The sequence below is a fragment of the Hemiscyllium ocellatum genome, chromosome 4, assembly GCF_020745735.1.
Source record: "Hemiscyllium ocellatum isolate sHemOce1 chromosome 4, sHemOce1.pat.X.cur, whole genome shotgun sequence".
Lineage (NCBI taxonomy): Eukaryota > Metazoa > Chordata > Chondrichthyes > Orectolobiformes > Hemiscylliidae > Hemiscyllium > Hemiscyllium ocellatum.
This window is the reverse complement of record NC_083404.1, coordinates 41436257-41566901: the sequence shown is the minus strand read 5'-3', so window position 1 is coordinate 41566901 and position 130645 is coordinate 41436257. Positions and strand designations below refer to the sequence as shown.

Here is a 130645-nt window from a genome sequence, read left to right as displayed (position 1 = left end):
AATGTTGAACTCCACATCACAACAGCATTTGCGTAAAGTAAAATTCTCCTCATCTCCCTTCCTTTTTTTTTACTATCAATTTCTTAAAAGTGACTCTTTTGGTTATTGACCCAGCTGACACTGTAAACAGTGGCTTCCTATCTAGTTATGTCAGTTCTGACTCAGTTGGTTGTATTCTTGCATCTGAGTCACAAGGTTTCCAGTTCAAGTCCCAATCTAGGGCTTAAACATAGAAATCAAGCCTACCACTCTAGTGCAGTACTGGGGGAAATGTTGCCTGTTAGATGAGATGTGAAACAGAAGCCTTCACCTGTCGCATGAGGTAGATTTATAAGATCATAAAGTTTGTTTTGAAGAGGAACAGGGGAGTTCTCCTTGATCTCTTGGCCAATATTTATCCCTCAATCAACATGAGTGTATTATCTGGTCATTATCCCATAGCTGTTTGTGGGCACTTGCTATGCTCATACTGCTGCTCCGTTTCTTACATTATAACCGTGACTAATGTCAACAAGTGCTTAATTGGTTATAAAGAATTTTAAAATGTCCAGTGGTCATAAACTAAAATGCACTAAATAAAGGGAAAGCTTTCATTTTCACTCTATCAATGCCTCTCATAAATTTAAGCACTTCTATTAAATCTCTCATTAAAATTCACTGCTTTCAGGAGTTACTCTGTCCACGTCATTGAAGCCCTTCAACACTGAAACTATTCTAGTAAATTTCTTCTGCACCGTCTCCCATACCAACATCCTTCCTAAAGGGTGATGCACTGAATTGGACACAATGTTGCCTCAAGTGATAGAATAGTGACAGTTTGTGTCCGGTACATGTTATCACATTATATTCACTCGTTTGCTACTTTTTTGAATTGAATTGAATTTATTGTCACATGAACCGAGGCACAGTGAAAAGCTTTGCCTTGCGAGCAATACAGGCAGATCACAGCGTTAAGTAGCATAGATAAGTAAATAATAGGTAAACAGTGGCAAAAATAAAAACAGGTACAAGCAAATGTTACGAGTTTGTGAGTCCATTCACTATTCTAACAACAGTAGGGAAGAAACTGTTTCGAAACCATCTGGTATGTGTGTTCAGGCTTCTGTACCTTCTCCCCGATGGTAGAGATTGTAGAAAAACATTGCCAGGATGGAATGGTTCTCTGAGAATGCTGGTGGCCTTTCCTTGACAGCAGGCCTGGTGGATGGATTCTATATATGGGAGGTTGGCCTTGTGATTGTCCAGGCCGAGTTCATCACTCTCTGTAACCATCTCTGGTCTTGAATAGTACAGTTGCCATACCAGGTAGTGATACATCCAGACAGAATGCTCTCGATGGTGCACATATAAAAGTTGGCAAGGGCATTCGCCGTGATGCCAAATTTCCTCAGCTGCCTGAGGAAGAAGAGACATTGTTGGGCCTTTGTAACCAGTGCGTCCACATGAAGAGTCCAAGAAAGCTTGTTGTGGATGACTACTCCCATGAGCTTGACGCTCTCCACTCGTTTCACCTCTGTGCTGTTAATGTGTCGGAGGGCATGAGTAACATCCACCGAAAGTCAACAATGAGTCCTTTGGTTTTGCCGGCATTGAGAGCTAGGTTGTTCTCAGTGCACCATTTTTCCAGGTCTTCCACCTGCCATCTGTAGTCTATTTCGTCGCCATCTGAGATTCGACCGAGTATGGTGGTGTTATCAGCGAACTTGTAACTGGCATTAATCTGGTATTTGGTGACGCAGTCATGGGTACAGTGAGTACAGTCAGGAGGAGTACGGTCAGAAAGGATGGGTTCGTTCATCTTGCTCTATTCACCTTCGCCACCCCCTCCAGCCAAAATTTTGAAGAAACATTAATCGTGTAGCTAACACTCCAGATTCTAAGCCTTCCCTCCACCAGAGAGATCAGTCCTGCCTCATGCAGATAGCTGAATCTCTACACTTTCACGTTTGAACCTCTTGCACTGTGCTACACTGAGCCTTTGTTATCTGCAAACACCTGACTTCTGTATTATGAAGAAGAATGTAAGTACAAAGAATAGAATGTGTAGAAAAATAGCCCCATCTACTGATTTAAAATGCCAATGTTCAGAGGAAGGAATACAGTATAGCTCTTACAATCTCCAAGAGATAACTGGCTTCTTTTACTCTGTCCATTTACGCTAGCGTGATCTGCTGCCTGGTTTCAGAATGTGGTGTCCCTGCTACCTAAGTATGTGTACATTTATATACTCACACCACAACAACTTACATTATAGCACCTTTAATCGTTCCAAGGTACTTCACAGAAGCAAATCAGACAAAATCTGCCACCAAGCTGTAAAAGGAGATAATGGGGCAAAAGCTTAGTCAAAGACGTGGTGTTTAGAAGCATTTTAAAAGATAAGAGAGATAGAAAAGCTGAAAGATTTATTCCAGAGCTTAGGGTGCAGACTACTCGTGACCACCAATACTGAATACCGAACAACTGTAAATATTAAGTGTATTGCAAAATGAACTGAGTCACTTCAGAGTGGAACATGCTGCACAGGGAAACAGTCATTTGTATTACACCTCCTTTGAAATTCAACTTGAAATGTTTTATAATGTATTTTTAAAAATTATATGAATAGAGTGTAGCTTCACAGAAAAATAATTGGCACACTAACTAAAATTATGGTTTCCCCAACAGGTCAGAAATTGAGGAGTGCTGAGATCTCAGAGGGTTATAGAGCTGGAGGAAATGACAGACACATAGATGGCATGAGACCTTGCAGCATTTGAAAACAAGAATGATATGTTTAAAGTCACGATTCGGTGGTCAGGTACCCAATGGGGTTCAGCAAGCATGAGGGTTCTGGGTGAAAGGGACTTAGTGCGTATGCGAACAGACAAACATATATACAAGCATGGTCACTTTTGCACATGTACATGTGTGTACACAAAATCCCATGCAATACATCAATCTTAAAAGTGAAAATTAGCTTGGTCAAGGAGGTATAGATGTGAAGGAGCATCTTAAAGAAGGAGGAATAGGCTGGGAGGCTTGGTGAGAGGATTCCAGAGTTTAGAGTCTCAGTTTCTAAAGGCATTATTGCCATTGTGAAACAACTGTAATTGGGAATGCAGTTGAGACCAGAGAAACATAACAAATAGATACTGCTGGAGACCATTTGGCCCTTCAACTTCCTTTGCTATTTGAAGAGATTATAGCTGAACATTCCCTTCCTATCCCCAGAACTCTTGATTATCTTAGGAATCTAAAATTTATTGATTCTGCCTCAATACCACTCTATGACAGAGCATTCGTAATGTTTGGGTAAAGAATTCCCATGATTTTGGGTAAGAAATTTTCTTCATCTCAACTCTGAACGATGGTCCCTTTATCTGGAGACTCTACCCCTGTGTTCTAGACTTTTTATATTCCCAGCATGTACCCTGTAAAACTCTCTCACAACATTGTACATTTCAATGTGTCATCACTCAATTTTCTAAACTTCAAGGAATATAGGTCAGATTTGACAGAGTGGATCCACAAGCAGGCTAGAGTGTAAGTCCAGTAACCAACACAGAGAAACTCAGCCGATCTGCAGTATCTGTAGACAGAGAAACAGAGTTTTGTGTTCTGAGTCAGTATGACTTATTCAGAAATGCAGAAGCTTCCTTCAGTACCTTTCTCAAATGTTGGTGGTGAATGTGGATTGGCTATTGAATTATAAGAACCATCACATCTGGATCCAATCCAAATGGCATCCATATTCCAGAAACAGTGTCACTGCTTTTAAGTTGCGAGCACCCAGTCTGATAGCACTATCACCTCCTCTGCCCCAACCCTTGTCATTCCTTCATCACTACTCCAGAGGTGACAAGACCTGTTGCACTTGGTCATGAAGTGGAAGAAGAAATAATTAGATAGTTGAAGTAGAAGTGTACTTTCATCCTTGAAAACGTTTTTTACAATTTTTATTTTATTTTTAGCTTTTACCAATGATGAGAGTCTGAGTCTCAACTGGAGTAGCCCAGATTGGTGCGATGGCCTTTGTTCCAGAATCTCTCCTTACGACAGTGGAGACAGCGCCAAACAGATTCATGAGGGTGGTGCCAGTGACAAGGAATTTTAGTTGTGAGGCTAGTTTGGAAATGTTAGGATGATCTTCCTTGGAGAAAAAAAGAATTAGAGGAGGTCATGAGTGGTCTGGACTGAGTGGATAAGGAAAGACCATTCCCATTCATCAAAGATTCAGGAATGGGAGGGAACAGATTTAAAGTGATTGGTGAGAAAAACAAAAACAATATGAGAAAAAGCTTTTTCAGGCAGTAAGTGGTTATGGTCTAAAATATGCTGCTTGAGAGGATGGTAGAGGCAACCTCAACCAAGGCATTCATAGAAACTAAGGCAGAGGAACTCGGGAAAAGGAGATGGCCATTTCCCTTGGAATCTAATCCACCATTCCATAGATCATGGCTGACCTGGTTGTGATCTCAGCTTCACTTCCCTGTCTGCCCTCTATAATCTTGACTCCGCCATATCAAAGATTTATCTAACTCAGCCTGGAATAAATTTAAAAACCAAGCTTCCACCATCTTGCACTCCAAAAGCTAATTCTTCTAAACAAACCTGTTGGACTATAACCTGGTGTTGTGTGATTTTTAACTCTGTACACGCCAGTCCGACACCGGCACCTCCAAATCATGACTATCACCTTGTCAGGAAAAGAATTCCACACTTTACGGACCATTTGAGACCAAGTTAATCTCCTCATCTTTCTTTTAAAAGGGAGCCCTCCTATTCTTCAATTATTTCTTCCAATATTAGTCTCTCCCTTGAGAGGAACATCCTCCCAGGATCCACTCTATCAAAATCTTACATGTTTCAATGGGTCATATATCATTCTTCCAAACTCCAATGCATGTTGGCTTAATCTATTCAACATTCCATCATAAGACAAGCTCTTTACCCCTGGAATAAGTCACTTGAACCTTCCTTGAACAGCTTCTAAAGCATTCAAAAATATATTAGACTATTACTTTAAAGTAGCTTCTAAGTTACAGTGTGGGGAGAAATCAGGAGAATGGTACTGAGTGAAGTGCTCATTCAGAGAGTTGGTGGAGAATGATGGGCTGAGGGCCTTCTGTGCTATTACAACTCTGGGATTCTGTACTGGCTTCATAAAAAGGGACAACTCAGCCGATAGCAGTTTAAATGTCGTGAGCACAATTGCAATGGATCGAATTGACTCCTTCCATGCAGTCAGTTCATAGAACATAGAACATATAACAATGCCATGCAGAACAGGCCCTTCAGCCCTCGATGTTGCGCCGACCTGTGAACTATTCTCAGCTCGCCCCCCCCCCCCCACACTATTCCACCATCATCTATGTGCTTATCTAAGGATTGTTTCAATCTCCCTAATGTGGCTGAGTTGACTACATTAGCAGGAGGGCATTCCACGCACTTACCACTCTCTGCATAAAAAACCTGCCTCTGACATCTGTCTTAAATCTATCACCCCTCAAGTTATGCCCTCTCGTACAAACTGACGTCATCATCCTAGGAAAAGATCTTTCACTGTCTACCCTATCTAATCCTCTGATCATCTTGTATGTCTCTATCAAATCCCCCCTCAGCCTTCTTCTTTCCAATGAGAACAGATCCAAGTCTCTCAGCCTTACCTCATAAGGCCTTCCCTGCAGTCCAGGCAATATCCTGGTAAATCTTCTCTGCACCTTTTCCAATGCTTCCACATCCTTCCTGTAATGGGGCGATCAGAACTGTACACAATATTCCAAAAGTGGCCACACCAGCATTTTGTATAGTTGCAGCATGATATTGCGCTTCCAGAACTCATTCCCTCTACCAATGAAACCTAACACACCGTATGCCTTCTTAACAGCACTATCCACCTGGGTGGCAACTTTCAGGGATCTGTGCACATGGACCTCTGCACATCCACACTACCAAGAATCTTTCCATTGACCCAGTACTCTGTCTTCCTGTTATTCTTCCCAAAGTGCATCACCTCACATTTAGCTGCATTGAACTCCATTTGCCACCTCTCAGCCCAATTCTGCAGTTTATCCAAATCCCCCTGCAATCTGTAACATTCTTCCAAACTGTCCTCTACTCCACCGACTTTAGTGTCATCTCCAAATTTACTAATCCATCCACCTATGCCTGCGTCTAAGTCATTTATAAAAATGATAAACAGCAGTGGTCCCAAAACAGATCCTTGTGGCACACCACTAGTAACTGGACTCCAGACTGAATATTTTCCATCAAACACCTCTCGCTACCTTCTTTCAGAAAGCCAGTTTCTAATTCAAATTGGTAAATCATCCTCAATTCCATGCCTCTGCATTTTCTCCAGCAGCCTACCATGTGGAACCTTATCAAAGGCTTTACTGAAGCCCATGTATACCACATCAACTGCCCTACCCTCATCTACATGCTTGGTCACCTTCTCAAAAAACTCAATGAGGTTTGTGAGCCACGACCTGCCCTTAACGAAATCATGTTGACTAGCTGAAACCAAACTGTCGCTTGCCAGATGATTATAAATCTTATCTCTTATAATCCTTTCCTACAACAGAAGTAAGGCTCACTGGTCTATAATTACCTGGGTCATCTCTGCTGCCCTTCTTGAACAAGGGCACAGCATTTGCAATCCTCCAGTCCTCAAGTACTAAACTGTAGACAATGACAACTCAAATATCAAATATCAAATTCTTTTTGCTGGTTATCAACAGAAGAAAAGACATAAGCTGTCATACTCAAAGTGGCCACTGGGTGTAGGTATTGGGCTTTGCAAACATTACAACTGTCAGGTTAGATTTTAAAAATATGCTGTATTTTCCTTTGGGTAATTTCATCAGCTAATGTGCAATCCAAAAGCTTTCTCTTTCAGAAACCTTAAAACACAAGATGAGAGATTACTGTCAGTGATGCTATCTTTCCATTATGAGCACGTTTTTGTAATGTTCTTCAATCTGCTTATTAGAGCCATCAATTCTTCTTAATTAACTGAGTCAATATCCTGGATACTGGATGGTTATGTCACCCAGATTTTATGGGGTGAAGTGTGGGAGCATTATGTCCCTATGTCTGGTGTCCCAACTGATGGTAATACAGGCCAAGACTTGATTTAATAATTCATACATTTTATTTTCCTTTTTTGTTAACTTTGACTGGGCTCTGAACTGAACATAGAGGTTCGAGCATTGAAATATGAAGGGTTTTTTGTGGCTTGCAGCATCTGAAGTGATGTAAAGCTGTGTGTTGACTATGGTACCAGAGGTATGTAGACTGGAAAGACCCTGGCAGTGGGGGGCACTTGCAGCTCTCTAGCTGCCTGTGAGAAAGGCACCCCCACACAGCCCACTGGCATAATTAATAAGGTGAAGAATAAAAGCCTGCATGAGAAATGTAATTCTGAGCTAAAGGCAGGCCAGGCATCATAAATATTATTTGACAAAACACCTAGATTGAAAATGGCAAAATTCTACACAATGTCTCCTCTCTCATTTAACACATTTTCAAATTCAAATCTAGTGTAAGGCTATATATCATTCCTCCACTTTGAACGCAAACTCTCAAAAAATGATAATAAATACAAGCCTTCCTCCAGGAGATCTTCAAATGCTTGAGGAGCGGCCTAGTTGTCTATTGATGTTATTGCTAGACTATTAATCCAGAGACCAAGGTAATGTTCTGGGCACCTGGGTACAAATTCCACTGTGGCAGCTGGTTAAGTTTGAATTCAATATAAAATCTGGAATTAAGAGTCAAATGGTGACCATGAAACTATTGGCAATTGTCAGAAAAAGCTCATCTGGTTCACTAATGCTGGCCCATATGTGACTCCAGACTCACAACAATGTGATTGACTCCTAACTGCCCTCTGGGCAATTAGGGATGGGTAATAAGTGCTGGCCCAGCCAGGGACCCCTATAAACCATGAACAAAAAACATAATAAAATTTAAAAATGGTTAGGGCCTCTCCAGTTTCAGGCTCATTAGCTTCATTAACAGCTTTTTCTAGCCCAAATGGGAAGTTGTATTGCAAAAGTGCTACCACACACCAATTACAAAGCTTCCCTGAAGCAGAGACTAAGTTCACTGAGTGTGTACCAGGTTGTGCTACAAACTACTAACCACAAATAGAGGCCATTCATTTGAAGTGGTCTGTGTCAGTGTTTATACTTCACATAGGCCTCATTCTATTTCATTTCGTTTCACCCTATCAACATTACCTTCCATTATTTTCTCTCTCATGTGTTGATCTAGTTGACCCTTAAATGCAACTACAATTCACAACAATTTAAAGATAAGTTAAAGACAGAGAACAACTAGGCAATGTGCAAGAGCATTGATAATCTGAGTGTGACAAGAAGGGGAAGAGTATAAAAACTTAAAAAAAAGACTAGAGGTTGCGAAATTAATAAATCGACAGAATTAAAGGCTCCGTATCTAAATGGATGTGAATGAAAAGTTAGATAAGTTGACAGAATAAATGCAAGTAAGCAGATATGATTTAATTGCCATCACAGAGACTAGGGTACAGCGTGACCAAGGCTGGGAACTGAATGTTCAGATTCCACATTTATTGCTTTCAGTGAAAAGAAAATTGATTCCTGAAGATGCACTTGCACTGCCTGGACTTCAAGACAAGCTCTCCAGTACCCATTAGACAGTGTGTCCAAATCAGTGACTGTTTACTGCTCCCTACACAAGTGAGCTCAATGATAGAGTAAGAAATTAGAAGAGGGGGAGATGGACCAGCCATCTGTCTGTTCAAACCAAGAAGCAGGGGGAGTCTGATGGAGGTACTGAGAGAGGTAATGTTGGTAACAAAGATGCTGAAGAAGCCAAGACAAAGAGAGAACATGACAGCAATTACTTTCATAGGGTAATTATTTTGTATTAACATACGTAGACACCCAGAGCTATGAGCCTATTATGGCACACAGAAAGCCCAATCCTCAAGGGAATGCTTGCTTGATTGCTTTGATTATTTGGCATAAATTATAAGTTGATTTGTTTCCCTTGCACCAACAAGCTCTTGCTCAGTTTTCTAGTCAGAGTATCACTAGGATTATATACGGGCTGTGCTTACATGGCTCAAAGTCTTTGTTTGCAAGGAGCATTCCTAACATACATAAGAACATATGAACATTAGAACTAGGAGCTGGAGTAGGCCATCTGGCCCTTCAAGCCTGCTCCACCATTCAATAAGATCATGGCTGATCGTTTTGTGGCCTCAGCTCCACTTACCCACCCTCTCACCATAACCCTTACTTCTTTCATTATTCACAAAAAATCTATCTTAGCTTTAAAAACATTTACTGAAGTAGTGTCAACTACTTCCCTGGGCAGGGAATTCCACAGATTCACAACCCTCTGGGTGAAGAAGTTCCTTCTCAATTCAGTCCTAAATCTGCTCTCCATAATTTTGAGGTTATGCCCTCTTGTTGTAGCTTCACCTAACATTGAGATGTAAACAGACTGAACTATGCCAACTGATTCCCAAAACCCAAACATCTAACTTAAGTGCTCACTTTCTGTTGGAGGGCACTGGAAAATGACAGGCTCTGGTGTCTCCTCAGAGCTGTGCTTTGAGGTTCAGATCCAGATGGGCCTGGGCACTTAGGGATCTTCTTCTTTGAACCCAGCTTGAGAGTGTGTTCTAAAAGCTGCATAGAAAAAAGTACAGATTTGTTTGTGTTACCAGCTGTTGCCCTCACAAAGGTTTTATTAAGATGTTGCTCCTTGATATGCAATTAGTAGTAGTTGCTTGGAAGCTCTCTCACCAGCTTGCTGTAGATACCCTTTCAGCACAGACACCTTCCCCTTGCTGTCTTGCCAATCAACAGCGAGCTCCTCGACGAGAGTCAGGAGCCTTACGTTGGGCCCATGTCTGCACTTTTGCACTGGTTGTACGCCTTTGTCTTCTGCAGATGGAAACAAGTATTACTAGGCATTACTCATGGATACATGAGCACTTTGGCTGCTTTAATAGAAGCAAATTGATGTATTTATTGCAATCTTCAGTGCTGTAATTGTCTATATGCATTAGTTGTAAGATGAGTATGGTATGGGGGACATTAGGAGTTAAAAGCTCCTGATTTAAATGCAGTTCAGTGTTGTCAAAGAGCTAGAGTTGATGCAAATCAATAAAGCTTTATATGATGGGTGAAATGGCAGACATTGATTGTACATGAGGCACCTGATGGAGATGATTGGCACTCAATCTTGTTTGTGATAGTCCTGTCAACATTACAATGGTAACTCACTCTCATAGGCGTATGAACCATTGAGTAGACATTCAGGCAGACTGCGGCAGATCATTCATCCCCTTTTAATGAGCCAGGTTCTTGTGAGATGCCCACCTGCACTGGCCTCCATAGTCACCTCAATCCTGGCCCACCTTTGTCAGTTGGGATGATCTGCAGTTGTCATCTAGTTGGGAAACGCATTTCCCTCTGTCCTGGACTGTCTTCAGGAGAACATCAAAGGAGGTGTCACCAAGTTGTAGGACTGCTTTTTTGCCTGTTCTCTGACATCTCCTGGGGTCAGTGGCAGTGATAAGCAGAGACTGAGCAATGTTCTTAAGTTAAAGAGAGTGAAGTATTGTCCAAGTGCCTTTTAAATATGCCAGTGGGATGGTGGAACTCATTAAGTTCCCATCAGGGGCAGGACTTTCTGCCTCCCCATTAAATTTGTCATTTTACCCAAACGTGAATGTGCAAGAGCCGAGAAGGACATAATAACATGAGAAAACCTGCCTGGCCTCTGAAGTGAAGCATCTCCCAATTTTAGGTCTCAGTCAAAAGAAATATTTTTACATCAACTCTAGCTCTTTGACAACACTGAACCACCTTTAAATCATGAGCTTTTAACACCTAATGTTCCCCATGCCACACTCATCTTACAACTAATGCATACAGACAATTACAGCGCGGGACATTGCAATAAATACATCAATTTGTTTCTCTACCTTTTTGATGCCCTGATGGTCACCTTTTGAACTTCCATAGATTTGGAATTATACCTTGCAGATTGGAAGGTAGTAAATGGATCACCAACATTTACAAAAAGAGGGAAATAGAAAATAATAACTTTCAAACCTTTTAATATCTGGAGTGGTAATATCTGGATTACTCCCAGTGCTATGAGCTAGTGAGGGCAGGAATAGGAGGATAGAGCAGATGAATGCATGGCTGAGGAGCTGGTGTTTGGGAGAAGGATTCACATTTTTAGATCATTGGAATCTCTTTTGGGGTAGAAGTGACCTGTACAAGAAGGATGGATTGCACCTGAATTGGAAAGGGACTAATATACTGGCAGGGAAATTTGCTAGAACTGCTTGGGAGGATTTAGAGGAGGTGGGGGGGGGTCCCAGGGAGATAGTGAGGAAAGAGATCAATCTGAGACTGGTACAGTTGAGAACATAAGCGAGCCAAACAGTCAGGGCAGGCAGGGACAAGGTAGGACAAATAAATTAAACTGCATTTATTTCAAAGCGAGGGGCCTAACAGGGAAGGCAGATGAACTCAGGGCATGGTTTGGAACATGGGACTGGGATATCATAGCAATTACAGAAACATAGCTCAGGGATGGGCAGGACTGGCAGCTTAATGTTCCAGGATACAAATGCTACAGGAAGAATAGAAAGGGAGGCAAGAGAGTGGCGAGTGGCATTTTTGATAAGGGATAGCATTACAGCTGTGCTGAGGGAGGATGATCCCAGAAATACATCCAGGGAACTGAGAAAGAAGAAAGTGATGATAACCTTACTGAGATTGTATTATAGATCCCTTAGTAGTCAGAGGGAAATTGAGAAACAAACTTGTAAAGAGATCTCAGCTATCTGTTAGAATAATAAGGTGGTTATGGTAGGGGATTTTAACTTTCCAAACATAGACTGGGACTGCCATAGTGTTAACGGTTTAGATGGAGAGGAATTTCTTAAGTGTGTACAAGACAATTTTCTGATTCAGTATGTGGATGTACCTACTAGAGAAGGTGCAAAACTTGACCTACTCTTGGGAAATAAGGCAGGGCAGGTGACTGAGGTGTCAGTGGGGAAGCACTTTGGGGCCAGCGACCATAATTCTTTAGAATTAAAATAATGATGGAAAAGGATAGACCAGATCTAAAAGTTGAAGTTCTAAAGTGGAGAAAGGCCAATTTTAACAGTATTAGGCAAAAACTTTCAAAAGTTGATTGGGGGCAGATGTTCGCAGGTAAAGGGATGGCTGGAAAATGGGAAGCATTCAGAAATGAGATAACGAGAATCCAGTGGAAGTATATTCCTGTTAGGGTGCAAGGAAAGGCTGGTAGGTGTAGGGAATGCTGGGTGACTAAAGAAATTGAGGGTTTGGTTAAGAAAAAGAAGGAAGCATATGTCAAATATAGACAGGATAGATCGAGTGAATCCTCAGAAGAGTATAAAGGCAGTAGGAGTATACTTAAGAGGGACATCAGGAGGGCAAAAAGGTGACATGAGATAGCTTTGGCAAATAGAATTAAGGAGAATCCAAAGAGTTTTTACAAATACATTAAGGATAAAAGGGTAACTAGGGAGAGAATAGGGCCCCTCAAGGATCTGCAAGGCGGCCTTTGTGTGGAGCCACAGAAAATGGGGGACATACTAAATGAGTATTTTGCATCATTATTTACTGTGGAAAAGGATATGGAAGATATAGAGTGTAGGGAAAAATGTCCATATTACAGAGGAGGAAGTGCTGGATGTCTTGACATGTATAAAGGTGGATAAATCCCCAGGACCTGATCAGGTGTACCCTAGAACTCTGTGGGAAGCTAGAGAAGTAATTGCGGGGCCTCTTGCTGAGATATTTGTATCACCGATAATCACAGATGAGGTGCCAGAAGACTGGAGGTTGGCTAACGTGGTGCTACTGTTTATGAAGAATGCTAAAGACAAGCCAGGGAACTATAGACCAGTGAGCCTGACGTCGGTGGTGGGCAAGTTGTTGGAGGGAATCCTGAGGGACAGGATGTACATGTATTTGGAAAGGCAAGGACTGATTAGGGATAGTCAACAAGGCTTTTTGCATGGGAAATCATATCTCACAAACTTGATTGAGCTTTTTGAAGAAGTAACAAAGAGGATTGATGAGGGCAGAGTAGTAGATGTGATATATATGGACTTCAGTAAGGTGTTTGACAAGGTTCCCCATGGGAGACTGATTAGCAAGGTTAGATCTCATGGAATACAGGGAGAACTAACCATTTGGATATAGAACTGGCTCAAAGGTAGAAGACAGAGGGTGCTGATAGAGGGTTGTTTATCAGACTGGAGGCCTGTGACCAGTGGAGTGCCACAAGGATCACTGCTGGCTCCTCTACTTTTTGTCATTTTCATAAATGATTTGGATGTGAGCATAAGAGATACAGTTAGTAAGTTTGCAGATGACACCAAAATTGTAGGTGTAGTGGACAGCGAAGTGGGTTATCTCAGATTACAACAGGATTTTGACCAGATGGGCCAATGGGCTGAGAAGTGGCAGATGGAGTTTAATTCAGATAAATGTGAGGTGCTGCATTTTGGGAAAGCAAATGTTAGCAGAACTTATACACTTAATGGTAAGGTCCAAGGGAGTGTTGCTGAACAAAGAGACCTTGGAGTGCAGGTTCATAGCTCTTTGAAAGTGGAGTCACAGGTAGATAGGATAGTGAAGAAGGCGTTTGTTATGCTTTCCTTTCTTGGTCAGAGTATTGAGTACAGGAGCTGGGAGGTCATGTTGCGGCTGTACAGAACATTGGTTGGCCACTGTTGGAATATTGCATGCAATTCTGGTCTCCTTCTAGCAGAAAGATGTTGTGAAACTTGAAAGGGTTCAGAAAAGATTTACAGGGATGTTGCCAGGGTCGGAGGATCTGAGCTACAGGGAGAGGCAGAACAGGCTGGGGCGGTTTTCCCTGGAGTGTCGGAGGCTGAGGGGTGACCTTATAGAGGTTTACAAAGTTATGAGGGACATAGATAGGATAAATAGACAAAATATTTTCCCTGGGGTCAGGGAGTCCAGAAGTAGAGGGCATAGGTTTAGGTTGAGAAGGGAAAGATATAAAAGAGACCTATGGGGCAACTGTTTCACACAGAGGGTGATACTTGTATGGAATGAGCTGCCAGAAGAAATGGTGGAGGCTGGTACAACTGCACCATTTAAGAGGCATTTGGATGGGTAAAAGAATAGGAAGGGTTTGGAGGGATATGGGCCAGGTGCTGGCAGGTGGGACTAGATTGGGTTGGACCGAAGAGTCTGTTTCCATGCTGTACATCTCTATGACTCTATGACTGTATAACTAACAGTAGTAGAGAAAAGGCGAGAATCTATCATAAATAACGTAATAACTGGAGACTTAGAAACTAATGATAAGATTGGGCAAGAGACATAGCCTCGTGATATTATCACTGGCCTGTTAATCTGGAGACTCAGGTGCTGTTCTGGGAACTTGGGTTCACTTCTCACTGTTGCAAATGGTGAAATTTGAATTCAATAAAAATCTATTGGTGACCATGAATCCATTGTCAATTGTTGGGTACAATCCACCTGGTTCACTAATGTTCTTCAGGGAAGGGAACTGCCATCCTTACATGGTCTGGCCTACATGTGACTTTAAATGTACAGTAATGTGGTTGACTCTTAACCACCCTATGGGATGGGCAATGAATGCTGGCCTAGACAGCAAAACGCTCATCCCGTGAATGAATAAGAGTGGGATATGGATTTATGAACGGGAAATCATGTTTGACAAATCCGTTAAAATTTTGTGAGGATGGAATTTATAGAATAGAGAAGGGGTATCAGTGGATATGGTGTATTTGGATTTTAAGAAGGGTTTCAATAAGATCTCACAGAAGTAAACAAATTTAGAACACGTGGTAATATATTGACACAGATTGACTGTTGGACAGAGTACAGAATACAGGAATGAATGGGTCATTTTTGTGTTAACAAGTTGTGTTTTGTGGGATATCTCAAGGATTAGTGCTTAAGCCCAAGCTGCTCACAATCTATATCAATGATTCAGATCTGAGGACCACATGCTATATCTGCTAGCTTGTTAAGGACTCAAACTTAGTGGGAATATGATTTGCGAGGAGCAAAGAGGCTCCAAAGGACTAAGTGAGAGACCAAGAACATGGCTGGAGGAATATAATGTGAAAAAAACATGAAGTTATTCACTTTGATAGGAAAACAGAAATGCAGACAAATTTTTATATGGTGAGCAATTGGGAACTGTTGATGTCAAAAGAGAACTGGATATTTTTGCCCATAAGTCACTGAAAGCTAATGTGTAGTTGCAGCAAGCAATGAGGAACACAAGTGGTAGGTTGGTCTTTCCTGCAAAAGGATTTGAGTACAGGAACAAAAAAATATTTCTGCAAATATACAGAGCCTTGGTTAGGCTGCATCTGGAGTCTTGTACACCGTTTAGGTTCCCTGACCTAAGGAAGGATGTACTTGTCACAGAGGGAGTGTAACAAATGTTCACTATACTGGCACCTGGAATGGTGGGAATGTCCAAAGAGGGGAGGTTGGGGTGACTGGGACTATATTCTCCACAGTTTGTAAGAATATTAGATGACCTTATTGAAGAGTCCAACACTCTTACATGATTTGACAGGAACCATGGTACACAGAATAAGTCTCAGCATAAGAGTAAGTTAGGATGAGATGGGAAGGAATTACTTCACTCAAAGGATGGGAACTTGAGAATTCTTTACCTCAAAGGGATATGGAGGCTCAGTCATTGATTATATTTAAGATAGATTTCTAATTTCTAAATTTATCGAGGGACATGTGACCAATGCAAGGAAATGGTTTTGTGGTAGAAGATCAGTCATGAATGGGCTGGGTGACCTAACCCTGAACCTCTTCCCTATTTTTCCACCACTCTCTGTGATAGCGAACTCCACATTGTAACCTTTCCCTGGGCAAAGACATTGCTCCTTATTTCTCTCGTGACTATTATATATTTGTTGCCCCTTTTCTGGTCTCCCTGTATCTTCTTTAAAGTCCACCTGAATGAACACTTCCACAAACCTAAACACCTTCGACTGATTTCTCCTCAGTCTTCGAGAGACCATAAGACCATAAGACATAGGAGTGGAAGCAAGGCCATTCGGCCCATCAAGTCCACTCTGCCATTTAATCATGGCTGAGGAATGTTTCAATTCCACTTACCTGCACTCTCTCCATAGCCCTTAATTCCTTGCAAGGTTAAGAACTTATCAATCTCTGTCCTGAAGACACCCAACATCCCGGCCTCCATTGCGCTCCGTGACAATGAATTTCACAGGCCCACCACTCTCTGGCTGAAGAAATGTCTTCTCATTTCCATTCTAAATTGACCTCTCTAACTTTAAAGCTGTGCCCACAGGTCCTAGTCTCCCCGGCTAACGGAAACAATTTCCCAGCATCCACCCTTTCTAAGCCATGCATTATCTTGTAAGTTTCTATTAGATCTCCCCTCAACCTTCTGAACTGTAATGAATACAATCCCAGGATCCTCAGCCGATCATCATATGTTCGGCCTACCATTCCAGGGATCAGCGTGTGAACCTCCGCTGGACATGCTCCAGTGCCAGTATGTCCTTCTGAGGTGTGGGGCCCAAGACTGGACACAGTATTCTAAATGGGGCCTAACCAGAGCTTTATAAAGTCTCAGAAGCACATCGCTGCTTTTATATTCCAACCCTCTTGAAATAATTGACAACATTATATTTGCTTTCTTAATCACAGACTCAACCTGCAAATCAACCTTTAGAGAATCCTGGACTAGTTCTCCCAGATCCCTTTGTACTTTGGTTTTAAGAATTTTCTCACAGTTTAAAAAATAGTCCATGCTTGTATTCTTTTTTCCAAAGTGCAAGACCTCGCATTTGCTCACATTGAATTCCTCAGCTATTTCCTGAACCACCCTCCAAGCTGTCTAAATCTTTCTGTAGCCTCCCCACTTCTTCAATACTACCTGCCTATCCACCTAATTTCGTACCATCGACGAACTTCACCAGAATGCCCCCTGTCCCTTCATCCAGATCATTAATATATGAAGTGAACAGCTGTGGCCCCAAAACTGAATGCTGTGGGACACCACTTGTCAGCAGCTGCCAAAAAAGAACCTTTTATTCTAACTCTCTGCCTTCTGTCAGACAGCCAATCCCCAATCCATGCCAGTAGCTCACCTCGAAAACCATGGGCCCTCACCTTACTCAGCAGCCTCCCGTGAGGCACCTTATCAAAGGCCTTTTGAAAGTCTAGGTAGATAACATCCACTGGGTTACCCTGGTCTAACCTACTTGTCACCTCTTCAAACAATTCTAACATGTTTGTCAGGCACGACCTCCCCTTACTAAATCCATGCTGACTTGTTCAAATTGACCCTGCACTTCCGAGAATTTAAAAATTTCATCCTTGACGATTGATTCTAGAATTTTACCAATCTCACCTTTCATGATGTTTGTAACATTTCAATTTATCTGTAAAGAGTATTAATTTAAGAAGGGAGCATATTCACTGATTCAATCTGTGGGGAGAAAAAAGAGATGATCATGATGGTAGAATCCGTGTGGAATTTGGGATACTAAGGAAGTAATCCCTTGCACTACACAGCTCGAAGAGAATTATTCACTACATTACAGCAAAATTTTAACAGCTGTTCCAAATGAAAGCAGACATTACATTATAACTGGCAGTAAGATGTCACAGGGTTCACGTGGACAGACCAAAACCACTTCCCTGTGACTACACTTGGGACTCAAGCATCCATTAGTGTCTGCAGTACTATTAGGCTGCAGGAAACAGGAAAACATTCTGTATCGCCTGATGCTGTGAAAAAAGAACCAGTTCCATTAACATGATAGGTTTCCCATTAAGTTATTTATTTGGTCAGGAGCCAGCTAACTGTCTTGGCAGTCGATTCCACCCCAATCGAGAGAGAGAGACTGTAAAAAAACTGAGTGTTGTCTTTAGAGGAAAGAAGGTTATGAAGAGATTTAATAAAGGTGTTTAAAATTATGAAGCAATTTGATAGAGTAAATCACGAGAAGTTGTTTCCACAGTCGGGAAGGTCGATAACCAGAGGTCACAAGTTGAAGGTAATTGGCGAAAGAACCAAAGGGGAGGTGAGCAGAATTCCTTTTTATATGCAGTGAATTGTTATGATCCGGAATGTGCTTCCTGAAAGGAAGCAGATTCAATAGTAACTTTCAACGGGGGAATTGGATAAATAAGAGAAAATTTATAGGACTTTGGAGCAAAGAGCGGGGTGGGGGAGTTGAGATTTATCAGACAGTACTTTCACAGAAGCAGTGGAGAGAAGAAGGGTTGAATAATTTCTGTGTTGTATGAATTTATGTGTTATATCAATCTATGTCCCCGATAATTACTGTAAGTAGGTAGGAAGGAAACAAGAAGACTGGGTTTCTCTGAACCTTATGGAGCTTTAACTTGATGTTTATTTCCAGTTGGAAGCCAGCCTGAGATAGGTTTGGCTCTCTGTTAGACCAACAATGTTCCAGCAAAGACTGCAGTCCAGAAGCAGTAGACTTCCTGCTGCTGAAGGAGTGATCACAAGAGCCATCTGGTGAGTGTTAGACCTTAGTTTGGATGGTAGGGTGTTGCTTTCAATGTGTTAGGGAGAGAGAGAGATGGGTGGCCAAGATGGGGGTTCGGGAAAAGTTGGCGATTTTGGTGGGAGCTGATTGCAGGGAGAGCGGATATCAGTGACTGTGTGAGCTTTATCAATCATGTGTTAGGGGGCTGGGGAATGTTTTAATTTGGGACTCTGGAGAGTGCATTTCTGCTCCTCCTGGACCACAGGAAGCATTGGTTAAAACCTGAAATCCTCCACAAATCAGCGTCTCATGCCTGTTCTGCTATCCAATGTGACCCTGACTAATATGTGTCCTAATTCTAATTTCCTCCCTTACTCACTATTCTAACATAAGCTTGGCAAGCACAAAATTCTACTCAATCTCAGCCTTTGAACCCAAGAAAGAGTTCCACACTTACACAACCATTACATAATAGTTAGGCAAAAGTGAGGACTGCAGATGCTGGAAACAATAGTTTAGATCAGAGTGATGCTGGAAAAGCACAGCAGGTCAGGCAACATCCGAGGAGCAGGAAAATCGACGTTACATAATAGTTAACAATTGCAAGGTTTTAGAATGAAAACATTAACATAAAAAGCTAAGAGCAATAATCACACACTATAGGTTGAATTCCAAAAACATAAACATAAATAGGTAAGACTCTATATGGAGACAGGTAACATTCCAGAGGGGAACAGAATGTTGGAGAGTGGAAAAGATACTTGGTCCCCAAATTTAGAGCAATCTAAGCAGAATGAAGATATTGTGCCCCCAATTGTGCACCCCCATGTCTTCATTATCGCACTTTATCACCTTCCCAACGATACACATTCCCTTCCTCTCAGATGCCTATCCAACCATTTCTCCTCCCCCCATCCCCATTCCAAGTCCCAGCAATTCCGGGACATGCAGTGTCTAAGTTGCAATGATTCCTGTGAATATTCTCTATGTGAATTGCAACAAGATTCACAATAATCTGACAGTATGCTCATGAAAAGCTGATTACACAGCAGGCAGCCTGCACTTAGTTTGGGAGTGGTCAGAACAGGCTCTGGAAATGAAACATTCTTATTTCAGCAAGCCAGAACAGATTTATTTGAAACCACTTAACCAAGACCACTTCACTCATCTCCAGTCATTAATGCAAAACCAACAATACCTCTGCTTGCTCTCCACCGGAGCAGATAAAGGCTTCAAACCTGGTAAGTGGATGCTTAAAGGAGTGAATCATTTCAGGACTTAGCTTTCATTGTCAAAATATAGTTTCTGCCAACAGGGGATTTGCTTTGAGATTTCTACTAAGTCTTACTGTAATTATCTGGGTGTAAGCACAAGTGTAAGGCCATCATTCTAATCAATAAAAAGATTCATGAACTGGTGAAAAGCTGCAGTGCCTGTGGATCCAGGATGTTGTGATGCAAGATAAATTTTTAACATGAGTAAAAAGTGTAACATTTCCTGGACACGATGTGGATTTCCTGGGTGAGGTCACTTATCCCAGATGGAGTCAGGCTTAATAGGAAGGTCCAAAAGAGCCCTGTAACAGCGGCTTAGAGATCTGTCGGATGAGGGAAATCTTTTGACTGTCATGCCTAGTTATGTCTGTTTTATTTTTGGGACATTCCTTGTTTCAATCCTCCCCTCGGCCCCCTGATGTAACTTGCTTCCAGTACACTGATGATTGCGTTAGTGTCACAGTTGACCTCAAACTATGCCCGATCCATTTTCCACGCTTCTGCTCTCATCTTTTTGCCAACCATTTTCAACCTGGTCTATCGTATTCACTGCTCACAAAGTGGTCTCCTCTATGTCGAGGAGAGTAAATGCAGATTCGGTTGACCATTTTGTGGGAAACCTCTGTTCAGTCTGCAAGCATGACCCCAGCATTTTGATTCATCATGTGGAATATAGTTAATTCTGTAATCATAATTGCTTATGTAAGGTAAATGAACTCACACCAGTGTATAATTGTTTCAGCCAAGAGCTGAGTTAACAAGAATGAAGACTATGTGAAGGAAATATACAATTGCTTTTGCATTAGCTAAAATGTGCATACAGGAATAAAATGTGCCTGCAAACAATGGTAGATGTTACAGACAAATAGATAAGGTGCTGTGAGGGGAGGTGGTGAAGGTTAAGCTAGGTATGCCTGTACAAATAGTTATAAGCATCTGTTTCCTGCTTCAGCAAAAACAGAAAAAAACCACCATCAAGAGGTCATGAGGCTCTGCATAAATAAAGAATAAAAGGAAATATTGTTTTGGCAAGCATGGAAACAGATGGCAGTGAAGAAGGATATATAACAATAAGGCCACAGAAGGAGGTGGTCAAACGGCCTTGTGAGGCCAGAGTTAAACATTTTGTCAAGGACAAGGCCGGAGATAAACAGCCGGGTTTAGAGTAGTGACAGATGTCAACAGGGGAGAAGCAATGGGAGGAGGGAAGAGAAACGAATTACATAAATATTGTGTACTCGTTAATCTTGGTGTGTGTGTGACTACCTTGTAAATAGTAGACACCACACCCCTCTTGCAAGAGCGTAATAAACGATATTACTGCTTCAGATCTTGTCTCGGACTGAAATTATTGAAATGAGTGAGCTTCATTTCTCACAATCACCTTAATTGCTGTCATGCTCACACTGTTTTCCTTGACCTGCTGCAGTGTTCCAGTGAAGCTCACCACAAGCTCAAGAACTGCACCTTATCTTCTGATTAAGTACTTTACGGTCTTCTGGTCTCAACAATTACAGGCTATGGACTCTATTCCCCATTTGATTCTTGTTTATCAAGAGCTGGTCTTCACAATGTTCTTAATGCTTTTTTGCTTTTGGTCAGAATTGTTTGTTAGTCTTCCATTCACATTCAATCTGCACCAACACTGTATCTCTTTATAACCGTTGCCACTCCTTTTACCTTTTGTCCTATAAAATCTTTGTTATTTAGTCCCTGCTATCCTCTACCCGCTCCCGATCCTTCCATTTCATTCATCCTCCTATTGCCCCTTCTACAAAAAGCATAAAACCCACAGTGCTACCTTCCCTCAGTTCTGAAGAAGACTTGGATTTGAAACAAAACTGCACATTTCCAGTAGCCACGTTCCCAATGGTTGTTGTCCTCTGTTTTGGTATGAGCCTTTACATTTGTTTTCTACTTTCTCCCACACCTCTAAATCCTTTGTATAACTCGGACATTCTTGAACTGTTCTCTGAAAGGTCAAAGGGAAGAAGAAGGCTTACGTTAGGATGAGATGTGGTGGCTCAGTAAGGGCACTTAAGAGTTACAAGTCAGCCAGGAAATTCCTAAAGAGAGAGCTAAAAATAGCCAGGAGGGAACATGTGAAGTCATTGGCGGATCAGATCAAGAAAACCCTAAAGCTTTTTATGGCTATATCAGGAAGAAAAGAATGACTTGAGTAAGTTTGGACCAATCAAGCATAGTAGTGGGAAGTTGTGCATGGAGTCAGAACAGATAGGGGAAGCGCTAAATTATTACGTTTCATCAGTTTTCACACGAGAAAAAGATAATGTGGTTGAGGAGAATATCAAGATACAGGTCACTAGACTAGATGGGACTGTGGTGCATAAGGAAGAGGTGTTAGTAATTCTGGAAAGTGTAATACAGGAATGTAGAGTACTGGGCTAATGGTAAGATTCTTGGTAGTGTAAATGAGCAGAGAGATCTCTGGGTACATAGATCCTTGAAAGTTGCCACCCTGGTTGATAGGGTTGTTAAGAAGGAGTATGGTGTGTTAGCTTTTATTGGCAGAGGGTTTGAGTCTCGGAACCATGAGATCATGCTGCAGCTGTACAAAACTCTGGTGCGACCACATTTGGAGTATTGCGTATAGTTCTGGTCACCACATTATAGGAAGAATGTGGAAGCTTTGGAAAATGTTCAGAAGAGATTTACTAGGATGTTGTCTGGTATGGTGGAAAGATTTTATGAGGAGAGGCTGTGGGACTTGTGGCTGTTTTCATTAGAGAGAAGAAAGTTGAGAGGCAACTTGATTGAGACATATAAAATAATCAGAAGGTTAAAGATGTTGGACAATGAGAGCCTCTTTCCTCAGATGGCAATGGCTAGCATGAGGGGCCATAGCTTTAAATTGAGGGGTGATAGATCTAGGACAGATGTCAGAGGTAGTTTCTTTACTCAGAGAGTAGTAGGAGCATGGAACACACTGGCTGCAACAGTAGTGGACTCACCAACTTTAAAGATATTTAAATGGCCATTGGATAGACATATTCATGAGAATGGAATAGTATAGATTTGATGGGCTTCAGATTGGTTCCAAAGGTCAGTGCAACATCGAGGGCCGAAGGACCTGTACTGCGCTGTAATGTTCTATGTTCTTTGAAAAATAATATGTTCTAGTCAAATTTAACACAATTTCACTTGACTTAAATGAATGCCATGGTTGTGGGTATGTTCGCTGAACTGGGAAGTTGATTGGCCAATATTTCATCCCCTGTCTAGATGACATCCTCAGTACTTTGGAGCCTCCTGTGAAGCCCTGCTGTACTGTGTCTTCTGGAACTTATGTGGTTCCATTCCTGCTGCTTCCAGTTGCCAGTTCTGATTGTTCGTTGCACTGGCTGGTATATTGGGTCTAGGTAAATGTGTTTGTTAATGGAGTCCATGGATGGGTGCCATGCTTCTAGAAGTTCTCTGGCTGTCCTCTATGTAGCTTATCGTTGTGTTGTCCCAGTCGAATTTATGGTCCTTGTCATTGGTGTGTATGGCTACTAGGGACAGCTGGTTGTGGTGTTTCGTGGCTGGTTGGTGTTGGTGGATGCGGATTGCTAGTTGTCTGCTGTTTGTCCTACATAGTGTTATGAAGTTGAGGTGTGTACTGTAACTTAGAGACAGTGAATGCTATTCTGAACTGAGAGCTTATAAGCACCTATGTATATGACTAGATGACAGTCCCAGGGTGTACTGAAAAATTGAAAATATGTAACATTTCGCTAAGGAATGGATACCTGAGTTTTGGTTGCTGTTTTGACAATAAGTCAAATTTAACCAATCAGTTTAAATTATGTCCCAGGATCCTAAAACCCCAAGTTTGAATTTATTGTTTTGTTAACATCGAACCAATGAAATGATCTGGTGTTGGGGGTATGAAAATGTGGGCATTTTGAAAATTGGTCAGAGAGCAACTGCCATTGGGACAAGTCCAAGAAATTAGGAAGTATTCTCTATCAAAGGTACCTTTTCATAAAAAAACTACTTATTGTAAAAAGGAAGAAGACGACCCAGGGAATTCAGTAACCGGAAGAATGAAGTTACAGAAGATGACAGTGGTTGTGTGGTTTTAAAATTAAGTTGCTGTAATTTTAGTAAGTGTCTTATTGAAATAGCATATTGTTATAGAGTTGGAGACAGGTAATAAGCAGTTAAGGGAAAGGGGGCTTAGAGTTGTGAATGGTTGTTGTTTCGTATTCACTTTTAGAGTTAAAAAATAAATTGATGTTATTTTCTTTAAATAGTGGAATTTGGTAGTTCTTTGTCACTCATACTTTAACAGATTACAAAGTGAGGTGAGCTTTTCTGGGTGTTTGGTTTAATTAACTGAAGAGTTTGGGGGCTCATCCAGGATTTGGACAGGTTTAGACGGATCCAATCTGAGATTTAACCAGATTTAGAGTATGAAAGATCCCAGCAGATTAAACACTTGCCGGTTAGAGTCCAAGATCTTTAAGTAAAATGAGGTGAAAACATTTGTTCAATTTCAGTTATTTGTGATTGGTTAAATTAAAAGTGAGGGAAATGCTAAAGAGGTTCTGGAGTTTGAAGATGCTTCCCAAACTTGCCAAAAAAGTTTAGAAAGACAGAGGAAGGGCACACTTTTAGAATTAGCAAATAGTTTAGAATTGGGTTTAACCAGGGACAAAAGGAAAGCTAAAATTGTAATGGAGTTGGTCAAGTACTCAGGTGTATCAGGGAAACAGACCAGTGTAGTAGAATTAGGCAAATTTAAACTACAATTGAGGCAAAGGGAATTAGAAGATGAAGAAAGGGAAAGAAGTGCCATGAGAGAAGAAAGAGAGAGAGAGAAAGAGAGAAGAAAGAGAAAGGGAGAGAGAATTTGAACTTCGGAAGCTGCGAATTAGTCAGGGCAGTCAAGTTAACAGGATGGAGATGAAGAGAGAAGGTATTGATATATACAAATATGCTAAAACACTGTCACATTTTGAGGAGAAGGTTTTAAAGCCTTCGTTATTCATTTGAAAACTTGGTTCGGCAGATGGAGTGGTCAGAGCACTTATGGGTAATGTTAGTTCAGACTAAGCTGGTGGACAGAGCTGGTGAGGTATTTGCAGCACTATCAGATGAGGGATCAAGAGATTATGCAGATATCAAATAAGCTATTTTAAGTGCTTATAAATTGGTACCAGAAGCATCTCGACAGTGGTTCAGAAACATAAAGAAGGAACCAGGTCAGACTTACGTTGAGTTTGAAAAAATTAAACACAGTAATTTTGATAGAAGGGTGCGGGCCTTTAAAACAGATAAGACTTATGAGGCTCGAAGAGAAATTATTCTGCTGGAGGAGTTTGAAAACTCATTTCCAGGGGTTATAAGAATTCTTCTCTATGAACAGAAAGTTCAAGAAGTGAAAAGAGCAGCAGAGATGGCAGATGAAAATCATTGGTACATAAGACAAAGTTTAGCTTCCGGCAGGAATTTCATCCTGAGGGATAGAAATCGGGAGAAGGGGTGATCCTTCACTACAAATCAAATAGCGGATCACACTGGTAATAGTTTACCATAGATGAAAAAAATCCCAAGAGGATGGAAAGGAGGTGAAAGGCCTCAGGTGTTTTCACCGTAATGGAATGGGACACAGAAAATTACAGTGCCAGTGGTTTAAGAGAGGCACTGGATCAAGGTCTTTTCACTGCCAGAAGGTGGAACACATAAGATCCCTGGTCATTGAAGAAAGGCACTGTGGGAAAAGGTATGGTAAAAGAAGCCAAGCCAGTGACATTAGTTAAAGTAGTAAAGGAAACCCCAAGAAAAGTAGAGAAGCTGCAGGAGAGTGCACAGCCTAGGCTGAGGCTGGGTATTAAGTTAGTGCCTGATTTCTATAAAAACTTTGCCTCTGAGGGTAAAGTTTACTCAGGAAGTACAGGGAGAGAAGGGAAAAAAGTTACAATTTTCAGAGATACAGGAGCTAAACAGTCTCTAATAGTAAGAAATGAACATATTTGCACTCTTTCTGACATGTAACCCAAATCAGTGGTAATTCGTGGAATAGATGGACAGAAATTTAGCCTTCTTCTGCTGTTAATGGTCAGGTTGGAGAGCCAAATCAAGACTGGGGAAGTAACAGTGGGAGCAGTTGACAGAGTGTCAGTTCCAGGAATATAGTTTGTTCTTAAGAACGATTTAGCGCGATCCAAAGTAGGAGTGATGGCCCTTGTTATGGAGAAGCCAAAGGAAGACCAGGGAATGGAGGAGTTAAAAGAAAAATACCCTGGAATTTTTCCAGGCTGTGTAGTAACAGAATCCTGCTGTCATAAGTAACAACAAGAAGCAAAAACTAAAAAGACCAAGGAGTTGAGGTTCAGTTAGCTGACACCTCGTCTGATGTAATGGTGCAAGAAAAACCTGAACAGGAAGAGGGTCAAGCAGAAGGGTTTAGTCCTGAAAGGCTAACGGACTTACAACAGAAAGATGAAACAATAAAAGATATATATATATAGATGCATACTCAGAAAAGGAATCAGAATGTATTCCTGAGTGTTATTATCTTAAAGATTACCCAAGTGATTGGGATAAAAGTATCCTATTCATATTGTTTATCACTAGAGAGGCTCCAAATGAATTGACTATTTACTGTACTCCCTTTAAGTTAACATTCATACATGATGTGAGAGGGCATTTGAAATTAATTTAAGAAAAATTGTTGGATGGAAGTCGGAGATCTCAATTGGATTATGAATCTGAGGTGAGGGAGAGATTAAATCAGGTAGATGAGTTAGCAAAACAGCAACTGAAGAGGATACAGAATAGGATGAAACAGAGAGATTAAATCAGGTAGGTTTATTAGCAAAACAGCAACTGAAGAGGGCACAGCATAGAATGAAGCAGGTGGCAGATAAAAACTCTACAATTCAGATATTTTCCTGTGGGAATGACGTATTAGTATTGTTACCAGTGGTAGGATATGCCTTCAAACCTAGGTTTAGTGATGCCTATCAAATTGAGAAAATGTTGATTCGGATAAACTATCAGGTAAAGAGGCTGGATAGAAAAACAACTATGTCGGGTATGTCATGTGAATATGTTGAAACCTTACTATAATAGAGTCACAGTTATAGAGATGTACAGCACGGAAACAGACCCTTTGGTCCAACTCATCCATGCCGACCAGTATCCTAACCTAATCTAGTCCCATTTGCCAGCACTTGGCCCATTTGCCCCTAAACCTTTCCTATTCATATACCCATCCAGATGCCTTTTAAATGCTGCAACTGTACCAGCCTCTACTACTTCCTCTGACAGCTCATTCCATACACGCAGCACCCTCTGCTTGAAAAAGTTGCTCATTAGGTCACTTTAATATCTTTCCCCTCTCACCCTAAACCTATGTCTTCTAGCTCTGGACTCTCCCACCTCAGAGAAAAGACCTTGCCTATGTATCCTATTCATGCCCCTCATGATTTTATAAACCTCTATAAGGTCAACCCTCAGCCTCCAACGCTCCAGGGAAAACATTCCCAGCCTATTCAGCCTCTCCCTGTAGCTCAAATCCTCCAACCCTGGAACTACCTTTGTAAATCTTTTCTGAATCCTTTCAAGTTTCACAACATCCTTCCAATAGGAAGGAGACCAGAATTGCACACAATATTCCACAAGATAGAGACAGGGACTGAGAGAAACAGGTGTTAGTTACTGCCCTGCAGAATGAGGAATCAATCCAGATGTCATGGAGATTGATGTACCTCAAAAAATGTTAAATAATGAGGAAGTCTTTGAGGAGTAGGGTGGTTTAGTCAACTATCTGTCTCAGGAGCAACTAAACTGGTTGAAAGGTTTGTTGCAACAGTATGAGGACATATGCAGGAATACAATGGGGAGGACTAAAGCTATTGTGCATGAGGTGGAAGTAGGGAATGATGTTCTGATAAAACAACACCTGCACAGACTTTATTCTCTCAAAGCCACACAGGTCCAGAAGAAAGTGGATGTGATGCTCAACAAAGATATCATTGAACCAAGTCAGAGTGAGTGGAGTCCACCGATCGTGTTAGTTCATAAACTTTGACGGGACTCAATGACTTTGTGTGGACTATCAGAAGGCTATTTGTAACAAAATTGGACACCTATCCAATATCAAGATTGGAGGACTGTATAGAGAAAGTTGGTCAAGCCACTTACATCACAAAGTCGGACTTGCAGCATGGTTATTAGCACATAGCTTTACCAGAGAAAGCAAAATAAATTTCTGCGTTTGTAAACCCAAATGGGCTATACCAATTCAAAGTGATGCCCTTTGGAATGAAGAATGCAAGAGCCACATTCCAAAGACTCATGAACAGAGTTGTGGCTGGATTAACAAATTGTGCAGTTTATCTGGATGATGTGGTGATCTTTAGTGAATCTTGAAAAGGTCACATGGTACAGTTGGCAGAGCTCTTTGAAAGATTATGTGAAGCTAAACTGGCAATAAACTTAAAGAAAACAGAATTCACAAAGACAGAGGTGACGTTCTTGGAACATAACATCGGTCATAGAAGGTTGAACCAAAGGAACTCCAAGATTAAGGCCATCGAGGAATTTCCACAATGATCCTTGAAGAAAAAGGTGCTTTGATTTTTGGGACTAAGAAGACTCTACCAGAAGTTTGTTAAAAACTTCAGCAGCATGATGGTACCACTAACAGATTTACTAAAGAAGGACGTAAAATTTCAGTGTCTTATTGGAACAATATATTGTTATAGAGTTGGAAGCAGATAATAAGCAGTTAAGAGAAAGGGGGGCTTAGAGTTGTAAATGGTTGTTGTTTAATATTCACTTTTAGAGTTAAGAAAATAAATTGATATTACTTTCTTTAAATAGTGGAATTTGGGAGTTCACTGTCACTCATTTTTACAGATTATGAGGCAAGGTGAGCTTTTCTGTGTGTTTGGTTTAATTAACAAATGGGTTAATCTCTGGCTCATGGCAATAGTGTTTTGTGCAGTCTTTGCATGGAATCTTGTCAGTTACGTTGGTCTTGCATATGATGGATCTTTTGTTCTGATGAGTTGTTTGTGGGCTAGCATGAATCCGAGTGGTCGGAGAAATCTGGCTGTTAGCTCTAAGACTTTTTTATATAAGATAGCGTGGCTAGTGTGTTGGGTCATGGCATATACTCGTCACATTGTTTGTTAGCTGGGCATCTACGGATAAAGTTCCGGGGATATCCATTCTTGGCAAGACTTTATAGAAGTGTTCTTCTTCGCTTCATAAGTCAGGAGTGCTGCAGTGTATTGTAGCCCTTTTGAACAGTGTCCTAATGCAGCTTCTCTTGTGTGTTTGGGTGGTTGCTGTTGTTGGATTTGGTCCATGTGTGTGGCTTTTTCTGTACACTTTCATTGTGCTCTCACCATTCTGTGATCTTTCAACCATCACATCCAGGAATGGGAGTTGGTTGTTAGTTTCCTCCTCTCTCATAAATTTGATCCTTGTGAACATGATATTGATAATTTGGTGTGTTCTTCTTGATCTCTGTTCTCTTAATAATTACAAAGGTGTTGTCCACATATCTGATCTAGAGGTTGGGTCAGATTTGTGGGAGGGCTGTTTGTTTCAATCTTAATATCACTGCTTCTGCTGTGAGTCCAGAGATGGGTTAGCCCATAGGTGTCCCATTGATCTGTTTATATATTTGGCTATTGAATGTGAAATGTGTCATCAAGCACAGGTCTAGCAGTTTGAGTATGCAGTCCTTGTTGATAGGTTCCCATCGTGTTGTCTGTTCTGTTTGACCAGGTGATTGGCTATTGCCTCTCTGGCTAGGGTTTTGTCGATTGAGGTAAATAGTGCCGTTACATTGAATGAGACCATCGCTTTGTCCTTGTCTACATATATGTTCTTAATGTTGTCTAGGAATTCCTATGATAATTCTATGGAGTGCTTGGATCTGCTGATAAGATGTTTCAGTTTTTGTTGAAGTTCTTTTGCCAGGTTATGTGATAGTGTTCCTGGAAGTGTCACGGTAGATCTAAGTGGTAAGCCTGGTTTGTGTCCCTTAGGTAATCTGTAAAGTCTTGAGGTATTATTGCCTTCTGGCTTCATCTTTTGTAGGTCTGTCTTGGTTATCAGTCTGTTTATTGTAGGTTCCTTGGTGTGTTATTTATTCTACTGGTTAGCTGATGTGGGGTCAGACTCCCTCTGCAGGTAGTTGGCAGTATCTGCAAGTAGTTTCTCCGCTTTTTGAATGTTTTCAGTCTTGTCCACCATCATTCTGTCTTTATCTGCTGGTACTATAATTATATTCTTGTTCTTTTTATTCTTTCCTTTGTTAGTAAGAGTACAATGGTTTGCCTGACTGTGTCTTTTTAGTTAGTCTATCAGTTCTGAGCATATTAGTGCAGCTAGGAAGTCCCTATGCCTAGCATGCACAAGACCAAAGTAATTAACAAGATTCCATGCAAAGACTGCACAAAACACTATATCGGACAACAGGCAGACAACTAGCACTCCACATCCAAGAACACCAACTAGCCATTAAATGCCATGACCAACTGTCCCTACACACAGATGACAAGGATCACAAATTCAACTGGGACAACACAACAATAATAGGACAAGCTAAACAGACTACAGCCAGAGAATTTCTAGAAGCATGGCACTCATCCATGGACTCCATCAACAAACACCTAGACCCAATAAAACGACCACTGCGACGAATGACTGGAACCGGCAACTGGAAGCAGCAGGAACGGAACCAAATAAGTTCCAGAAGACACCGTACAGCAGGGCTTCAGAGGAGCTCCACAGCACGGAAGATGTCACCTAGACAGGGAATGAAACGTCTGCAAATCAACTTCCCAGCTCAGCAAACACAACCATGGCAACCAGCACCCGAGCTACAAATCATTATGCAAACCTTGGAATTAAATGAATCTCAGGGCTTTATTTTGCCTTATTAATGGCCCTACTAACTCACATCACTACTTTGAGTGATTTGTGCATCCAAATCTTTGGATAGACTCATAGAGTCTGACAGATGCACAGCATGGAAACAGACCCTTCAGCCCAAATTGTCCATGCCTACCAGATGTCCTAAATTAATCTAGTCCCATTTGCCAGCACTTGGCCCATATCCCTCTAAACCCTTCCTATTCATATACCCACTCAAGTGTCTTTTTAATGTTGTATTTGTCCCAACGTCCACCACTTCCTCTGGCAGCTCATTCCAGACACACTCCACCTTCTATGTGAAACAGTTGCCCATTAGGTTTCTTTAATATCTTTCTCCTCTCACCCTAAACCTGTGCCCTCTAGCTCTGGACTCCTCCACCCGAGAAAGACGTTGTCTATTTATCCTATTCATGGCCCTCATGATTTTATAAACCTCTATAAGGTCATTCCTCAGCCTCCAACACTCCAGGGAAAACAGCCAAAGCCTATTCAGCCTCTCCCTATAGCTCAAATCCTCCATCCATGTAAATCTTTTCTGAACCCTTTCAAGTTTCATAACATCCTTCCGATAGGAGGGAGACCAGAATTGCATGCAATATTCCAAAAGTGGCCTAACCAATGTCCTGTACAGCTGCAACATGACCTTCCAACTCCTATACTCAATGTTTAGATTAGATTAGACTTACAGTGTGGAAACAGGCCCTTCGGCCCAACAAGTCCACACCGACCCGCCGAAGCGAAACCCACCCATACCCCTACATTTACCCCTTACCTAACACTACGGGCAATTTAGCATGGCCAATTCACCTGACCCGCACATCTTTGGACTGTGGGAGGAAACCGGAGCACCCGGAGGAAACCCATGCAGACACGGGGAGAACGTGCAAACTCCACACAGTCAGTCACCTGAGTCGGGAATTGAACCCGGGTCTCAGGCGCTGTGAGGCAGCAGTGCTAACCACTGTGCCACCGTGCCGCCCACTTACCAATAAATGAAAACATACCGAATGCCTTCTATCCCACCTAACTCCACTCAACCTGCTCCTCTATTATTTTCCAAGTAGTGTACGGTCTCCTTTCCTATTTTTGGCTATCAAAATGTGCTACCTCATTTTATTTGTAATGAAACTAATGCGTAACCTGCTGAAGGATACCCTGCTCATCTTGTTTCTGTGTCTTTTTGCAGGGAGGTTGCTCGATGGGGCTGGAGAGACCACTCGTAGCGGCTATCATTGTGCTATTCAGCAGTGTGATCATCGTGGTGACAATCTCATTGCTTCAGCAGCTGAAAAAAGTTGCTCTTCCTGTCGGATATAAGGTCCTTCACTCATTGTAGTGGTCGGCAAAGCTCTCTGGGATTGATGGGGAGCCAGATTTCCCAGAATAGTTTGAAATGTTTCAGTAGGTGTCAGTGTAAGACCATTTTGACTGCTAACCCTGAAGCTCCCTGATAACAGTCATTTGATTTGTCCTAGCCATTGCCCACCTCCCACATCTAGTCAGGGAGCAAATACAGTGGAAACTCGATTATCCGAATGAGATGAGCGGGCACTATTTCGTTCGGATAATTGATTATTTGGAAAATCAATTAAATGCCTTTCCTCTGGGGCTCGGAGTTTTAAAGTCAGCTCCCTATTCAGGAGACTGCAGCAGCACACAGCGCGGGAGACCCTGCTCCCCCAACCCCATCCAACCCTACCCCCTCCAACCCAGTCCAACCCCGCCCCAGCACAAAGTACGTGAGCCCATGGCCACCCCCATCCCCTCTCTGGGGCATTCAACTGCACATCAACAAGACCACTGCTGCTGCTGCCTCTGTGGGGTAAGTCTCCAAATAGTGCACACACACACAACTTTTTCCTTCAAAGTTTTGACAGGTTCCATGTTCGCCCTGTACAGGACAATGTTGGAGAGATTATTCCTGGGAGGTGGGGTGGGGGGGGGTTCGGGTACACTCCTCTATAGAACTCCAGGGAAAGTGTGGGGACAGGGAGAGGGCGGGAGGTCAGTCATTTGGAGGCAGTGCCTGTTTAATCACTGTAAACAAAAGACGCGATCACTGCTGGAAATGTCTGATGTAATGTTTCCATCAGGACCTCGAGCTCTCTTTCGGATAAACCGATTTTCGGATAATTGGTATTCGGATAATCGAGTTTCCTCTGTAGATTTATTTGTATGTGATTGGATGATTCTTGACTTTCAAACCAACAGGTAAAAAATGAGGTCTGCAGATGCTGGAGATCACAGTTGAAAATGTGTTGCTGGTTAAAGCACAGCAGGTTAGGCAGCATCCAAGGAACAGGAAATTCGACGTTTCGGGCATAAGCCCTTCATCAGGAATGAGGAGAGTGTGCCAAGCAGGCTAAGATAAAAGGTAGGGAGGAGGGACTTGGGGGAGGGGCGATGGAGATGTGATAGGTGGAAGGAGGTCATCACATCTCCATCGCCCCTCCCCCAAGTCCCTCCTCCCTACCTTTTATCTTAGCCTGCTTGGCACACTCTCCTCATTCCTGATGAAGGGCTTATGCCCGAAACATCGAATTTCCTATTCCTTGGATGTTGCCTAACCTGCTGTGCTTTAACTTTCAAACCAACAGCCCTTTTTCTCTGAATTTCTAAGATGTTGAATCCCGTGTCACTCATCTGGCCTCTTAAGTGACTGTAAAAGATACAAAAATATGAAAAAGTATAGACCACTTGGCCCTTCCAGCCCGTATTGCTGTTCAATAAGATCTTGGCTGATCTAGATCCCAGCTCCCTCCTGGTATCTTGGCCAATATTATTCAACATCACAGAAACACATTGCTATTCAGGGAGCAAATTGGCTGCCACAATTCCTACAATACAACAGTGACTGCGTTTGAAAAATATTTCATTGGCGTCACGCACTCTGGGAGATCCTGAGACTGTGAAAAATGCAATACAAATGTCAGTTTGTTCTTTAATCCCCAATAGATTTCACAACACATGAACTGAATAGTGAAAATATATTTTTTAGAAACACAATATTTCAGGTTTGCTTGTGATTTTTTTTTTCTTTCTGAGGTTTTTGCTCCCTACAGCAATTAATCTTTACTTGCTGGAGACTCCAGGAAAATTCTGGAGCATTGCTAATCCTACTTGAAGAGCTCCACCCATTTCCCATACCACCTGCAGATTGGCTGGTAAATCCATGGAACAGTGCAACTAGATTTCTTTCTTCCAGTAATAAACCACAGCATAACTGTATCGTACTGTAGTCTAACTGTATTTAACTATGACTAATCTATATTTTTTCCAGTATGGGATTGTCTTTGATGCCGGAGCCTCCCGTACGACTCTTTATGTTTACAGATGGCCAGCAGAAAAGGAGAATAACACTGGCGTAGTCAGTGAGTTTCACCTCTGCCATGTCAAAGGTATAGAGCTGAAATTCATTTGAAGTGTATCGCACATTAATTAGCAAGATAATTTCACTAACATCAATTCTAGAATCACATAGTCATTACGGCACAGAGGGAAACTAATTTGGTCCCAATCAGTCCCTTACACCTTCCCTGCACCTCTCAACCTAAATTCTCTACTGGTTGGAGTCATATCTGACATATAGGAATATGGTTGTGGTTGTTGTAGGTCAGTCAAATCAGCTCCAGGACATCTCTGCAGGAGTCCCTCAGGGTAATGTCCTAGGTCCAATCACCTTCAGCTGCTTCATCAATGACCTTCCCTTCCTTGTAAGATTGGAAGTGGGGATGTTCGTCGATGATTGCCCAATGTTCAGCAGCATTCGTGATTCCTCAGATACTGAAGCAGTCCATGTTCAAATGCAACAAGGCCAGAAAAATATCCAGGCTTTGGCTGACAAGTAGCAAGTAACATTCGTGCCACACAAATGTCAGGCAATTACCATCTCCAATAAGAGACTTTTTAACCACCACTCCTTGATTTTCAATGGTGTTATCATCATTGAATCCCCCACTATTAACATCCTTGGGGTTACCATTGACTAGAAACTCAACTATATAATAATATAGTAATAGTACAAGAGCAATCAGATTTTCAGAATACTGCAGTGAGTAACACACTTCCTGACTCCCAAAGCCTTTCCATCATGTACGAGGCACAGGTCAGGGGTATGATCGAATACTCTCCATCTGCCGGGATGCATAACAGCTCCAACAACACCCAAGAAGCTTGACACCATCCAGGACAAAGCAGCCCACTTGTCTGGCACCACATTCACAAACATTCAATCAGTAAACAACCGATGTTCAGTAGCAGCAGTATCTACAAGATGCACTGCAGAAATTCACCAAACATCATCAGACAGCACCTTCCAAACCTATGACCCCTTACATCTAAAAAGACAAAGACAGCACATACATGGGAACGTGTTGCTAGTCAAAGCACAGCAGGCCAGGCAGCATCTCAGGAATAGAGATTATGCTCGAAACGTCGAATTCTCTATTCCTGAGATGCTGCCTGGCCTGCTGTGCTTTGACCAGCAACACATTTGCAGCTGTGATCTCCAGCATCTGCAGACCTCATTTTTTACTCACATACATGGGAACACCACCTCCAAGTTCCCCTCCAAGACACTTGCCACCCTGTCTTGGAAATATATCACTGTTCCTTTAATGTCACTGGGTCATAATCCTGGAATTCCCTCCCTAAGGACATTTTGAGTCTACTTACAGCAAATGGACTACAGCGGTTCAAGAAGGCAGCTCACCTCCACCTTCTCTAGAAGAACTTGCAATGGGCAATAAATCCTGGCCAAGCCATCAATGCCCACATCATATAAATGAATAAAAGAACTCAGTTCCTCTGTTTATAAAGACAGATCCCATTTGCATTGATAATGGCTCTCAATATGTCCTACCTCATCAAGAATCAATGAACATGAGCAAAAATAATCTGTCCCTGCAGACAATTTAGAACTTGAAGCATTTAGTCAACATGATGCCTCCCTGCCCCTTCTGCAAATGTGATAGAATAATGTAGTAAAAAGAAAAAAATGCATTGTTTAAAAGGATACTAGTGGCCGAGAGGTTAAGGCGATGGACTGCTAATCTATTGGTGGGACCTCTATAAACAGGATGGTCTACACCTGAACCTGAGGGGCACCAGTATCCTTGGGGGGAGGTTTGCTAGTGCTCTTTGGGGGGGTTTAAACTAACTCTGCAGGGGCATGGGAACCTGGAGTGTAGCTTTAGGGTGCAGGACCTTGAGTGTAGGGAGGTTAGGAACATGGCATCAATCTCGAAGGAGGGTGCCTGTAAACAGAAAGGTGGCTTGAAATGTGTATACATCAAGGCGAGAAGTATACGAAATAAGGTGGGTGAACTTGCAGCGTGGGTTGGTACCTGGGACTTCGATGTTGTGGCTATTACAAAGACATGGGTAGAACAGGGACAGGAATGGCTGTTGCAGGTTCCAAGGTTTAAATGTTTTAGTAGGGTCAGAGGTGGGGGTAAAAGAGGGAGAGGTGTGGCATTGCTTGTCAAGGATAGTATTACAGCGGTGGAAAGGATGATGGATGAAGACTCGCCATCTGAGGTAGTTTGGGCTGAGGTTAGAACTAGGAAAGGTGAGGTCACCCTGTTAGGAGTTTTCTACAGGCCTCCTAATAGTCCTAGAGATGTAGAAGAAAGGATTGTGAGGATGATTCAGGAGAAGAGTGAAAGTAATAGGGTGGTTGTTATGGGGGACTTTAACTTTCCAGATATTGACTGGGAAAGCTATAGCTTGAGTACGTTAGATGAGTCGGTGTTTGTCCAATGTGTGCAGGAGGGTTTCCTGACACAATATGTAGACAGGCCAACAAGAGGTGAGGCCATACTGGATTTGGTTCTGGGTAACGAACCAGGCCAGGTGTTAGAATTGGAGGTAGGTGAGCACTTTGGGGACAATGACCACAATTCAGTGACTTTTACTCTAGTGATGGAGAGGGATAAGTGTGCACTGCAGGGCAAGAGTTATAGTTGGGGGAAGGGAAATTATGATGCGGTGAGGCATGATTTAGGATGCGCGGCTTGGAAATGTAGGCTTCAAGGGAAGGGCACAATCAATATGTAGAGCTTGTTCAAGGAGCAGCTATTGAGTGTCCTTGATAAGTATGTACCTGTCAGGCAGGGAGGAAAGGGTCGTGTGAGGGAGCCATGGTTTAATAAGGAATTGGAATCCCTTGTTAAAGGGAAGAGGGCGGCCTATGTAAAGATGAGGTGTGAAGGTTCAATTGGGGCGATTGAGAGTTATAAGGTAGCCAGGAAGGATCTAAAGAGAGAGCTAAGAGCAGCAAGAAGAGGACATGAAAAGTCCTTGGTTGGTAGGATTAGGGAAAACACAAAGGTTTTCTATAGGTATGTCAGGAATAAAAGAATGACTAGGGTAGGAATAGGTTCAGTCAAGGATAGTAGTGGGAAGTTGTGCGTGGAGGCTGAAGAGATTGGAGAGACACTGAATGAATACTTTTCGTCAGTATTCACTCAGGAACTGGACTGTTGCCGATGTGAATATTGAGTCACAATTAATTAGAATGGATGGCTTTGAGGTATGTAGGGAAGAGGTGTTGGAAATCCTGGAAAGGGTGAAAATAGATAAGTCTCCTGGGCCTGATGGCATTTATCCTAGGATTCTCTGGGAAGCAAGGGAGGAGATTGCAGAGCCATTGGCCTTGATTTTTATGTCCTTGTTGTCTACAGAAATAGTGCCAGATGACTGGAGGATAGCAAATGTGGTTCCCTTGTTCAAGAAGGGGAGTAGGGATAACCCTAGTAACTGTAGGCTGGTGAGTCTCACTTCTATTGTGGGCAAAGTCTTAGAGAGAATTGTAAGGGATAGGATTTATGAACATCTGGAATAATGTGATCAAGGATAGTCAGCATAGTTTTGTGAAGGGCACGTTGTGCCTCACAAACCTTATTGAATTCTTTGAGAAGGTGACTAAGGAGGTGGACGAGGGTAAAGCAGTGGATGTGGTGTATATGGATTTTAGTAAGGCGTTTGATAAGGTTCCCCATGGTAGGCTACTGCAAAAAATACGGAGGTATGGCATTGAGGGTGCGTTAGAGGTTTGGATTAGGAATTGGCTGGCTGGAAGAAGACAGAGGGTAATAGTTGATGGTAAAGGTTCATCTTGGAGTGCAGTTACTAGCGGTGTTCCACAAGGATCTGTTTTGGGACCATTGCTGTTTCTCATTTTGATAAATGACCTGGAGGAGGGGCTAGAAGGTTGGGTGAGCAAGTTTGTGGATGATACGAAAGTCGGTGGAGTTGTTGACAGTGAGGAAGGATGTGGCAGGTTACAGCGGGATATGGATAAGCTGCAGAGCTGGACAGAAAGGTGGCAAATGGAGTTCAATGTAGGTAAGTGTGAAGTGAATCACTTTGGTAAGAGTAACAAAAAGATGGAGTACTGGGCTAATGGTCGGATACTTGGTAGTGTGGATGAGCAGAGGGATCTTGGTGTCCATATACACAGATCTCTGAAAGTTGCCACCCAGGTAAATAGTGCTGTGAAGAAGGCGTACTGGCTTTTATTGGTAGAGGAATTGAGTTCCGGAGTCCTGAGGTCATGTTGCAGTTGTATAAGACTCTGGTGCAGCCGCATCTGGAGTATTGTGTGCAGTTTTGGTCGCCATACTATAGGAAGGATGTGGAGGCACTGGAATGGGTGCGGAGGAGGTTACCAGGATGTTGCCTGGTATGGTAGGAAGATCGTATGAGGAAAGGCTGAGGCACTTGGGGCTGTTTTCATTGGAGAAAAGAAGGTTTAGGGGTGACTTGATAGAGGTGTACAAGATGATTAGGGGTTTAGATAGGGTTGACAATGAGAACCTTTTTCCACGTATGGAGTCAGCTATTACGTGGGGGCATAGCTTTAAATTAAGGGGTGGTAGGTATAGGACAGATGTTAGGGGTAGATTCTTTACTCAGCGAGTCGTGAGTTCATGGAATGCCCTGCCAGTAGCAGTGGTGGACTTTCCCTCTTTATGGGCATTTAAACGGGTATTGGATAGGCATATGGAGGATAGTGGGCTAGTGTAGGTTAGGTGGGCTTGGGTCGGCGCAACACCGAGGGCCGAAGGGCCTGTACTGCGCTGTATTTTTCTATGTTCTATGATACTGATCAACCTCTGGATTGTTCAATACTGAGATGTTTTTTAACTTATTCATGTGTTGAGGGTGTCACTGTCCAGGCCAACATTTATTGCCCACCTCTAATTGCCCACAGGATAGTTAAAAGTCAACATTGCTGTTGGTCTGGAGTCACACGTCAGCCAGACCAGAAAACGATGGCAGTTTCTTTCGTTAAAGGACATTAGAGAACCAGTTGGGGTTTTGCAATAATCAACAATGGATTCATGATCATCATAAGACTCATAAGTCTAGAATTTTATTGAATTCAAATTCCACTATCTGCCGTAGCAGAATTCAAACCCAGGTCCCCAGAACATTACCCATGCCTATACATTAACAATCCAGCAATATATTCCCAGGCCAACACCTCCCCATGTAAAGTGCACTTGTAAAGACTCATTGGTGGAAAAACAGCTGCTTCTTTTGGTTCATACTCTCACCTCTAAGCAAAATATTATGGGTTCAATTCTAACTTCAAAGACTTGGCCACAAAGTCCAGGCTGACAGGATGTTGTGCTGTCAGAAATGTCAACTTTCCAATGAAATGTTAAGTCAGATCCCCATCTACCCTCTCAGGTATTCGTAAATGATCCCTCTATTTTGATTCGATTTATTTGATTGTCACATGTATTTGGTTACAAAATACAGTGAGAAGTGTTGTATAGGGTCGCCACTCTCTGGCGGCATTTTTAAACACAGAATAATAAACCAAAACATAGAATATTAAAGGCAGAAAAATGAAGAAATAAAGAAAAAGTGTTCATCTTTGTAGGCCTTCTGGTTAAGTGCTCCACCATGGGTCAATGGCCTGGTGGCTAGGCACAAGTACTACTTTGAAGATTAACATGGGATTTCTCCTAGTGCCCTGGCCAATATTTATCCCAATGTTTATACTAATTTCCTTGCACTGTCAATCCTTTTGTCACCTTTCCCGCCTTCCACCCTATCAAATACCTTCCTTTCTTAACTTGCTTCCCATTTCACTTTGTGCTTATTTTAAACCTCTTGAATCTCTCAACTCATTCCAGTTCTGATTAAAGGTCACAAGCCTGAAACATTAACCCTGTTTCTCTCTCCACAGATGCTGCCTGATCTGCTGAGTATTTCCAGCATTTCCTACAGGAGGAAATGTGATTATGTTTTGAAAGTTGTTCATTGGCCGTGCAAAGGCAATTTCTGTCCTGATCATTTTTTTTAAAAAACTGACCCAATTTATGTGATTCTCCACAGGACCTGATATTTCTAGCTATGACAAGGAACCTGTACAAGCAGCTCTCTCAATGGAATGGTGCCTCAACAGGACAATAGAAAAAATCCCAGCAGAAAGGCATAATTCTACACCAGTCTACTTTGGTGCTACTGCTGGAATGCGACTACTCCAGTAAGATTATAAGGTTATTTATTAATTTATTTAAATAATGTCACATTCCAGAGGACTGGTCACCCATAGTAATCAAAACAAACATACTGTTGAAAGAGAAAAGATTTGCAAGGCTATGAGAAGAAGCCAAGGGCATGACACTTGTCAAGCTTCTTTTGCCGAGAACCAGCACAGATGTAGTGGGCCAAATGGCCTCGTTCTGTGCTGTAACTACAGTACTCTATTTGATCTATACCAGATGTTTCATAACACAAAACAATGTTCCTGGAACCTCAGAAATGGACAGACATTTCTGGAAGATTAGGTGGGAAGTAGGATTGGATACTCTTTCAAAGAGAAGCCATTGGGTTGAACAATGATATCCTCAGAGACATCCTTGGCCCAACTCTGGCTCTTTACCAAAAATGAGAGGCTGGGAACCTAGCTTTCTCTGAAGAAATTGGATCATTTTGAAGAGATTCTAAGAAGGTTCCTAGTCCTGCTTTGGAGAATGGCTGTAATGGTGTGCTTATTACTGGACAAATAAGCCTGAGAAGAGTTCAAATTCAAAGCACAAGTACTATGGAATTTTTAGCTGTGTTTCCGGTCTTTGCCATCCCCCTCACCACTTGTTGGAGATTAATAACATTTATTTGGCAACCCTTGATCTTAAAATTTTCTGCCTGTTTTTTAAATCCTTCTGTGGGTTCATCCTTTTCCTGGAATCATAGAATCTTATTAGCATGGAAATATGCCATTCAGCCCATTGAATCCATGCTGACTCTCCAAAGAGAGCATCCCCACCACCTGCATTTCCCATGACTAATCCATCAAGACTGATATCACCCCAAGCTGGAACCAAACCCAGTTCCCTGGTGTTGTGAGGCTGCAGTATCTACCTCTGAGCCACCATGCCATCCCCATTCTTGCAATCTCTCTATCTGGAACACTGTCTGAAAAAAAAACAGAAGCAATTGTAACTTTTGGATAAGTTTGGGGAATTGGATAAATACTACAAAGGAGAAATTTGAAGGGCTTGAGGAAAGAGCTAATGAAGGAAGAACTATTTGGACAGATCATCCATGAAGCCAGAATGGACACAAATGGTTTTTCTATGCACTCCATGAGTCTACTAAATAGTTGAGGTAAAAACAACCTTCATACCTGATAAAGAAATGTGCAACTCACTAATTCTGTCTCTAATTCTTCCAACTGGCGGAACTAGGCTGGAGGACCAAAGAGCTGCAGCCATGATCCTCACAGAGATTGAAAATTTCCTCCGTTCTTCACCATTTGATTTCAAAGGTGCCCATATTCTCTCAGGGAAGGAGGAAGGCGTTTACGGGTGGATCACAGCAAATTATTTACTGGACAATTTGCAGCAGGTTTGTCAAACTTACATTCTCGAAGCTCAGCATGCTTTGGGTGAATCGTTTCACCATGTTTGCTGCTTTGCTCTCCTTCTGTCCTGTAGACTCTGACAGCCACCAGCAAACTGAAGCACAGCTACCCATTACTACCTGCAGGTATAACAAGTAATTAGGAACGCAAATTAAACGTTCTCCTTTATTGCTAAAGGGATTGAGTTTAAAGGCAGGGAGATTATGTTGCAGCTGCATAGGGTACTGGTGAGGCCACTCCTGAAGTACTGCATACAATTTTGGTCTCCTTACTTAAGAAAGGATGTACTGGCACTCACACAACAGCAGGTTATAGTCCAACAATTTCATTTGGAAGTACTAGCTTTCAGAGCAATGATCCTTCATCAGGTAACCAGTGGGGCAGGATCAGAAGACACTGAATTTATAGCAAAAGATCACAGTGTCATGTAATTAAAATGATATATTGAACAAACCTAGATTGCTGTTGAGTCATTCATCTTTTAGAATGGTTTGGTTCATTAATATGTCAATCCCAGAACTTCTTTTCAGTCACTTTCTAAAGATAATTTACCGTTTTATAAAAAAAGGTAACATTTTAGTTGTATTAAAGGTGTGATGTTAGAGTCTGTCTGTATCCCAAGCTTGAGTCAGGCTGGTTCTATTTCCAAAGTAGGAATTTATAAACTGTTATATGTATCGACTGCCTGCAGGTTACGTGCTTTTTTAGCAAAAATAGAATGTATCTTTAATTGCAATTCTGCAAATGCAAATTTGCAAGTAAGCCTGAAAGCTCCGAAAGCTAGTACTTCCAAATAAACCTGCTGGACTATAACCTGGTGTTGTGTGATTTTTAACTTTGTCCATCCCAGTCCAAGACCAGCACCTCCACATCATTGCGTGAGAAGAGGTGCAGAGGAGATTCAGTGGGTTGATTCTGGAGTTGAGGGGATTGGCTTATGAGGAGAAACTGAGTAGACTGGGATTTTATTCATTGCAATTTTGAAGAATGAAGAGGGATCTTATAGAAACATATAAAATTATGAAGAGAATAGATAAAATAGACATAGAGAGGATGTTTCCACTGGCAGGTGAAACTAGGACAAAAGGGCATAGCCTCAAAATTAGGAGGACCAGACTTAGGACTGAATCAAGAAGGAAGTTCTTCACCCAGAGGGTTGTGAATCTGTGGAATTCCCTGTCCAGCGAAGTAGTTGATGCTACTTCAGTAAATGTTTTTAAAGCTAAGATAGATTCTTTTTTGAACAATAAAGGAATTTATGAGTTACGGTGAGAGTGTGGGTGAGTGGAGCTGAGGCCATGAAAAGATCAGCCATGATCTTATCGAATGGTGGAGCAGGCTCGAAGGGCCCGATGGCCTACTCCTGCTCCTAGTTCTTATGTACCTTTCTCAGAACTCATTCCAAATGGTCTGAGACAAGGCATTCCATTGGACAAGAGCCTGCATTTCTATAGCAACTTTCACCACCTCCTTATCTGCCAGATCCTTTCACAGACAATGCAGCCCTTCTAAGATGTGATCACTATTGTAAAGTAAGAAGAGTATCACTCAATCTGATCACAGAAAAGTCTCACAAGAAGTATTACGTTAATGACCAGATAAGCTGTTTTAATGATGATGGTTGAGGAATAAATATTGATTTGGATACAAAGGAGAATTGACTTGCTCATCATCAAATGGTACCATTGGATTTTTTACATGTATTAGAGAGGGCAAGCAGGACCTCTGCTTAACATCTGATCATTGAAGATAGCACCTAGAACATTGTAACCATCTTTCAGTACCCTACAGTGTGGATCAAGTCCTGGGTCCCTGGTGTTGTGTGGCAGCAGTGCTAACCACTGAGTCATTGTGCCACTCTGCACAGGGAGAGTCAGCCTGGGACGTGTACTCCTGAATGGGACTTGAACCAATAGCCTTCTGACCCAGAGATACCCACACACTACAGATTGATGAGAACAATTTGCAAGTGAGCTTTGCCATCTCTATCTCTACAAACTCTTCCATTCCTCCAATATCTGTGTGTTGTCTCCAATTCTGGCCTCTTGAGCATCCATGATTTCTATCTCTTCAACAGTAGTGGCTGCGGCTTCAGTAGTTCAGGTCCAAACCTCTGCAATTCGTCCCCCAATATCTGTGTGTCTGTCTCTTCCATCTTTCAGAAGCACCTTAAGTCCTACCTCTTGAATCAACCTTTTTATCATTTACTCTAAGATCTGTTTAGATGGCTCAGTGTTCACGTTTATTTGATAATGCCCCTGTGAAGACCCATGAGGCATTTTACTGCATGGAAGGGTTATGTAGAAGTAAGTTGTTCTGTTTGTCAACGCTCATCTCAGCACCTTAATTGTTTAATACACATCCTTTGCCAGAGACGTACTTGGATACACCTGGAAAGAAACTTTACCGTGAAGACCACAGGAACTCTTGATCTGGGTGGAGCTTCTACTGAAATAGCTTTTGTCCCCAAGCAGCACCCACATATGAGTGAAACCGTAATAATCACGTTGTACAGTTACAACTACACTGTCTACACTCAAAGCCTGGCATGCTATGGAAGGGATGAAGCCGAGAAAATGTACAGGGCAAAAATCCTCCAGGTAAGCTGGGTGGCTCAAAATTGCTTTTTGTGCTAAGAGTCCATGAATGAAGAAAGGAGGAAACTCTATAGCACCTTCTATGGCCTCAGGACATCCAAATGTTTCTTGCGAATGAAATAAAGACAGAAAAGGTCAGGCAGCATCTCTCATGACAGCAACAGAGGTAATGTTTCAGATCTATGACCTTTCATCAGTTCTGAGGAAACCCCCTGAAACATAAACTATATTTTTGCTGCATATGGATAGATAAATTATTTTTGTAGTGTATTTACACTTGAGGGACAAAATATATGAGGTGGTGGAAAATTAAGTCTAGCATATTTATAAATTTCCTAAATATTCCTAAGTGAGTGAAACCTAGTCCAGTGGGTACAGCTTCATATAGACTGAATTCAGAGTGAAATGTGATCATGAAATAGCTGAATTTATGTATTAAATACAAACAGAACTGCATAATGTGGACTGTGGCTCAGGGCATTTGTCTATACAAGTTCCCAATCTAGAGACACTTGGGCAGCACCGAGGGAGAGCTGCACCATCAGATTTGCTGTCTTTTGGATGAGAGGTTAAACTAATGCTCCTCTTGAGTAACCATAAAGCAATCCCATGGCTCTATTTTCAAAAGAGCAGGGGAGTTCATCCCAATGTTCTGGCTGATATTATCCCTCAACATGCATCACCATAGTTAATAACACATTGCTATATGTGGAAACCTGAACGCAAATTGTTTGAATCATTTCCCACATCACAACCAAGACTACTCTGCAATGGTTTTCACTGACTGTAAAGCACTTTTGGTCATCTTGAGATCATGGAATTTAAGAAATACAAATAGGCCATTAAGGTCCTTGAGACTGTCCCACTGTTCAATTACATTTAAATTCACTTTCCTGCTCCAAGTTCCATAACCTTGAATTCCTTCCATATTGTTATGACAACAGTATCCAAAATCTTGTTGATCTTTATTTTTACCAAGAGTACTGTCAGCCCTCTGAGCATCTGCAGCCTGCTGAGATAAAGAATTCCAACAACTATATAAATGAAAAACAATTCTCCTCATCTCGATCCTCAATGGCCAACCTCTTACCTTATCTTCTATATCCCATAATTCTAGACTCTCAAACACCTTTCAGTATCTACACTCTAAAACTTTTATGTTTCCACAGATTATCTAAATTCCAGGACTATTAAATCTGTCAAAGCTCTGTAAATGCATGTCTTTTCTTTGTGCTAGTTTTATTTTAGCAATTTTATCCATCTATTTATTTACCTATTCTATATAACCATATTTGCATACATCTGTCTGTTTTACTAATTCAGAACGCAAAGAAAAAATCAAGCATTGAAGATCCTTGCCTTCCCTCAAACTATACTCTGACTCTCCAACTGAAGTATATATTTGATGGTTTATGCACTGCAGCTGATGTACCACCGAACTATGACCCTGACACCAATGCTACATTTAGAGGAACTGGAAATCCTGTTCTATGTCAGCAAAAGTTGTTGTCAATATTTAGTTTTGAATATATCAATGTTGGAGGTAATTGGACACAAAAAAAACTTCAGCCAAACATCCATGGAGATTTTGTGGTACGTTACTAAATGTTTGGAATATTTTATTTGCATTCCCGTCTTGTTTGGTCTTGAGCTTGACTTGTGACACATGTTCATCTCTATCCAAACCATATAGGCCTTTTCTGGTTTCTATTACTCAATGGAAGCCTTGAACTTAACCGGTTCCTTTCCCATAGAAACTTTCAACTCGACAGTTCAGGAATTCTGTTCGAACAACTGGGATCAGGTAAGTGGTGGAATTTCTGTCATATTGTATTCACTGCAGACAATTGGAGATGGTAGGGTCAGCTTTTTTGCTCGAAACTAATAGATGGTAATATTTTTAATGCCTATATGGGAAATAATTAGCATGCAGCAAACAAGCTAAGGGAATGTCATTCATTTCATTCAGAATGCATCTTGAGCTTAAAAATCTAAACTTACTCACAGACATATTACATATTAGTACAGGCACAGCTCATTTCATGCTGCTTACAGTCACGATGTATCCTATGAAACCTACAGGCATGACATGTCGTGTATTACTTAGAGACATGACCCTTTAATACTCATGATTTGCTACATATATTAACATTCATGTTACATGCTACTTATAGGTGTGGTGTATTACACATCCATCTGCATATATGTCCTATTGCACACTACGTAGATCACATATTACCACCGAACTATGACCCTGACACCAATGCTACATTTAGAGGAACTGGAAATCCTGTTCTATGTCAGCAAAAGTTGTTGTCAATATTTAGTTTTGAATATATCAATGTTGGAGGTAATTGGACACAAAAAAAACTTCAGCCAAACATCCATGGAGATTTTGGACAGATGTCAAACGCAATGCAAATTGACAGGGACTGACGCAAAACAAAAAGGTAGGAGTAGTTCTGTTACAACAGACATTGTGTCGATGTGAATTCACTGTGACATGATTGACGAACTGTGGGCGTGATTTCTACAGCACAAATTTTTAAAACGTGTTGGCTGTAATGTGATTATAGTGCCAACACATCAAGCGTGATTTTTCTATAATACAGGGTTGCACAAGAATTAAACCATCACATTATAGTAGAACTGCCTGTACATCATTATCAATGCAAAAAGGAAACTAACACTATTACCTGTCATGCAGGTGCAGCAGTTATTTCCAAACGTGTCAGACCAATTTCGCAGATCATATTGTTTCAATGCAAACTACATCTATGCTGTACTTGTGCAAGGTTACAAGTTTGATCAAGAGAGTTGGAAATCAATAAGCTTTCAAAAAGAAGTAAGTGCAGACAGATGAAAACCTTGTTTGGTTAAAATGGCCTGTTACTTGTTTGGCAGTGATTTATTTGGGGTGAGGAGGGATTATGCTCCAATTCTACGTTTCATTCCAACTCTGGTGATGGACATAGGGAATTCATCTCTTTTTGCAGCCAGAGTATAACAATGAGCTGGTGATGATCAAGTCGAATTTTAATAATCCCACTGTACAAAATCACACCAGAAAGGTGAACCAAGTCTGGGTGTCATTGCTTTTAACTTTTCAAAATTTTCAGCCACGTGTTGGATTGTGCCTTTGTACTTGTGAGACACTGACTAAGCCATTTAGTGTTGTTTTCAGTCACAAACTCATACTTTAAAGCACAGAAGGAGACCATTCAGCCACTGTGTCTGTGCCAGTCAACAGAGATCTAACTACATTAATCCAATTTTCCAGCTTTTGACACATAGCCCTGGAGGCTATAACAAAACAAGTGAATATCCAAAGTGAATTTTTAAACATTACAATTTCTGACTCAACCAGCTTTTCAAACCAGTGAGATGCAGAGTGAAAAAAGAACTTTTGGACTCTCCTCTTGGTCTCCTCCCTCTTGCATTACTTTTATACCCCCTGATTATTGACCTTTCTACTAATGGAAAAAAATGTTATGTCCCTCACAATATTACACACTTCTCTCACTTGCCCTCTCAACCATTGTTGCACCAAGGAAAACAGCCCTATCCATCTTCCTCATACTTCAGACCCTCTAATCCAGGCAATATCCTGGTAAATCTCCTTTGCACCCTCTCTAGTATGACCACATCCTTCAGAGAAATGTAATGATCAGTGGTTAGCACTGCTGCCTCACAGTGCCAGAGACCTGGGTTCAATTCCTGCCTCAAGCAACTGTCTGTGTGGAGTTTACACATTCTTCCTGTGTCTGTGTGGGTTTCCTCCCACAGTCCAAAAATGTGCAGGTTAGGTGAATTTTCTGCACTAAATTGCCCATGGTGTTAGGTGAAGGGGTAAATGTAGGGGAATGGGTCTGGGTGGGTTGCTCTTCAGAGGGTCAGTGTGAACTTGTTGGGCCGAAGGGCCTGTTTCCACACTGTAAGTAATCTAATCTAATCAAACTGCATGCAGTACTCCAGTTGTGGCTGAATCAATGCATATACAGTACCAGAGTAACCACTTTGCTGTATTGTATTGTATGCCTTGCCTAATAAGGGAAAGTATTCCATGTGTCTCCTTAATCATTTTATCAACCTGCCCTACTATTTTCAAGGATTTGTGAAAATGCATACTAAGATCCCTCTGATCTTCAGTATTTTTCCAGGGTCCATTAGCCTTTAGCAGGACACTAGCCCATGGTTTTCAGATCAAATTCCACTTGCCACTGCTCTGCTGAGCTGTGACTGTTCCATAACATGCTTCTGCAGTTCACAGCTATCCTCTTCACTCCTTACCACCCTACTAATTTTTGTGTCATCCCTGAACTTCTCAGTCATATCCCTATATTTAAGTCTAAATCATTAAGGAACACCACAAACAGCAAGGGCCCCAGTACTGAGCCACGTGGAACCCCACTGAAAATTGACTTCCAGCCACAGAAACAGCTCTCTACTTCCAAACTGTCAGACAATTTTGGATGCAACATTCCACATTGCCTTCATTTCTATAGGCCCATATTTACTTGGCCAGTCTGCCATGAGGGATCTTATCAAAAGCCTTGTATAGGCAGTTGGGAGAAAGCACATCAGAATGAGGCACAGCTTGAGTGAGTGTGTTTCAAAAATGTTGGAACACCATGAGAATTCAGTGCAGATGGGGAGAAGTGTTTTTTTTTGCATTTTATTCTTTGCTTCATAGTTTGTAAGGTTTAACTGGACAAATTGAAGCCCAGCACAAAACAAAGAGTAACAGCACAGGAGAGCATAAGTTCATTGGTTGGTGTCAGCTGCTAATTTGAATATCTATTTTGAATTGCTTTCAGGTTAAAGATGAATAGGATAAATATCTTACAGATGAAAAAATTAAAGACCAGTAAAATCGGTACTTTAGAAAAATAAGAACAAAGTAAATTAAATAGACATGCAGAGCCAGGCAATGTGTTGTACCTGACTGATGTGGGAATTGATGAATCTCATTGTGGTTGATAGTGACCACATCTGTAGCAAGTACTGGTTGCTTGAGGAAATCTGGCTCTGAGCTGACAAGATGGAGTCTGAGCTTCTAACACTGTGTCTTACTGGGGAGGGAGAAGAGTTACGTGGATGCTATGTTTCAAGAGACTGTCACAATCTCTAGATTAACTACCTTAAATTTGGAAGGTGTGACTATGAACGAAGCAGATACACGAACAGAGGATGTAATTGTACAGGCACCTCAACTGCTGTCCTCGTCCAACAGGTTTGAGATTCTTGTTCTCTGTCTCGTTGAGAGTGGGTGATGTAGGGAGGATGAGCAAACTGACTGCAGCACTGTGGAATATTCAATGAGGGTGGGGAGAGAAAAGAGAAATATTGTTGTAATTAGGCATCGTATAGTCAGGATCTAGACACTTTGAAGGTCCCAAAGGTTGTGTTGACTGCCCAGCTCCAGGATATCTCATCTGGGCTGCAGAGGAACTTGGAGTGGGAGGGGAAAGATCCAGGTACAATGGTTCATGTAGATTCCAATGACATAGAAAGAGGAATGAGGTTCTAGTGAGGGTATTAAAGTGAACTGAATTAACTTTATTGTATACAAACAACTTGTTGCTAAATTCGAAAGCAGAAACAAAAAGTTAATAATTTCTAGATTACTCCCTGAGCCATGAGCTAATTGGCACAGGATCAATAAGTTTAAACCAGTAAATGCATATTTCAAAGATCGATGTGGGAGAAGTGAGTTTCAATTCATGAGCATTAGCCCTAGTATTGGGGAAGGAGGGAACTGTTACAATGGGATTTGCTCCAGCTGATTAATTCTGGGACTGGGGTCTGGCAATAACCACAGCTGTAAGTAGGGCTCTAAACTAAATTGTGTCAGGTAGGGTCCATTTACATGGGAAATGAGATAAGCAAATTTAAAGGAGATGGCAGGAGTGGAGATTAGTGGATAAGGCTTATTGTAACCAGAAAGTAAAAGGAAGTGGCAGAATGTGTGAATGTCATTTTGCACCAAGCAATTATACAAGAGTAGGGAAATTTGATAACAGGACAAACTTAAAATATTTAAACCAGAAAATACTCCAGTCTGGAAGAATGGTACAACAATAATCATATCTGATTTTAATAGGCATATAGACTGGATTAGTCAAATTGTCAAGAGTAACTCTGAGGGAGGGTTCACTGAATGCATTAGAGATTGTTTCTTGAAGCAATATATGTGGAACGAATCAGGGAATCGGTAATCCTGGATTTGCTATTGTGTCATAAGATGGGACTAATTAATGATTTGGAGGTGCTGGTTCGGACTGGGGCGTACAAAATTAAAAATCACAACACCAGGTTATAGTCCAACAGGTTTATTTGGAAGCACTAGCTTTCAGAGCGCTGCTCCTTCATCAGGTGGTTGTGAAGTTTAGGATTGTAAGACACAGAATTTAGAGCAAAAGTTTAGTGTGATGTAACTGAAATTATATATTGGAAAAAACCTGGATTGTTTGTTAAGTCACTCATATTTTAGAATGAGCATGTTGGTTTTAGTTCTTTCATATGTAAATCACAGAACTTTTTAAAAGTTACATTCTCAAGTGAACTTTAACAGTGAGAGGGGAAAGATATAAGAGAGACATAAGGGGCAACATTCAGTCATAGAGATGTACAGTATGGGAACAGACCCTTCTGTCCAACCTGTCCATGCCGACCAGATAACCCAACCCAATCTAGTCCCACCTGCTAACACCTGGCCCATATCTCTCCAAACCCTTCCTATTCATATACCCATCCAAATGCCTCATAAATGTGGAAATTGTACCAGCCTCCACCACTTCCTCTGGCAGCTCATTCCATACACGTACCACCCTCTGTGTGAAAAAGTTGCTCCTTAGGTCTCTTTTATATCTTTCCCCTCTCACCCTAAATCTATACCCTCTAGTTCTGGACTCCCTGACCCCAGGGAAAAGACTTTGCCTATTTATCCTATACATGCCCCGCATAACTTTGTAAACCTCTATAAGGTCACCCCTCAGCCTCTGATGCTCCAGGGAAAACAGCCCCAGCCTGTTCAGCCTCTACTTGTAGCTCAGGTCCTCAAACCCTGGCAACACCCTTGTAAATCTTTTCTGAACCCTTTCAGGTTTCAAACATCTTTCCGATAGGAAGGAGACTAAAATTGCACGCAATATTCCAACAGTGGCCTAACCAATGTCCTGTACAGCTGCAACATGACCTCCCAACTCCTGTACTCAATACTGTAACCAATAAAGGAAAGCATACCAAATGCCTTCTTCACTATCCTATCTACCTGCGTCTCCGCTTTCAAGGAGCTATGAACTTGCATTCCAAGGTCTCTTTGTTCAGCAACACTCCCTAGGACCTAAGTGTATAAGTCCTGCTAAGATTTGCTTTCCCAAAACGCAGCACCTCGCATTTATCTGAATTAAACTCCATCTGCCACTTCTCAGCCCATTGGCCCATCTGGTCAAGATCCTGTTGTAATCGGAGGTAACCCTCTTCGCTGTCCACTACACCTCCAATTTTGGTGTTATCTGCAAACTTACTAACTGGATCTCTTATGCTCGCATCCAAATAATTTATGTACATGACAAAAAGTAGAGGGCCCAGCATCAATCCTTGTGGCACTCCACTGGTCACAGGCCTCCAGTCTGAAAAACAACCCTCCACCACCACCACCCTCTGTTTTCTACCTTTGAGCCAGTTCTGTATCCAAATGGCTAGTTCTCCCTGTATTCCATGAGATCTAACCTTGCTAATCGGTCTCCCATGGAAACCTTGCCGAACACTTTACTGAAGTCCATATAGATCACATCTACTGCTTTGCCCTCATCAAGCTTCTTTGTTACTTCATCAAAAAACTCAATCAAGTTTGTGAGACATGATTTCCCAAGCACAAAACCATGTTGACTATCCCGAATCAGTCCTTGCCTTTCCAAATACATGTACATCCTGTCCCTCAGGATTCCCTCCAACAACTTGCCCACCACCGAAGTCAGGCTCACTGGTCTATAGTTCCCTGGCTTGTCCTTACCACCCTTCTTAAACAGTGGCACCTCCAGTCTTCCAGCACCTCACCTGTGACTATCGATGATACAAATATCTCAGCAAGAGGCCCAGCAATCACTTCTCTAGCTTCTCACAGAGTTCTCGGGTACACCTGATCAGGTCCTGGGAATTTATCCACCTTTAACCGTTTCAACCATCCAGCACTTCCTCCTCTGTAATCTGGACATTTTGCAAGATGTTACAGTCTATAACTTCCATATCTTTTTCCACAGTAAATCCTGATGCAAAATATTCATTTAGTATCTCCCCCATTTTCTGTGGCTCCATACAAAGTCCACCTTGCTGATCTTTGTGGGGCCCTATTCTCTCCCTAGTTACCTTTTTGTCCTTAATAAAACACCTTTGGATTCTCCTTATTTCTATTTGCCAAAGCTATCTCATGTCCCCGTTTTGCCCTCCTGATTTCACTCGATCTATCCTGTCTGTACCTAACATAGGCTTCCTTCTTTTTCTTAACCAAACGCTCAATTTCGTTAGTTAATCAGCATTCCCTATACCTACCAGCCTTCCCTTTCACCCTGACAGGAATATACTTTCTCTGGATTCTTGTTATCTCATTTCTGAAGGCTTCCCATTTTCCAGCCTTTACCTGCGAACATCTGCCTCCAATCAGCTTTTTAAAGTTCTTGCCTAATACCGTCAAAATTGGCCTTTTTCCAATTTAGAACTTCAACTTTTAGATCTGGTCTATCCTCTTCCATCACTATTTTAAAACGAATAGAATTATGGTCGCTGGCCCCAAAGTGCTCCCCCACTGACACCTCAGTCACCTGCCCTACCTTATTTCCCAAGAGTAGGTCAAGTTTTGCACCTTCTCTAGTAGGTACATCCACATACTGAATCAGAAAATTGTCTTGTACACACTTAACAAATTCCTCTCCATCTAAACCTTTAACACTATGGCAGTCCCAGTTGATGTTTGGAAAGTTAAAATCCCCTACCATAACCACCCTATTATTCTTACAGATTGCTGAGATCTCCTTCCAAGTTTGTTTCTCAATTTCCCTCTGACTATTGGGGGTCTTTAATACAATCCCAATAAGGTGATCTCCCTTTCTTATTTCTCAGTTCCACACAAATAACTTCCCTGGATGTATTTCCGGGAATATCCTCCCTCAGCACAGCTGTAATACTATCCCTTATCAAAAATGCCACGGCCCCTCCTCTTTTGCCTCCCTTTCTATCCTTCCTGTAGCATTTGTTTCCTGGAACATTAAGCTGCCAGTCCTGCCCATCCCTGAGACATGTTTCCGTAATTGCTATGATATCCCAGTCCCATGTTCCTAACCATGCCCTGAGTTAATCTGCCTTTCCTGTTAGGCCCTTTGCATTGAAATAAATGCAGTTTAATTTATTAGTCCTATCTTGTCCCTGCCTGCCCTGACTGTTTGACTCACTTCTGTTCTCAGCTGTACCCGTCTCAGATCAATCTCTTTCCTCACTATCTCCCTGGGTCCCACCCCCCCCCACCTTACTAGTTTAAATCCTCCCAAGCAGTTCTAGCAAATTTCCCTGCCAGTATATTAGTCCCCTTCCAATTTAGGTGCAATTCGTCCTCCTTGTACAGGTCACTTCTACCCCAAAAGAGATTCCAATGATCCAAACATGTGAATCCTTCTCCCATTCACCAGCTCCTCAGCCATGCATTCATCTGCTCTATCCTCCTATTCCTGCCCTCACTAGCTCGTAGCACTGGGAGTAATCCAGATATTACTACCCTTCAGGACCTCCTTTTTTAAATTCTACCTAACTCTCTGTAATCTCCCTTCAGAGCCTCAACCTTTTCCCCTTCAATGTTGTTGGTTCCAATGTGGACAATGACCTCCTGCTGGCCCCTCTCCCCCGTGAGAACATTCTGCACCCTCTCTGAGATATCCTTGATCCTGGCACCAGGGAAACACCACATGATTCTGCTTTTTCTCTTCAGGCCACAGAAATGTCTGTCTGTACCTCGGACTACAGAATCCCCGAACACAAATGATCTCTTGGAAGCTGACGTACCCCTCATTGCATTAAGAGCCAGTCTCAATACTAGAAACTTGGCTGTTTGTGCTACGTTCCCCTGAGAATCCATCACCCCCTACATTTTCCAAAACATCATACCTGTTTGAAATGGGTATATCCACAAAAGACTCCTGCACTAGCTGCCTACCTCTCTTACCCTTCCTGGAGTTAACCCATCTATGTGACTGTATCTGAGACATCCCCCCCTTCCTATAACTACCATCCTTTACATACTGTTGCTGTTGCAAATTCCTCATCGCTTCTATTTGTCTCTCCAACCGATCCACTTGATCTGATAAGATTTGCATCCAACAGCATTTATGGCAGATATAATCCGCAGTAACCCTTAAACTCTCTTTAACTCCCACATCTGACAAGAACATATCACTGCAAAGGCCATTTTTGCTCCTTCACAATCTACAGACCCAGAAAATAACACCATCTTATTCCTCTACAAACACTGCCCCAGATTAAATTAATAGCTATGGCTTATATTTTAAATTTAATCAAGAGATTTATCTCCAAAAACATATAATCAAGAAAGAATCCAATGTACCCACTACTGCAGCCTTTCTCTTGGACAGACTTAAAACAACAATTAACTTATCTGATTCTGTGCTGTGAACTTCACCCAACAGTTCCTCCAAGATTAGTTGTGAATATCACTGTTTGTTAATTTTCCCAGATGCACTCCGATGTCCAGCGATACACGAATTCAAACGGCAAAGGCAGTAACTGTGCAGGTTCTCTCTCTCTCCTGCACTGTCCTCACCATGTGCTTCCTTTGTCTGCCCTTGTCCCTTTTAAACTGCTGTTGTTTTGAATTTTTTTTTCCACTTTTTTTTGAGTCAAACAGAGCTAATTACATAGACAGCTTTGGCCCAAACGGACTAGGCCAGAAAATGATAGCTTGGACAGTTGACAAGCATTGGCAGATGTTTAAGGAGATACTCAATTGCTCCCAACTAAAATATATTCCAAAAAGGAAAAAAAGGTAGTAAGAGGAAGAAAAAAATCCATGGTTAAGCAAGAAAGTTAAAGATATTATAGAGATAAAAGTTAAGGTATGCTATTTTGCAAAGGTGAGTGGCAGTAAAGGTTTCCCAAACATTAATACTAAAAATGTAAAAAAAAAAGCATTGGTAAGTTATCAAAGGAAACTGTCCAAATATAAAAATTGACAGCAAAAGCTTGTATACATATGTAATAGGGATGACAGTAGTCAAAGTGAATGTTGATCACTTGGAGGATGAGACTGGGGAGTGGAATACAGAAACAACATGGTCACTAAATAAATATTTTGCCTCAGTTTTCACACTGGAAAACACCAGTACCATCCCAATTGAAACAGGTAATACAGAGGCTATAGAAAGGAATGAACTTAAAACAATCATCATCACTAGAAAAAAGGTACTGAGCAAACTGTTGGGATTGAAGACAGTCGATGCCTGATGGCCTACATTCTCGGATCTTGAAGGAAGTGACAGCAGAGATAGTCAATCCATTGGTTATAATATTCCAAAATTCCCTTGATGCAGGCAAGATTCCAGTGGATTTGAAAATTGCTAATATAATGCCCTTATTCAAAAAGTAGGAAACAATAGTTCAGTTAGTTCAATGTGTGCCATTGGGAAACAGTTAGAAGTTATTATTAAGGAAATAACAACAGAGCATTTAGAAAGTCAATAACACAATCAAACAGAGTCAGAGTGGTTTAGTGAAGGGTAAGTCACATCTGACTATTTTGAATAATTCTAGCAAAGATGTAGCAAGCAAGGTTGATAACAGAGATTCTACACATGTGGAATGTCTGGACTTCCAGAAGGCATTTGATAAGGTGCCATATACAAGACAGCATGTGGTGATGGGTAACTTTTCAGCTTGTTACAGAATTGGCTGATCAACAGAAAGCAGAGTTGGGAAAAATAAGCCTTTTACTATTTGGTAAGGTGCAACTAGCAGGATGCCCCAGGATTCAGTCCTCAATCTATATTAATGACCTGGATGCATAGAAAGAAAGTACTGCAGCCAAATTTCCAGATGACCCTGAAATACGTGGGAAAGTAAGTTGCAATGAAGAAATAAGAAATTTACAAATAGATATGGATAGGTTAAGTGAATGGTCCAAAACTTGGCAGAAGTAGTTTAATGTGGATCAGAGTGACATTATCCATTTTGGTCAGAGAGTGCTTTGGAACAGAGTTATTAGATTACTTACAGTGTGGAAACAGGCCCTTCGGCCCAACAAGTCCACACCGACCCGCCGAAGCGCAACCCACCCATACCCCTACATTTACCCCTTACCTAACACTACGGGCAATTTAGCATGGCCAATTCACCTGACCCGCACATCTTTGGACTGTGGGAGGAAACCGGAGCACCCGGAGGAAACCCACGCAGACACGGGGAGAATGTGCAAACTCCACACAGTCAGTCGCCTGAGTTGGGAATTGAACCCCGGTCTCAGGCGCTGTGAGGCAGCAGTGCTAACCACTGTGCCACCGTGCCGCCCACCCATTATCTTGGTGTCCTCATGCACGAATTATAGAAAACTAGTATACAGGTACAACAGGTAACAAGAAAGACAAATGGAGTTTTAGCATTTATTGCTAAAGGAATAGAGTATAAAGTAGGGAGGTGTTGTTGCAACTGTACAAGACATGGTGATACTGTACCTGGAGTACTCCATAGAATTTTGGACCCATTACTTGAGGAAAGATGCAGTTGTATTGGAGGCAGTTCAGAGGAGGGTCACTAGATTGATTCCATAGATGAATTTGTTTTATGAAGAGAGATAGAAACAGTACAGGCCTAAACTGTTCTAGAATAAGAGGGTATCTGAGCTACCAAGGGTGCCGATGGAGATTGCCAAAGTAGATCTAGAGAGGATGTTCCTTCATGCAGGGCAATCTAGAATGAGAGGTCATAGATTTGGGATAAAGGGTAGCAGATTTAAAGTAGAGAGATGAGGAGAAATTACTTCTGAAAAATTCACTACAGCAGAGTGCCATAAATACATGAACATTGAGTAAATTTAAAGAGGAGAGAGATAGGTTTTTAATTAATAATGTCTTGAAGGGTTGTGGAGATTGGGCAAGAAAGTAGAGTTGAGGCCATGATATCAATCATGATAATATTAAATAACAGAGCAGATTCAGGGGGCTGAGTCTTCTACTTCTAGTTCTTACTTTCTTGCCAAAATCCACGCCAATTACATAATTTATCAACACTTTCTCCTCAAAAGTTCCATTTGTCAAACATGTGGGCGGCAAGGTGGCACAGTGGTTAGCACTGCTGCCTCACAGCGCCTGAGACCCGGGTTCAATTCCCGACTCAGGCGACTGACTGTGTGGAGTTTGCACGTTCTCCCCGTGTCTGCGTGGGTTTCCTCCGGGTGCTCCGGTTTCCTCCCACTGTCCAAAGATGTGCGGGTCAGGTGAATTGGCCATGCTAAATTGCCCGTAGTGTTAGGTAAGGGGTAAATGTAGGGGTATGGGTGGGTTGCGCTTCGGCGGGTCGGTGTGGACTTGTTGGGCCGAAGGGCCTGTTTCCACACTGTAAGTCTAATCTAATCTAATCTAATAACCTGCCTTTCATAAATCCATGCTATCACTGAGTAAATTATGTCTCTCCAAGTGCACATCATTTCTATCCTGCAGAGTTTTTCCAATAACTTCCCCACCTACTGAGGTTAGACTGACTGGCCTATTTTATTGTAAATTTTGTTGATAATGGGACATTACAATTGCTGTGACACCTCACGTGGCTAGAAAGGATCTGAAAACTACTATCAGGCCCAGATAATTTCCTTCCTTGCCTCCTTCAGTCAGGGTTTATACCTCATCCTGATTTATCTATGTATCGGCTGCTAAACTGGTTAGTACCACTTCTTGAAATTTTACTTATGTATTTGATCTGCAATCTCCCCTTGCCTATCTGAGGGCCTATAATACACATCCAACAGCATGTTTGGTCCATTTGTTTTTTTTTTACTTCTACCATATGGCTTTATTTTATGAACCATCACTGCTATAATTAATTCTTTGATCAATATTGTGATGCCACTTCATTTATTCCCCTATCTCATCTGAATACCCTACAGCCCAGGAATGTTAAGCTGCCAAACCAGCCCATCTTTAATAGGAAACATAGATACCATTCATTTATATGTCTAACTGTGTCTTCAGCTCCTCTATGTTATTCATCAGGCTCCTTGCATTAAAACATATTGTGTTTAGGAAATAAGTGTTTATTATAAAGTTAATAAGTCTGGAAGATAGAGCAAACTCATGCCTTAACTTATAATTTCATTTCAGCTTCTCTTCCCCCCTCTGAAATATCTGTCAAGGTCCCTGTCAATCTAGTTTAAATCCATCCTAACAACATTAACAAACCTGACTATTGTAATTACTAAGATTGGGCAATAACGAATGACAGGAACATAACAAAAGTTAACTGGTTAAGTACAAAAACAGGCTCATTTATAGCAGATATTAATTAGGAGGAGGTTGAAGTTAACCAATTGATTAATTGGTATAAGTTGACTTCTTGGTGGCAGATGCTGTTGCCCTTAATAAGATTTAAAGTCCTTAAATTTCCTAACGGAGATACCGTGGATAGGTTGATCAGGATCCTCATTGTTCTTGACTTAAGCCATCTCCCAGAGTTAAGAATTGGACAAATGAGGCAATTCTGTTAGATGATGGAAGTCGGCTATATCCCTAAAAAGACTTAATGTAGCTCAACCTAAATTTTGCTAGGGTGATTTAATAAGGTATGTCCTTTAAATATTCAGCTATCCTATTCTATTTTGATATGCCATCCCAAATTCTTTTTTTAAAAAAAGTGTTATCCAATACCTTAAGTCTTTCCCTGCTGCAGGCACTAATACTGTACATGAATTATCTAATCCACTATTTTCTGTTACAGGTGAAGAACATCAGCATAGGCTGGTCACTTGGTTACATGCTAAACCTTACCAATCTGATCCCATCAGAAAATCAAGTGATTCAAACACCAATGAGTGAAGGTGTATTCTGTGGACTTCTCTTTCTATTTTCCACTTTAGTTGTGTTCTGTTCAATCTTCATTTGCATGTCAATAATACGTTTTTTATAAAGCGTAATTTAAAGCTGTGAGCTCTTAACAGAATAACTGTTGAATATTGGGAAAGAAAAATATTATGCAAATGATCAAAACGAAGAAGAATACTGAAATGGAGCACCTTTACTGCATTTATAATACAGTCCTTGTGGATTTAATAGGCAATGTTGAAAAGCACTATGGCATCCAGCTGATATCATACTTCCACAGTGTTCTGATGTCCTTCATCCTGGCCACTGCACTGAGAAAGTAGAATAATTTTAACACTAAGCCATAAATTTGACATTAAAAATTGAGTAAGGACCAGAAAGATAAATGACAGTAGAGGAAAAAGTAATGGATACAAATTGTTTAAATATATTATCAGGCTAAATTGAGGATGTAATATTAGCTCAATTTCACAATTAGGGAAACTGAGATGTACTTTCACTATGTGGTATCATTGCTGCTTATAGTGGTTTCTATTCATGGGATGCAGATAGAGAGGAAGTTGTGTGCCTGCCTTCTGCCAAATAATCTGATGAAAAATGAGTTGGCAAGGTAGTCAGTCATGTCTTTTAGTCATTAACATGTAAATGATAGGGTTCAGCATCAAGCAAAGGTTGAGCAGGTGCACAAATTTGAGAGCGCCTTAGCTAGCCAACTTTAGAGGATATTTTGCCATCTGGTAAACCCAAACCATTATCTGCTGACAGGAACTTTAAATACTCTTTTTTAAATCTCCTCTTGCAGTTTTTGTTCCTTTCCCTCAATCCTTACTTGTCTTACATACTACCCCTTAGGTTAATAACTAAATTATTGACAAATTTCAGTCAATAATTCTGTAGGGTATTAAACCACTCATTCCAAGCATGAAGTTTTTTTTAAACTAGAGGTGTATATTTGCTGTGAAATGTCTTGCTGTATAGATCATATAAAAAAGAAATCCAAAATGTAATACTGCCGGTGTTTCTATATATACTTAAGATAAAACTAAGAAAGTCCAATCTTTGCTTCGTAGTGGATTATAGATTAATGCAAACTTAAGACATAAAATATCACTGAAGGGCATTCTGATGTGCAACAAGAACTTATGGGAACACTAATCCCACAATCCAAGCCTTTCATTATTTCTTGTGAAATAAAATGTACTGTATTTGTAAAGAATGAGAATGTACCACCGTAATGCTTCCTATTGTCTGAAACACTAATTATTACAACAATTGAATGAACAAGTGAATGGTCTTCATTGCTGCTTGTTAACTTGCATCTATGGACATTAGAGCTGAGATGATAACAAGACGCAGGAAATCAGCAATAAAAAATGCTAAAAGTACTCATTAGAGTCCACATGTAGGCCAAACCTTGTAAAAATGGCAATTTCCTTCTTAAAAGGATATTCGTGAATAATAGGTTTTTCTGTCAATTCAAAATGGATTTGAGTTCATCTTTAATTCCAGATTTTCACTGTACTCAAATTCCACCATGTTAGGTCCCCGGAACGTTATCTGGGTCTCTAAATTAACAGCCAAAAGGTCAATTTAAGTAAAAGTTCAATTAAATTTTAATTCATTCAAAACACATCCACTTTCAAGACCTAAAATCAGACCCAGCATTTCAAGTCAATGGCTTTTTGCCAGAATGTTTCAGCAACAAGTCATTAACTTAAAATAGCTTTCTAACAATGTAGCAGCACTAAATGAAAATGTTTCGTTTTGACCATGAACTTCAGTATATATTAATATTGAAATGAACTTCAGGGGTAAAAATGCAGCCAGACACGCTCTGACGTTGGGCATTATAGATTATATTACAGCAGCAGGTGCTTGTCCAATAGAACATTTGATCCATGGCTCCACTGGAAACAATATTCTCACCACTGGCGGGCACATTTATACACATTTTTAAAAAGCCATTAAAAAACGTAGTTCTGCAATGACTGCTGGATGCTAATGTGCATTACATACAATAATATACTAACTGTATTGCACTCATGTAAAGGAATTGAATTTATTCCAATACCACTGTCAATAAATAAAGTTATTGATGCTGCCATTTTGCAGATCAAGCTCCTAAGAAAATAAATTGGTTTGAACTGGTTTACATAGATGCTTGATATTTTCCACTTAAAGCATTAAGTCGGATTTTACAGTCACAAATGAAGCAACTGGCATTGAACTGTCCCAACGATGGCTCCAACTTCAAGTCACCACTGCCTAACACCAACAACAATATAGGGCCTTTGGAGTCAAACATCCAAATACATTGTTCAATAATGTTTTTGAGCAGTTGTAACTGAGTAACATCAGATTATAGTAAGACATGTCTAAAGAAGGTCTCATGGTTCAAAGGAGGTTTTAAAAAACTTCTTAAAAGGAGACAGTGGTGTGATAATGAAAGAGTTTAAAGGAGCTAAATTTCAGAGCTTAATCCAGACTTCTGCAACTGGGAGCATGAGACACATGCAGCTCTTTAACACCTCATTCTTGACCTCCACCTTTTCCAGTGGGTAATATTAACATAATTGTGGGTGTAAAAGACACCTCACTTTAGTTTTAAATTATTTTTAATGCAAAACATCATTGTGCTCTAAATAAATGCAGGAGTGGTTTAAAGTGACCAAGTATATTAATAATGCCTTTGATTTCAAAGATGTGTTTTATGGCTGCAATTATTATTGTTTCAAACATACCAGATACAATAAATTATTCTAAACTTGCTATTCGTTACTTTTCATTCCAAGAACCAACAACTGAAAATGCATAAATTAAGGCAAGTTTTAAAATTTGTTTTGTGGTTTCCAATGCCTTTTACCTTGAGCATTTAAGCTGTTCAAACTTTGCTGCCCTTGGTATGTAAATGCATGGCTGCGCTGCCAAAGATAGAGCAAGGAAAATTTGGGATACCAAATGAAAGCTTGATCATTCAGTATCAAGTAGAGTATTCAGAGCTGAGAGAAGGGCAAGGCAACAGAGGGATTTGAAAATCAGGATGAAAATTTTACAATGATGTCATTACCAAATGGCGATGGAATGATGAGAAATTTGTGATAAAAGTTAGATTTTGCAGCCTAAATAACATGCAAACACTTCCAACTTCATATGCTATTTTACTTTGTTAATCTACTCAAAAGTACTGAATATTAGTAACAAAGCGATGGACCAATTTAAATTTCTGGTATAAACTTTATTCTTTTGCTTAAACAATGAACATTTATGCTTTTATCCTTTCTTGCTGGCTTCCTTCTTCAGTTTTAACAACTCATGCTTGATGATTTTGTTTCTCTGAGAAGGAAAAAGACAAAATGTTACCGCAACGCAGTCCGATTTATTAAGCATTGCAAACATTGTCAGGGTCACACACTGTTGTTCAACCAAATGGGAACGGTCTGACAGCATCAGGTGTTGACTCTCATTTCTTTGGCATACACTTTCCCCCCTTTGTGACCATGGTGCAAATCATAAAGGGTCTACTAAGTATGCATAACATTATAAATCTTTAGATGACTTTACTTCACATTTTACGTCTCACACTTCAGTAAATTCCATTTTAGATAAGTTATTTTTTGAACAAATATTTATTTTTCTCAGCTTGACAATTATGCAGATTGGGTGCCGGGACCAGTGTTCTAGTGAGTCGTATAATTAATCTTATTGCACATACAAGATCCTGATTGAACTTCACACGATAGATGTTGAAAGAATGTACAAACATATTAGGAATGGTGGGGGAAAGAGTAGTTCAAGAATTGGTAACTTTCCATTCAAGTATAAGATGAGGATAAATTGCATTTTTACAGAAGGTTGTAAGTGTCAAATTCTCTGCCCCAGAACAGCAGTGGAGGCAGAATCATTGAATATGAACGTAAGGAAGATAGATTCAGGACAGAAGAGTCAAAGGTTATCAAGGGCAGTAAAAAAGTGGAATTCAGGCCGCAATCAGATCTAACACGATTTTATTTAAGGATGGCAGTATCAAGGGGCCAAATGGCCTACTCCTGCTCCTGCTCCTAATTTGTATATTTGTTCATGCAACCGGCGCAGTAGAGGGTTTTAAACTAAATAGTAGAGGTCAGGGATCGAGTGAAAAATGAGATCATTTAAAGGGAGAAGACAGGACAAACCAGACTGCAGTAGCAAATAAGAGTAGAGGTTATAAAAATAGTAAAAGGACAGAATTAAAGGCTCTGCACATTAATGCTCATAGCATTTGTAATAAAAGAGATTAATTGCCAGCTCAAATAAATATAATCTCATAGCCATTGTACAGAGAGATGATTGCAAGATGGCAAAGGACGGAGTAGCTGTTTTAGGCATTACATTAGCACCTCAACAGTGGTATCCTGGAAGAATTCAAAAAGTTTAGGGCCAGCCAGACAGGAAATTATCCAACATTTGGTCATGTGCAATGAGACAAGATTAATTTACTTACATCACAGGAAAAGTACCTCTAGTTAGCAATGATTATAATATGAATGCAATGCATTCGAGGCACAGAAGAGTCAGACTTGTAATTAAAATGTAAACAATTGAAAATATGATGGATTTGAAGATAGAAATGGCCAAAGTGAACTATTAAATTAGGGTAAAGGACAAGTTAGCAGAATTGCCGTGGTGGATATTTTGAAAGTTATTTATTAGCAGGCAAAGAGACACTGCAGAGAGAAAATAGCTCAAAGGGAAGTGCACACCATCCGTGGCTAACTAAGTTAACAATAGCATGAAACTGAAAAAGCCATAACACTCAAGCTTGGTGGCCAGAGAATTGGGTAGAATATGAAACCAGTGAAGAATCATACAAAATTAGGGAGAAACTAGAGTACGAGAGACAACTAACTAGAAATATTTTAAAAAGCCACATGTACTTAAAATTGAGAAAAGGTAAAGTGAGCACTGGCTCTCCAGACAGTCTGGTGATTTAACAATGCAAAATAAGGGAACACACACTTTTCAAGCTTCACTCTAGAAGATACAAATAACATCCCAGAGATATCTGTAAACAAGGAGGTATTCTTCATTTATGATGGAGATGAGTCAAAATTGTCTCCAACTGGGTCGAAAGTTTGTGGAGATCTCTCGCCCCACAGCAGAGGAGTTAAGATCACTGAATACCTTAACTTGTTAGGTAGATCCTTGATGAACACAAGATTGGTTGGTTACTGGAACAGGCATTGAAGTGCGGCCGAATCCAGAATTAGACCAGCCATGATCTTAAATGACAGAGTAGGCTAAAAGGGCTGAATGGTCTGCACCTAATTCCAATGGGTGCTCATACCAGTAGTTGATAGCAACAGAAGTCATTTAGTTTCAAACTTTTTACATCATTTAATATAATCACAGCTGATGTGCAACATAACATCATCCATATGGCTGTCTGTGCCATGTTCCTTAACAGGTATCTACATCATTCTTAGCCTTAATGCTTATAACTGTTCAACTAGTTTCTGTTTGCAGGAGAGGGTTCCAAACTTGGATCAGTCTTTGCGTGCACAAGCTTTTCCTAATTTCATTTCTGAAAAACCAGGCTGCAATACTCAGGCTGTCCCCTCAAACAGATGAATTAATTTCTGTACTAAGTTTATCTGCTACCCCCCCCCCCCCACCTCCCAAAGTAGCTAAAAACTTTGATGAAGTCATTCTGCCACCTTCTGTAGCTTTCTAAATTTGAGAGAATACAAAATTGATGTGTGGTAACTCTCTCTGCCGTTTAATCCTGACGATCTTTTTTTGAAAGTTAAATACTACTGAACCTTATTTACCATGAATTTCAGTGAAACTTTGTGATACGTCCTCATACAGCTAATTTCTAGTTTAGTTGAAATGCTTCTTAGTGCTAAACTTAAAGCAGTTATGTAAGATCCCTTTTATCTTGTATCCTCACCACTTAAACAAGCCAATCGCTAAGTACAAGCATACTGTAACAAAATAAATTAAACATATAGATTTATAAAACGGCAAAGCTGATTTCATTAATGGAGAAAGATTTAAAAATAACTACTTAATGAAATACCAGATAATATTAACAATAATCATTCTTGCAAAAGCAAGCTCACCATTTTCTTGGCCTTCATGACTTTGTAGCGATCGAAGTCTGTCATTTTGGCTCTCTGTGAGCAAGAGAAAGTGTTTCAATACAAATTGCTAGATTGTTCAAGTATCTCTTTCCTCAGAGACATTTTAATTATGCAAAATATTGATGCATATATGAAAGATTTTCATCACAATTTACAGTTAAACTAGAACAGGTCCAAGACCTACCTTTGCCCGGGCTTCAATTTTCTGAGCCCAGTGGGTTGCTTTCCATTTCTCAGTAATGTTCTCCTTTTCCCAAGCAGCTTTTACATACTTGTGACGAACACTAAAAATGTAACAACATGTACCTGTTAAGTTATCTGGCTACACAAGGTATGTTGAACTATTTTTAGACTTGACTCCTAATTCAGATTTTTTTGACATGAATCATTTTTCAAATAACACTTAAAAAAAACTCAAGTAATTTATCTGACGGAACACAAGGCAGACAACATAAATTGTTTGAAACAGTAACAATACAAATGGAGGATTGATGTACTTTAGCATGAAAAATTCGATGTATTTTCAAAGTAAAGTCCTTTCTTGGGTGGGCTGACTGATCAAAATCAACTTTCTTAACTAACAGAAGGTAGATAGACAAATTAATACGTGCAGCCATGCAGAAATACACACTGTTGGAGGTCAAACTCATGGCCAAGTGTAGGGTCAATATTGATGATATGCAGTTTTTTGAAATGTTTTACAAACAACATTAAAACTAGCACACAGCATAAATGACAGGGAATATAGGTAGAATGCACAGCCCAAATGAGCCATGCTGCTTTTCATACTTCACATGAAACTCCTTTAAATTCTCTTCATCCAACGCAACACAACATTCAATTTGTTGCTCCATCATGTATTGACCCAGATTTCCCTTAAATGCATCTGTCAGTTGCCTCAATACTTCCTATTCTAATCACTGTCTGGAAGATCCAGTGCTAAAATACCTCAGAAGTTCTGCCCTGAATTCCGTGTTTTTTTTGTTTTTGAAGGAAATCTGTAGGAGCTGTCAGCACGCACGCATGAATGCAAAGAACTTCAACTAAGGTCATCAAATACATTTTGGTAATGTGGTTGAGACATCAGACATTTACATTGTAGCAAAAGCCCACACAGCAAAGCTAGTCTATAGATAAATGGGTAACAACTATGCAATTTGCCACTCCATGAAGGAAATCACATGATCAACCCCAAATTCTGCAACAGTGCAGTGTAAGTTATGACTTCAACTTGATTATATTCAGTCCACTTGAAACCTGATCGTTGAACTCGATTTAAAAACATTGGCAATTTGGACTGTAACAGAGAAACCAGGTTTAAATCCAAACCAAAATTCTGAACAATCTGAAGAATTGATGAGTTCAGCTTTTTATTAAACTAAATACTTTGTATAAAAAGGAAATACAATTTTACTTAAAAAAAAACCTGGACCTTACCTGTGTGGGATTTGAATCTTGAAGTCAGTAAGTTGCATACACTTAAATGGCATTGCCTGTCGCCTGACTCCACTGCATGGGCCATCAACCAATGCCTATAAAAGTGGGCTGGTTAGATGCAGTTCATAATTGAAGTTTGCAAGTGCAATCATACATATAAAGATTCCATGGGTAAAGGGTAAATTCCCCAAACAGTTCACAGCAATGGCAATGAAGAAACTCAGTTGCTGTTATCAGCCAGATCGAAGGGAAACACAGATTGTTCTACCTTTGTAGGAAATTGTGTGTTTGGGGATGAGATTGAGTGAAAGGAACAGTACCTGAAAGAACACCAACTGACATGATACAGGTTACGAATATCTGATGGTCTTTCATGTATCAACCAAGCAAACAGAAACTCTTTTTATTTGAAGTATCATTTGTTAATTCATGTGCAAGTTCTGTTTTATAATTTCCTCTTGGTTAATGTGATTTACAGTTACAATGAGGATTATAAAATAAACTCCATTTACAGCACTGCAACTGTCAGAAACAAAAAGGAATTGCTGGAAAAGCTCAGCCAGTCTGGCAGCATCTGTGCAGAGAAATCAGAGTTATGGTGTTCTGAGGAAGGGTCAGTCTCCACAGATGCTGCCAGACTTGTTGAGCTTTTCCTGATGAAGGACTTTTGCTCGATTTTCCTGCTCCTCGGATGCTGCCTGACCTGCAGTGCTTTTCCAGCACCACTCTAATCTAGACTCTGATTTCCAGCATCTGCAATTTTCACTTCTGCCCTGCTGAGCGTTTCCAGCAATTTGTTTTTGATTTATAGCACCCACAGTTTTACTGAAACTGTCAGGCTTTTTTTTTATTGTAGATAGATTTAAGTTGGAGCTTGATCCATCACTTCTGGTTCTGCAGCAGATGTTCTCAAACTAGAGTGCACAGGGGGCTTTCATACAGGGCAGATGACCATTTAGAGGATTATACTCAAGAACAGGAGACTGCACAACATCCAGAGTGCCAGTAACGGCTCTACCTCCACTATGTCCCCCATGATTCTGCTCTCACAGAAAAGCAATTCCACTGTGCTTGTCCTCTCCTGATTCTATCAAGTATAAGCAAGAACCTGTTATGAGAAGGTGCTGTACCCACTTCAATTTACACCTTGCATTTCCAAGTTAATGTGGAGAAAGAGAATCGTCAAAAAAAAGGATTGCTGAACTAGCAGAGGGTGCATAATTCTCTTTCTCCACATTAACTTGGAAATGCTAGATATAAACTGAAGTGGGTACATCACCTTCTCATAACAGGTTCTTGCTTATACTTGACAGAATCAGGAGAGGACAGGCGCCGTGGAATTGCTTTTCTGTGAGAGCAGAATCATGGGGGACATAGTGGAAGTCGAGCCGTTACTGCACAGCATCCAGAGTGCCAGTCTCCTGTTCTTGATATAAACTGAAGTGGGTACATCATCTTCTCAAATTCTTGTTTATACTCGATAGAATCAGGAAAGGACATGCACAGTGGACTGGGTGTTCTGCGAGAGCAGAATCATGTGGGGGACACAGTGGAAGTAGAGCCGGTGCTGATGAAATATTTAACACGAATAAATTTCAACTCAGCCGATGGGCAGCACCGTGAAACAGTGACCTTATTGAAGCTAGTACCCAGCGATGACGAATTTCACTGAGACTGAACAATCTCTACGTGATGTAAAAGGACCCAAGTGAGCGTGCCTACCCTGTTCTGGTCAATAACATCGACAATTGCCACCAGTTTGCCAGCGTGTGGGCCAAAGGCGATATAGGCCACGCGGCCGATCTCCACGTATCGCTTGTAGACCTGAAAAACAGAAGAAAATCAGCGGGGGAGTGCAGAGGGAGCGGATTGTAATTGCTCTCTGGCCGGGGCCGGGGTGGGGGTGGTGTGTGGTGGGGTCCGGGTCCGGGGGTGGGTGGGGTGGAGCTGACACTATCCTGCGGGATGCCGGGGCCTCGGGCCTAGGACACGCGGTACCCTGCAAAGGGGCTTATTTCCCCTTCACTGCAGCCCCCCGGAAGATCAGGACTAAAACATTAATGCTACTTGTGTGGCTAACGTGATGACGGACCCGGGCCTCTGGCGGCCCGGAGCTGCGGGAGCGTGTATCCTAAAGCAGACAGCTCCATCCCGCTCACACTCACCATGGCGGCCGTCCACAGCAGAGAGAGAGAGAGAGGGGGGGGAGGGGAAAGGACAAGAGAGACTTCCGCTTCCGGCCTGACTCCGGCAGCTCCTGCACATGCGCACACTCCCGCCCAGCGCAGGCACGTCCCGATCCGTGCGCGCGCACGCACGCCCTGTCCGAACCAGTGCCGCGAGCGTCATAGGGCGGCATCTTCGGTTCCTCAAAGGGGCAGCAGGGGGAGCCTGCTGGATCCCTGAGTGGAAGATGCTGGGTTCCAAGGTAGGCAGGCAGGAGGCTGCAGGCACACAGCAAGCCCAGGCAGCATCAGGAGGTGGGCAAGTCAATGTTTCAGGTATAACCCTTCTTCAGGACTTGCTGTGTTCTTCCAGCTTGCAGCTTGTCTACCCGATTTATCAAAGTTTGGAGATGCTGGTGTTGGACTGGGGTGTGCAAAGTTAAACATCACACAGCACCAGGTTATAGTCCAACAGGCCTAACTGGAAGCACCAGCTTTCAGAGTGCTGCTCCTTCATCAGGTGGTTGTTGTAAGACACAGAATTTATAGCAGAAGTCTACAGTGTGATGTAACTGAAATTATACATTGAAAAATACCTTGATTGTTGTTAAGTCTCATCTTTTAGAATGACCATGTTAGTTTCACTTGTTTCATATGTAAATCACAAAACGTTTTTTAAAAGCTATATTCTCAGGTTAACTTTAACAATTGGTATTAGCCTAGATAATGTGTTGAAGGTGTTAGCCCCCAGTGTGCTGTTGTCTGTGCCATAATGTTTAAACTGATTCTAATCTAAAAAATGAGTTAACACAGTCTTGCATGGATTCATGCAGTTCTTGAGCACAGTACAATGTAACTCTGCAAGTACAAATTCACCCCACAAACGTATGTGTGTATGTGGGTTTGTGTGTGTGTGTGTGTGTGTGTGTGTGTGAGAGAGAGAGAGACACTCTCACATGCACCCTCTCACAGACTGAGACCCCTTTACACTCACTCACACACACACACACACACATATACACTCTCTTTCACAGACACTCACAACCCCCACCCCAGACACACACACACAAACCCACATGCATATGTATACACGTATGTGGAGTTACATTGTACTTTGCTCAAAAACTACATGAATCCATGCAAGACTCTGTCAACTATCCTATCATCCCGTTGCAGATTCCAGTTTTCCTAAGGCTCCTTGATGCCACACTCAGTCAAATGTGATCTTGATGCCAAGGGCTGTCACTCTTACCTCTGAAAATCAGCTCTTTTGTCCATGTTTGAACCAAGGATGTAATGAGGTCAGGAGCTGAGTGGCTCTGACAGAACCAAAACTGTGCAACACTGAGCAGTTGCTGCTTAATGGCCCTGTTGATGACACCTTCTATCGAGTGTAGACTCATGCTACCAAGTGCTAACAGTGCTATCAAGCAGCAATCTTCAGCCAGAAGTCCTGAGTGGATGATCCATCTCAGCTTCCTCCAGTGGTTCCAGCATTGCAAGTGCCAGTATTCGGCCAATTCAATTCACTCCACGTGATATCGAGAAACAGTTGGAGGCACAAGATACTGCAGTGGCTATGGATCCTGACAATATTCTGGCAATTGTACTGAAGACTTGTGCTCCAGAACTTGTCGCTCTGCTCTGCTAGCCAAGCTGTTCCATTACAGCTACAACACTGGCATCTACCCAATAAAGTGGAAACTTGCTCAGGTCTGTGCTGTACACAAACAGCAGGACAAATCCAACCCTGCCACATCACACCTTCCATCAAGCTGTGGAATCTAGGCTGGACCTAGTATTTGTTTTGTTACACTGTTTTTCTGGAAACGTTGATCTGTCTGTTGCCCATTTTCCATTCTTCTGCAGTTATGTAGTGCCTGGTTCTAAACAGCACTATTAATATCTTTAATTGTCACTGTTCCATGAACAATCTGAGGAGATTGAATTTTTGGTTCATTTGCCACAGCGGGCAGCCTTTGTATGGTAATGTTTTCACTCTCGCGTTATAATTACTGGTGAGTCTAAGGACCAACAGGGGTTGGGGACTTTGTCTGCTTTTCTTTATATTTGGAAGATTGAATGGTTATATGAAAGGGATTTTCATTAGACTGTGCTTGTGAACTCTGATGATCTTTTGCGATGAGATTTTTCAGCCAAGGCAGAATATCAGGTATAACTTCAAGAAACACTTTATAACTGGAATAACCGGAAGAATGTGCTCTCCTTGTTCACCCGAATCAATCATAGAGAGCATGTTATGAAGAAGAATTGTTCATGGGTTGCTTCTCCATCTCTGCATAGCCCAAGATATGGAATGCCTGGGGACTCTATTGAAGAGAAGACATCAGGGACTGAAGCTGCTCAATATAAGATCTCCTAGCTGCAATTCCTAAGGGGGTTACCAGGTGCCAGCATAATTCTGGCTTCTATCACTAATATTAAGCAAAATTTAAAAACTCGCACAACACCAGATTATAGTCCAAGGGTTTATATGGAAGCACCAGCTTTCAGACCTTCGCTCCATCATCAGGTGGTTGCAGAGGTTAAGATCAAACTCATAGAATTTATAGCTAAAGGAGTCCAGCGTCATGGAGATGTGATACAGTAAACAATCTTAGATTAAAACTTTCAACTTCTATAATGGGATATGTTGGTTTCTGTTCTTTGATATGTCATCCCCAGAACTTGTTTTAAATTACATTCTCAAGGTAGCTCAGCTTTTGAAATAATAGTTGTGAAGTCTGTCTGTGTCCCAATGCAATGTCAGACTGACAAACCCTGTGTATAGTTTTACAGAGTTTTACATGGATTCATGTAGTTTTTGAGCAAAAGACACAGACTTACCCTACATGGATTTCAACTCAGTTTCATCGTTTGTGTTTTGAATCCAACCAGGATTACAAGTGCCTCCAGGACATACAACGTTCCTCGGACCACTGTTCCTGCCACAACCTGTGATCCACAATTAACGCCATGCGTCAGCATATGTGCACACTCGACTCCAATCTGCAGCAACATTGACTCACCTCTCTAAAAGCTGCACTGGTGCCCAGTTTAATTTCATTCCTTGCCTCATCCGTCACCTCAACGAAAGTTTTTTTTCTCTTTCTTCCAGACATTAAGGCGTGCAAGCTCCAACAACCAATGGACTCCAAATTCCGTCCTGTGGGCCACCCCTCAGCACCTACACATTTCCAGCCCTCGGATACCATTACATTCTGTCCCCCTGAGGCCATTCATACCAGCCCCAGCCCTTGCTGTGTTTTCACCACACGTTTTATTTTGCTCAAAAATGTAATTCTGCAAAAACACATGACATATGTAAAGAAGGACATATCCTTCCTTCTTTTTCTTAACCAAACACTCAATTTATTTAGTCATCCAGCATTCCCTATATCTACCAGTCTTTCCTTTCAACCTAACAGGAATATACTGTCCCAGGACTCTCGCTATCTCATTTCTGAAGGCTTCCCATTTTAGATTAGATTATATCAGATTCCCTACAGTGTGGAAACAGGCCCTTCTGCCCAACAAGTCCACACTGACCCTCCGAAGGGTAACCCACCAAGACCCATTTACCCTCTGACTAATGCACCTAACACTATGGGCAATTTAACATGACCAATTCACCTGACCTGTATATCTTTGGATTGTGGGAGGAAACCAGAGCACCTGGAGGAAACCCATGCAGACACTGGGAGAATGTACAAACTCCACACAGACAGTCGCCTGAGGCTGGAATCGAACCTATGTCCCTGGTACTTCGAGGCAGCAGTGCTAACCACTGTGCCGCCCCTTTACCCGCAAACATCTGCAACCAAGCAGCTTTTGAAAGTTCTTACCTAATATAGTCAAAATTAGCCTTCCTCCAATTTAGAACCTCAACTTTTAAATCTCTATCCTTTTCCATCACTATTTTAAAACTAATAGAATTATGGTCACTGGCCCCAAAATGCTCCCCCACTGACACCTCAGTCACCTGCCCTGCCTTATTTCCCAAGAGTAGGTCAAGTTTTGCACCTTCTCTAGTAGGTACATCCGTAGATTGAATCAGAAAATTGTCTTGTACACACTTGAAATTCCTCTCCATCTAAACCTTTAAGACTATGACAGTCTCAGTCTATGTTTGGAAAGTTAAAATCCTCTACCATAACCACTCTATTATTCTTACAGATAACTGAGGTCTCCTTACAAATTTGTTTCTCAATTTCCCTCTGACTGTTAGGATGTCTATAATATAATTCCAATAAGGTGCTCATCCCTTTCTTATTTCTCAGTTCAACCCAAATAACTTCCCTGGGTGTATTTCCAGGAATATCCTCCCTCAGTATAGCTATAATGCTATCCCTTATCAAAAATACCACTCCCCTTCCTCTCTGGCCCCACTTTCTATCCTTCCTCTGGCACTTGTATCCTGGAACATGAAGCTGCCAGTCCTGCCCATCCCTGAGCCATGCTTCCGTAATTGCTATGATATCCCAGTCCCATGTTCCTAACCATGCCCTGAGTTCATCTGCCTTCTCTGTTAGGCCCCTTGCATTGAAATAAATGCAGTTTAATGTATCAGTCCTACCTTGTTCTCTGCGTTGTTCCTGCCTGCCCTGTTTGACTCGCTTCTGTTCTCAACTGTACCAGTCTCAGATTGAATCTCTTTCCTCACTATCTCCCTGAATCCCACCTCCCCCCCCCCCCCCCCACCTTACTAGTTTAAATCCTCCCAAGCAGCTCGAGCAAATCTCCCTGCCAGTATATTAGTCCCCTTCCAATTCAAGTACAATCCATCCTTTTTGTGCAGGCCACTTCTACCCCAGAGAGATTCCAATGATCCAAAAATGTGAATCCTTCACTCATACGCCATCTCCTCAGTCATGCATTCATCTGCCTTATCCTCCTATTCCTACCCTCACTATCTCACAGCACCAGGAGTAATCCTGATATTACTACTCTCGAGGATCTCCTTTTTAAATTCCCGCCAAACTCTCTATTGTCCCTTTAGAATCTCATTCTTTTCCCTTCCTATGTCATTGGTTCCTGTGTATACAACGACATCCTGCTGGTGCCTCTCCCCCATGAGAACATTCTGCCTCCTCTCTGCGACATCCTTGATTCTGGCACCAGGGAAGCAACACGCCATTCTAATTTTTCACTGCCGACCACAGACAAATGTCTGCCTGCCTCAGACCAGAACATCCCCTAACACAATTGATCTCTTGGAATCCGGTGTACCCCTTTTTGCATTTGAGTAGGTCTCAATACCAGAAACTTGGCTGTTCATGCTACATTCCCCTGATAATCCATCACCCCCTACATTTTCTGAAACAGCATGCTTGTTTGAAATGGGATAGCCACAGACACTCCTGCACTACCTGCCTACTTCTCTTACCTTTCCTAGAGTTAACCCATCTATGTGACTGTATATGCAACTTTTCTCCATTTCTATTATCTGCCATCCATCATATCCCCTTGCTCTTGTAAATTCCTCATTGCTGAAAATGTGTTGCTGGTTAAAGCACAGCAGGTTAGGCAGCATCCAAGGAACAGGAAATTCGACGTTTCGGTGCTGAGTTCAAGGGAATCGACTGAGACAAGGTGGGGGGAGAGGAAATGAGGAAACTGGAGAAATCTGAGTTCAAGGGACTCAGCACCACCCTCCTAACCTGCAATCCTCTTCCTGACATCTCCGCCCCCACCCCACTCCGGCCTATCACCCTCACCTTGACCTCCTTCCACCTATCACATCTCCATCGCCCCTCCCCCAAGTCCCTTCTCCCTACCTTTTATCTTAGCCTGCCTGGCACCCTCTCCTCATTCCTGATGAAGGGCTCTGGCCCGAAACGTCGAATTTCCTGTTCCTTGGATGCTGCCTAACCTGCTGTGCTTTAACCAGCAACACATTTTCAGCTCTGATCTCCAGCATCTGCAGACCTCACTTTTTACTCGATAAATTCCTCATTGCCCCTAACTATCTCTCTAACCGATCCATTTGATCTGATAGCATTTGCAACCAATGGCATTTATTGCAGATATAATCCTCAGTAACACGTAAACTCCCCCTAAACTCCCACATCCGACAAGAAGAGCATACCGCTATACTAAAAGCCATTTTTGATTCTTTCAAACTATAGACCCAGAAAATAGCACTGTCTTATTCCTCTACAAAACACTACTCCTGGCTAACCTCGTACTTATGGCTTATATTTTTAAGTTTATTCAAGTGACATCTCTCAATAAAGCATATAATCAAGAAATAACTCACTCTACTCACTACTGTAGACTTACTGTAAGGTCATACTTAAAAATATTCACTTAACTGTTTCTGTGCTGTGACCTCTCCAAACGGGATCCTCCAAAATTAGTTGAGAATTTCGCTGTTTGTTAATTTTCCCAGACGCACTCAATGTCCAGCGATCCATGAATTCAAACAGCAAAGGCAGTAACTACAGCTGGGAGTGATGTTTATCTGTGCCACCAAAGTGCCCTCAATAGGTATTTTTTTCTCTCTCCCACTAAGAAACAATACACTCCCTGGTTCCACATCTGGGGGAGCCAACTGGCCTGAGTGTTTCTGAGGGCATGTGTGTCTACATGGGTCAGACGTGCTGAGTGTTTCTTGCCAGAGATTTGCGTGTGTGCGCGCGCGTGTGTGTGTTAGTAGTATGGTGGTGAAGGCAGGCTGCAGAGGCATCTGTGGTGGAGCACCCTGTTGCATGTCTTCAATCCTGGGAGCCAGTTGGTAGAAACCTTATCAAAAAATTTCCAATTCACTGTCTTAAACTGAAAGGAGTTGGGAAAGAGCTGTAAAATACAGAAATAATGTAGTACCGAAGGAAACCATTTGTTCCTTTGTATCTATGCTCCCTCTTTCATTTCACCCACCTGTTGTTTCTGCAAATCCCCACAATATCTTTTTCCTTTAGGTTTTTATCCAACACCTATTTGACGACTGTTTTTGCCTTCATTATCTTTCCTGAATGTTTAAAACTTCTAGACCTTGTATGTGAAATGTTTAGCCCTGGCTATTTAATTTTAATTGTGAATTTTGATCGATTGTGTAATACCAAATAGAGTTTTATTAGCAGTTCATTCACTCGTCTCAAACAGTGAACCCTAAAGTAATGAAACTGCACCAACCTTATCAGGTAAAACGAGTAGTTCCCTTGGTACTGGTTTATGACAGACTGACAACTGTTGTATAGAAGAAAAAGGGTAATAATTACACTCCTTCCCAGACTCCAGGGGACGCTTTTCACTTGACATTCTTTAAGCTGTCAAACTGTGAAAATAGCAAATGAAAATGTACCCAGAATAGCTTTCTACTTACTTCAGTGCAGAGCTATGCTGTACCTCTACAGGCAGTGATGCCCAATTGAGTTCTTGCTGTGCATCCTTTATTGACAGTTGCTCTTTTTGTGCCTACTTGAACCCTCAGGCAGTGAATTCCCAAATGAGCCTTTACCAGATGTGTTTTTAATCAAGTCTGATCCAGCAGTTCAGCTTTGCCAGTTCACACTGACAACTGTTTGGTATGCTCATGTTTCAGCCTGATGCTCTGCATCCCACATTGTTAATTGTCATCTACATGCAATTTACACTTACTAGTTCATCTCTCCCATAGCACAGCCTGCAGGGAGATATTTCAAAAGGTGTGTATCTCTCACTGTCTGCTTTAGTCTTTTTTTGAGTGGTTCTCACATATTACCTTATAGTTTCTATCTCTGTCTATGTTTTGTCTTGATTGCTCCCACAGTGGGAGTTTCTAATTTATCCCTTTTTGTTGCTCTCAGTTTATGCCTCTTAAAACTATAATCTTACAGTTTACATTGTTTTGCCTTTTTTTTAGAAAATCCATGCATACAGGAAGATGACAGTCAACGCACAAACAAAAGACAGAGGAGGAAGATGGATTTTGGAACAAAAAGCCAAAATGACATCCCGTGTGAGTACAACAAAATGAGACTGTCCCTCCTCGTCCGGCTTAATCTGTCTGCAGTCTTTGGCACCACTGATGAAATCTTCTGTCTCCCTGCCTTTCTACCATCATCCAACTGGGTGGGACTGCAATACTTTGTTCCATTCTTATCTGTCTTGTCTTAGCCAGGGAATCACTTGCTCTGGTGCCGTCACATCTAGCCTCTCCAAATGACTTATCTTTGCTACCCTTTATTTCTTATCTACATGCTACCCCTTGGCAATATCATTCATAAACACAATATCACTTTTTGCATGTATCTTGATAAGACCCAGATTCACTTCATCGCCACTAGTATTTATCTGCCTGCTGTGCCATCCAGCACTAGCTGAGCAGACATTTTTTTCAACTAAATATTGAGAAGTCCAAAGCCATTTGTATTCCAGTATAATCCTTGGTCACACGTGCTATACTCTCTGTGCAAACTGCCTGAGTCTAAACTAGACACTTTGCAATCTTGATGTCATATTTGATCCCATATTTTGACTATCACAAGATTTTAACCTCCATTTCTTTGCCCAATTCCACTTTGTCTCAGCTTGACCACAGTTAAAACTCTCATCCATATTTTTGATACCTTCTAGATTTGACTATCTTAATAAACTCCTAGTTGTTCTCTCACTTCCTACCACCTGTGCATTTGAAATCATCTAAAAATCTATTGTTCATGTATAACCTCATAATAAATTCCATTCACCATCTTTCTTTTAGATTAGATTACTTACAGTGTGGAAACAGGCCTTTCGGCCCAACAAGTCCACACTGACCCGCCGAAGCGCAACCCATCCAGACCTATTCCTTTACATTTACCCCTTCACCCAACACTAGGGGCAATTTAGCATGGCCAATTCACCTAGCCTGCACATTTTTGGACTGTGGGAGGAAACCGGAGCACCCGAAGGAAACTCCACACAGTCAGTCGCCTGAGGTGGGAATTGAACTCAAGTCTCTGGCGCTGTGAGGCAGCAGTGCTAACCACTGTGCCATCATGCTGCCCACTGTTGTTAGCTCCGAGTCTGCCAATGCCTTAATTTTAAAATTATTTCCTTATTTTCAAATCATTCCACAACCTGAGCCCTCCTTACTTCTATAATTTCATCCCCTTCCCACCCAAAGATATCTGTGCATTTTCAACTCTGGCATCTTTCTTCCTTTGAAATTTATTTCTTTTTCTAAATTTTGGTCACCTGACCTTATATTTTCTTATGTGACTCAGTGTAATTTTTTTTGAAGATTTTCCTGTGAAGTGTCTTGCTTTTTCCTGCTTACGTGCTTCAGGTGCTTATGTTTTATATGAGCAATACATTATTCCTTGAAGTGCCTTGAGATGTTTTACTGTGCAAACTGCCAGATAAATGCAAGTTGTTGTTGCAAGTGGCCTAAGGATGAGGCATGACTAGAGACTGCACTATTTTAAGGATAACAGCAGAGTTTTTCCAATGTCATGGCCAGTACTTATTCACCAACCAGCATCATCAAAACAGATTGATGTTATTCCTCACCACCAACTAAAAGTGTTAATGTTTTATCTAAAAGGAGACGACCTCTGATAAAGCAGGACTCCCTCAGTACTCTGCTGAATGTCAGTCAAGGATATTGCTTGAAGGGGACTTAAATCCACACCTTCTGATTCAAAAGCCCACTAAGCTAAGCGGATATGCCAAATATAATGTGCAACTAAGTATGTCACATTGTACTTCCTGGCACGTTGGCACCATTTTCAGTGTTGTGTTGTCTAAGACTGTTTTGACTTCTTGGTGTCAATTTAGTTACCATGACAGTAGATGTGACATTTCAAATTTGCACAGAATACTTCAGAATACGTATTCTGAGTGCATTAATGTACTGGAAATTAAAACTAGGTAAAAGCAAACAGCGTTTGAGATCAGAGGAATGGTTTTAATTTGTCTTGCATTTTTCCTGCATGTTCTCAGGTGCTTAAGTTTTATACCAGTAATACATTAACACTGATACCTGACCATGCAATCAATGTGAGATTGGGAAAGATTTTGCATTTTGACAGTAGAGCAGGACTATGGTAATGTTGAATAATTTCTTTTGAAGCTTTTGATGTTTTACTTTGATGATTTGAACAAGTCAAACCTTTGCATCTGGGAACTCACTGCATTTAATAAGAAGTTAGATAAATATTGGAGTTAGAAAGGAATAGAAGAAATATGTTGATGAGGTAGTGAAATTATGTAGGTTAGGAAAAGGTAGCATGCAGTAGCATGGTCCAGTTGGGCCAGATGACCTGTTTCTGTGCTGCAAACTCGATATGATTAAACAATGTGTTTTTAAATTCCTAGTCATATTTGTAACTTCTGAAAGAGAAATGCATGGAAGAAGTGTCATGACATTGCAGCCACAAAGATCTAAAGAAAGGTGACAGCAATACAGAACTAAAAGGTGGTTCAGAAATTACTACCCAACAGAGGCTTCTTGCAGCTGAATATCCAAATGTGATTTTTGCACCAGCATCTTGTACTTTTCTCTCCAAATACTGTGGTTACGACAGGATCTGGAACTCCTGAAGGAGAAGCTAATGAACAGGAAGACCTTTGACAAATGGCACAACAGGCTAGCATGCCTCAAAGTTTCCCAAAGCAGCACTGAATACTTTTGAACAGGCAGATAGACACCTTTTTTCCCTTCTTGGAACAGTACACCTTGGATATTAAGGCCAAAGTTAAAGATCTCACAACACCAGGTTATAGTCCAACAGGTTTATTTGGAAGCACTAGCTTTCAGAGCACTGCTCCTTCAGAGCAGCACTCCCAAACCTAGTGCTTCCAATTAAACCTGTTGGACTAGAACCTGTTGTTGTGTGATTTTTAACTCTGTACACCCTAGTCCAACACCAGCACCTCCAAGTCAATACATTAAGGATAGATAACTGTTGCAGTCAATGCCAGCAGTGTGGTCCAGAGGAACTGAATTAAGTGCTGCAAAATGTTTAATGATTTCACAAAGCTGATCAACATCCGTGAATTATCATCACTTACTTTTTCCTACAAATAAACCACTAGCTTCACACACTGTTGCGACCTCCAATCTGTTACCATAACTATCAATGTAGAGTTATACCCCATACTGATAGCCTCACATCAACCCTTGTACATTTTAGCTCAAGCTGCAGGCTGTACACTCATTCTCGTAGCTTGTGCACATTGCCAGCTGTTCAATTGTGTCAAGCACATCACCCAGACAGAAACATTCACAGAAATGTTACCACTTTCCTTGCGGGAAAAAATGGACAATAATTGGAGGCATGATTTCATGTCCACACCACTTCATCTTGCCATCCCCATTCTGCATTTTGTTATGATTTAAAATTTGCAGATAGTGTAACTATACACCTCCTGCATTCCACCCTTCCCTCACCCCAATCCTGGCATTTAAGCTTTTTATGTATTCACAATTCCAAGAATTACCAGACAGCCAATGCTCTGGATAATTAAATTACTCGAGGATCAAGGGACTGATGAAGAAGAAAAAACATCACTGGATCTGATCCTTGCAGCTACAGGCTTCAGAGGATAGCGTTTCAATGAGCTTTGCTCATAATGTGGGAAAAAGGATAACATGGGTGCCAATTCCCATAATATCATCTTATGTGGCTCAGTGTTAACTTTAGTTTAATAGTTCTCCTCTGAAGCATTTTGAGCCATGTTATTTTTTTAAAGATACTTTCCAAATACAACCTGTTGCTGCTAAGGTACCACTCCAGGGAGTTGCAGTGCCTCTGTGGAAGATATCATTTGTGCTCTTACTGTCAATTGGTCAGTGCCTGTGCTGAACTAGTACACATCTTAACCAGACCTTCAATGCACAAAGGCACTTGAGGCCATCTTGCAAGGCAATCTGCCATATCCCCAATAAAATAAAGATCAGCATTCTCAAAAAGCAGGTACAGTCACAGAGTAGCACTTTAGGGAAACACAAGGCCAGGCAAAGATATCCATAGAACAGGCACTGGGGGAATGCATTTGCAATGTAAGAGAGGATGTTTTGCTGGATATAATGGATGTGGGTTGGTTGCTTTGTTATGGCCTTTGTTTCAGGCTTGTGGCTGAGAAGATACTATTATTGTCTGTAACTGGGGTGTGGTAAGGATCAGGAATAGTGAGCAGTGGGGATTTGGGATTGTTTTCAGGAGAACTGGAGTTGTTTGAACTGCTGCCCATTTAAAAGGTGGGTGTGCCAGATGGCTTCACTATTTCATTTCTTCTTTCTCCTCCTGAGATAGTAACCAATCCTTGATGGCAAGGTCCATACCTTCATGATGACCAGATTGTGGAGGACATAACAGACCGCCACAAGTTGGGACAACCATTGCAGTGAGGGTTGTTCCAGAGCAGCTGAGGTGATGGAACCCAGTTTGCTCTTGGACGATGTTTCTTATAGTAACATGGCTCTCATTATATGCATGTGAGGCACATGTGATTGGGTTGCTGAAGGAAGTCATGAGTTAGGTGTTGAATGAAGAATTTTTGATGCCCTTCAGCCAGACTCTGATTTGACTGAAAGATTGATGGCTAACACAGAATGGACACATCTTGAGTGGTAGGTGAAAGTGAGGACTGGAGATGCTGGAGATTAGAGAGTGTGGTGCTGGAAAAACACAGCAGGTCAGGCAGCATCCAAGGAGCAGGAAAATCGACTTTTCGGGCAAAAGCCCTTCATCCGGAATGCGACTGGGAGCCCCAGGGGTGGAGAGATAAATGGGAGGGGGGTGAGACTTGGCAGGAAGGTAGCAGAAAGAGTGCAATAGGTGGAAGTAATGGTGATAGTTCAGAGGGGAGGGGATCGATGGGAAGGAAAATGGACAGGTAGGACAAGTCATGAGGGCAGTGCTGAGCTGGAAGGTTGGAACTGGGTTAAGGTGGGGGGAGGGGAAATGAAGAGACTGGTGAAATCCACTTTGATGCCATGGGGTTGGAGAGTTCTGAGGCGGAAGATGTGGCATTCTTCCTCCAGGTTTCGGGTAGTTAGGTAATGACTATGGAGGAGGCCCAGGATCTGAACGTCCTTGGCGAATTGGGAAGGGGAGTTGAAATGTTCAGCCACAGAGTGCTGTGGTTGGTTGATGTGGGTGTCCTGGACATGTTCTCTGAAGCACTCTGCAAATAGGAGTCGTATCTCCCCAATGTAGAGGAGACCACATCAGGAGCAACGGATACAGTAAATGACATGTGTGGATGTGCAGGTGAAACTTTATGGATGTGGAAGGCTCCTTTGGGGCCTTGGATGGAGGTGAAGGGGGAAGTGTGAGCACAGGTTTTGCAAATCCTGCAGTGGCAGGGTATGGTGCCGGGAAGGGAGCGTGGGTTGCTGTGGGGCATGGACCTGACAAAGCAGTCGTGGAGGGAACGGTCTTTACGGAAAGCTGATAGGGGTGGGGAGAAAAATATATCTGTGGTGGCGGGGTCCGTTTGTAGGTGGCGGAAATGGTGGAGGATAATGCAATGTATACGGATGTTGGTGGGTGGGAGGTGAGGACCAGGGGGTACTCGTCATGAGTGATACCAGGATAGCAGGTATCACTAGCACGAAGCACTTTCAGCAGCTGGCATCCTTTGCATTTGTAGTATACTTCACCACTGAGACATAGTGCCCACAAAAACAAGTGTGTGCAGTTGATGCTGTGGGAAAGCCACCATTCTGGAAAAGTCACCATGTGGTCTGCACAGTGAAGACCAGCCTTCTGGTATAAAGAACCTGTGTCATCTCTCTGATGCAGCAACTGATGGCTAACTAGGAAATGTTAGCTATCTTTCCTGTCAGTTTGGAAGAATCCCAATATGAAAAAGTTGACAGTCGTGGACACTTTCACAATCAATGTTAGTGTCATTCTCATCTTGCTTTGAAGCTAGAAATCTAGTACCACGAGATGAAAGAGTTCTGTGAGCACATCCTTTGTGAATTGCAGATGATTCACACTGATGCACTCTGATCCTGCCTGAGGCAAAGGGAAGAAAATGGTGGTCCCAAAGCACCTCAGGTGGGCATGGACTCTGGCTGAGAGCCCCTTCACCTTTTTATGAGCACCCTGTTTTTTTATTTGCTGTCTGTACACTATCTCCCTATTATGCTGCAGCCCAAGTGGGACTGCTACTGTAGTACCTATGACTGAGAGCAAGTGGTTTGCCCAGGTTCCTTGCAGACCCAACCAAAGTCATTGCCACTTATAGCACTGCTCCCTGCAAACATCACTCACTGTAAGCAACTCCTCAAAACGCTGGCATTTCCAAAGACTCAATCAGACCCACCAAAAGAATCAGAAACTAAACGCAAGGTGGTAATCCTTTTAAATAGTGCTGGTGGGGAGTTGAGAACTTTCTTGTTGTTGAATACAGATTCAGTTTTTTGTTTTTAAGGGAGGCCTCTGATCTCTGCAGTGAGGTTAGCAGCGATAGTGTCAACACCAATCGGTGTTACACACTAACAGACATCACAATCTAGCTACACTGTATAGTTTCCATTCACACTCATAATGCCCATGCTAATGCTGTCACCAACACAGTGGTTAGTGCAGGTCACACTGGAAGTTGGTGTAACGCAAGCCTATTTCAATATCAAAAGAATTCATGCATTGTGCCAAAACATTGGATGCCATGGAACCATTTTTTACATCTTTTAAGTTAATATTGGAATGACAGACCAAATATTAGCATGTAATTTCCATTAGAGATGCAAATAGCTGCATCTGGACTGCGCTTAGTATCATGCTTTTCGCAGCAGAGAGCAGCGGGAGCTGGGCGGAAGTTCAGGCGGAACGCAAAGCCGGTCGGGAAGGTAAGTGATTGCTATTAGAGTGGGTGTGTTCTAAACCCCAGGTCCTACAAAGTAGGGTCTCCCTGCCTCCCTCCTCCTCTAACCTAAATTCAGAGTCCACAGACGTGCCACAAAAAGAGGGTCTAAGGAAGTTTGGATCGAAGAGTGAGGCTTCAGCTCAGGAGTCTTTCACAAGGAGGTTGAGTGAAGTGATTACGCCACAGTTGAAGAGGGTGAAGACATGACTGCCCAGTTGGTTCAGTACGTTACGTGCTTGATGTGGGAGGTCAACGACTCTGGTGTGTCTGGCTCATATATGTGTGGAAAGTGTGTGCACGTTCAGTTATTCACCGAGCATATTGCAGCGCTGATGAAAGAACTCGAGGACCTTAGGCTCATCTGAGAGAACGAGATTTTTCTGGACAAGACCTTCAGTGAGGTTATTACACCAATCATGCCAGAAGAGAGCAGACGATGAGGAAGGCAGAGAGGAGACAGGTGCAAGAGAACCCCGGGAGAATACCTGTCAGGAACAAGTTGAAGCTTTTGGAAACAGTAAAGACTGATGACACTGCCAGTTCGCAAGGCGGCCAGGTCTGTCAATCAAAAGTTGGCGCAGAGGCAGAGTGGAAGAGTCGGACATCGCACAGAGCCATGCTAATAGGGGACTCCATCGTGAGAGGAACTGACCGGGGTTTTTGTGGCAGCAGACGGGATTTAAGGATGGTGTGTTGCCTTCCTGGTGCCAGGGTGAAAGACATCGCGGACAGAGTGTAGGAAATCCTCAAGGACGAGGGTGAAGAGCCAGAGGTGGTGGTACATGTCGGCACAAATGATGTCGGGAAGAAGAGGAGGAACATACTACAGCGGGACTTTGGAGAACTAGGAAGAAGGCTGAAAAGCTGGACGTCCAAGGTGGTTATCTCTGGTTTGCTTGCAGTTCCTCGGGCTGGTGAGGCCAGAAACAGGGAGATAATGGACTTGAACGTGTGGTTGGGGAACTGGTGCAGGAAGCAAGGATTTAAGTTCTTGAATCACTGGGTATATTTTGTGGTAAGCATAAATTCTACAAGAGAGACGGTTTGCACCTTAATAGGTTAGGGACCAGCATTCTGGCAGGCAGGTTTTCTACTGCAACACGTTACATTTAAATTAAGTAGTTGGGGGGAGGGGACAAACTGGATGTATAAAAAGGAAATTGAAGGGAAGGTTAGAACTAGAGAAGTCGAGAAAGACAACTGTATCAATGAGGCAGAAAACTCAGAAAGGGATCATGCTGTAAGGCTGAGTGAAATAGGGGTTGATGGGAAAGGTGAGAACAGTAACAAATTAAAAATACTGTATATGAATGCACGAAGCATTAGACATAAGATGGATGAGCTTGAGGCTCTTTTGGAAATTGGCAGATACGATATTGTGGGGATAACTGAGACGTGGCTTCAAGTGGACAGGGCCTGGGAAATGAATATTCAAGGCTACACGTGCTATCGTAAGGACAGACTGACGGGCAGAGGGGTTGGGGTGGCCTTGTTGGTAAGGGAGGATATTCAGTCCCTTGCGCGGGGGGACCTAGAGTCAGGGGATGTAGAGTCAGTGTGGATAGAACTGCGAAATACTAAGGGTAAAAAGACCCTCTTGGGAGTCATCTACAGGCCCCCAAACAGTAGTCTGGATGTCGGATGTAAGTTGAATCAGGAGCTGAAATTGGCCTGTGGTAAAGATGTTACTACAGTTGTTAAGGGGGATTTTAACATGCAGGTAGACTGGGAGAATCAGAATGGTATTGGACCTCAAGAAGGAGACTTTGTGGAGTGCCTCAGAGATGGATTCTTAGAGCAGCTGGTGCTGGAGCCGACCAGGGAGAAGGCAATTCTGGATCTAGTATTGTGTAATGAACCAGAATTGGTCAGAGACCTCGAAGTGAAGGAGCCATTGGGAAGTAGTGACCATAATACATTAAGCTTCAATCTGCAATTTGAGAGGGAGAGGGTACAGTCGGAAGTGACAGTACTTCTGTTGAATAAAGGGAACTATGGAGCAATACCTTAGCAGGGATGACCGTGGAGGAACAATGGCGGATATTTCTGTGTATAATGCAGAAGTTGCAGGATCAGTTCATTCCAAAAAAGAAGAACGATCCCAGGAGGAGGCATGGGCGGCCGTGGCTGACAAGGGAAGTTAAGAAACATATAAAGTTAAAAGAGAAAAAGTATAACATAGCAAAGATAAGTGGGAAAACTGAGGACTGGGAAGCTTTTAAAGAGCAACAGAGGATTATTAAGAAGGAAATACGCAGAGGAAAAATGAGGTACGAAGGTAAACTGGCCAGTAATATAAAGGAGGATAGTAAAAGCTTTTTTAAGTATGTGCAAGGCAAAAAAATGATTAGGACTAAAATTGGGCCCTTGAAGACAGATACAGGGGAATATATTACAGGGAACAAAGAAATGGCAGAAGAATTAAATGGGTACTTCAGATCTGTGTTCACTGGGGAAGACACAAGCAATCTCCCTGAGGTAACAGTGGCTGAAGGACCTGAACTTAAGGGAATCTATATTTGCCAGGATTTGGTGTTGGAGAGACTGTTAGGTCTGAAAGTTGATAAGTCGCCGGGGCCTGATGGTCTACATCCCAGGGTACTGAAGGAGGTGGCTCGGGAAATCGTGGATGCGTTGGTGATTATTTTCCAGAGTTCAATAGATTTGGGGTCGGTTCCTGAGGATTGGAGGGTGGCTAATGTTATACCACTTTTTAAGAAAGGTCGGAGAGAGAAAGCAGGAAATTATAGACCAGTTAGTCTGACCTCAGTGGTGGGAAAGATGCTGGAGTCTATTATAAAGGATGAAATTACGGCACATCTGGATAGTAGTAACAGGATAGGACAGAGTCAGCATGGATTTATGAAGGGGAAATCATGCTTGACTAATCTTCTTGAATTTTTTGAGGATGTAACTCTGAAGATGGACGAGGGAGATCCAGTAGATGTAGTGTACCTGGACTTTCAGAAAGCTTTTGATAAAGTCCCACGCAGGAGGTTAGTGAGTAAACTTAGGGCACATGGTATTGGGGCAAAGGACGAGATTGGATCGAAAATTGGTTGGCTGATAGGAAACAAAGGGTAGTGATAACCGCCCCCATTTCGGAATGGCAGGCAGTGACCAGTGGGGTACCACAGGGATCCGTGCTGGGACCGCAGCTTTTTACAATATCTGTTAATTTTATAGAAGATGGTATCAGCAATAACATTAGCAAATTTGCTGATGATACAAAGCTGGGTGGCAGGGTGAAATGTGATGAGGATGTTAGGAGATTACAGGGTGACCTGGACAAGTTAGGTGAGTGGGCAGATGCATGGCAGATGCAGTTTAATGTGGATAAATGTATGGTTATCGACTTTGGTGGCAAGAACAGGAAGGCAGATTACTACCTCAATGGAATTAATTTAGGTAAAGGGGCAGTACAGAGAGATCTGGGTGTTCTTGTACACCAGTCAATGAAGGCAAACATGCAAGTGCAGCAGGTAGTGAAGAAGGCTAAATAGCATGCTGGCCTTCATAACAAGAGGAATTGAGTATAGAAGCAAAGAGGTGCTTCTGCAGCTGTACAGGGTCCTGGTGAGACCACACCTGGAGTACTGTATGCAGTTCTGGTCTCCAAATTTGAGGAAAGACATTCCTGCTATTGAGGGAGTGCAGCGTAGGTTCACGAGGTCAATTCCTGGAATGGAGGGATTACCTTACACTGAAAGACTGAAGCGACTGGGCTTGTATACCCTTGAGTTTAGAAGACTGAGAGGGGATCTGATTGAGACATATAAGATTATGAAAGGACTGGACACTCTGGCAGCAGGAAACATGTTTCCGCTGATGGGTGAGTGCCGAACCAGAGGACACAGCTTAAAAATACAGAGTAGACCATTTAGGACAGAGATGAGGAGAAACTTCTTCACCCACAGAGTGGTGGCTGTGTGGAATGCTCTGCCCCAGAGGGCAGTGGAGGCCCGGTCTCTGGATTCATTCAAGAAAGAGTTGGATAGAGCTCTCAAAGATAGTGTAATCAAGGGTTATGGAGATAAGGCAGGAAGCGGATACTGATTAGGAATGATCAGCCATGATCATATTGAATGGTGGTGCAGGCTCGAAGGGCTGAATGGCCTACTCCTGCACCTATTGTCTATTGTCTGTTGTCTATGTGGCTACTGACTGATGAATTGGACAACAGTGTTTTAAACAATTACTTAGGTGCTGCATGCAACTGGAAGACCAATAGACATGGTTATTTCCCTTTAATTCTTAACAGGGTCTTTAAAACTTATTTTGGAATCTAACATTCTACTTGATGTACTATCTTTCTCCACTGATTTTGTACATGTAGGAAAATACTTAATGTCAGAATGGAAAGAGAATCTGTTGATTAGTAAATTATTAAAATTAAATTACTGCAGATGCTGGAGATCAGAAATAAAATCAGAAAATGTTGGAGAAACTCAACACATCTGGTAGCATTTGTGGAGAGAGAGAAACAGAGTGAATCATTATTTTGGGTTTTGGTGCTTTTGCATCTGTACAATTCCATGTCTAAAATTCTCCTAAGGAAGAGGTAGTTGGTTTCTAATCTGACGAACAGACCTTAACTACACAAACCTTTCCAGGAAGGCAATAAGCCAGAAAATACATATGTTATTGCATTATATTGTTGCTCCGTATGTTATTTCTGTGACAGTAACACTGAAGGCAATAATATAATGATACTTTATGATGCAGTGGTACGTTCTTGCATGGTTTCTAGCGTTGAATTATATTTGACCAAGTTAATGAGCTAAGCTTTGCTCAGTATTTCCCCTAATGAAGGTGGAGCACCTTTCTCAAATGTTTTATTCCAACAATAATGGCTCTATCTCAGTATTTTTTTGAAACATCTTTCACAGCTCAGTCTGTTGCACTGAAAGGCAAAAGGTTTTGCCAAGAAAGAAGGGAGCAGAGTCATGCTGGACCATCTAACGTAGATTAATAATATTCTACAATATAAATAGAAACTGCTTCATTATGAGCCATTTGCTTCAGAATTTCATACAGCAGCCCAACCAACTTCCTGTTGACATTATGAGCGCAGAGTTTATTCCTTAGGCTGAGCCAACTGCAAAACTTTGAACAACTATCCATCTTTAGTTTCATTTATTCAAATTGTACAGACATTATTAGAACAATGCCTTAAAGTCTCATTGAGGTTTTGAGTACTATGATTAGTTTTTATAAGTTTACAATAATTTCTGATCTCAGGTTTGTTTTCTCAGTTGCCTCAGATTCATATGTATTAGTTTAGACATTCAATCATCATAAAGTTAAAAGAATCAACTCATTGGATGTAGGGCTGCTGTTCAGCATACTTTTGACTTAATTTTACGATGAATTTAGTTAAGTTGTTAACCCTCATTGTTTTGAATGTTTGTATTTTTTAAATCACTTTATGTTTAGTTGGTCCATACTCACTTGCTCCTCAGACACTATTTGGATGACAAATCGTAGTCAGGAAGCAGTGACACAGTCTTGGTTGGGAAGTGCATGACACATCCTATTGGACAGAGGGAAGAATGAGGTTTCCTTGCCCCATGCCCTCAGTATTGCATTTGGTCTTAAAGGAACATATTAAAATATCTGATTGCCACTCCCAGTCTCATTCAGCTTTCCCAATCACATTTCTATTCCTGATCAATTCCTGACAATGAACTCTGGATCCCTGACTCTTGCCCTCATCTTGAGCTTCACCTTGTCTCCAAATAAGGTACCAACCTTCCATCAGCATTAAAGATTTACATGCTGCACCATTAGCAAATTGCTGTCCTCTTTCATGTCGGATACTCGGAGCTTTGCGGGGAACATTAAAATAAGGAACAATTGCCAATTTCTAGAGAGTTTCAAATCTCACCTTTCAGATGCACTGGGGCTTAACTACAGTCTCCATGCATGGCCCAAATTCTGGGGACCAATCTAATCATTTCCAGGAAATTATTTTCTACTTGCTCATTAAACACCTTTTTTATTCGTTCATAGAATGCAGGCATCATTGGCAAGGTCAGTATTATTGCCCCTACTTGAGTGTCTTGCTGGGCTATTTCAGAGTTAAGAGTCATTCGCATTGTTCTGGTCTGCAGTCACAAAAGGACCAGATTAGGTAAGGATGCCAGACTCTCTTCCCTGAATGATATTAGTGAGTCAAGATAGTGGCTATCTCTACTGATAATATCTTTTTTGTCCAGACTTTCAAGTAACTGTTAACTTGAAGTAATTGAATTTGAACTCTTCCCAGATCTTTAGCTAGGCCACTTATTTACCAGTCCAGTACCATAAAACCATGCCACTATTCCCTTCAATCTCAGCAACTTGCCTAAAGTTACAAACATTTGATTGTTGTGTAAAGTGGCCCTTCATACAGCAATAAACTTTTACTTTGAAATGATCTTCTGCACATCAACAGCCCTCCCTATTAGGGGAGGGGACAGACTGACAGTTTTAACTGTGATTCTGCTGGTACTTTTTCTTGTAGGTTAGAAGTGATACGGAGTTCACTGTGAGTGATGGCTAGTTGACTAAGCCTCTGGGGATAAAGGGGTTTATACAAGGCAGGGAGCTTTTAACCATCAGATACAATATTTCAGCACTTAGCAAAAGAGATAAATTTCACCAGAAGTGAATGAGCAAATAGTTTGCATTGATACTTCTGGACTGTAGAGGTAAAGGACAGTTAGCTGATTTTCCTAGAAATTGTAAGCACAGCAGGGAATGTGAAGCAAAGTACTGTGACCAAAAAACCTTAAGACTGGCTCCAGTATAAAACTGGCTCAGTGTAAACGAGCTCAGGTTTCTTACCAACATGTTGCTACTGCACAGCAGGGAGAAAATGCAGTAAATCCCCATTAAACTCCATATGAAGAAACGGATAAGATAGCAGAAGATCTTCTGACATTGATGCAAACAATATATTTGAAAAGGTGCAACAGAATCGTCATTCCTGAGGAGAAATGGTATGATTTTATTTTTATATCAAAATCCTTTTGTACGTTTATTTTGGAGGATTAAAAAGACGTGATTGAATTTTCCACAGGAATATCTGTGAAGCAAACTGCACCTAAATGGTGAGGTTTGAAACTCTTTGGATATTGATTATTTTAATGTTCCCAGAAAAGTGATCTGACAGGGAAGAGGATGATAAGGTTATGTGTTTGCTAATGATGCAGCAGCCTTTGTAAATATTTCAATGCTGATGAGAAGTTGGGGCTTTGTTTAGAGATAAGGAGAAGTCCAGGGTGAGGGCAGGAGTCAGGGGTTCATTACCACAGTGTGAGGATAAGACAAAGTTTCATGACACATATATCTGCCTTGCATTTAGACCATAAAATGTAACAACAGAAATAAGCCCTTTAACCCATCAAGCCTCCTCCACCATTCTAGGAGATCATGGCTAATCATGTGTTTTCCTGCCTTTTTTTCCAAATAACTTGATTCCCTTAGTGTTTAAAAATCTATCCATCAGAGGTCTAAATATACAGTTACATCCGTCTCGATGGCCCACAGTGATAAAGAATTCCAGTAATTCATTGCACTCTGTAAGAAAATGTTCCTCTTCACTTCATGATTTAAATAGGTGACCTTATTCTGAGATTATGCTGTCTGATCCTATAATCTCCCGTAATAGAAAAGTAATCTCCATTCAAATTCCACTAGATACTATGGTGGAATTTGAATTCATCCCCAAAGTTTTGGACTGGGCCTTTGGATTAGTAGTCTATTGATGTAGCTACCATGCCATGTCTCCAGCATTTATAAGAGCTAGTGATTTCTGAAAACTAATGCCATACCATCATTTCAAATCATAGCAGAAGGCCATTAGGATCTTAAAGCCACATTGTGATGAAATGTTATGTTAAAGAGAGATTTACATGCATTTAGTACCATTCATAAATTTAGTATATCCCAAAACTTTTTACAAAGATAGCAGTACTTTTGAAGTGAAACTTTTGCAGTGGAAACCTGATCAGAACCACCCTGTTGAATGGATTATCGGCTGACACCAATTGTTACAGTTAACCTGAGAATGTAACTTTTACAAAACGTTTTGTGATTTACATATGAAAGAAGTGAAACTATCATGGTCATTCTAACAGATGAGAGACTCAACAAACAATCAAGGTATTTTTCAATGTATAATTTCAGTTACATCACACTGCAAACTTTTGCTATAAATTCTGTGCCTTACAATTGTGTCCTCCACAACCACCTGATGAAGGAGCGTCGCTCCGAAAGCTAGTGTGCTTCCAACTAAACCTGTTGGACTACAATCTAGTGTTGTGTGATTTTTTTAACTTTGTACACCCCAGTCAAATCACTCTTCAAAGGGATAGTATGAGACCTTTTATGTCGAGAAAATAGATGGAACCTTGGATAACATTCACCCAAACCAACGTTTCACCTGTAGAATTCCTTAACTAAAATGCCAGGTGAGATATTTAAGTCCCTGGATTAGATTACTTACAGTGTGGAAACAGGCCCTTCGGCCCAACAAGTCCACACCGACCCGCCGAAGCACAACCGACCCACACCCCTACGTTTACCTGGCCAATTCACCTGACCCGCTGTGGGAGGAAACCGGAGCACCCGGAAGAAACCCACGCAGATACGGGGAGAACGTGCAAACTCCACACAGTCAGTCACCTGAGTCGGGAATTGAACCCAGGTCTCAGGCGCTGTGAGGCAGCAGTGCTAACCACTGTGCCACCGTGCAGCCCACAAGAGTGGGTCTTAAACCATCAACATTTTGAGTATAAAGCAAGAATCACAGAATCACTTTTTGTTTATGTCCTTGATTTCCAGAGCAGTGTTTAGCTTTTAATTCATTGTCAATTTTCTTCTGGAAAGGTCTGGCTCAAAACAGTTTTGTTATTTCCAAGGGATTTTTACCTTATGCCTTCTGCCTTATCTGCTGTGATGGCTTTCCATTAATCCTGAATTACAGGTACTTCTGAGAAATACAATATTCCTCAGCTGCTGTACACACCACATCCTGAGGTCCTCACTTAATGCCATGTGTTATATATACACACTTGACCTCTTTCTCGAGTAGAACTGGCTCATTCTGTTTCAACACTGTCAACCATAGTTTCATTTCATCCTATGCCTCATTCTACACATTAACAGGAAATGGAGTTCTTTCTTTTAGGTGTTTAGAAATGCAAAGTCCAAAATAATTAAAGCTCCACATCTGAAGAAGGGTCATTCGCCGTCTCTCTGTTTAAGCCAATAGTCTTCCCTCTCCTACCCCTGAATCTGAATCATATTCTGTTTTTTTCTTCCGTCCCATCACACTATCATGGAGGTTGTGCTGTCTTTGTTTCCCCAACCCTGCCCTACTCCTTTGTCTCCATTCCCATTTAATTGTGTACCATCTATCTTTTGTCACTGTCCATATGCGACATGGTGGCTCAGTGGTTAGCACTGCTGCCTCACAGCACCAGGGACTTCAATTCAATTCCAGCCTCAGGTGACTGCGTGTGTGGAGTTTGTACATTCTCCCATGTCTGTGTGGGTTTCCTCCCACAGGCCAGGTGAATTGGCCATGCTAAATTGCCCATAGTGTTAGATGCATTAGTCCGAGGAGAATGGGTCTGGGTGGGTTACTCTTGGAAGGTCGATGTGGACTTGTTGGGCCAAAGGGCCTGTTTCCACACTGTAGGAAATCTAATCAAAATTACCTTTAAATTGGTTCCCTTTCCTCTGATATTTGTTCCCACCTTTCAAAATCACCCCTTATCACCCCTTTCCTCAAAGTAAAGGATATTGATCTTTCTATTCTTGCAAACTGCCAAAATGACATTAAGCCTTCTTTTTCTCTATACTTAATTTTTTAACCTGTTATTGTGTCCTAGATCTGTGCCATCTATTTTACAGCCCTACATCATAATTTCTGTAGTCGGGTTTCCACCCTGAAGCTCTAGCAAATGGTAGAACTTATAACCTCTGAAACTGTGGCTAGGGTACATTTTGTCTTCATCTCTGATCTCTCTGCAAACTAATTTTCCAATGCCTTTTCTCTGTTGTCCGATTCTATAGAATATCCCTCAGTTTGTCCTGCTTTTCCGTATTCAAATGTAACTACAGCATTTCCTGCAGTGGATTTTGTTATTACCTCCCACAATTACCTCTAAAGGTCCCCAACAATCTAATCTTTCTTCTACAAACATAGGGCCACCTTTGGTATATATATTGGTAACACTCAGCTCCACCTTCTCAGCATTTTGCTCAAATCCTCTATTGCATTTCTGTTGTCAGGTCGCTTGTCTGATATGAGTTGTGAATTAACCACATCTTTATTTCAGTTAAACTTTGGGAATAATGAAGTCATATGTCTGTTCTTCCTTCAAACTCCAAACCCTTTCTGTCGATTTTATCCCTTTCCCTCAACCACCGTCTCAAACTGAATCAGACCGTTTGCAGTCTTGGAGTCTTATTTATCCTAGGCTGAGTATTGCAATCCTTTTATTCAATTTATCACAAAGAATACCTACATTTATCCCCATGACATCAAGCCCCTCTGCAACACCACGTTAAACTCTCCCTCAGCTTATCTGCTATCACAACCCTCATCCATGCCTTCATCAGCTCTAAGCTTCCCAACCTCTGTCCAACATAGTTAAAAATCACACAACACCAGGTTAGAGTCCAACAGGTTTAATTGGAAGCACACTAGCTTTTGGAGCGACACTCCTTCATCAGGTGATAGTGGAGGGCTCGATTGTAACACAGCATTTATAGCAAAAATTTACAGTGTGATGTAACTGAAATTATACATTGAAAAAGTGATGGTCTGTTAAGCCTTTCAGATGAAGGAGCGTCGCTCCGAAAGCTAGTGTGCTTCCAATTATACCTGTTGGACTATAACCTGGTGTTGTGTGATTTTTAACTTGGTACACCCCAGTCCAACACCGGCATCTCCAAATCTGTCCAACATAAGTTCCAGCTCCTTCAAAACTCAGCTGCCTTTATCCTATTCTCCATCAGGTCCTGTTCACCCAATATTTATTTGCTTTGACAGCTTACATTGATTCCTGGTCTGACAAATTCTGCAGCATAGAACTTTCAGTTGACGCTTAGCATTTTTGTCCACAGAACTACTTCAAAGAACACACCTGACATTGTTTCTGAAGTGTTATTTCCTCGGGAAGTAATTGATTCTGAAACCTATTTACAGATCACCGTTAATGGGCTTAACTATTGAGCAGTTGAGTATTGCTTGCCATCATGAGGAGTTTCCTGAACTACTCAAAACAGTGTATTTTAAAAGACAACAGTGTTCAACTATTATATTGATAAATTAGGCCAAAATCAATGCAGGTTCAATAGAGATGAAACTATTGTAGTCAGATTATAGAATTGGAGTGGAGGTGGCAGATAGTATAGATCTATTTAAAAGGAGAAAGAAAGATATGTTGACGGAATGAGCTAAAGATGGGTTGGAGGAGATTCATTGAGCATAAACACTGACACAGATAACTTGAGCCAACTGGCCCGTTTCTGCCTGTCAATTCTACATACTGTAAATGCTCAATTTCTTTACTGCTTCATTGATGAAAACCATCTCCACTGTTTTCACTGAAGGATTCTGTAAATCTAACAAACATTCAATGCATTTTCCATCAACCCTTTCCAGTAGCTTGTGGGTAATGAGCTTTTATATTTTTGTTATGAAGCAATACATCAGTGGTCCAACTCTGTAGAACTGTTGTTTTATTTTCCACTTCCTTTCAGGCACCCAGACTATCATTGAAGAGGACATTAAGGAAGAAACCTGTGGTTGTCTGCTGTTTTTTCACTGCCCTATCTATGGTGGTAATAAATACTTACCCATCTCTCCATTTTGCCAACAAAATATCTGACCTTAATTACCAAGCACCCAGCCGGCTACACGGAAAACTTACTCAGCAAAGAAGACTGTCGAAAAACATTGGCATCTTCCCCAAGCAAACAAATAACTTCCACAGAGATGAGAAATTACTACCAATGGAAAACAGTCATCTAAAGAGATGGCATTCAAATGTTAAGCCACATAGCTATCTGGAGCCACTTAAAGAGTGGTACAGCTATAGAGAAATGAAGAAGGCATTCAACATGTCAGAACATCGAAACAAACTTCCACAGAAAAGATACAAAAATAGAAAGATCATATCACTGCGAACACTAAATAGCCAGATACAGGAAATCAAGGATGCTGAGCCGTCTCTGATTCCAGGACGTCCATGGATTAACCCAATCTGTTATCAATCCTCAGTGGACAAGGCCATTTCACAAGTCCCTAACTCAAGTAAGAACACAACAACCCTGCCTGTAATAGGTTCAATTTTGAATTACTCAATAGATAAAAGAGGAATAAAGTTTCTGCAGACTCAGTGCAAACTCGACATTCAGAGCAAATCTAAACAACGAGTTTTACCTCTATTTAAAACTCCATCAAATCAGAGCAGAATACTCGTTCAAATGGTTAAAGGCAATGAATACAAGGGAATTGGGAAAGGACTGCCCATTATCACCGAAAGGATAAAGTACCTGGATTTATCTTCGAGAAATTATGGGAAATCTGAGCAACGGAGTACATCACAAGTGAGCAAGAGGATAATTGAATCTAAGATCTGTAACAGTGTTGAAACCAGCCATCCAGTTTTAGAGGTGGAAGATCACATTACATTTCAGGATCCTCCACCCTGGTTTGACTCAAATGATATTGAAAAGATGAAACTTTTGGCTCATGGGTCAGTGGTAGCAAAAGCACGGATACCAGCTCATGGGCAAGTCATCAAAATAGGTCTGAGCTTACATTCTCCTGTTGTGATTGATGACCTTACAGGGCATTGTCAAAAGGGATTGTGTGGGATAATAAAACGATCTAGTGACCTTGATGAAGTTCTAGCTTTCCATTTGGACAGGGTGTTGGGTCTAAACCGGAGCCTGCCTGTTGTAGCTCGAAGATTTAATGATGCATTGCTCCCGTACAAGTTCACAGATGGAATGGCTAGGCCAGTTGTTTGGTGGGATACAGACATTCACCATCTGAATGATCCCAATAACGACCAGAATTCATTCGAGTTGAGTTGGTTTCAATACCAGGCAGTGCTGCGGCAACACTGTGGCATCAGTAAAGCTCCTGAGAATCACACAGTGCCCTGCCTGGGTGTGAAACACTCCGAATGGGGCAAGTTAGCTCTGTTTGATTTTCTCTTGCAGGTAAGCTTTTCTTTTTCAGGGCCGAGCTAACTTTTCATAAATGTTCTACTTACAAACATTAGACGAAATGGCTGGATTTTTTATCACCCACGCCAGGGCTACAGCTGATGGAGATGTGGAGTTATAACTGATGAACATTGGGATGGGGGGGAAGTGGTGGTGGGTACAGGTGGTGAGAGTTGGGGGAGGGGCCACGTACCAACTTCCACTGATACTTCACTTATAGGAGTATCTTATAAATCATCTGCCTGCATTCGGACCTTGTCAATTATTAGCAAGTTAAGGGTGTCTTCCCACTGCCGATGTTATATCTCACCAACACTGTAGGTTTGATACATGCTCCATTGTGAAGTCACTGAGCCTTTAGAACTTACATTCTCCCATTGTGATTGATGACCTCATAGGGCATTGCCAAGAGGGATTGTGCGGGATAATAAAATTATCTAATGATCTTGATGTGGTCCTAGCTTTCCATTTGGACAGGGTGTTGGGACCAAACCGGAGTCGGCCTGTTATAGCTCGAAGATTTGATGATGGATTGCTTCAGCCTGACTTCAGCCTTTGGTGGGGAGCAGGGATGGACAATGGGGTCCTGTCCACTTGGAACACTCACAGGACCCCATCCAGCTGCAAAGAGCCACTCCGGTTTGAAAGAATCCCTGTGGCAAATTGGTCAACCCTCCTCCTCCTTGCCAGGCCCTGCCCAAAAAAGCTTACCTGATTTCCCTTAACCTGCAGCCTCCAGCTCTGCCCAGCACACATTTTATCTGCAGCCCCGGCTGTGTGCATGGTTCCTTGTTGCACAGCTGGCACCAAAGAGCTGTCAGCCCTCTGATTGACTGGCAGCTCTTAGAGGCAGGTCATGCTGCCTCAGGATGTGGATGCCATGACCTCATGACCAACAGTGTGAGGGCTCCCCAGGACAGCAGAGACAGGATGATCCTGAATTACCAGTTACTGAAAGGGGTCACCACCTCTGCATTAAATCCTGGTCGATGCATGATTTTACACGTTTTTGTGGGTGTGTTGACAATGACAGTAAGGCATGCTGGATGTTGTATGTGAGGGAGTTCAAAACTAAAGGGCACAATTTTAAGGTCACTGGCGAAAGATTTAAAAGGGAACCGAGGGACAACTGTTTCACACAAAGGGTGGTTTGTGTGTGGAATGAACTTCCAGTGGAAGTGGTAGATGCAACTACAGTTACAACATTAAAAGACATTTGTACAGGTATATGAACAGGAAAGGTTTAGAGGAATATGGACCAAATGCAGGCAAATGGGACTAGTTTAATTTGGGAAGCTAGGTCGACATGGATGAGATGGATTGAAGGGTCTGTTTCGGTGCTGGATGACTCTATGTAGAGATATTTGCAATACTACAACAATTTATAGCATCTTTAACATACTAAGATACCCAAGATGCTTCTCTGGAGCATTTTCAAACAAGGTTTGACACTGAGGAAACCTCTGGGCAGTTGATCAAAAAGCATGATCAACGAGGTGAGTTTGAAGGAATTCCTTACAGGAATTTCTCCAGCCCTCTCGGCTTGGATGGGGTGCGGTCCATATAGCAATGAAAGAAAGTGGGAGTACCAGACATTTCTCATTGTCATGAGAATTTTTCCCCTACTTAAAGGAAAATTGAGCCACTTAAGTGATCAATTAAGGACCTCATCCTGTTGCTGTTGCCATTTTACTCATGGTAAGTGGACTCTATACTACTAGGGAAAACTCATCAGGCTGCATGGCCGATGGGGATACTTTCTTAGAACAAAGAAAATTTACAGCCCAGGAACAGGCCGTTCAGCCCTCCAAGCCTGAGCCGATCCAAATGTACTGTATAAACCTGTCGGTCAATTCCTAAGCATCGGTATCCCTCTGCTCCCCACCTACTCATGCATCTGTCCAGATACATCTTAAGTGAATCTACCATGCCTGCCTCTACCACCTCTGCTGGCAACGCGTTCCAGATGTCCACCACCCTCTGTGTGAAGTACTTGCTGCGTGTATCCCCCTTAAACTTTCCACGTCTCACCTTGAAAACATGACCTCTCGTTATGGAATATTTCACCCTGGGAAAAAGCTTGTCTCTATCCACCCTGTCTATACCCTTCATGATTTTGTAAACCTCAGTCAGGTCCCCTCTCAACCTAACCTACTCAACTTGGCTTCATAGCTAACATTTCCATACCAGGCAACATCCTCGTAAACTTTCTCTGCACCCTTTCCAAAGTGTCCACATCCTTTTGGTAATGTGGCGACCAGAACCGTTCACAGTATTCCAAATGTGGCTGAACCAACAGACTTTACAATTTTAACATGACTTGCCAGCTCTTTTACTCAATACCCTGTCCAATGAAGGCAAGCATACTATATGTCTTCTTGACCACTCTATCCACTGTGCAGCAACCTGCAGGGTACAATGGACCTGCGCTCCCAGACCTCTCTGCCCATCAACTTTTCCCAAGGCTCTTCCGTTCATTTTATAATTCGCTCTAGAATTAGTCTTGTCTAAATGCATCACCTCACATTTGTCTGGATTGAAATCCATCTGTCACTTTTCTGCCCAACTCTCCAGTCTGTCTATATCCTCCTGTAATCTTTGACAGTCCCTTACGCTTTCTGCTACTCCACCAATCTTTGTGTCATCTGCAAACTTGCTGATCATACCAACAGTGCCCTCTTCCAGATCATTTATGTATATTATAAACAACAGTGGCCCCAACACTGACCCCTGCGGAGCACCACTGGTCACCTTTCTCCATTTCAAGAAACTCTCTTCAACTACTACTCTCTGTCTCCTGTTGCTCAACCAGTTCTTTGTCCACCTAGCTAGAACACCCAGCACACCATGTGACTTCACCTTCTCCATTAATCTCCCATGGGGAACCTTATCAAACACCTTACTAAAGTCCATGTATATGACATCAACGGCTCTACCTTCATCTATCAACTTGGTCACTTTCTCGAAGAACTCTATTAAGTTGGTAAGGCACGATCTCCCCCACACAAACCATGTTGCCTCTCACTGATAAGCCCATTCTTTTCTAAATATAAATAGATCCTGTCCTTCAGTATCCTCTCCAGCAATTTTCCCACACCGACATCAGGCTCACTGGTCAGTAGTTACCTGGAGTATCCCTACTACCCTTCTTGTACAGGGGGATAACATGAGCAAGCTTCCTTCTTTGGACAGTCCTTGGCTCTCAGAAGCATCCACACCCCTACCCCTAGAAGTCTCCACTCATCTCAGAAACAATGCCATCTGCTCTCATAAAGTGCCCCGCCCTCCTCACCAGGTCTTGATATACCCAGGTTCCACTTATTTGATCGAGAGGGGTGTTATTCTTTCATGTCCTTTTTCCTGGTGCAGCCCCAGCAAAGGCCATGCTCCTGGTAGCACTGCTGAGTCACTGCCTCTATGATTGGTCAACAACTCCTGGAAAAATTGAAAGTAGTGGGAATCAAGGATAGAAATTTCCATTGGTTGGAATCATATTTAGCACAAAGGAGGATGATTGAGATTGTCAATGCTAATTCTCTCTGTCCCAGGCTATCACTGCAGGAGCTTCTTGGGGTAATGCCTGAATTTCGCTCCATTATAAAGTCAGAAGTGATGTTTATTGTTAATTACACAGTGTTCAGTGCAAATTATAACTCTCCAGCAGTCCACACTCACGTGCAGTAAGACCTGGACAACATTCAGGTTTGGGCTAATTAGTGGCAAATCACATTGGTGCCACACACAAGTGCCAGACAATGACCATTTCTGACAAGAGAGGATCTAACTAACTCTCTTTAATATTTAGTGGCATTACCATCACTGAAGCCTCCAGTGTCAACTTTCCATAGGTCATAATGGATCAGAAACTGAGCTGGACCAACCATCTAAGTAGTGTGGCTACAAGTGCGTGGTCAGAGGATAGCAATTCTGTGGTGAGTAACTAACCCTCCAAAGCCCATCTGCCATCTACATGGTTTAAGTTCATGGTTTAATAGATTACTCCCCAATTCCCTGGATGAATACACTCCAACAACATTTAACATCATCAAAGATAAAATAACCCACTTGTTTGGCACCTCATCCACCAACTTCACATCCGTGCTTTATTTTTATTTCCAAAACCTACTTTATTCAAAAAAATCTTTGTATATATACATAGTCACAAATGCAGGTCAGTTCTGTGCAGAAGCTTATCAAGGAAACAAACAAACATTGGAGTTTGAATCTATCTAAACAAACCAAAGACTTCTCTTACATATATTAGATTATATTTACATGTATTGAGGCACTAGGAGAGTCTGATAACTGGAACAGATCCCCATTTGACTTTAGTAGGAAAACCTCAAGTCAGTGGTCTTTCCCCACTGTGCCCTGGCAGCAGCTGCCCCAAGCTTTAGTGTGTCACTCAGCACGCAGTCCTGGACCTTGGAATGTGCCAGTCTGCAACACTCAGTTGAGATCAACTCCTTGTTCTGGAAGACCAACAAATTTCACGCAGACCAAAGAGGGTCTTCCACCGAGTTGAAGGTCCTCCTGGCAGAGTTGACGCTTGTCTCAGTGTGTCTGTCAGGGATCAAACCCGTAGAGCACAGAGACCTACATGATGGAGCTATTTGGTATGAACCTCGACAAAAAACATTGCATTTTTCTCCAGACTTCCTTTGCAAAAGCACATTCCAGAAGGAAATGTGCGACAGTCTCAATCCCCCCTGCAGCCTATTCGAGAGCGACGTGTAGTGATGCTCACATTTCTGCATCACAGCACCAAACAGGGCTGGAGGGAAATAATTATTGCACTTATCTCTCTTGCAATTTGATCCTAACTCTAACCTTAAACACTAAAGGGGAGGGTGAAAGTGAGGAACAGTGGTGGGAAATAGAGACACATGAACCCACAGTTGGATGCCACTTCTTCTTGGAAAGCAGTTTAGAGCAAACAAGGTTCTAAGTCCAGAATTTAGAATTATATTATTGAGGAAGACGGAATTAAAAGTTTGGTAACCATTGGAGGCAGGCTGTATTTCTTCTAGTTTATCACCATTTCTCCGATCTCAAATAAATGGCAGAAGGAAGTCAAGCTCAACATGCCAGTAATGACTAATAAAACTTTGAAGAATGCTTGTTATTTGAGATTTTGTTTGTTGCAATTGCCAACTAACAGTATCAGACATTGCTGAATGATAGGGAGCTCACACAGAAATCAAAGGAGTCGCTGTATAAGACTATGAAAGTGCAGCTGGTGTGTTAGTGCTGTGATTCATTAAGTAGTTTTAAAAAAAGCCATGGGCTGGAAGTAATTCAGTGATTAGTCATGACTCTGCATTGCAGACATTAATTACCATGACCAAACACTGAAGCAAACGTTCTTGATAATCTAAATGAAAACCTGATGTCTTAGCAACAACTGATTAAAAAGCACATGTTTTCTATCACAGAAAATTTGAATGCCTTTACTGATCTTCCAAAGTGCATCTTATTCTGTTACCCAGTATCAGCACAAATACTTTCAGTTGGCAAATGGAACCGTTTTCAAACAAGAGAAATACAGACAAATCTCATTTCTAATGAGTGCTGTTTCAACTAAATATTATTTTCAAAACGTTTTGTGCAAACATTGTCCCAAACATTCATCATATATGTGGTCTGTGGGCTGAATAGCCACAAACTCTGCTGAGGAGCCAGTCTCTTCTGAAATTACACTGGGAGATTAATCTCACAGAGCAGTAATTGCTACTCCTCAGAACTTTGCATGTCCTTCAATGGTAAATTCAGAAAAGTTGGCTAGCCTGGGGTGATGGAGGATATGTGATTGGTATTTCCTTTCATTCAAAGAGCAATCTAATTGTGCTCCTTGATAAAGGGGATTGTTTCTGTCCCTCTGCACCCAAAAACATTTTAGTTTCTTCACCTTCCTGGAGCAGGTACCATGAAAACAGATCATAACCCCAAAAGGCCTAAAGACACTTTGAACTTTTAATTACAACACGTTTGTTGGAAAAAGAGCATCTGAAATAACTCCACGGAGGGAGATATCCCATCATGAAGTCACCCTTTATTTACATGTGTAGAGTACATGGACTCTGACTAGCTAGCTCAGAGACAGTCCCTAGACTGAGGAGAATCCCTGAGATTCCTGTTTGTTTTTATATTTTATTAAACAAATTGCAAAACTGTTTACAAAACAACAACATTTACAGCTGTAAAAGAGACAGCAATTTTACAAGGGAGAGGAGCAGCAAAGCTAGGCCCCAAACCCTACTGTTTGAGATTCCTGTTTGTATCTGTCAGCCAGGACTCCCTGATTGGCCCAGGTTAATAGCCCAATCAGGGAACTCCTACTCACTGACATCCACCTGGCCAACCTCGTTCCAATCATGACAGGATCTAAGGCAAAAAAATGACCGCATATATAAAATTCTGTGCAATAAACATCAGTGACAGTCCAGAAAATCTGTGTTGATAACTTTTTGCCTAAAGGAAGTCCCTCAAATGTCATATCCTTTGGATGTCCAGAAAACTTCAAAGTGATGGACCTCAAAAAGAGTTGTCTCTGATGGTGAACATGATAGGAGAAAAGAGAGTGATTTGGGTGAGAAACTACAGAGGTTAAAGCCAGTTTCAAATAGTATTTGTGTTTACTGGTGGATGAAGGTACATGTTGAGAGGGTCACAAGTAAGAAAACCTCTAGTCGTCCCCACACTGTAAGTAAAAAGAAAGGAAATCTGTCTGTCTATGGTACAAGCTGTAAAGCAGCAAAACCATAGTCAAAAGCCTTTCAGCTGTCCTACAAAGTCATGTACCTGAAAACCAACTACTCACATTTCAGTGTTAGTGCGACCATTACCACTCAACGTTAAAGCTACAACATCTCATGAACAATTCTTCATAGATCTCAAAGATTAATTTAACATTTATCTCTTTTTGGATTCAGCTCTCATTTCTAATCTGTCCATATGTGAGTTGTTATTATTTCTTATATTTGATAAACAAAAGAGTGAGTTCATTAGTTATGCAAGAAAGCCTGGTTATATTGGCTCCTCTTAAAACATCAATTCATTTGCCTCAGAGAAAGATTTCCAAATGGGAAAGGATTATTCTTAAATTAACCTTATTGTGACCAACTGAAGGGTTGAGTGATTAATGAATCAGTTTGTCCCTCCTTTATGTGTCCCATTTGAATCTGTAATAAAGTGGTGAGCCGAGCCTGGAACTAATCGTAACACAAACTCCAACCAAGCCTCAAAACACAGGCATGTCCCTTTCCAGTAACTCCTACAAAACAGGGCTATCAAATGTAGGCTTTCGATTCCTTTGGACTCAGAAACGGACATTGAGTGGGGGACTTGTAAATAATAGTCATCCTAGAATCTGCATAAATTTTGCATCCTGAAAAGGGTGCCTGAGTTTCATTGTTGAGTGTTAACACAATATAGAAGACACAGTTACGGTAATAAGCTCAACCCATTTGACATAGGGGATAAGTACTGTGGCTGAGGGACTATGGTGTCATCCAGCATCCACCTCAGGTTTGGCTTCCCCAACAGGTAAGGTGCTGAAATACCACGGACCACCTGCTTCAGTTGGTGCTTGGAGCTTTGAGTATCTGTTCTGCAATTGGATGGAACACAGGCAAACAACTGAAACTTGTAAAAGAGAGGCCAACTCCTCAATTGGCAAACTGGAATATCAGGACCATGTGTATGGGATTGATAGGTGTCTTGCAGCTGATCTGTAAAACGTGCAGAACATTAATGATTGGCATGGAATTTAAAAGCTGAAAATTGATATAGCATTCTAAATGACCCTCTGACATTACCTTGAATTGTACTTGAAGGAGAGTACTCTCATCGAGCATACACTAGACACCACAGGGATCCTGCTTTCAGTCTTTGATATTGAACCCATGGTGTAGGATTTTAGCAAAGCTCCTGACTCACTTGCCATATGCAAAGTTCCAGGTGCTGATGCTACACCACTTGATCTTATCAAACGAGGGAAACCAGCCTTTGCATAATTACCTTTACCTCTGCCAAAGAGAGAGGCCTGTACCTCAGGATATGTATGATGCAAAGAGTGTGACCCAATGCAAGAACAAGAATGACTACTGTGACTGCAATGATTATTAAGACAACTTTCTACCCAGCATTGAGGAAATTGTACTTGCTTATACTGCCCTTATATACCTGCAGATCCTGGCAGAATGCATTTAATCTGAATCCCTGTATGGTTTCAGGCCAGGACAATCTACAATTGATATGATCTTCTTAGTCTGGCAACTGCACATGTAATGCCATAAACAAAGGAGACCACAATATATTGTTACAATTCTAATAGGAGGCAAGCGCTGGTAACAAGGCCAGCTGCTTCACAAAACATACCAAAACCGTAAATCTTTTATGTCTTCACCTAAGTGGACAGTTGTTTCTCTTTTGCACTACCGTCCAGAGAAAAAGACATACCTGCTGACTTTCTGCAATTAACTCAAAAAATAACTTGTTTATTAGAAAAAGAAATCTTACAATAGATGGTAAAACTGCTTAACAACTAAGCTACTGTGTAGAATTGAACGATATCCGCTCAATCCTAAACACACACATGGCAAACAAGATAATACAATTTTGCAGAGATGATACAGATTTAAAATAAAACAAAAAAGGACAAAATACCACGGTGGACCAAGAGTCCAAACCTAGAAGTTAAAAATAGGAAGACTTCTCACAGTCCATTTGATTTCCTGTTGACGACATCGAAATGCTGGCAGCTAAAGAATTGACGAGATTTTCAAATCAGATTTGAATCCAAATGAGACTCAGTTAGAAATCCGACTATTTAAATTTATTAGGTCTCTACAATATTTCTGCTGAGAGATGGAGAGAAAAAGATCATTGCAGCTGGTTCTGCTTTGGGGTTTTTTTTGTAATTTTTTAGAAGATATAGCGCTTTGCCTTCCAGCTTAGAAGACTTTCTTCAATTAACACAGCTCTGTATAGTAAAAAACATTGACTCCAATCTAAAGGCTGTTGCTAGGCAACCTTCAGCACAGGACTTCTTTCAACCAGCATGATCAGTAATTAAAGCCATAAAAACCAAATCTATTCACTCTTAAAAGCTTGGTTTGTCTTCACTCCACGAAATGACCTGACATTTTGTAAACAATAGGTGAACCACAACAGGTTATTTTTTCAACTTGTTCCAAGAAATCACATGGTATATCCTCTTCAGCACAGGAATTGCCCAACTACTTCCATCTCTTCCAGCTTTTTTTCTTATCATCTTCATTAAAGGCTATGTGTTCCTGACAATATTGCCTTCATCAATCTTACCAAACCATTCAATCATGTGACAGAGACAGGGTAAAAACAATGACTGCAGATGCTGGAAACCAGATTCTGGATTAGTGGTGCTGGAAGAGCACAGCAGTTCGGGCAGCATCTGAGGAGCAGTAAAATCTCTGGATTACTGCTCCTCGGATGCTGCCTGAACTGCTGTGCTCTTCCAGCACCACTAATCCAGAATGTGACAGAGACAGTCTCTTTAAGCTGTTGGAGAAACTTTGCTGCCCATTAAAAGCTCATCAATGCAATTTTGCCTTTCCTTGACAACACAATAATTGAGGTCAGTTATATTGAGGCAATATCAGATCCCTTTGAGATTTCCATATGGGGTCAAAGAGAATTATGTTCTAATACAAACATCTTAGATTTATCTTTTTCTTTGCTGCTATAACATACCTTCAGTTCAGCTACAGAGGGTCCACTTAAACATTAGAACTGAGAAAATTTTGTCCAACCTTCCAAGACAAAGTTGCACAAGTCCTCATCAGACAGTTGCTCAATACACCTTCAGCAGCAGATAGACAGACTTACATGTGCCTGTAAAGAGTTTAGTTGACCATCAGCATTGGGAAGATAAATGTCGTGGTCCAGGATGTTGCCAAACCAACATCTGTCAACACTGACAATGTGATTCTGGAGCCTGTTGATAGCCTCTTGTACCTAACCTCTACATCACCAGCAATCTATCATATGATGCTGAAATCAACACATGCATTACCAAAACTGCAGCTGACTGAGAAGACCAATCTGAAAATTTACGACATACATAAAAACATACGTCGTATGTTCTGCCTCAGCAAAACATATGCTAGGCAGGAGAAATGGCTGAACAATCTCTACCTTCACTGTCTGAAGCTTATCCTTGGCATCTCTTGACAGGACCAAGTCATCAAGTCAAAGGGTCTGAAGTTTGTTAATTTCATCCACACACACTCATTGTTGACATTGTCCGACAATGTCTGAATTGGCTACATGAATGAAGGCTGTATATGCAAAGATCTTCTGTCTGCTGAACTGTCCATTGGGTCATGAGTTCCTGGGTGTCCACACCCTTACCACAAGGAGCCAATGAGCCAGCCTGGACTGTATCTTGTACTACTGCTGGCATGTGAGCTCAGATTATCTATTAGTTTCATCATATTTCCACTTGAACAGAACTAAAGATGGGCAGGTTAGGTGGATTGGCAGTGCTAAAAATTGCACTGCAGTGTTCAAGGATGTGCAGGTTAGATGAGTTTGCATTGGGAAAAACCCCATGGGTTTGGATGGCATGTTTGTCAAAGGGTTGGTATAGACTTGATGGTCCATATGGCCTCTTTCTGCACTGCAGGGATTCTATGATTCTATGACTTATGAAGTTAATATAGTCGCTAATAAATCCAATAGGAATTCAGGAAGAACATATTTACCCAAAGAATGCTACTTGCTACCATTGGATCATAGATGTTTACAGCATAGAACAAGGCCCTTCAGACTGTAGCAGCTATCTACTCTAGTCCCATTTTTCAGCACTTGGTCCAAAGCTTTGTGTGCTGTGGCATTTCACATATTCATTTAAGTACTTCTTTAATGCTGTGATGGTTCCCACATCTAACACCCTCTCAGGCAGTGAGTTCCAGAAAAATTCTTCCATAAATTCCCTCTAAACCATCTGCTCTTTATGTTAAATCTATGGCCCCTGGTTATTGACTAAGAGAAACATTTCTTCCTATCCACCCCATCTATGCCCCACATAACTTTGTTTGCCTCAATCAGATGTGCCTTCATTCACCTCTGCTCTAAGGAAAACAACCCAGCCTGTCTAGTCTCTCTTCATAGCTGAAATGTTTCAGACCAGGGAACATCCTGGTGAACCTCTTCAGCACTGTCTGTGATGCAATCACATCCTTCCTGCAGTGTAGCTTTCAGAACAGCACACAATGACCAAAGTATAGCCTAACAAATGTTATATATGATTCCATCATAACCTCCCTGCTTTTATATTCAATGTGTTGACAAACAAAGGCAAGTATCGCATATGCCATCTTCACTACCTTATCAACTTGTCCCTCACACATGTATGCCAAGGTCCCTCTGCTCCTCTGTACTTTGAAAGTTTATCATGAACGTCTTGCTTTGATAATCCTCTTTTTAAAAGCATCATGTCACACTTATCCAGATACAATTCTATTTGCTAATGTTGTGCCCATATGAGGTGATTAAACCAATTAGTGTCAATGCATGTAAGGAGAAGCTTGCTAAGCACGAGGAACAATGAATAGAATCATGATTTGGAGATGCTGGTGTTGGACTGGGGTGTACAACATTCCTGATGAAGGGCTTATGCTCGAAACGTCGAATTCTCTATTCCTGAGATGCTGCCTGGCCTGCTGTGCTTTGACCAGCAACACATTTGCAGCATTAAAAATCACACACCAGGTTATAGTCCAACAGGTTTATTTGAAAGCACACTAGCTTTCGGAGCACTGCTCACACAACCACCTGATGAAGGAGCGGCGATTGGAAAGCTAGTGCTTCCAATTAAACCTGTTGGACTATAACCTGGTGTGTGATTTTTAACAATGCATAGAAGGTTCTATTGAAGTGAAGTAGGGTGGAAGACTTGTGTATAACATTGACACTGCAATAGCTTATTTTTCTTTCATAAAGTCTTTGTAATTCCCACGTAATTTCAATCTACTGTCAGACATTTCATGAAATAACTGAACTCAAAGGAGAGGATACACATCATACCCCACCCCCTCCTCATAACCTTGAAACAGAGGGGAAAGGTCGCACATTGTCACGTCCATGATTATTTTTCCAAAACTAATTTCATGAATGGAATCACAGATTTGAGAGACAGAAAGGCACTCAGTTTCAGTTGGGAAAGCTATTTTGGAAGTAAGTTGTCTGAACAGTGCAAGAGTTAATGTTGTAGAGTGTGAGCATTTGAGATCTCCAGCATTATTGTGGAATTTCAGCAAGCTGTGCTACATTTCTTTGGCGATAATCGCAACATTGTACCTGCGTACAGCTGAGCCTGCCACCTGTTAATGAATAGTGCTTCAGTTTGCCTGGGGTTAACCACACTTCAGCATATCACTATAGCTTAGAAATGTTAATGCTGCCTTGCAGCACATGAAACAAAACCCAGCAAGAGTACTTCAGTCTTCCAAAATGACCTCTATGGAAATCTGAGACGTCCCTTGCTACTGTCATCCACTTCATGCTGTAAACTGGCCGATCTCCACTCCGCCTTAACAAACAAAGAACATCCTCTCATCAATCCTCTTTGTTACTTCTTCAAAAAATGCAATCAAGTTCAGGAGAAAATATTTCCCATCCTCAAAGCCATGTTGACCTTCCCTAATCAGTCCTTGCCTTTCCAAATACATGTAAATCCTGTCCTTCAGGATCTCCTCCAACAGTTTGCCCACCACTGATGTCAGGCTTACCAGTTTACAGTCCCCTGGCTTTTCCTTACCACCTTTTTTAAATCTATCCAATATATTCCTAACTCTGAAGGATGTAGCACATTGCAGCAGAGGTGACTCACCCCGCAGCGATCATTCATAGACTAGCTAGGGGACAGTCAATGGTGTTGACAGGGTCTTCCTTCTTCCTGTGTGACCTTTAATTTTTTTTTCACAATACTGCAGAGTTCCTCCATGATGAGGCACTCTCACAGACCCCTGCCTGCCTTAGCAGAGTGCTCCTGTCTCACTATGTGGCTGGCAGCTGGAATTGCTGTAGGCCCTTTTAGTTGACTTCAAACCTTGCTGATACCCATGCTGCCCTTAATTTGGCACAGCTCCTGGAGTTAGTTTCTTAACTGACTGACCATGGGAAGATAAGAATGAATGTCCTCCCACAGTCACTTCAATGTTCCAGGGTGTCCTGTGTTGCCAGCTGCTCAACTTCTACCATGAGGACCTTTTGTACCTTCCTCTTTTCCAACAAGGGATACAGAACTTGAGCCCGAATTCTACTCTCCTTGACTCCCTGATTCACTGTGTAAAGAGCCGGGGGATGGATTGCAGTGCAGTGCACATCCCAACAACTATGTTTGCAATTAGTTGGGTCTGCCCCTTCAAGAAATTCAGGATATTGTAGGGAATGGAGGGTAGAGTTATAAAGATAAGCTGGGACCTTTCTCACTGGTGTTGAGAGGTGACCTTTTAATGTTTTATAAAATCAAGAGGCATACAGATAAGGTGAATGACAGATCTCATTTCCCTAGGCTGGGGGAGTTCAAGACTAGGGGGCATATATTTGAGATGAGAGGAGAAAGAGTTAAAAAAAAGACATGGGGAGTAATATTTTTACACAGTGGTTTGTATGTGGAATGAACTTCTAGAGGAAGTGGCCAATGGAAGTACAGTTACAACATTTAAAAGACACTTGGATGAGTACATGAAGGTTTGGAGGGATATGTGCCAGGAGTAGATGGGACTTGTTTAATTTGGGATTATGGTTGGCATGGGCTGCTTGGACCGAAGGGTCTGTTTTGTGCTTATGATTCTATAATCGGACTATGCCACTTTATTGCAGGATAACCAGGCCTACAGTTTCCAAGGTAGATGAGCCAGACAGGAGGCAAAGTGGCTGAACTGGCCATTCTCACACCTATAAAGGAGCTAGTCCTTGAGCTTGCTTCTTATAATTGGAGTCACCTCATTGACAAAGGTGAGACTGAAGGAAGGTGATGGGAAGGTGAAGCTTTCAAGAGCACATTTTGTGCTGCTGACAGAACCAGTTTGATAACAGGCTCAAAGGGAGGGTCCATGATAGCCACTACAATTATACAGGCAAAAGTGAGGACTGCAGATGCTGGAAATCAGAGCCAAGATTAGAGTGGTGCTGAAAAAGCACAGCAGGTCAGGCAGCATCCGCGGAGCAGGAAAATCAATGTTTTGGGCAAATGCCCTTCATCAGGAATGAGGCAGGGAGTCTCCAGGGTGGAGAGATAAATGGGAGGTGGGTGGGGCTGTGGAGAAGGTAGCAAAGAGTACAATAGGTGGGGATGAAGGTGATAGGTCAGAGAGGACAGTGGAGCGGATAGGTGGGAAGGAAGATTAGCAGGTAGGACAAGTCATGAGGATGGTGCTGAGCTGGTAGGTTGGAACTGGGTAAGGTGGGGGGAGGGGAAATGAGGAAACTGGTGAAGTCCACATTGATGCCCTGGAGTTGAAGTGTTCCGAGGCGGAAGATGAGGCATTTTCCTCCAGGCGTCGGGTGGTGGAGGAGGCCCAGGACCTCCATATCCTCAGCAGAGTGGGAGGGGGAGTTGAAATGTTGGCCATGGGGTGGTGGGGTTAGTTGGTGCGGGTGTCCTGGAGATGTTCCCTGAAGCACTCTGCGAAAAGGCGTCCAGTCTCCCCAATGTAGAGGTGACATGTACAGTCATACAGGCAACCCTTGTTTCATTTGTGATATTAAGGGTTCTAATGCATTGGGGGTTGGTTAGAGCGTTGTGATGGTTTATTAATGAGACGATTGGTATAAGTAAAATATTTTGGGATATGTAATCTGAGAGAATCTAGCTGTAATTTTAATGCTGCCATTTCACTATGTTGGGTATTCACAATTTCCATGAGTTTGGAATGATCCTCCACCTTTCTGCTTCCTACTCAGGTGGACCATTGAATACCCCAGCTGTGAGGAGGGACCTCAGAGATAAAAGAGGAAGATTCAGAGGATGCAGCAGCTCATCCTTTCTCTGTAACATGCACCAGCACAGATACTGGTATCTCAACAGGGTTTCATGACTTGGCACAGAGGGATGCACAAGCTGGTGAGGGCACCTCACAGTCACCCATGCAGCTCCTGGATAGAGAGAGAAATGGAACATGATTGTGGCAGTTGGAGGATTGTCATAATGGAATGGTCCGTAAGGTGGCAGATGCTGAATGTTCAGCAAGAAGCATGTGAGGGATTGAATGCTGTGGAAAGGACTTCAGAGATGTCCGTCCAGAATTACAGGGCATCTTGGTGTCTGGACAGCATCTACTACTCCTTATCCCTCTCTGGAAGGCAGGGATGTGCAAAAGGACCTCATTGAGCAGCTGGTGACACCTAGACATTCTCTCAGGACAGATTTGAGGGGGCCAGCCATTCCTGCACCATTCAGCCTTTAAGACATCACTATCGAGTGCTATGACAACAAGCAGAATTCCTGCAATGTTGCATGAGCATCCTCCCTGAATGAGCCCTCACAGCTGAAGACAACCAGAGACTGTTTCTGTAAAATTATCCACAGCAAGAGTGCAAACACCTCTGAATTGCAGCTGAATGTGATGGGGCAGGGAGCTCTGTGCACAATTAGAGTCATGTTATACAGCAAGGAAACAGACTCTTCAGCCCAACACATCATTGCTGACCAGGTTATCTTAAACTGACCTTGCATGTGGTAGGCTGTTCATGTTCTTAGGGGAGATTTTCATTAGAAGACTCAATTTTGCATTTTGCACACTCTTTATCTCAGGCTGCGCAAAGTACAATACACAGGAATCATTTGGGACTCTTTAGTTGTAGCATAGTGCTCCAGAGCCTCTTCTGACCTCTCCAACCTGTCTAAATCTAGATCTTGATCACTGATTCCAGCTGCTGTATTTCAATCTGTCTGATTAAACACAAATAATTGAAAACTGAGTTCTTCATCTGCTATTTTGGACATCTACACACCATGTAATTGCAAGTGTAAGCTTTATTCAAGTCTATTGCTCTCTTAATGAACTTCAAAGCTCTTTAATTGGCTCTTTCAGTGTTGTATTAGGGCTCCAATTTTGAAGGCTATCAGATCCTCATACTGAAGCATCTTGATGTGATAACATCTGGACCATGACTGAACATCATCATCCTGGGTATTGTGCCAATGTAGGTTGAGAACAGTCTTGTCCTGGAAGGGTAATATTCTGTTCAGTGAGTGAGAGGGTGGCCTAGGAGAGTGGGCAGTTGGGTTGAGCGGGTAGTTGGTCAGGGGATGGTTGGGTCATGGGGATTTGGGATGGGTTGGTTGGAAGTTGGGTCAAGTGATCTGGTTAGTGAGTGGTCAGCTTGGATGAAGGGGTAGTTAGAACTGGTCAGGTGGCAATTGAGTTGAGTGAGAAGTGGGGTTGGGTGGACAGTGAGGTCAGATGGGGTTAGGTCAGTGTGAGTTTGTAGTCGGTTTGGGCCAAGGGAGTTGAAGAAGGATTTAGGTTGATGTGTGAGTGATGAAGGGGTTTGGGTGTGGTTCTCAGTTCAGTCATGCTGGCTAATTCAAGTTACATTTTCTGGGTAATTTCAGCACAAGTGCACCTGTCAGGACATCTGCAGAGAAGATTTTCCCTGTTTTGCAGGGATCTAGGATGAAGGGACATAAATTTGAAATCAGAACCAGTCTGTTGAGGAGACAAGTTAGGAAATATTATCTTACACAACAGAAGCTGAGGGGGGAAATTTTTCTTACAAAATTAGTGGATCTGAGATCAATACCTTTTACTAGCCAGGAGTATAATGTGATATGGAGCCAAGGCAGGTAAATGGAGTTGCAATAAAGATTATCCATGATCTTATTGTATTATATAATGCAGGGGGGTTGAATGGTCTACTTCTGTTGCAGGATTGTTATCAGTCCCATAAGTGTAATCCAATTATTGCCAGAGTGTTAACAGACAATGGTAATGAGTTTGAGCAGATACAGACAACAGTACCACTTGAAAGTGCCTTCCAACCCATCCACCTTCCAGACCCTGTCACTGGGTCAAAATCCTGGCACTCCCTCCCTAATGGCACTGAGTGGGCTGTAGTAATTCAAGAAGGCATTTCCCCAACATCTTTTCAGGGGCGACTAGGGATGGGCCAGCCCAGCCAGTGATGCCCACATCTCATGAATGAATTTTTAAAAATCCTACCAACATTAATTAGGTTATGGAAAAATTCTCACTTTCATTCACATCTGTGCACTCCAGTCTTTTGCATTCAAGAGAATGGAGGCCTCTGTGTCGATTCCGCAGTAACTGATGATATTAGGAAAGTTGCATTAAATTTTCCCTCTGCATGCAGGCTTCTGAAAGCCTGAGCTGAAGAGCTGGCCTTCACTGGCACACGTCCTGATACTTTGCAAGGGTGTGGAGATGATCCAAACATGTGGCATATATTTATGTATCTGTTATATTCACAAATGAGCTTTTGTTTCCCTCAGGTCCATGATCGCCTGGATCGACACTGCTGCGGTTTTAATCCAGACTTCTCAGAACCCTGTGTAGAAGATTTGCTGCATGAGAAATGCAGGAATCTTAAGGACCATCTGCTCGTGCATATCCTGGTATGTGAGGAACAGGAAATTTTAGAATGGTCCCATGCGAAAGGAAAGAAAATATAACATTTTTTACCTCTTGTTACCGTAGAACATCACAAAGTACCTTCCTGCCAATTAATTATTTTTTGAAGTCAAGTCACTTTTGTAATTGGAGATGTTGCAGCCAATTTGTACATAGCAAAATTCAAAAATCAGCAATGTGATGATGACAAGATAATCTGGTTTTAGTGATTTTGTTGGAGGGGTAAATATTAACCAAAAGGAAAGCGAGTAGCCGTGGCCTTAGATTAACATCTCATCTGAAATATGGTACCTGCAACAATGCAGCCCTCCCTCAGCACTGTGCCTGGAGTGTCAGCTTTGGTTTTGGGCTGAATTCTCTCAAGTGAGACTTGAGCCTACAACTTTCTGACTCAGGATTAAGGTTGTTGCTACTTACGGCTGTATTTTGCTGTCTCAGCAGTTCACACAGTCTGAGGGTTTCAGATATATATCCTGACTATATGCCAGATGCTGACACCAATACTACTTATGAAGTCGTTCAACCTTCAAGGACTGCAGAGGCAAAGGATAGCAGTAGGTTAAAGTTGGAGTTTGTGGCTGAGGCTCAAAATCAGAAATAAAACTCTCACTGCTGGCAAAGAATGAAATAGCATTGAATGGAGACATTCAGCCCATCATGCCTACCTACTACTCTCTTTCACTGACTGGCACAGTTCCACTGGCTCTGACATATTTCATCCATGAACCTTGGGCAGCAACTTTAAGCAGTTACTAGTGAAGGATATCACAGTCAATCTGATGATCATCATCCAACCATCCACATCATGCTCAACGGTAGCTGGTTCCAAGGCTAAAAAAAACTTTGGCCCGTAAATTCAAATGACCACGTCATGTCAAACACAACCCTAGCACGCATTAGCAGTTTGTCACCTGAGTGTCCTATACATGGAACATTCTGACACAGCTTTACATTGAAGAGTTGCCTGATAAGAATGGCACTGGCATCATTTAAGGAGAGTGAATGGAGGTTGGGGGTTCGGCACTGAGAGATGAGAGGGAGGTATGAGAGGGAGGTATGAGTGCAGGGAATGGGCACCATTATCCTTGCGTCTAGAAGGTGTGTTTGTTCCCAAGTTAATTGGTCGTAGAAGATGTCTGGACATTCCTGAGAGTGGACTTCCCATAAAACCAAATCCTACGGCTGGAATTAATGGATATGATGGGGTTTTGGATGAAGACATGAGAACTCCATATCACTCTGTTTCTAGTAAGGGCAACCACTCCATGCTCCACACAGACATTTAACTAGACAGCAGTGAGCCAGCCTTAAAATCAAGGACCCTGGGGGAGGGGTCATGTAGGTTGGGAGCTATAAACCAATCAGAAGCTAGCAGTTATATTGACCAACAACACTGGATGGAAAGTATTGACTGCTGCTGGCATGTCACCCACTCAGGCTCTGGATTGAAATGGACTCTGACCACAGGAGAGAAATGGTGGGGTGGGAGTCACAAGTGCAGGTTGCAGTAATGGGGAAGGAGTGTTGGCAGCAAGGATAGGTGGGTGTAACTGTCACAGGCCCCCTGCACTCCCACCCCCTTTTGGATGCTAGCTGCTTTGATCTGACTTAAGTACTGACTGTGTCTCATTGAAGGAGAACTCCCCACCCGAAAGTCCCCAATTAGCAACCACATAGGTTCACTGTCAAGTTTTCTACATGGTGACTGTCCCTGTCCATCACTTCATGGTTACCAGTGGTGAGATGAGACTCATTACTGGACATTAATTGTGGTAAGCAGAAGGCTTCCCATCATAAACTTTATTGGAGCGGATGCGAAAATATACCAATGACTTCGCCTACCACCATCTACTAAATTAAATGCCTCCTGCCAGCAAACTCACCATGAGGGTTGGCATTAAATGACATCCTATATTTCCTGAGTTAAATATCACCTCCCTCCATGTCACACACCTTATTTTCTGCAGCCTTTCCCTGTGAGGTTTCAGTACCATTCCACATCCACATCCAGCAAAGTAACACTGTGTAGTGTATGTCAGAATGGCTGAATTCTGGTGTAGCATCCCATCTCATCTGTACAAAGAACAGAATTGTTCCTGAGTTATACCTGTAATGTGCTGCACTTGGGTCCATAGCATATGTATTGGCATACTGGAAAGGTAGCTGAAAAATGTGTTGCCGGAAAAGCGCAGCAGTCAGGCAGCATCCAAGGAGCAGGAGAATCGACGTTTCGGGCATAAGCCCTTTTTCAGGAATTCCTGGATGCTGCCTGACCTGCTGCGCTTTTCCAGCAACACATTTTTCAGCTCTGATCTCCAGCATCTGCAGTCCTCACTTTCTCCATACTGGAAAGGTAGCTGTCCCTAAATGGCCAAGACCACAAAAGCTAGAATAGTTGCCAGCCATTCACAGATTTGGACAGGTATCAATGATTTTGAAATGATCTTTCTGTGCCCCAACTGTTTCCTAAAGTCTGCTTTTTTTCCTGAAATGCAGCATCCTGCACTGGTTTCCCATCTCCTTGCCCACCCCCTCATGCCACCTGAATGTTATTCATGTATGTGCGCCCACTTTCATGCGTCTGTGGAATTCAAGGCCTTTCTATGCCAAGGCTGTGGTTCCCCTATTGGCTTACCTTGGACGTTCCACATAAATATCACAAAACCAAACAAGGTTATCTTTGTCAGACTTATAGAATAATATAAACAGTAAAAATATATTTCATCCTCAACCAGAGGGCTGTGGATGTCAGTCATTGAGTAAGACATCTATATATCCTCAGGAGTCCAAGGAACTATGAGTTATTAGGACAGGGCAAGACACTGTAGTAGAGGTAGAATCTCAGGATTCATGTGCTATAACTTCACTGCGTCTGCATTTTACTAATGCATCACTGGCAGTTAAAAGTGCTTATCCATTATATTAATATTTTTTAACATAGCCCAACAATTTACAATTTATACCGATAAAAATTGATGCTTTAATTCTTCAAACACAAGTCATGTTCAATTTCTGACTACACAAGAATCATAGAGAACTGACCTTATATAAGGAGCATTCCATGCTGCATTTAAATTGATTGTGAACTTTCTACTCTAAGGTTAACTTACTGTCCTTGACACAAAAAATTGTCATATTCTTGATCAGGAAATCATTGAATAGGCACACACTCTTCCCGTAACCCTGACTCCAACCAAATATGGATCTAAAATACCTTTATCTTCTTCCTTTAACTCAATTAATTGGAATGGGAAATTCCAAGAGTACATTTTACTTTGGTAAGTATCTCCCAGTGGATTATTAACTATATTGTCTAGAGTTTAGAAGAATGAAAGGTGATGTCATTGAAATGTATAAACTGTTAGAAAGGCCAGCCTCAGGAAAAAGGTATGACCATTCAGCACTGACATGAGAAATCTATTTGTTTCCTGCATGTCAATTTGGAAAATATTTTATATTGCTACTGTGCACTCCTATAGCTGGTTGCATGTCCTAATCCTCACAAGAACAGCAATACCTGGAACACATCTGATCAGAGTAGGGAAATTGTACTATAATTGGCACATAAGGCAGTAAAACAGCTCTGTACTTAGTATACTGCCAAGTAGCAGTGTTAATTTATTGAAAAAAAAATCCATAGAGTAAATCTGTTAATACAGCAAAAAGAAACACTAAGGTTAGAAGAGGTAAGGGGTCGTGTACAATTGATTTTTTTGTAGCACATAGTGTCAAGAAGTGTCTGGACATGGAGATTTGTCAGTGATTTCTCACACAGAACTCAATAACATGAGACATACTGAGGGTTGGTAAAGGAGAAGACGGATGAATGAACAGGTGTTGTTCTAAAACAATTAGCTGCCTTTCAAAGCAACGTTGTTTTAAAAAGTACTGATAGCAGGTTACTTGCCAGCTCTCTGATCACTCATTAAGCAAACCAAAAAAAAACTAAATTTTTAAGGAAAGTAAAAACCAAGAGAGACAACCAGATGCTTTGAAAGTTTACAAAAAGGAGCTGTCCAATCTCAAACCATTTCCAGCTATGAATTAGTGATCAGTCCCAAACGATGTTTCTCTGTCTCTTTTGATTGCATTCTGGAAAGAAAGTTGACAAATGTACGCTCAATAAGCAAAATTGACATTTGAATCCTTCAAACATAAGTCATGTTCAATTTCTGACTACACAAGAATCATAGAGAACTGACCTTATGTAAGGAGCATTCCATGCTGCATTTAAATTGATTGTGAACTTTCTACTCTAAGGTTAACTTACTGTCCTTGACACAAAAAAATTGTCATATTCTTGATCAGGAAATCATTGAATAGGCACACACTCTTCCCGTAACCCTGACTCCAACCAAATATGGATCTAAAATACCTTTATCTTCTTCCTTTAACTCAATTAATTGGAATGGGAAATTCCAGAAGAAGAAAAAGGGTAACGCAACCATTATATACATTTCATTCCTTTGGAAGTAAAGTCCAAAACCAAATAACTAATTTGTTACCTGTCTTGCCACATCTGCAGTTTCACAGCTTGGTAATTTTGTGCTGCAAATATAGAATTTCCTGATCTGTGCAATAATGTAGTCTAGTTCACAAGGTCAGGAAATTGTGCTTCTACAGGACGAAGCTAAATGCCTGACTGCGAGAGCAGTGTCTGAAACAGGGAAGACAATGAATTAGCTTGGTGCTTGCTGATGGGTTCCACAGACAATAAGTTAATTTTCACAGCCATACCAGTAACATTCCCTGAGTGTCCTCTCCATCAATTTCCTGGACATTTTGATTGCCTCTGTGCGATCAGACTGCTTTGCTGACATCAAGTGAGTGTTCAAACTCCAAATTTGAAAGATCTCAACCATCATTTTTTTATCTACTAGTCACAAAGACTACTTGCTTCTCACCAATTCCTTTTCATTCACAATTGTCAGTCTCTGATTCAAATCCTTTACAATGTTGATGTTCTATTCATTCCTGAGTTTGAGACTAAACATCCCCTCCACACAAAGTTAAAAATCACACAACACCAGATTATAGTCCAACAGGTTTATTTGGAAGCATTAGCTTTCAGAGTTCTGCTCCTTCATCAAGTGCTTGTGACTACCATCGACACCACTAACTGCCGGCTTAAAGTGGAGCGGATCTCCAAGAACATCGCACAGATCGGACAACCACCTGATGAAGGAGCAGCACTCCAAAAGCTAGTGCTTCCAAATAAACCTGTTGGACTATAACCTGATGATGTGTGATTTTTAACTTTGTATACCCCACCAACACCAGCATCTCCAAATCATGTCTTCCATCACAAAGTTCACTTAGTTCCATTTCTACAATATTGCCCACCTCATGCCTTGATCATCCCCAGCATTCAGTACACCCATCTTTTCTTTGTAAATCTCTTCCATTCAACATAATTTCTATGTTGTACAAATCTCTCCAGCAAAAATCTTGGACCACGATGTCCCACTGATCATTTACCCTGTGTCTATTTCTGCCCTTTCTACCCCCAATACTTCAAAATTGTGCATTCCTGCATGATTTTATTGCCCTCTGTTTCTCTGACTTCCTGCAGTGCAAAATTCAAGTCAGCATTTAGCTCCTCCCATTCTTTTCTTTGCCTCACCAGCGGTGACAGAATCTTTAGTCAATGTATCCTCCTTCCTTGGAATCCCCTCCTAATCCTGCAACGTCTCCACCACCCTTCAAATATATGTATGTCTATTCAACAAGGCTTTCAGTAACTCCTCCTCATTTTTTCCATTATTTTGCCTATCCCTATCTTTGAAGCATTTTCAGGATGTTTTTCCCTTTAAGGCAGTGTACAAAAATTTTATTGTCACCTGGAGCTTTGATGGCTTAAATGAGTTCCATCTAAAATACTTTAGACTCTTGGGAAGCCTTCCAACTACGAAATGTTCAAAGTCTTCTCCAGATGGCATCTCCTCTTAAATTGGAACATGATAAAAAATGGAATGTCACACATTTTACACAGGGTTTAGCTGAAGACTTGGTTGAACAGATGTCCTCTGCAGTAGCTTAGAAACATCCTGTGCCTTGGAAAATTGGGAAGAAACAAATCATCCACATCTGTGCCAAGTTTGTAGGTAATCCTGCAGTAGGTGATTTGGGTCAATCATTTAAATTAAGGAACCTATCCATCAAATATTGGTGAGACGAATGATGGAGATTCCTGGTTGGGCGTATCTTTGCAGAGATGTACTTCCTAATCATTATGGGTTTTCAATTGGACACTTTCCAGTCTCCTCTGTTCTGTAAGATATAGATAACAGGATGAGCAAGTGGTAAATGAGAATTATTGAAAAAAATTACCATTCCTGATTGATATCAGCAACTGGAAAGTATACAAGTGCCTAAAACTAGATTGTATTAATGAATGTAAATTATTGCATTAGGTTCGAAAAGGAAATCCATCTCAACTTGTGTACATAGACAATGCAGGAAGACTTCTACAGCATGAAAACAACCTCAACTTCAAATTGTTGGAAGGCATTGATGAGTAAGTATGCCTTCATTGTCAGATTCCTAAAACATTTTCTCACATTGATGTCAATATCTCCCAAATTCAGTAATGCTTAGAAACCGTGCTAGGGAGTTGAAACCTTGGACTCTTGGAACAGCTACAGCAACTGAGCCATAGTCAGTAGCCAATGGAAGGGACACACGGGGATGAATTTCACCAGCTTCTGGGTAGTGGGAACAGAGGCTGGCAAGTGGGAGAGAATGGAAAGGAGAGATGAAGTGTTTGGTATTTGGTAAATGGTGAATAGCGGCTCCCTCCTGCCATTCTGCTGATGCTTGGTGCCAGATTGATCCATTGGAGTATAAAAGACCCCAATAAGAGGTGCCAATGACACATTACCAGGAACAGATTGATACCCATCACATGGAGAGTCCACAGAGGTTGGCACACTTCTGAGGGGAGGAGGTAGCACCAGAGGAGGAGGTCCCATTGCCTGAAGAGGGGCCATTAAAATGGAAAACCCATTCATAAAGTCCTCCAGAGAAATTTCTCTTCTGATCAGCATTCTGCCATCTGATTATTTGTAAGGAACTACCTGTTCCTAATGGTCTATGGCTGTGTCGGACTCTCCTAGTTGGAACTGTTGGCACTCACAATAGGCCAGTGATACGGAAATCCTGCCCATAGGCCAAATATAGGCAAGTAAAAGATTACCTCCAGAAATATATTGAGTGGATTCCTCTGCTGTCAAGTATAGTCTTTTGATCCTACATGTCATGGTCCTGAAGCCTGTGATTAAAATTCAGTTTATGGTGTGGGAAGATGAAACCTCAAAAAAACTTATTCCTCAGTAAGAAAAACATTTCAGAGTCACAAGTTACTGCACAAGAAAAACATATCTCTCAACATCTTACAGGTCTCCTCCCACCTCAGCAGATGAGTCAGTACTGAAAAATAATATCTCATGTTCTCTATCTTTCATGACCTCAGGACATCACAAGTGATTTACAACTAATAAATATTTGTTAAAGTGTAGTTATGTACAAAATGCAGCTGCAATTTACATACAAATAACAATATGTTAATACCTATATAATGTGCATTAGTTAAATTTGTTGGAAGTCTAATATCAGGGAGACATCCCTCCCCATTCCCCTGTCCTTTTCTTTGAATAGTAGTTGTAGAATATATTGCATCCATCTAAGAGGACAGGTGGAGCCTCTGTTTAACATCTTATCCAGAGGACAGCATTTCTGACAATGCTGAATTTCCAAAGAACTTCAGTGGGAACATCAATTTGGATTATATCCTCCACTCTCTGCCAGGGACTTGAACCCATAATCTTCAGACTATGAAGCAAGTGTTACCCATTGAACCACAATGGTCAACTGTTGTAAATACATAGTCCTCTCATCTAATACAGGCATTGAAAATATCTGTGCTACATTTATTCTTAAATATAAAATGTGTTCTTAAGAAAACAAGAGACAATGGCCTAAACAATATTCTACACAGATCTTTATTAGGGAAAGATAATTTTAAGGTATATTCATCGGTCCTTGGAGGAATACAGGTAAATACAGGACCAAAACATAAGCAAATTAAACTCTGGATTTTATTAGAGTTGTCAAATATTAAAGAAAGAAAAGGATTTTGAATTTGCACAAAATATTCAATTGGCCACAGTTGGAGTTTTTAAAATTCATTTATGGGATGTGAGTATTGCTGACTGACCAGCTGACCTGTGTGCTCCTAGTTGCCCTAGAGAAGGTGGTGATGAGCTGTCTTCTTCAACTGCTGCGGGTTGGCCCACAATGCTATAAAGGAGGGAAATCCAGGATTTTGACCCAAGGACAGTGAAGGATCAGTGAGGCATTTCCATACCAGGATAACGAGTGGCTTGGAGGGGCACTTGCAAGTGGTGGTGATCTCCTCTATCTGCTGCCCTTGTTTCTACATGAAAGGGATCATTGGTTTGTAAGATCTGTCTAAGGGTCTTTGGTCAATTTCTGCAGTGCATCTTGTAGATAGCACACACTGCTACTACTCAACAACAGTTATTGAGGGAATGTATGTTTGTGGATGCGGAGCCAATCAAGTGGGCTTGATTGTTAATCTACATTGTTTTTGGTCAGTAATCTGCTGAGAGCAGCTTCATTTACTGAACCACAAAAAGGTGCCATGATTTTTCTTTAACTATTGGAGACAGGACCCAAGTCTATTTCAACTGGAAGAAGGATCAAATCCCATGCCTTAACCTGATTCACATGCAAGCCATCTGAGCTAACCAGCCCATGGCCAGCAACACCTTGCAGGAAGTTCATAGATTAGGCACGCATGCAATTACAAATATTCACAGTAATGAAACCAGAAAGGAGAAGCTGTCATTAATGAATAAAGCTTTGGAAAATTGGTTGTTTTTGCCACAAAGTACAAAAGATAGAAAACAGGTTCAATAGAGCTTTTCAATATTTCGAATTACCTTGAGAGAATGCGCAATGAATAACTATTTTCACTGAGTGAGAAATGGGTAACCAGAAGTCAGAAATTTAGAGTTATCACTGAGAAAATTACACCTGAGATTAAAAATGTTGCACAGAGATATTAGAACACAATGTCATAGTGGTTATAATGCACCAACTGTGGTAATGTTTTAAAGGACAAATGTTTTGAAAGGATGAATGTAAAAATGCATAAAGAACAGACTAATCAGGTTAGAAAATACAGCGATAGCTGACATCAGCTGAATGACCTCTTCAGAGCTGAACATCATTGTAGTGTCAGTGATTCTACCAAGCATAGGAAATTGATGCTTTTAAAGTTTGTGCATTGTAGCAAGTATTGTTCAGTTTAAACCCTATGTTTTTAATCACATGCTTTATGGCATCACCTCCCCAAAACCTTAAATGTGATGAGTTGCACACATCCATTAGTGTAGTTTCTTCAAAAATATTGGCATAAAATATACCTTAAAAATTAGCATATCTATTCCCTCCTTTGGTCTGAGTGTCAACGAGTAGCATTGACATGACTAGACCAGGGAAGTTAAAAATCACACAACACCAGGTTATTGTCCAACAGGTTTATTTGGAAGTACTAGCTTTCGGAGCACTGCTCCTTCATCAGGTGGTTTTGGAGTATAAGATTGAAAGACACAGAATTTATAGCAAAAGTTTACAGTGTGATGTAACTGAAATGATATATTGAAAAAGACCTGGATTGTTTAAGTCTCTCATCTTTTAGAATGGGCATGTTGGTTTCAATTCTTTCCTATGTAAACAGCAAAATTTTTTTAAAAGTTACATTCTCAAGTGTACTTTAAGAATTCGTGTCATGTTGGCCCAGACAATGTATTGAAGGTGTGAGCTTCCCTGTGTGAGACTGTCTGTGCCACAATAGTCAGACTGATTCTAATTTAAAAAGGATTTACAGAATCTTATATGGATTCATGCAGTTTTTGAGCAAAGTAAAATGTAATTTTGCAAGTACAAATTCACCCCACAAACTTACATGTGCATGTGGGTATGTGTGTTGGGGAGGGTGGCATAATAATGGATGTCTGTGAGAGACTGAGTGTGAGTGTGAGTGTAAAGGGGTATATGTCTGTGAGAGGCTGCGTGTATGAGTGTGGGAGTATATGTGTGAGCGTATGAGAGACAGTCTGCATGAAGGTGTGTGCGCGTAGGAGTGTGTGCGTGTGTATGGACACAAATAGACCAGTGAGTTATATCTTTCCAAAACTACGGATGCAAAAAGAAACATGATTCCTAGTACTATCGTTGAGAAAATTGGTGTGACAACATCCTTCTGCATTAGTTATGTCTCTTTTCATTTTCTTTTCTGACTTTTTTTTTATATTTCTCATTCTTTTACTCTTCTTTATTTCTGTCTGTCTTCAGTCGATGTCACTTTAATAACTTGCCTTCATTTTTACCAATGAATAATGGGGTTACTGTATTTCCATATCCTGCACTCCATTAATAACTCTGTGCAAAACCCTCTGACTACTGTAGACAGTGCAAACTGGATGCAGCATGCAATGCCAGTACCTGAATGTAATGTGCAATGCTGCCTGATTGGAGCTTTCAATGTGCGCTGAATATATGCTGTTTCATTACTCAGATTCAGCAGGCCATCAGAATTTAATGAGTCCAAGTAATGCAGCTAACTAAGGTATTGCACAGGCTGACGCTTCCAGTTGGTTTTGCAGATGTTGTTCTTGGAGATTTCTGAAATACTGTGGTATGAAGAGAGATTCATCTGTCCACATTCCTGGATGAAACCCTCGATATAAATCCATAAATATATAAAACCAGCTGTTCAAACCACTTTACCCTAGAGATATGTGTGTGGCAGCGGAATTACCTCAGCAGACCTTCTTCAAATATTATGAGCTTTCTGCTGAAACTGGCCTGCCCTGTACAGAATTCATTTCTGAGCCATTTTAGACTGTCAAGTCGAGGAAACACAAGTATCTTAAATAAATATTCATAACAGCATATAGAGATTCTAAATTCACAAAGAATTAATTATGCAGTGAGCTGTCAGTGATGCTGGAGATTGCATGATGTTTCCTCAATTCACTTACACCACTTGTGCAACACCCAACAAGATAACGACATTGTTCCTATAAGTGCACATAATGTGAGAAAACTACAAGTTGTAGTGTGTCATCTCAGATGCAGGAATGTCACTATGGAAGAGTGTTATCAGAGAAATATTGATGCAAAACCAAAGGAAAAGAACTTGTTTGAATGTTTTAAGAAAAGCTTTCCAGAAATAGAAAAGGTCAGAGAGGTATAGGGAAGAAATTCCAGATCTGAGGTTCTGGACAGGAGGAGGAATAACCATGAATCTTTAAAATTAATTAAAGCTGGGAATATACAATAATCCACAGTTGGAAAAGTGCCAAAAGATTGTGTACTTTTATTGTACACACATGAGGAAACAATAACATGTACTATAAGATAAATACATAATGCAGCTATGCTGCACACAATCTGAGGCATTAGCTAGAACTGTACAATACATGACCTAGCTGAACTGCAAATCCTCAGGCAGTAGTTGTCCATTGGTCCTTCTGCCTGATCCCTACACAAATTCCATGAAATTTGTCTAAAGATTCCTTTGATCAATTTCCAAATCTAAACACCTTGCTATTTGCTGAAAGAGCTATTTCTGATCCTTTATTTATGCCTGTCACAGATTTTTTAATGGTTACATCTGCTCTCCTAATATTATGTGCGACCAGTTTATCATATTCTATTTTAAATATTTTGACCAAACTTTCATTCTATATTTAAAATGCAGTTCCCTTGATTTGAAATTTTGTTCAGAGCAAATATTAATGGCCTTAAAATTGAATAAAACTCTAGAATGACCAGTTGAATTATATTTTGATTTTTTTTTGAAAGGCATTGTACAGCATGGCTTCGGAAATTAAGTACCTGATAAACTAGGTAAGGGCCTGGTTTGCATTTAGTTTGCATTATTATGCATTTTGCATAATAATGGAATAAATCAGACAATGGTGCAGTAAAATGCAGAAGCTCAGAAGTTGCTGAGACTTTCCCTGCTGTTTCACAGTCTTTGCTGCACCAGTACCTTGCAGAGAGGCTGTGCATTAAAATACATGAAAGGGTGCCAAGTTCCTGTGTTTATCCACTAAACATACCTGAGAATACCCCATTGGGAACACCAGATGCAGTAAACTAGGTTGGAAGAGAGACAGGTGAACCTCTGTTTCAACTGGAAGGATTGTTTGGGTCCTGGATGGAGGTGGTGTGCTGGCAGGTTTTGCATCTTTTACAGTTGCAGGGGGAGGTACCAGAGGGTTCGGGAGTGGAAGTGGGGTTGGTGAGGAGAGTGGTGCGAACCAAGGAATGATAAGGGAGCGGTCCATCTGGAACACAAAGAAGGGTGAGCAGGGCCAGATGTTCTTGGTTCTTAATTATTACCAGATTGCCTCTCTGTCCCCAAAATTCTACTTTAAAGAAGTTACATCTTATTCCTTTAAAATGTAATTCATGTTGAATATTTTTAAAAAACAAACATTCATTAAAGTGGAACATTTTAGTTCTACAATCTGTTTTAGTGCACTCTGTCTTAATCCCATCTTTCTTGCCCTCAGTAACTTGATATAACAGATGTTAAAGTAGATGACCAAAAGCTCAGTTACATGTTTAGAGGTGTATTTTAACAGAGAAAAGAGATGTTGAGAGATTTTGGGGAGGGAATTCCAGAATTTTGGGGCAGCTGACAACCATCAATGCTGGAGTGATTAAAATCGGGGATGAGGCCCTCTTCTGGCATGGTGATAGTGCCCCTTCCTCTCAGCTAGGAGGCCTGGGTTCAAAGATGTGTAATGACATTGCTGAACAGGTTGGTTAAAATATGGGATCCCATTCTATCTCCATTTTGGTTTAACCTCCTCCCCTTTCTCCTTATCTTTCCCTCACTTTTGACTGTTTGTATTGCCCTTAACACATTTTGCATCTAAGTTATTCAATTGGAAACATGGGTGGTTTACTAGTGGTTGTTAATAAGATGAAAATAAAACACTTTTGTGTGTAAAAGTGTTTCTGGATATGATAAAAACAAAGAAAAGAAAATTAAATCAGGGTACTCAAGAGACCAGAATTAAGGGCTAATGAAATCCTCGCCTTCCAGGAGGGTACAGCAACATGGAGGGCCAAGGAAAGATATAGACAAAAATGAGAATTTTAAAATTGAAGCATCGCTGGACCAATGCAGATCAGCAAGTAAGTCGAATGATGAGTGAACGGGAATTGGTGTCTGGGGTGAGTCAGCAGTGTTTTGGATAATAATAAATGGGTTCTGGTGTCTCTCTCTTCCTTAGGTTTCCTGCAAATGTCATCTCAGTTTTACAGTCGGGATGTTTACAGAAGAGGTTGCTGAGGTCTCTGCGCATGGACACTGAATTCTGGGGCAGTCACAATGGGATGAGAGGCCTGAAGAAGCTGGTTCAGGTCATAGAGAAGAGGGCTCAACTATTGCTCAAATACATCCAGGAAAATAATATCAAATTAGTTCAGGAATAATGTGAACTCAATACAATCGACAGTATGATATTTAGCTATCAGTTGTTTGCAACCAGAGATGGAAAGCCTAATCCGAAAGACCACAATGTCTCATGTTGCATACATGAGGAGGCTTTTGGAGACATTATTATCACCAGAAAGACAGACAGTTATCAATCCAAGTTTGCAGTAATTTTGCTTTAACGCATTCAAACATATTCACTGTGAATTCTCTAGGTAATGCAATAGCAAGGGACTTGCGCCCTCCTGGTGTTTGTGGTCCCTCACCATGGCCCGTTCTTATGGAAAGGGATGCTTAAATGTTTCAGGGAGGGGCCAGCTGAGGTGTTGCCTCAGTTGTAGGGTATTGGGTAGGGAGCAAACATTGACCAGCTCTCGCAGTCAAAACTGTTTGCTAAAGTTTGTTGCCAGATTTTAAATTTAAATCAACAACCTTCATCCAATCCTTGGTTCAAAACCAAATCATTTAAACCTTTGTACCCTCTACCTGCCTCTCGATGCCTAACTCCTGGCCCTCATCAGTGTAGACTCCATTCTCTTGTGGCCAGTGTTGCCAGTACAAAAATGTTGTAATATGTACCATATATGTTAAATAAGAATGTAAATAATTTCTCCTGATGTTTCAGTTGTACTTCGGTAACTAAACTAAAACTAGTGCATACACTGAAATCCGCTACCATTACTTGAAGTAATTAAAAGACCTATTGGGAATGCACCTGTAATTAGTATCTGTTCTATTCCGATCCCCCAGGAAAGCTTAGAATTGATGTGTGACCAAGCTAGTAATTTAATTTTGACTGACTTCACTTTTTATTTCTGGCATGCCACACCTCAAAATCACAAATAACAACCATATGTCACAATGAAACTACACAGTTTTCCTTAGAAATTTAGATATGAGCTTTTAAGTTTAATACACTCTGCAAAGTTGTCCCCTGCACCCATTAAACTCTATTTATAATATAGCAGGATACAGAGTACAATCCAATTTTTCTCAAAGAATAGACTTCTGAAGTGAAATGATTCACGCAATCTTTCTATTACAGGAGACAAAGCCAAGTGGTCAGATGCACCCATTGAACAGGTATTAATTTGCATTTAGGAGTAGGGGATGCATCCTAACTCCCATTAACCAACAGCTGAACTTTTACTGAATCTTTCAGGATTTGGTTCATTCGTACCCTAAAGAGATTACATTAGGGTGTTGAATGTAAAAAATCACACAACACCAGGTTATAGTCCAACAGGTTTAATTGGAAGCACACTAGCTTTTGGAGCGTCGCTCCTTCATAGGGTGGTAGTGGAGGGCTCAATCCTAATACACAGAATTTATAGCAAACATTTACAGTGTGATGTAACTGAAATTATACATTGAAAAATTGATTGTCTGTTAAGCCTTTTATCTATTAGAATACCATGCTAAACATCATGGCATAGACAGAGAACACAGGGGGCTAACACCTTCAACATATTATCTAGCTATCACCATTGTTAACAGCTAACCTGAGAACGTAACTTTTTAATTTAAAAAAGTTTTGTGATTTGCACATGAAAGAAGTGAAACTATCATGGTATTCTAAGAGATGAAAGGCTTAACAGACAATCAATTTTTCAATGTATAATTTCAGTTACATCACACAGAAGAGAGCTATGCAACTCATTGTACTAATGCCACAAGTGGTTTTTACAGTTTCTCGTAGGTGGATTGAATTCAGTGTACTTTAATTACTTAAATGGCAACATTTAACTTATGATCATTTGTTTATCTATTTTTTAATGTGAAGACAATGGAGATAACAGCTGTTCTGATAGTTTAAATAACAATGTTTGTAATATCTACCTATGTCTGTGTTCTAGATGTTAGCCTCCATAAAGCCTCTTATGTATATATAAGCCAACTTTCCTCATCCTGCCTCCTCCCACCTCTCAGTGTTTGTAGAAATAAAGTGATATGCTGTTAAAACGCATTCCAGTAAAACACACCTGAGTTCATTATTATCTCTGGGTCTGTATACAAGTCAAATATAGCAAGAATTAGAGTGTATTCTCATGCCAGGGGAAGAGCACACACCCAAGAGCTGGTGGAATTCAGATGCTGTGGCAGACTTTTAAATGTTCTGGCAGATTTTTAAAAATTTATTAACAGGATTTGGATGTTGCTAGTTGGGCCATGATTTATTGACAATGTTTAGTGCCATTGCAGTCCATTGGGTGGGGGGGGTTTTCAGGTTTTTGATCCAGTGATACTGAAGGAATGATGATATACTTCCAGGTCAGGATGGCAAGTGGCTTGAAAGGGAATTTGCAGATGGTGGTCATCATAGAATTCCTACGGTATGGAAACAGGCCCTTCGGCCCCACAAGTCCTTACTAACCCTCTAAAGAGTAATCCACCTGGACCCATTCTC

The 130645-nt window shown here is 41.4% G+C and overlaps 3 protein-coding genes across 9 annotated transcripts; 2 read left to right on the top strand and 1 right to left on the bottom strand.

The window, feature by feature from the left end:
* The first annotated feature begins 17952 nt into the window (after positions 1-17952).
* On the top strand, positions 17953-60269 carry entpd3 (ectonucleoside triphosphate diphosphohydrolase 3). Of its 7 annotated transcripts, none has more exons than XM_060823002.1 (10): positions 17953-18127; positions 31925-32056; positions 34019-34136; positions 40090-40240; positions 41445-41604; positions 43993-44220; positions 45541-45810; positions 45911-46021; positions 46925-47062; positions 59203-60269. In XM_060823002.1, the coding sequence occupies exons 1-10, from the start codon at positions 18020-18022 to the stop codon at positions 59389-59391; spliced, it is 1605 nt and encodes a 534-aa protein (XP_060678985.1). In that variant the 5' UTR covers positions 17953-18019; the 3' UTR covers positions 59392-60269. The 7 variants fall into 7 exon arrangements, with proteins under 7 accessions (XP_060678985.1, XP_060678987.1, XP_060678996.1 ...); XM_060823004.1 differs by lacking the exon at positions 17953-18127 and adding an exon at positions 18322-18588; XM_060823005.1 differs by lacking the exon at positions 17953-18127 and adding an exon at positions 19748-19800.
* Positions 60270-62520: 2251 nt separating this feature from the next.
* rpl14 (ribosomal protein L14) lies at positions 62521-69109 on the bottom strand. The gene is made up of 6 exons (XM_060823015.1): positions 69031-69109; positions 68588-68689; positions 66866-66960; positions 65613-65712; positions 65408-65461; positions 62521-62639 (listed from the first exon to the last, which is right to left on the bottom strand). The coding sequence occupies exons 1-6, from the start codon at positions 69031-69033 to the stop codon at positions 62577-62579; spliced, it is 417 nt and encodes a 138-aa protein (XP_060678998.1). The 5' UTR covers positions 69034-69109; the 3' UTR covers positions 62521-62576.
* A 7785-nt stretch (positions 69110-76894) lies between these two features.
* On the top strand, positions 76895-128237 carry gask1a (golgi associated kinase 1A). The gene is made up of 5 exons (XM_060824005.1): positions 76895-76969; positions 95578-97047; positions 114557-114679; positions 121109-121212; positions 128036-128237. The coding sequence occupies exons 1-5, from the start codon at positions 76895-76897 to the stop codon at positions 128235-128237; spliced, it is 1974 nt and encodes a 657-aa protein (XP_060679988.1).
* Positions 128238-130645: the final 2408 nt, after the last annotated feature.

Bases quoted from the DNA above. Each gene is read 5' to 3' on its own strand.
- entpd3 (XM_060822999.1), top strand. From the start codon at position 32,279: ATGAGCGGGCACTATTTCGTTCGGATAATTGATTATTTGGAAAATCAA. The intron at 34,137-40,089 runs GTATAGAGCTGA...GATTCTCCACAG, and splicing joins TCACCTCTGCCATGTCAAAG to GACCTGATATTTCTAGCTAT. The intron at 46,022-46,924 runs GTAAGTGGTGGA...CCTGTCATGCAG, and splicing joins GTTCGAACAACTGGGATCAG to GTGCAGCAGTTATTTCCAAA.
- rpl14 (XM_060823015.1), bottom strand. The intron at 65,713-66,865 runs GTAAGGTCCAGG...TTACATTTTTAG, and splicing joins AAGATTCAAATCCCACACAG to TGTTCGTCACAAGTATGTAA. The intron at 62,640-65,407 runs GTGAGCTTGCTT...TTTCCTTCTCAG, and splicing joins TCATGAAGGCCAAGAAAATG to AGAAACAAAATCATCAAGCA.
- gask1a (XM_060824005.1), top strand. From the start codon at position 76,895: ATGACAGTCAACGCACAAACAAAAGACAGAGGAGGAAGATGGATTTTG. The intron at 114,680-121,108 runs GTATGTGAGGAA...TTATTGCATTAG, and splicing joins ATCTGCTCGTGCATATCCTG to GTTCGAAAAGGAAATCCATC. The intron at 121,213-128,035 runs GTAAGTATGCCT...TCTCTTCCTTAG, and splicing joins TTGTTGGAAGGCATTGATGA to GTTTCCTGCAAATGTCATCT.